The 104,677-nt window shown below is 42.8% G+C and overlaps 3 protein-coding genes and 1 long non-coding RNA gene across 4 annotated transcripts; 2 read left to right on the top strand and 2 right to left on the bottom strand.

The window, feature by feature from the left end:
• Window positions 1-22,513: 22,513 nt before the first annotated feature.
• rc3h1b (ring finger and CCCH-type domains 1b) lies at window positions 22,514-49,765 on the bottom strand. The gene is made up of 20 exons (XM_064992441.1): window positions 49,525-49,765; window positions 47,490-47,852; window positions 41,665-41,785; window positions 41,335-41,574; window positions 40,806-40,981; window positions 40,269-40,469; window positions 39,089-39,221; window positions 36,357-36,475; window positions 36,021-36,133; window positions 32,474-32,716; window positions 32,160-32,371; window positions 31,543-31,922; window positions 28,810-28,968; window positions 27,094-27,249; window positions 26,400-26,613; window positions 26,133-26,223; window positions 25,944-26,040; window positions 25,569-25,751; window positions 24,970-25,070; window positions 22,514-24,617 (listed from the first exon to the last, which is right to left on the bottom strand). Exons 2-20 carry the CDS (start codon window positions 47,718-47,720, stop codon window positions 24,458-24,460), a joined length of 3,330 nt encoding a protein of 1,109 aa, XP_064848513.1. The 5' UTR covers window positions 47,721-47,852; window positions 49,525-49,765; the 3' UTR covers window positions 22,514-24,457.
• A 1,640-nt stretch (window positions 49,766-51,405) lies between these two features.
• si:ch211-13f8.1 (uncharacterized) lies at window positions 51,406-72,954 on the top strand. The gene is made up of 10 exons (XM_064991858.1): window positions 51,406-51,600; window positions 51,780-52,608; window positions 55,584-55,662; window positions 59,679-59,831; window positions 61,021-62,210; window positions 62,310-62,481; window positions 66,597-66,825; window positions 67,560-67,672; window positions 68,182-68,363; window positions 70,819-72,954. Exons 1-10 carry the CDS (start codon window positions 51,406-51,408, stop codon window positions 71,010-71,012), a joined length of 3,336 nt encoding a protein of 1,111 aa, XP_064847930.1. The 3' UTR covers window positions 71,013-72,954.
• Window positions 72,955-74,669: 1,715 nt separating this feature from the next.
• Window positions 74,670-84,256, top strand: LOC135558559 (T-cell acute lymphocytic leukemia protein 1-like). The gene is made up of 4 exons (XM_064992440.1): window positions 74,670-74,789; window positions 76,345-76,881; window positions 77,631-77,719; window positions 82,033-84,256. The coding sequence occupies exons 2-4, from the start codon at window positions 76,406-76,408 to the stop codon at window positions 82,524-82,526; spliced, it is 1,059 nt and encodes a 352-aa protein (XP_064848512.1). The 5' UTR covers window positions 74,670-74,789; window positions 76,345-76,405; the 3' UTR covers window positions 82,527-84,256.
• Window positions 84,257-99,180: 14,924 nt separating this feature from the next.
• On the bottom strand, window positions 99,181-102,684 carry LOC135558558 (uncharacterized). Its single transcript, XR_010458374.1, has 3 exons — window positions 102,565-102,684; window positions 101,387-101,478; window positions 99,181-100,494 (listed from the first exon to the last, which is right to left on the bottom strand). It is a non-coding gene; the product is annotated as an uncharacterized LOC135558558 (long non-coding RNA).
• Between the last annotated feature and the right edge of the window lie 1,993 nt (window positions 102,685-104,677).

Below are 104,677 nucleotides of genomic sequence, written 5' to 3'. Positions count from 1 at the left end.
CATCAGTGGAACAGCCACTTTACAATAGTGCATCTAAATCATTTAAGGGGGGGGGTGAGAAGGATTGCTTTATCCTATCCTAGGTATTCCTTGAAGAGGTGGGGTTTCAGGTGTCTCCGGAAGGTGGTGATTGACTCCGCTGTCCTGGCGTCGTGAGGGAGTTTGTTCCACCATTGGGGGGCCAGAGCAGCGAACAGTTTTGACTGGGCTGAGCGGGAACTGTACTTCCTCAGTGGTAGGGAGGCGAGCAGGCCAGAGGTGGATGAACGCAGTGCCCTTGTTTGGGTGTAGGGCCTGATCAGAGCCTGGAGGTACTGCGGTGCCGTTCCCCTCACAGCTCCGTAGGCAAGCACCATGGTCTTGTAGGATGCTGGAAGTCTGTGAATCCTCTGTATCCCTCTGTGATTCTATCTTATAGGCTTCAACATCCATCCATCAGTAATGACAATGACTGCAATAATATTGTAATGCACTGCTTGACTATTCTTTTTATTATTCCACTGTACTTTATGTTCCTATAAAAAAATAATTATTCATGAAGTCACAGAAACTGTAACTTTTATTTTCTGTGAATTGCCTCTCTGTGACTTCTGTGTCTTTCCTCGCTGGAAAGTGATTGCAATGACTGCATTTGTATAGCGCCATTCCACCTACAGTAGGTTCTCAAAGCACTGAACAAACATATAAATGCAACACGCAGCAATTTCTAAGATATTACTGAGTTACAGTTAGTGTAAGGAATTCAGTCAATTGAAATAAATTCATTAGGCTCCAATCTATGGATTTCACATGACTGGGAATACAGATATGCATCTGATGGTAACAGAGGCCTTCATGAAAAAGGTATCAGCGTGACACATCTCCTTCGTATAGAGTTGATCAGGCTGTTGATTGTGGCCTGTGGAATGTTGTCCTACTCCTCTTCAATGGCTGTGTGAAGTTGCTGGATATTGTCGGGAATTGGAACGCGCTGTCATACACGTCAATCCAGAGCATCCCAAACATGCTCAATGGGTGACATGTCTGGTAAGTATGCAGGCCATGGAAGAACTGGGACATTTTCAGCTTCCAGGAATTGTTTACAGATCCTTGCAACATGGGGCCTTGCATTATCATGCTGAAACGTGAGGTGATGGTGGCGGATGAATGGCACAACAATGGGCCTCAGGATCTCGTCACGGTGGCTCTGTGCATTCAAATTGCCATTGATGAAGTGCAGTTGTGTCCGTTATCCGTTGCTTATGCCTGCCCATTCCATAACCCCACCACCACCATGGGGCACTTTGTTCACAGACATCAGCAAACCTCTTACCCACACAACTTCATACATGCTGTCTGCCATCTGCCCGGGACAGTTGAAACTGGGATTCATCCGTGAAGAGCACACTTCTCCAGTGTGCTAGTGGTCATGGAAGGTGAGCAATTGTCCTCAGAAGTCGGTTATGACGCCGAACTGCAGTCATGTCAAGACTCTTGTGAGAACGACGAGCACGCAGATCATCTTTCCTGAGACGGTTTATCACCGTTTTTTTTCAGAAATTCTTTGGTTGTGCAAACCCACAGCTGTCCGGGTGGCTGGTCTCAGACAATCCCGCAGGTGAAGAAGCCGGATATGGAGATCCTGGGCTTGTGTGGTTACATGTGGTCTGCGGTTGTGAGGCCATACTGTCAAATTCTCTAAAATGACGTTGGAGGCGGCTTATGGTAGAGAAATTAATATAGAATTCTCTGGCAATAGCTCTAGTGAACATTCTTGCAGTCAGCATGACAATTGCGCGCTCCCTCAAAACTTGAGACATCTTTGGTATTGTGTTGTGTGACAAAACTGCACATTTTAAAGTGGCCTAATCTTGGATTATCTTGGCAAAGGAGAAATAATCACTAACAGGGATGTAAACAAATTTGTGCACAACATTTGCGAGAAATAAGCTTTTTGTGCATAGGGAACACTTCTGGGATCTTTTATTTTGGCTCATGAAACATGGGACCAACATTTTTGCGTTTATATTTTTGTTCAGTGTCGTAAAGGGGGAAACTCATATCTTCCACCGCCAATGTGTAGCACACACTTGGGTGATGCACGGCAACCATTTTGTGCCTGAACGCTCACCACATATCAGCTATCATGGAGAGGTGAGGAGTGATATATGTCAATTGGGAATCAGGGACTTTTAAAGACCACAGAGAGTCCAAAAGACAGCACCCTATGCAGGGCAATTATCTCCTTCAATGCCCCTGGATCTCCTTAGACCAGAGGGAAATGTCTGGGACTGACCAGGGACTGACCAGGACCGACCCCGCGTAGCTTCAGAGGCAAGCCAGCAGTGAGATGCAGGGTGGTCTGTTGCTGTTTTCTTCAAATAAGACAAAGACTGTGAAAATGTTCACAAACTTTCACTTGTGGAGTCTACAACTTAGTGTGAAAGATTTGACATCCCTGTCAGATTCACACATACATATTCATTCATCACTTCCATATTACAACCACACCTTGGTCTGTTGTAATGCAATATGTGTTTGTTATTTCTCTAGTTTTTCACTAACATCCGATTGTGTTTTCGCTGTCACCGCTTCATTCATTAAATTACGTTTTGAATGAGCTCATGCTGTAATATCTTTCCAGGCCTTTTCCAATCTGTCTGTTCAATTACATGACAGATGATGTTGAGAGAGTTTGTGGCAGTACACAAAGTTACGACTTTGCTTAACATTGTTTTTGTAACAATAATTACAAGACTGTAAGCCCCATATAATTTTTAGACACAGTTATGGTAGTGAGGAGGATACTGTACTCTATGAATTAACAAAGTAGTTGTGTTGATTGATATTTTTATTTCAGGGGGTGGATCAGCGTTAATATTGTGGCTACATTGTTGCTTCCATCAATGTAATTGTCTGCATCATTTCCAATCTGCCATATATTTTTTGGGTAAATGTTTATATCTATATGCAGTTGAAGTTGGAAGTTTACATACACTTAGGCTGGAGTCATTAAAACAAATTTTTCAACCCCTCCAAAAATGTATTTTTAACAAACTATAGTTTTGGCAAGTCGGTTAAGACATCTAATTTGTGCACAAGTAACTTTTCCAACAATTGTTTACAGACAGATTTTTCACTTATAACTCAATGTATCACAATTCCAGTGGGTCAGAAGTTTACATACACTAAGTTGACTGTGCCTTTAAACAGCTTGGAAAATTCCAGAAAATGATGTCATGGCTTTAGAAGCTTCTGATAGGCTAATTGACATCATTTCAGTCAATTGGAGGTGTACCTGTGGATGTATGGAACGGCCGTTGGCGGTGGAAGGTGAGGACCAATGCGCAGCGTGGTAAGTGTCCATATTTGTTTATAAAGTAATAGAACACTGAACAAAAACAACAAAGTGAATGAACGAAACTGAAACAGTTCTGTCTGGTGAAGATACAAACACTCAAAAGAAAACAATCACCCACAAAACACAGGTGGGAAAAGGATACCTAAGTATGATTCTCAATCAGAGACAACTAACGACACCTGCCTCTGATTGAGAACCATACCAGGCCAAACACAAACACAACATAGAAAAACGAACATAGACAATCCACCCAACTCACGTCTTGACCATACTAAAACAAAGACATAACAAAAGAACTAAGGTCAGAACGTGACAATGTATTTCAAGGCCTACCTTCAAACTCAATGCCACTTTGCTTGACATCGTGGGAAATCAAAAGAAAATCAGCCAAGACCTCAGAAAAAAAATTGTAGACCCACACAAGCCTGGTTCATCCTTGGGAGCAATTTCCAAATGCCGGAAGGTACCACGTTCATCTGTACAAACAATAGTACGCAAGTATAAACACCATGGTCGTCATACCACTCAGGAAGGAGACGAGTTCTGTCTCCTAGAGATGAATGTACTTTGGTGCGATAAGTGCAAATCAATCCCAGAACAACAGCAAAGGACCTTGTGAAGATGCTGGAGGAAACAGGTACAAAAGTATCTATAGTATCTAACAGTAAAATGAGTCCTATATCGACATATCCTGAAAGGCCACTCAGCAAGGAAGAAGCCACTGATCCAAAACCGCCATAAAAAAGCCAGACTACGGTTTGCAACTGCACATGGGGACAAAGATCGTACTTTTTGGAGAAATGTCCTCTGGTTTGATGAAACAAAAATAGAACTGTTTGGCCATAATGACCATCGTTATGTTTGGAGGAAAAACGGGAGGCTTGCAAGCCGAAGAACACCATCCCAACTGTGAAGCACGGAGTGGCAGCATCATGTTGTGGGGGTGCTTTGCTGCAGGAGGGACTGGTGCACTTCACAAAATAGATGGCATCGTAAGGGAGGAAAATGATGTGGTATATTGAAGCAGCATCTCAAGACATCAGTCAGGAAATTAAAGCTTGGTCGCAAATGGGTCTTCCAAATGGACAATGACCCCAAGCATACTTCCAAAGTTGCATACTTCCAAAGGACAACAAAATCAAGGTATTGGAGTGGCCATTACAAAGCCCTGACCTCAATCCTATAGAACATTTGTGGGCAGAACTGAAAAAGCATGAGCGAGCAAGGCGGCCTACACACCTGACTAAGTTACACCTTCTCTGTCAGGAGGAATGGGCCAAAAATCACCCAACTCATTGTGGAAAGCTTGTGGAAGGCTACCTGAAACGTTTAACCCAAGTTAAACAACTTAAAGGCAATGCTACAAAATACTAATTGAGTGTATGTAAACTTCTGACCCACTGAGGATGTGATGATAGAATTAAAAGCTGAAATAAATCATTCTCTCTACTATTATTCTGACATTTCACATTCTTAAGATAAAGTGGTGATCCTAACTGACCTACGACAGGGAATCTTTACAAGGATTAAACATCAGGAATTGTGACACAGTTGAATTCGGTAGTTTACATACACCTTCGCCAAATACATTTAAACTCAGTTTTTCACAATTCCTGACATTTAAGTAATTCTGCAAGAAAATGTGGCAAATAAATTAACTGGTTGTCATGTATACAACGTGTTATGTTTGGGGCAAATCCCACACATCATATCTACAAGTAACACTCTTCATATTTTCAAGAAAGGTGGTGGCTGCATCATGTTATGGGTATGCTTGTCATCGGCAAGGGAGTTTTTAGGATAAAAATAAATGGAATAAAGATAAAAGCATGTGCAAAATCCTAGAAGAAAACATACACTGGAAGGAAGGTGTCAGGCTTAGAAGAGTGATGGGTGTGGAGTCAGGCACAGAGAGCAGAGGATTCGGAAAACCATTTATTCCGTTCCAACAACAGCAAACAAAAAGAGGGTAACGCCGAACACAGGCGTAAAACACTCCTAAATGTATAACACCGGTACACAAGCTGTAAGCAGACATAAATGAAAAGGACACTCCTGAACCAAAAACAGCAAACAAGCCCGCGCACACACAGACGGGCCAACTGAACTTTAATAACCCAACCCAAACCCCCAAACAAGGAACAGGTGAAACCAAGTAGACCAAACGAAACAAAAAGGGATCGGTGGCAGCTGGTAGACCGGTGACGACGACCGCCGAGCGCCACCCAAACGGGAAGGGGAGCCACCTTCGGTGATAGTCGAGACAGCAGGACAATAACCTAAAACACAAGGCCAATACACACTGGTGGTTGCTTAGCAAAATGACACATTACAAACATTTCTAAAAACATGTTTTCTCTTTGTCATTATGGGGTGTTGTGTGTAGATGGGTAAAAAAAAAATGTAATCCATTTTGAATTTATGTAACAACAAAATGTGGAATAAGTCAAGGGGTATGAATACTTTCTGAAGGCTCTATTGAACTGGAAATAAGGGAAATAACAAAATACAAAAATATTGGCTGTCACCTTTTTTACGTAGCAAAACAAAAAAACTCAAATCCATACCGAGTTGGGCCTCCAGTTCAATAAGAAACTGAGTAATAATCGAGTTTAGAAAGACATTTCACATTGCATGGTGGAGGAAGACATTGCCTCAGTGAGCATCAATGCTACCAGACATCCTGGTCTAGATACAGTCACACTGTATCAACAATCATCTCCATGACCGGAAACAATACTAACTGTGTCCGTATCCGTACTGAACACTATTATCACATATGACTATTAGTAGTGTTAAATAGCAAATGTATCTAAAGAAATAGAAAACACTGGCATCAATGCAATTTGATTCAGTTGTGGAAAACACTTCAGTCATCCAAAAAGACAATGCAAAGATGCACCAAAAGAAGTGCATTGGAAGGCTGGTTAGCCAACAACTTCTTATGGGGTTCATAAGAAGCATAGGGGCTTCCACTCAACATAGGGGCTTCCACTCAGGCACTACCTGTATATCTGTCCATCTTCCTCTAGAATGTAACAGTTTTCCTTCACCTGACCATTGAATATTACAGTCTGTACACTTGATGTATTCCCCTCACATGAATGATAATCTTCACTCACGGCCCCCATTTGAGCATTGTGACTCCTGGTTTTAATAGAAGGCACTCCATTTTGGTCTTTGACAATTCAGACCAATAATTGTCTTACAGCAGATCAAATCATCATCCTATGGCAGATGCATTCAGCTTCTACATTCTTCATAATTCACATTTGGACAGATAGAAATGGCTGGCAGAGTCATAGCTAGAGAGGACTGGCGGATGGGAAGAATATGCCATAATAGCTGGCTAATATCTAGGGGTTGAGGACATATCACGTGTTCAGGGTTGATACCAAAGAGATATGATTAGGAGTGCAACCATTCTCTTCAGAAGAGGCAGTGCACTATGAACTGAGAAGAACCTCCGCTAAGTTAGGGAAAAGTAAAGAAACACCCCGCTGATTACACAAACATGACGCTCAATAATTGAGGATCTGGACGTCAAACAGATCACAGACTCCTTCATTGTCGTCCAGGTTGAAGTTGTAGTCCACCCTTGCATTGGAAGACAGCCACAGCAGAGGGAACACGAACACAAAAATATTCAAATTTCACACTTTATCAAACATTCATGTTGGGGGTCTTTGGAGAGACAATATTGAGAACAGCTTGATATGATATTTAGACTCTCAGCTCTAATGCATACCATCATATTATCTTTAGACTCTCAGCTCTAATGCTTATCATCATATTATCTTTTGACTCTCAGCTCTAATGCTTACCATCATATTATCTTTAGACTCTCAGCTCTAATGTTTACCATCATATTATCTTTAGACTCTCAGCTCTAATGTTCACCATCATATTATCTTTAGACTCTCAGCTCTAATGCAAACCATCATATTATCTTTAGACTCTCAGCTCTAATGTTTACCATCATATTATCTTTAGACTCTCAGCTCTAATGTTTACCATCATATTATCTTTAGACTCTCAGCTCTAATGTTTACCATCATATGATATTTGGACTCTCGGCTCTAATCAAATTAAATCAAATCAAATTTGGTTAGCAGATGTTATTAAGTGTAGGAAAATGCTTGTGCTTCTAGTTCTGACAGTGCAGCAATATCAACAAGTAACCTAACAATTCCACAACTGCCTAATACACACAAATCTAAGTAAAGGGATAGAATAAGAATATGTACATATAAATATATGGATGAGCAATGACCGAGTGGCATAGGCAAAATGCAATTGATGGTATAAAATACAGTATATACATATGGGATGAGTAATGTAAGATATGTAAACATCATTATTAAAGTGGCATTAATAAAGTGACTAGTGTTCCATTTATTAAAGTGGCCAACGATTTCAAGTCTGTATGTAGGCAGCAGCCTCTCTGTGTTAGTGATGTTTAACAGTCTGATGGCCTTGAGATAGAAGCTATTTTTCAGTCTCTCGGTCCCAGCTTTGATGCACTTGTACTGACCTCACCTTCTGGATGGTAGCGTAGTGAACAGGCAGTGGCTCGGGTGGTTGTTGTCCTTGATGATCTTTTTGGCCTTCCTGTGACATCGGGTGGTGTAGGTGTCCTGGAGGGCAGGTAGTTTGCCCCCGGTGATGTGTTGTGCAGACCGCACCACCCTCTGGAGAGCCCTGTGGTTGTGGACGGTGCAGTTGCCGTACCAGGCGGTGATACAGCCCGATAGGATGCTATCAATTGTGCATCTGTAAAAGTTTGTGAGGGTTTTAGGTGACAAGCCAAATTTCTTCAGCCTCCTGAGGTTGAAGAGGAGCTGTTGCGCCTTCTTCACCGCACTGTCTGTGTGGGTGGACCATTTCAGTTTGTCCGTGATGTGTACGCCGAGGAACTTAAAGCGTTCCACCTTCTCCATTGCTGTCCCATTGATGTGGATAGGTGGGTGCTCCCTCTGCTGCTCCCTCTGGAGTCCACGATCATCTCCTTTGCTTTGTTGATGTTGAGTGAGAGGTTATTTTCCTGACACCACACTCCGAGTGCCCTCACCTCCTCCCTATAGGCTGTCTTGTTGTTGTTGGTGATCAAGCCTACTACTGTTGTGTCGTCTGCAAACTTGATGATCGAGATGAAGGCGTGCAGGGCCACGTAGTCATGGGTGAACAGGGAGTACAGGAGGAGGCTGAGCACGCACCAATGTGGGGCCCCAGTGTTGAGGATCAGCGAAGTGGAAATGTTGTTTCCTACCTTCACCACCTGGGGGAGGCCCGTCAGGAAGTCCAGGACCCAATTGTACAGGTCGGGGTTGAGACCCAGGGCCTCAAACTTAATGATGAGCTTGAAGGTTAGTATGGTGTTGAATGCTGAGCTGTAGTCAATAAACAGAATTCTTACATAGGTATTGCTCTTGTCCAGTGGGATAGGGCATGTTTACTTATCTTTAGACTCTCAGCTCTAATGCTTACCATCATATGACATCAGCTCATCTATTAGGTCAGCCACACCAAAAGGACACAGAAAACATCTCTCTGTAAGAACACCACACAGGGAGTAACGCTGTTTTACTACATGGACAGTCCTCAGCTCCCTCCCAAACCCAAGAGTTGGCCTCCCTCCAAGTTCCAGACGACCATCCTCATCCTCCAACCCTCCACCGCCTCCTTCATTTGGTCTCAGGTGTCAGTTCATTTCAGCAGGCTGCCCACTTCCCCTCCCCCATTGAACCCTCTCTCTCCTCCTTCAGCTGGTCTCCTGTATTGAGCTTCAGCAGGCAGCCAACTTCCCCTTCTCCCCCTCAAACCCTAATCCCTCCTTCACACTCTCTCTCCTCCTTCAGCTGGTCTCCTGTATTGAGCTTCAGAACTTCACCTCCCCTTTAACCTCCCTCCCTCACCCTCTCTCTCCTCCTTAATCCCCATTTCAAACATGGACTGGAGCTCCTGGCCTGAGTGTCCTCCCAGAACCCCTTGCTAGTGCTGGACGCCCGTTGCAATGCCGACTAACAACTGCTGTATCGCAGTGGAAGAGGGACAAAAGGAGTTAACAGTAGCCTGACAACTATGAGCATAGAGAAATGCTGCAGACTTGACAATGTTCCAATTCTGTCAACCACTCTCGTTGATTTGAGATACGATAACAACGATCATCTTAACCCTCTTTTTAAAAAGTCCCTTAATTCCTTAGATTACTACACGCTAAGATACCACTACCATTCACTTGTAGAATATCACAGTCATTATTACAAATGACCATGAACTCTGAGTGAATGGCCAAGTAGTCCTTACCATGTGTATGTCTGGTGGGGTGGAGGAGGGTTGTGCCTCTGCAGTGGCGCCATCCTGTGGTCAGAGATGTGGTGTGTCAAAGGGCTGGGGGACAGGGTAGATACCGAGGGGAGGGGGAACCTCTGCAGGCCAAAACAGCTTCATTGTGTTTACATGGTTTTTCTTTTATTTCCCCCAATGTATTGTGACTGTTCAGTTTTCATCTAGATTGGTTTTCTCAGTAAAGTCCATTAAAAGGTTGCTTCAGGTGTCTGTCAGTATCGTCTAGTCTGTCGTGTCCATTGACAGGCTGCAGACAGATTGGCAGTGAGACCGAAGGGGAGGATCTATGACATCACCACCGTGCTGGAGGGAGTGGGGCTAATCGAGAAGAAAACCAAGAACATCATTCAGTGGAGGTGAGTCAAGCGGCTGCCTGTTGTCATCAGGCTTAATGAAGTCACTGGATGGTGTTCATTTCCATGCAACACATCCGAATGCCCTATGCACACACACTCCCATTCAAACCCCTTCAAATCAAATCAATTTTTATTTGTCACATACACATGGTTAGCAGATGTTAATGCGAGTGTAGCGAAATGCTTGTGCTTCTAGTTCTGACAATGCAGTAATAACCAACAAGTAATCTAACTAACAATTCCTAAACTACTGTCTTATACACAGTGTAAGGGGATAAAGAATATGTACATAAGGATATATGAATGAGTGATGGTACAGAGCAGCATAGGCAAGATACAGTAGATGGTATCGAGTACAGTATATACATATGAGATGAGTATGTAAACAAAGTGGCATAGTTAAAGTGGCTAGTGATACATGTATTACATAAGGATGCAGTCGATGATATAGAGTACAGTATATACGTATGCATATGAGATTAATAATGTTGGGTAAGTAACATTATATAAGGTAGCATTGTTTAAAGTGGCTAGTGATATATTTACATCATTTCCCATCAATTCCCATTATTAAAGTGGCTGGAGTTGAGTCAGTGTCAGTGTGTTGGCAGCAGCCACTCAATCTTAGTGGCGGCTGTTTAACAGTCTGATGGCCTTGAGATAGAATCTGTTTTTCAGTCTCTCGGTCCCAGCTTTGATGCACCTGTACTGACCTCGCCTTCTGGGTGATAGCGGGGTGAACAGGCAGTGGCTCGGAGGGTTGTTGTCCTTGGTGATCTTTTCCTTGATGGCTTTCCTGTGACATCGAGTGGTGTAGGTGTCCTGGAGGGGAGGTAGTTTGCCCCCGGTGATGCGTTGTGCAGACCTCACTACCCTCTGGAGAGCCTTACGGTTGAGGGCGGAGCAGTTGCCGTACCAGGCGGTGATACAGCCCGCCAGGATGCTCTCGATTGTGCATCTGTAGAAGTTTGTGAGTGCTTTTGGTGACAAGCCGAATTTCTTCAGACTCCTGAGGTTGAAGAGGTGCTGCTGCGCCTTCTTCACGATGCTGTCTGTGTGAGTGGACCAATTCAGTTTGTCTGTGATGTGTATGCCGAGGAACTTAAAACTTACTACCCTCTCCACTGCTGTTCCATCGATGTGGATAGGGGGGTGTTCCCTCTGCTGTTTCCTGAAGTCCACAATCATCTCCTTAGTTTTGTTGACGTTGAGTGTGAGGTTATTTTCCTGACACCACACTCCGAGGGCCCTCACCTCCTCCCTGTAGGCCGTCTCGTCGTTGTTGGTAATCAAGCCTACCACTGTTGTGTCGTCCGCAAACTTGATGATTGAGTTGGAGGCGTGCGTGGCCACGCAGTCGTGGGTGAACAGGGAGTACAGGAGAGGGCTCAGAACGCACCCTTGTGGGGCCCCAGTGTTGAGGATCAGTGGGGAGGAGATGTTGTTACCTACCCTCACCACCTGGGGGCGGCCTGTCAGGAAGTCCAGTACCCAGTTGCACAGGGCGGGGTCGAGACCCAGGGTCTCGAGCTTGATGACGAGCTTGGAGGGTACTATGGTGTTGAATGCCGAGCTGTAGTCGATGAACAGCATTCTCACATAGGTATTCCTCTTGTCCAGATGGGTTAGGGCAGTGTGCAGTGTGGTTGAGATTGCATCGTCTGTGGACCTATTTGGGCGGTAAGCAAATTGGAGTGGGTCTAGGGTGTCAGGTAGGGTGGAGGTGATATGGTCCTTGACTAGTCTCTCAAAGCACTTCATGATGACGGAAGTGAGTGCTACGGGGCAGTAGTCGTTTAGCTCAGTTACCTTAGCTTTCTTGGGAACAGGAACAATGGTGGCCCTCTTGAAGCATGTGGGAACAGCAGACTGGTATAGGGATTGATTGAATATGTCCGTAAACACACCAGCCAGCTGGTCTGCGCATGCTCTGAGGGCACGGCTGGGGATGCCGTCTGGGCCTGCAGCCTTGCGAGGGTTAACACGTTTAAATGTTTTACTCACCTCGGCTGCAGTGAAGGAGAGACCGCATGTTTCCGTTGCAGGCCGTGTCAGTGGCACTGTATTGTCCTCAAAGCGGGCAAAAAAGTTATTTAGTCTGCCTGGGAGCAAGATATCCTGGTCCGTGACTGGGCTGGATTTCTTCCTGTAGTCCGTGATTGACTGTAGACCCTGCCACATGCCTCGTGTCTGAGCCGTTGAATTGAGATTCTACTTTGTCTCTGTACTGACGCTTAGCTTGTTTGATAGCCTTGCGGAGGGAATAGCTGCACTGTTTGTATTCGGTCATGTTACCAGACACCTTGCCCTGATTAAAAGCAGTGGTTCGCGCTTTCAGTTTCACGCGAATGCTGCCATCAATCCACGGTTTCTGGTTAGGGAATGTTTTAATCGTTGCTATGGGAACGACATCTTCAACGCACGTTCTAATGAACTCGCACACCGAATCAGCTTATTCGTCAATGTTGTTATCTGACGCAATACGAAACATGTCCCAGTCCACTTGATGGAAGCAGTCTTGGAGTGTGAAGTCAGCTTGGTCGGACCAGCGTTGGACAGACCTCAGCGTGGGAGCTTCTTGTTTCAGTTTCTGTCTGTAGGCAGGGATCAGCAAAATGGAGTCGTGGTCAGCTTTTCCGAAAGGGGGGCGGGGCAGGGCCTTATATGCGTCACGGAAGTTAGAGTAACAGTGATCCAAGGTTTTTCCACCCCTGGTTGCGCAATCCTGTCCCAGAGGGGAGAACTTGGGCTGCTAGACAGCGGAGGTGGTGGAGCAGATAGAGGTGCCGAAGGCCTAGCTGCGTGAGCTGGAGGAGCAATAGAAGAAGCTGGACAGCCAGAAGACCTGGCTGGAGCAGAGGATCAAACACATGAACAACGACTCCATTGCCAGCAGATATCCTTCAGCATAGCGCTTCCTCGCACTGTGGGGGAGATGAAGTAATGTCAAATCAAAATCAAATCAAATGTATTTATATAGCCCTTCTTACATCAGCTGATATCCCAACATGCTGTACAGAAACCCAGCCTGAAACCCCAAACAGCAAGCAATGCAGGTGTAGAAGCACGGTGGCTAGGAAAAACTCCCTAGAAAGGCCAAAACCTAGGAAGAAACCTAGAGAGGAACCAGGCTATGAGGGGTGGCCAGTCCTCTTCGGGCTGTGCCGGGTGGAGATTATAACAGAACATGGCCAAGATGTTAAAACCGGCCAGGCAGAGACAGCAAGGGCGGTTTATTGCTCCAAAGCCTTTCCGTTCACCTTCACACTCAATCATATGACCTACTGAAGAGATGAGTCTTCAGTAAAGACTTAAAGGTTGAGACCGAGTCTGCATCTCTCACATGGGTAGGCAGACCATTCCATAAAAATGGAGCTCTATAGGAGAAAGCCCTGCCTCCAGCTGTTTGCTTAGAAATTCTAGGGACAATTGGGGGGCCTGCGTCTTGTGACCGTAGCGTACGTGTAGGTATGTACAGCAGGACCAAATCGGAAAGATAGGTAGGAGCAAGCCCATGTAATGCTTTGTAGGTTAGCAGTAAAACCTTGAAATCAGCCCTTGCCTTAACACGAAGCCAGTGTAGAGAGGCTAGCACTGGAATAATATGACCACATTTTTTGGTTCATGTCAGTATTCTAGCAGCCGTATTTAGCACTAACTGAAGCATTGCAGTAGTATAACCTAGAAGTAACAAAAGCATGGATTCATTTTTCTGCATAATTTTTGGACAGAAAGATTCTGATTTTTCAATGTTACGTAGATGGAAAAAAGCTGTCCTTGAAACAGTCTTGATATGTTCCTCAAAAGAAAGATGAGGGTCCAGAGTAATGCCGAGGTCCTTCACAGGTTTTTTTTTTGTGTGTGTGAATTTTACCCCTTTTTCTCCCCAATTTTGTGGTATCCAATTGTTTTAGTAGCTACTATCTTGTCTCATCGCTACAACTCCCGTACGGGCTCGGGAGAGACAAAGGTTGAAAGTCATGCGTCCCTCCGATACACAACCCAACCAAGCCGCACTGCTTCTTAATACAGCGCGCATCCAACCCGGAAGCCAGCCGCACCAATGTGTCGGAGGAAACACCGTGCACCTGGCAACCTTGGTTAGCGCGCACTGCGCCCGGCCCGTCGAAATAGTCTCCCTAAATTATTAGTAAAGGAGTGTACAGGGATTGATCTTTTTTGGGGCTGCTCAAAGATGTAAATTAGCTATTTATACGCAGAAGTGCCATATTTTTAAACTGCTTTTCACACACACAGGGGAGGAATCAAAAAGATCAGTACAGGAATTCTTTATCAGTTAAATAATTCTCAGAGCAGGCCAACTTACCTGACTGCCATTAATGCAATACGTGGTCTGTTTTTCACTTTAATAATGGGGAGGAACCAGAAATATCAGTTTTACTGTACTGGAATTCTTTGCAGTATGGTTGTTTTCACTTTTTTTTAAAGGTTCCAACCCCCAGGACGCCTCTTCCCCAGAGGTAAACAGTCGTATCACTTTCTGCACATGTGTTAGTTTACATATGTCTCTGCCTCATATTTATTTATTTTTTAAACATTTTTTATTTTACCCCTTTTTCTCCACAATTTCATGCTATCCAATTGGTAGTTACAGTCTTGTCTCATCGCTGCAACTCCTGTACGGACTCGGGAGAGGCGAAGGTCAAGAGCTGTGCGTTCTCCGAAACACAACCCAACCAAGCCGCGCTGCTTCTTGACACAATGCCCACTTAACCAGGAAGCCATCTGCACCAATGTGTCGGAGGAAACACCGTGCACCGGCCTGGTCGCTAGTGCGAGATGGGACAAGGAATTCCCTGTCGGCCAAACCCTCCCCTAACCAGGGCGGTGCTTGGCCAATTGTGCACCACCCCATGGGTCTCCCGGTCGCGGCCAGTATCGACAGAGCCTGGACTCTAAACTACAATTTGCGATGCAGTGCCTTAGACCACCTCCGTCGAGACGTCCCTCTAAGGCCCTTCTGCTAGCGTGCTAGCCCCGGCCTGCTAGCTGTCTGAATCGCTGTCTGCAACCAGCCCAAACACTCACTGGACCCTATTGATCACCCGGCTACGCATGCCTCTCCCTAATATCAATATGCCTGGTCCATTACTGTCCTGGTTTGTGATTGTCTTATTTCACTGTGAGCCTCTAGCCCTGCTTACTATGCCTTAACCTTCCATTTAGTTCCACCTTCCACATATGCGGTGACATCACCTGGTTTAAACGTCTCTAGAGACAATATCTCTTACTCAATATCATCCTTACTTAATGCCTAGGTTTAACTCCAACGAGCTGCAGACTGTCGACGTGGCTGAATGAGAGCAGCAGCAGGGGCGGGACACAGACCTATGGCCAGGGCAACATTGGGTAGAGGAGCAGGTGAGGCCACTGCGGGAAGAGGTGACAGCACTCTCACTCGCGACCAAAGGGTTGTGTTCAAAGTTTGAGAGACTGCGGCTGGCTGATGGCGTGCTACAGCGGGCATGGAAGGAGTCACCTACGGGAGAGGAGAGGTGGCAGTTCCAAAAGCACTGAGGGAGGCTGTGCTCCAGAGTACCCATGGGGGGATGGGGACTGGACACTGTTCGCAAACTGATATGTGACACGTGTTAATGCCAAAATAACATAAAACAGGCAAGCCTCCCCAAAAATGTGGGGCTCTGCCACACCTGCCCTGAATGACGGGTCGCCACTGGATACAGTACCTTGATACTTAAACTATTTATTCTCGGATCTGCTAAAGTTAGAATCAATTCGATTTAGCCAAATATTACATTTTGTCATTAGTTGGAGGTTATCCAGCAAATTTACCAACTTTGGTCATTTTACTTTTTTGTTTGACTGCCATTACATCGTTTGTATGATTGACAATGCCATAGCCTACTCGGTTTTTAAATTAGATTTTTTTTTTTATTCATAATACAAACAGCAACTTACATTGCTACATCAAACATGTCTAACAAAACAAAACACAGGTATTAACAAGAAAATACTGAAACATACAAAAAATAAAATAATACAAAAAATAAACAATTTTAGTGCAATTGTATTCACTCTGAAAAAATCTTATTATAATGATTCAGGAAGATGTTATTCTTGTTGTTATTCACTAGGGTTAATGTTTTAATAACATAATTAAATTCAATCAGAAAAATATGTAATTTTGGTATAGAATTTTTGTATGTGTATGAAGTATTTGGCAATCAGAATAAAATAATTAACAATCATTTCAGTGGTCTTATTATCATTGCAATAGTAACATATTACATCTTTCATGTCACAAACATAGGCAGTGTTCATAATGGTAAATAAGTATTTTGCAAGGTTTTCCCAAAATTCTGACACCAATTTACATTCAAAGAACAAGTGAGACAGATTCTCACCTTCTTTTTCACAGAAAACGCAGATATCATCAATAGCCACAGATTTGGAAATCATAGAATTACATGGATATATCTTATGTAAAATGTTGAAGTGCACTTCCTTAACTTTGTTTGGTATACAGTATTTGTAAGGCCTTAACCAGGCATTTTCCAGACAATGTCAGGAATAAGCATGTTCCAGAAACACTTTCCTCTCGGTGTAAATTAGTTTTGTGAATGAAGAATTTGTCTTATATATTTATAACAACAAGATCTCTCAAGTAAGCCCACGCCTTCCAATCTGAGTTCTGGATAAACTATGTTTTCATTCCCAAAATTAAGATGAGTTTCCGTAAGTGTAGTTAGACCACTGGGAACGGCTTTGATCACAGAAATAAACTCTCTGAAAGGTATTGGAAACTCTTTCAATGTAATAAATTGTTCATATATGAGAATATTACACTTGTTGTCAAAAATATCAAGAACAAGTCAATATTCCTCTCATGCCAGCTGGGGTAGAACAATGACTTATTCCTTACAGTTATGTCTGAATTATTCCACAAAAGAGCTTTATGATGGGAAAAATTGTGCAGGAAACATTTTCCAGGCCAGTAAAGCTTGTTGGTGAAACCTAGCCAATTTAGCAGGTAATCTTTCAGGAATATAATTACATTTCAGTAAAAATTGAAGACCTCCAAATGTATTAAACACATTATTTGGAATTAAATACCATATTGAATCAGTATTGATCAAACATTTTTTCAACCAGTTTATCTTGAAAGTGTTATTTATGTCAACAAAATCCAACACTTCTAGACCACCTTCAGCTCTTTTGTTAGAAAGGACAGATTTATTTAGTTTGTGAGACTTATTTTTCCAGATGAAGTCAAGAAAGGTCTTATTGATCTCTTTACAAGTAGCTGGATTTACACATAACGATAATGAGGGGTACACAAAACGAGACAGTCCTCTGCCTTGGACAGAAGTACTCTCCCAAGTATAGAAGGATCTCTTTGTAGCCAATTATTAAATATATTTTTAGTTCTCTTAATTTTAGGAGAGAAATTCAAATATTGTCTGACTAAGTGGTTTTTTGACAGATGTATTCCTAAATATTTAACACAGTCCTTTACAGAAATATTTTCTATTTATTTATCATCAGAGTCAAATAAACATAAGAATCACATTTAGAAACATTCAACATTAATCCTGTTGCAATAGAAAATGCAGTTATAGTATTAAGGGCATGGGCGACCTGGTCTTTGTCACTTAAGAAAAGAGTAGAATAATCAGCCAGTTGGGAGATTCTGATTTCTTTGTTAAAAATGGTTAAGCTATACACATGTGCATTATTCAAAATATCTAGAGATAGAAGTTCCACAACCAAAATGAATAAAAATGGCGAAATTGCGCATCCCTGTCGTACACTTCTGTTGATACGGAATCTTTTGGAAGTATTAAGGTTTAGTAGCCCAGAACTATTTATATCTTTGTAAAACATTCGAATAACTTTAATACATTTTTTACCAAATCCAAAAAGTTTAAGAGACCTAAAGAGAAATTCATGTTCAATTGTGTCAAAGGCTTTATATAGGACAACCGCATCTGAGTCAATTGCTTCTGAATAATTTATACGGTCCAAGACTAAAATAATGTTAGAGCTTATGTGACGGCCCTTCATAAATCCGGTTTGAGTCTCATTTATAATGGTATCTATTCCTTTCTTTAATATTTTGGTATAAACCAGAGCAATCAATTTGTAATCAACATTTAATAAAGTAATTGGTCTCCAAATTGTCAAAGAGAGAAGGGTCTTTATCGGGCTTCGGATTCATTGAATAAAGGCCCCGTTTCATAGTGGAGACCATTTCCCCATTTTTAATGCAATCTTGAAACATACTGAAAATCATGTCTTCTCGTAACTCCCACAACGGTCTATAGAAGTCCACACAAGGAGTGTGTTGTTTAATTTCCAATATCCTCGAGAACCTTTTGATTTTTTTAGTAGCTTGTAAATTCAGGGAAATCAAGTGATTATCAGAAAAGGGAGCCAACTGATGATCTACATTTATAACAAATTGTAACAAAAAAGGGGAAATGAGGAATACATCTATTCTAGATTTACGTGATGTAGTTTTGTTGGTCCAGGTATAACCCTTAGCATCCGGATTGAAATAACGCCAGGCATCCTCAACACAGAGATCCTTGCATAATGTAATGATAATGTTACTATTTTGAGGGGTTTGACTCGTTCTAGGAGGAAAACGATCAGCAGATGCATCAGGTGTTTCATTAAAATCTCCTGAAATAATTAGAAAAGCCTCTGAGTATTTGTTGCTTAAATCCTGTACTTTCTTGGTAAATTGGGTACAGGGGTCTTATTAGGCGCATGTGTTATGTCCGTATACATTACAGATGATGAAAATAGCATTGTCAAGTTTAACAGTTACCATGACCCATCGGCCGTCTTGTGAAGATGTGGATTCTAAAATGTCACCTTTAAACTTGTGAATAAGTGCCAAAACACCAGCAGAATGATTTGATCCATGACTGAAATAGGCCATATCTCCCTATTGTGCTTTCTAAAATTTCAAATCACTTTCACCCGAATGAGGTTCCTCAAGGACAAAATCTGCGTTACTGCTTTTACAGTATAACAATAAAGCTTTCCATTTTGTAGGATTTCTCAAACCCCTGGCATTCAGACTAACGATATTGAGTGAATTGGAAACGAACTCCTGCATTAAAAAAGGAAGAACACAAATTAGATAACACAAGTATTAATGTGAACAATAAAACAAACCTTCTGTGCCTTCTGTATAAGCGGCCAGTTTCTCTCTGGCAGCCTGACCCGGCGGTATCAGAGCGTGCTCTGTTGAAATAGCATAGGCCTACTGCTGAAAATCGCTGAATTAATTGAGGAACATGATAAAGCTCGGAATTTATGAACGTTCTGTTTCGCAATTCACAACATCACTGTCGATCAAAGTTAATGTATCATGACTAAATAAGTTTCATTTGCTGTGAAATATTTACATAACAGCTGCAGCAATAATCTTCTTTTAGGAGAACCCTGGCATAGCAACCGTTGGTTATAAATGCTTTTTAATAGGCACTTAAATTAAGTATTTCCCAGGACTCTGTGGATAAATATGAATTATTCCCGGTATTGAAACTTGGTAGATTTTTGGGAAAATATTAATGCCTACAGCAGACTGGGTCTAGAGGTCCGAGTCAGAGTTGGTGCTTCAGTTATCAATTGAGCTGTGTTGGGCAGTGTTCAGCTCTGTCCTCCACAGTTTGTGTTGGGTAAAGATGCAGGGCTGACCGGTATTTCCAAAAAGAGAGAATGTGGAGTTATGCAGGTTAATACTTGCCCTGAAAGATGTTCACTCATTTTGCCACGCAAAGTAAAACAAGACGCAAATAGCAGAGTTAGCAATATCATTTAATCCTTCTCCCTCAGCATAGAATCACTCTTGTACATAAGTTATTTTTTATTTTATTTCTCAATTTCACAGGTTAATTTCTCTCTTCAAACTTCCAGTTTGACCTAACTCTCATATCAAACAAAAATAATAAAGCAGATTGTATTATACAAAAATGCAAACCAATTTTCACACAGTGAATTCTCTTACAAAGTCATAAAATGGCGTAATAATGTCTACATCCACATTGGAGGAAGATAATTCTAAACATTCCTTAATGGAGTATAATATACATATAAAAACGTTTTTTTCTTGCTGAAATCAAACCTGTACCTTAATTTAAGAGATATATTACAAGGAAGTAATCATATAAAAAAAGCCATTGTGTTTTTCAAAAAAAAAAAAAAAAGAAATTAAAATGTGAGCCCAAAACAGCAGTAACACTATTGTGATTCTGGGGAGAGTTGGCTGTGTGAAGAAGGGGTAGGCAGCAGTTTAACTCAGAAACAAATGAAAGCAGGCGACTGACATGAACTTGATCATTGCTCTTCCCAGAAACCACATCCTTGTTACTTCTCCTCAGCTATGGAATTTAAAGGGACAGCTCACTCAAATCAAAGTTTGTTGCACATTTTAGACCTCAAGTCGTTTAATGTTGATTTAAGTTTACATCCCACCCCATCTAGTGTTTATTCAGCTATATGCCTAAACCCAATGAGTAGAAAAAAATAGGCAGTGAATTAGAATGCCCATCTTTGCCATTGGTTTTGGGATTGAGGCTTAGGGCTGGATCTACACAACAGATGGCATGGTATGTGAGCTCATGGTTGCCTACATGTCAAACTGTTACCATGGTTACTCAATGGATTTTCAGTTTGACCAAGCCCCCCTAAAAGAGACGCAATAGTCCATAAGCCAGAATGAAGAAAATTATATTTACACTTACGTTCCTGTTTGGTCCTTTTGGTGGGAGGTGGTGGAGATACGGTATCCACAGGAAAGGGTTGTTTACCTGCCGTTTTGCGGCGCTGGTACATTCTGACACCTGTATTTTCAATTTCTTGACGCATTGCACGTGATACACAATATGTAAAACAATAGCCTAAGTCGACCGAACGTGCAATCTGCTGGAAGTATTTGTCGTTCTGTCTCTGTTCGGTTTGGCCATATTGTGCAAGTGTCTGTAACGTGCGAATTGCGTCAGTATTGGAAAATAAAACCAGCAATACAAACCGATGTACAGACCTGTGTACTGAAGGTCTGGTTGATAACACTTCCCTGTGGATATTTTGTATCAGATTGTGTCCAACATAGGGACAAAATCAGCAGACAACAAGTAAAGTAAGTTGAAATGGAATTTGTTCAATATTCTGACTTGTAATGGGACTGTTTGGGCATGCTGATCCTACATGTTAGAGACGAGTGTTTAAGTATTTCACTCTTGGATTCAAAAAGAGGCTCGCCTCATGTCAATATTAGACCACTGTTGAGATCTGAAAACATTGGACAAAATTTGGAGTGAACTCACTCTAAAAGGTCTTGGCTGGAGGGACCTTGATAGTATTTCCTTAAGCAGAAATAACAAATGTGGGCAAGCTAATTTTCATGACTATTCTGAAGCAAAGACAAACTGTGTGTGGATGAGAGCGATGCTGCGTTTGACAGTTTCCCTGGACAACATGATGCTTCGCCTTGTGAGGCGATACGTAGATCACCTTAAGACTTGGAAGTCAGTGATTTTTCACTCAACAACGACAGGAACAAAAACAACTACAAACCCAACTAGTCAATGACATTTTGCCAGAAGAAACCAGTTTTGTTATAAATATGACAAAAGGTGACTGACAGGTGAAGGGAAAAGACATGCCAATTCAAATCTCTTCTCATTTCATTAGTGTGCTTCCGAATGATCTTACTGTTGGCGTGGATGGAGTATTCCTTGAGAAGCAAGCCTTTGACTAAATTAAAGGCTTTACCCGGCTCACCTCTTAAAAAACAACAACATCACACTTCTAATATTTCCACACGGTCACCCAGTACAGCACACTTCACTTTGAAAAGAATCCATAGTGTACCTTTTCTACAGTACAACCTAGCACACACAACAAAAAAATTCAATTTTCATCATTAAAATGAGTCTTCTTTTGGAAGCATATTTCAATATAGAACTTATTTGTTTGAACACAAAAAGATTAAGTGAATACACATCAATGCGCACAGAAGTCCTTCAACTGGGTAAGGATAAAGTCTGTGTTGGCAACCAGTGGACAGGGAAAAAAAATAACATTTAGCTGATTCTAAGTAGAGATCATTTAATATAAATGCTGAGCGAGTAGAATAAGAGGTGGCACGTTAATAGTGCTTAGTATATTAATGTATGTATACATACTCATATGTATAAGTGAGTTGTTAACCTAAACAATAAAATGTATTAAAGAGCAGCCTGAGGCTTGAAGTGTGGTTGGAGAAAAACAAAAGCCCTTTCCCCAACCTTCATTTCTATTGTCCCCCCCCCACACACACATACCTTAAACCCAGACAAAATGCTGACCCCCACACACACACATACCTTAAACCCAGACAAAATGCTGACCCCCCCCACACACACACATACCTTAAACCCAGACAAAATGCTGACCCCCCCCCCCCCCCACACACACACACACACATACCTTAAACCCAGACAAAATGCTGACCCCCCCCCCAAACTATGAACCCTGATCGTCACCTCTATCCTTAACCGTTAGAGTATTCGATGGCCAATCATGAGGATTGTTTACAAAAGGCAGAGCGCTCCTTAACAGGCACCAACAATTTCCATGGCAGGGAAAGCAAAAATAACATAATGATAATGATGATAATAATACTATATTGTGAAGAATATCATGACAGTTTGCACTAAAAGTTTTCAAATTGAAGGTCAGGGAGACTTTGGGCAGAGGCTTTTTGAGTGGCAAGGCTTTCTGGCTGCTTGCTTTAAACCTCGCCAGGTTGTGGCCCAAGATTCTGGTCTTGAATCCACTAATACACTGAATAATATGTGTCTCGATCCTGACTTGTTCTAAAATGAACTAATAGTATGTGGTTAAAAACAAATGGAATAGAAGGAATTTTTTAAAGTAAGCTCGTAAGATGACAATTATTTTTTTAAAGACAATCCACTATTCTTTCATTGATGATTGAGACGCACAAACCATTGAAATTGTTTGGCAGACTAAAGCCACTTTCTACATGTATTAAGAGAGAGTTATTTTTTGCATATTAATCCATTTCTCACTTCCCCTCCAACAACGGACCAGCGTTCAGGTAGGTTACAGCCCCTTAACTGCGATTTATGTGAGCGAGAGAAAAAAAACAAGGGAAAGTAACTTCATAGAAGTTAAAGAGAACCAATGACAAGATAATCCCAATTGGGAGGTCTTCTGATTACCAGATGACGAGTTCTGAGGAAGATAAAAACTATCACCCCATATGATTCCATTCACACACCAATTCATCTTGCACAGAGGAAAATGTTCCTACAATGTGAAAATGCATGTTTTCTAGAACTGTGTTAACTTAACACTTATTACACTCCCTTGAGAGTGCATTTTTCCACACTGCAGGTTTGATTGAATTCCAGCCCCTCAGTACAACAGACATTTCCACGGCCAGCAGCAAGTCACACCACATCCCACGAGAAGCACAAAGTAGGTTCCCTTATAGAAAACATGAGGAAAGCTCATTATCAAAAAGATTCATTTTGCAATCTTTAAAACAGAATGCTTTGGTTAATAATATACTGCTTTTCAAGTATGAAACATATGATGTATTCATAAAATGCACTAATAAAATCAGACTTCTCATGAGGTCTCATGTGGCTTGAAGCGGCCCAGTCTCGTTTGGTTCTGTTTTCACTCTCCCTTTCCCTGGCCTCCCTCATCTGGTCCACCACGTTTTACGATTCTGGGGGTGGTGTATTCCTGAACCCTAGTGGTTACAACACTTATATTACTGAATGTGAACGGAACAGTTACTACACTGACTAAATGTTGGTTATAATTGCCTTCGTAAGCTGTCAAGGGTATCGGAAACTATCAACAACTGTCATATCAGACTATAATGGAATATAACAGATACTTATGTGATGCGTACGATCGCTGACATAACTGTCGTGAAGACCAAGACTTATGATACCGTTATGTCGTACATATGAGCATAAGTTGTTTTAGTATTTGGGGTCTTAAAGTCCCTGCAAGCTGCTTACCCTTAATGTGCCTCGTAATGGGAACAAAGATACAGAGGGGGAGAATTGAGAAATACTCCACCGATCGATCTACAATGGGTCTTGATATGTGATGTCTATGTAGGGGGATAGCCCTCTGAACAATTATCATCATCATCATCATCATCTGCTTTTCCATTACTTTGAGAGGCTTGTTTTATAGTCCCAGTTAGAGAAAAGAAAACAAAAAAATAAACGTTGCCCTGGTTTCCAGGCAATGAAAGTTAAAAAAAGAAGAAAAGAAGCTCATTCACAGAACAAAAAAAAAGAAAGAAAAACTCCTATCACAGCAGATACTGCTCATCTTCTGTCTGTATGTTTTACACCACAGTGTCTGAGTAGGTGTTGTGTGTGGTCTAGGAGCAGGAATGGACCATACCATTCTTCTGCAGCTCTGAGACCCCGGGCCCCGGCTCAGAACACAGGCTGATCGAAGACGCTTTATTGGTCAGTGACAACATGGCTCCGCCCACACCACCGTCCTGACCTAGACCGCTGGAGCCATTAGATACCTCACTACACACACCGAGAGAGAGCAAGCGGAGAGAGAGAGAGAGCGAGGACAGAGGGCGAGGACAGAGGGCGAGGACAGAGGGGGCGAGGACAGAGGGGGCGAGGACAGAGGGGGCGAGGACAGAGGGGGCGAGAGCGAGAGCGAGGAGAGAGAGGGCGAGAGCGAGGAGAGAGAGGGCGAGGAGAGAGGGCGAGGAGAGAAAAGAGAGCGAAGAGAGAGAGAGAGGGCGAGGAGAGAAAAGAGAGCGAGGATGAGGAGAGAAAAGAGAGCGACAGAGAGAGGGTTACGATCATAAGATCATTCCATGTACAATGACCTGCTGTCCTGCTGAGGTGTGTGCATGTGTCCACTCACCCGAGGGCCAGAGCAATCTCCTCCAGCTGGGTCTTGTGGTCCTGCTGGCCATTCTGTGCAGCCTTCATCTTGTACTGGACTTCATGAGCCACCTGACTGTCCTGTAGAGACCATATCAATACACTGTCAGCTCACAGTGGCACGCCTGTCTGTGCCTGTCCGTCTGCTCGCCCATTTCTGTCCACGCCCGCCCTCCCGCCCGTTTGTCCGTGCCCTCCCGCCCGTTTGTCCGTGCCCTCCCGCCCGTTTGTCCGTGCCCTCCCGCCCGTTTGTCCGTGCCCTCCCGCCCGTTTGTCAATTGCCCTCCCGCCCGTACGCCTGTTTGTCCATGCCCTCCTGCCTGTACACCTGTTTGTCCGTGCCCACCCGCATGCCCTTCGCCTGTCCACCCGCCAGTACGACACACCTGATTCAAATCAAAGCCAGATGATGAGTTGAGTCAGGTGAGTAGTGCTCGGGTAAAAACCCAAATGTGCACCCTTTGGGCTCCCCAGGACCAGGATTGAGAACCACTGCTATAGGGCGCTGTGAGCAGAGCAGAAGAATTCCCTTTGTAACAGGCAGACAAACTACAGTTCTCCCCTCCATCTCTCCCGCACCATGTCTATCCGACGGGGCCTCTTGCCAATCTCCCTCTCCACCTGGTGCAGCTCCATGCTGAGTTGCTCGCTAGACACCAAGGCAGCATTGCTGGAAACCCCCACTGGACCGGGCCACTTCCCCTGCTGGCCCTGGTTCTGACATGGTTGGGAGGGCTGGGCCGCCAGGGCACTGACCTCCCTCTGAGGATGGGGAAAGGGAGTTCAGGGTTAATCAGGTCAGTCTTTTCCCAACGAATAACCCCTTCTCTACCATTAGTCACACGCTTGGTTGCCCCCACACCAAAAAAGTTTTTGCCTTAATTGTTTTCAATTCAAAAAGTTGTGTTTGTCCCATATCTGTGTGTGTGTGTGTGTGTGTGTGAGAAAACCCACCTCCATGCCGTGGGTCTGGGTCTGTTGGGTTATCTGCTGGTTGACCTGTTGGAGCTCAATCTTCAGATGCTCTCTGTCCTGAGCTGGCATAGTCAGCCTGGGAGAGAGGAGAAGAGACCCAAGCCATCAGTTACTGATACATAACGCATTAATAGATGGATGGATGCAGTGATGAGTGTTTGGTCGTACTTTTCACTGAAGTGTCCCTGAGAGGCGGAGCCAGTCTGGTGGGAGGGGTAGGAGGCGCCGCCCCAGCCTCCGTGGTGCCCATAGGAGAACTCTGCCGTGGGCGGACAACGACAAGTTAAATCGTATGTCTTAAACACGGGTTTGACTTAGTCATATTCATTTGTCCAATATGCTCATTTACTAAAGTCTTCCGTTGCGACCTCTAATGAGCTCAACCCAGATGACAGATTGATCAAAGTAAAGTTGTCAGTAAGTTGGTCTCCCTACCGGCCATGTGCTTGGGTCCCTGGGCGGAGGCCATGGCCTGCACGGGGCCTGTCGTCTGGTAGCCTGTCTTGGAGGTGCGTGAGATGGCCCCGAAGCGCGACACGGTGGGCTGGGGGCCGAAGGGGATGATGGGGTCGTCGTCTTTGACCTCCGCCCCCCGCCTGGCCTGGGTTTCCATGGAGGGCTCCCCCCGTAGACCTTTACCATCCACATTCTAGAGGGGCAAAATTTAGAAGTGTCATTTAGCAGGCCTCTAATTTAGTCAGTAAGAGTAGCAGGCCCTCAATTTAACAATCATTTAACAGTCATTCTACAGATAGATGGGGGAGAAAAATAAAAGGTATGGATGTGTGGGTGAGATTGTGGGGGGGACATTTAGCAGACATTAATCCAGAGTGAAATACAATAATGACAAAATGGACAGAACAACTAGCCATTTAACAGATGCTCTCACGCAGAGTGAATCAGAAAAACAAATAGGGGTGAAAGAGGAGGTGGGAAGAAGGTGAAGGAGGAAAAAAGAAAGATGACAGGAAGAGAGAAAGATTGAGAAAAAGGGATGGTAGAAGGGCCAAATTAAAGCTAAAATCCTCCTAACCAAGCACATTTTCAACATTGTTCCTGTGATAACTGAGCCAGTAATACTTTCAGAAACTCACTAAGATGCACCGCCACTATTCCAGCTGTCACTCACCATCATCTCCATGGTGCCGGGCGTCATGATGTCTTTGGGCTTGGCGTCCTTGGTGACAATATAGGAGCCGATAGTGTCACAGGACCAGGGAGAATACTGGCTGGCGTAGTCCGGCTCCCTGCACTTCCCAAAGGCTTTGGAGCTTTCCTCCCCATACTATGGAGGCAGACACAGGTGTGTTAGTAAGTTACTCGTGCTAACAACATTGCACAGCAACGCTCACAACACTGCACAGCAACGCTCACAACACTGCACAGCAACGCTCACAACACTGCACAGCAACGCTCACAACACTGCACAGCAACGCTCACAACACTGCACAGCAACGCTCACAACACTGCACAGCAACGCTCACAACACTGTACAGCAACGCTCACAACACTGTACAGCAACGCTAACAACACTGTACAGCAACGCTAACTTGGAAACAACTTGAACGTGCTAAAAGGCATTTTAGAAAAGTGTCATACAGGGCAGAATAATATAAAATAGTATATAATTTGTGAAACAGGGTCGTCGCTAGATAAATGAGTGTCATAGCTAAAACAGCATCAAAAGCCCTGTTTTGTAAATGTTATACAATTATTATAGTTTCACTTCCCAATTAGATAATGTCATGACATTAATCCTCCCAGTTGGGAGTTTGGAAGGCTTACACTTGTCAACAGTAACAGTTTGTAAAATAGTTTTGGTAAAATAGGTTAGAGTGGAAAAAGTGATAATTGGTGGAGTACTGTGGATACCAATATCCCTGCTCGCCTCCCAGGCCCATGTTGCACAGGGTTAAGAACATAGATGGTTGATTCATAATATTACATTGTATTACACACTTTAAACACATTCCACGGATTTCTTGACCAAATGTCACTTAATATGTTGTTGATATAGTATATTTTTCAGATCTTGGCGCGTTATGTTACGTAACCCCGGTTCTCTGAAGGAAATGAAGACACCTCACTGTGCGACGCCCTCTTTTGTGGGTCATTGGTTGAAGCCTTAATCAAATCATTCCCAACAGGCCAATCAGATGTTTGTGGGTGTACACCCTGCGTGTATATATAACACTCTGCACTGCTCTGGTTTCCTCATTCTACGCCACTTCACACATCTATCTGGTTACTATCGGTTTACTAGCCCGTTAAGCATCTTTCTCAACTTAACTGTTCCTCTCAGTGTGGGTTAACAGCCCACGGTGGAGCATCGAGTCTTATTTAGTATTTTCAGGAATTCTGCTAACATCAGCTATACTTTATTGAGTGAAGTTACCTCAGTTTGTTAGCAGAGCCTTTTGTCGTCGGCTAGCTACAGCACACCTGTTGCCTGGCCTACACACAATAGCAGGTTCCCATACATCTTTGCTACTTCTACCCAGGGTCTCTAGCTTTTTGTCAGTGCCCACCGTGTTTTAGCTAGCAACCTCTGGGCTAAACCGACATTTGGTTTGTTTGGCTGGACACCCCATGTTTGGCTAGCACGAACGGTGGCTAGCACGAACGGTGCGGTTTCTTCAGTGTGTTACCCAGCATTGAAGCACCACCCCTTTCACATTCCCCCATAGAAGATAACCCAGCCATGAGTTCTACCTCGAGTTAGTTGGTTTACACACCGTTCCATGGTGAGATGTCGAACCGATTCGACTGAGAGAGAACCCACTTTGAGAATCCCTGTTTTAATGTGTTGACCCTTAGTGACCTAAGTTGTGTGTGTTGGTCTTACCTCTGGGGGGTAGTCACTAGGAAAGGCATGGGGAAGGGTGGGGGAGGCAGCGAAGGGTGGTGGGGAGATGACCTTCCGCTCTTCTAGTTGGGCCATCAGCTCCTTGCGGCGATGGTGCAGGTAGTCCAGGCTGGGCTGGGAGGAGCGTCTGTACTGCTCCTAAATAACACACCACAGGACACAGTTTATCAGACGTGTTGAGGGGTATATGGGGTGTAGTGGGTGTTGAGGGGTGTAGTGGGTGTTGAGGGGTATATGGGGTGTAGTGGGTGTTGAGGGGTATATGGGGTGTAGTGGGTGTTGAGGGGTGTAGTGGGTGTTGAGGGGTATATGGGGTGTAGTGGGTGTTGAGGGGTATATGGGGTGTAGTGGGTGTTGAGGGGTGTAGTGGGTGTTGAGGGGTATATGGGGTGTAGTGGGTGTTGAGGGGTGTAGTGGGTGTAGTGGGTGTTGAGGAGTGTAGTGGGTGTTGAGGGGTGTAGTGGGTGTTGAGGGGTGTAGTGGGTGTTGAGGGGTATATGGGGTGTAGTGGGTGTTGAGGGGTGTAGTGGGTGTTGAGGGGTATATGGGGTGTAGTGGGTGTTGAGGGGTATATGGGGTGTAGTGGGTGTTGAGGGGTGTAGTGGGTGTTGAGGGGTATATGGGGTGTAGTGGGTGTTGAGGGGTGTAGTGGGTGTTGAGGGGTGCAATACTCAGTATTTCCATAATGACACTAAACTACCTGCATCTTTATGATTAGTACCACGCATATAAAAATGCATACTATCATTAAAACGATTAAATATATCTGACTTCTGGTCAACTGAAGAGACAAGTGTAAATCTCAAGGAAGCTGCAGTTCACAAGACAATAACTACATAGTAGTCAGTCAGTGTATACAGTGCCTTGCGAAAGTATTCGGCCCCCTTGAACTTTGCGACCTTTTGCCACATTTCAGGCTTCAAACATAAAGATATAAAACTGTATTTTTTTGTGAAGAATCAACAACAAGTGGGACACAATCATGAAGTGGAACAACATTTATTGGATATTTCAAATTGTTTTAACAAATCAAAAACTAAAAAATTGGGCGTGCAAAATTATTCAGCCCCTTTACTTTCAGTGCAGCAAACTCTCTCCAGAAGTTCAGTGAGGATCTCTGAGTGATCCAATGTTGACCTAAATGACTAATGATGATAAATACAATCCACCTGTGTGTAATCAAGTCTCCGTATAAATGCACCTGCACTGTGATAGTCTCAGAGGTCCGTTAAAAGCACAGAGAGCATCATGAAGAACAAGGAACACACCAGGCAGGTCCGAGATACTGTTGTGAAGAAGTTTAAAGCTGGATTTGGATACAAAAAGATTTCCCAAGCTTTAAACATCCCAAGGAGCACTGTGCAAGCGATAATATTGAAATGGAAGGAGTATCAGACCACTGCAAATCTACCAAGACCTGGCCGTCCCTCTAAACTTTCAGCTCATACAAGGAGAAGACTGATCAGAGATGCAGCCAAGAGGCCCATGATCACTCTGGATGAACTGCAGAGATCTACAGCTGAGGTGGGAGACTCTGTCCATAGGACAACAATTAGTCGTATATTGCACAAATCTGGCCTTTATTGAAGAGTGGCAAGAAGAAAGCCATTTCTTAAAGATATCCATAAAAAGTGTTGTTTAAAGTTTGCCACAAGCCACCTGGGAGACACACCAAACATGTGGAAGAAGGTGCTCTGGTCAGATGAAACCAAAATTGAACTTTTTGGCAACAATGCAAAACGTTATGTTTGGCGTAAAAGCAACACAGCGCATCACCCTGACCACACCATCCCCACTGTCAAACATGGTGGTGGCAGCATCATGGTTTGGGCCTGCTTTTCTTCAGTAGGGACAGGGAATATGGTTAAAATTGATGGGAAGATGGATGGAGCCAAATACAGGACCATTCTGGAAGAAAACCTGATGGAGTCTGCAAAAGACCTGAGACTGGGACAGAGATTTGTCTTCCAACAAGACAATGATCCGAAACATAAAGCAAAATCTACAATGGAATGGTTCAAAAATAAACATATCCAGGTGTTAGAATGGCCAAGTCAAAGTTCAGACCTGAATCCAATCGAGAATCTGTGGAAAAAACTGAAAACTGCTGTTCACAAATGCTCTCAATCCAACCTCACTGAGCTCAAGCTGTTTTGCAAGGAGGAATGGGAAAAAATGTCAGTCTCTCGATGTGCAAAACTGATAGACATACCCCAAGCGACTTACAGCTGTAATCGCTGCAAAAGGTGGCGCTACAAAGTATTAACTTAAGGGGGCTGAATAATTTTGCACGCCCAATTTTTCAGTTTTTGATTTGTTAAAAAAGTTTGAAATATCCAATAAATGTCGTTCCACTTCATGATTGTGTCCCACTTGTTGTTGATTCTTCACAAAAAAATTTTTTTTTAATATTTTTATGTTTGATGCCTGAAATGTAGCAAAAGGTCGCAAAGTTCAAGGGGGCCGAATACTTTCGCAAGTTCGCAATACTTTCGTATGTTCACCAACGGTCACCAGCCTCCACCCTGGAGGGTTACAGGGTGCGCTCGCTGTTTCCCAGTGCTAACACACCCTGATTCAACTGCTCATCAAGACTTTACACAGGTTGAATAGGGTAATACTGTTGGCCTGAACCAAATGTCTATATACCTGGGTTGATGACCACGGACGTACACAGAGAAATATGACAGATTGTGGGGAAACCAAACTCACCCTGACGTTGGACCTCATGGATTGAGGCTGGGCCCCAGTTGGGTAGTACCCCTCTGGGGGGTACCTCTCCCTGGCCGCCTGCTCCTGTTGGTAGTGGTGGTTAGGGGGCATGTCCAGGGGAGCAGGGCTCATCCGGACCATGTCGTCCCTCTGCGAGGGGTATGGCTGGGGGCCAGGGTAAGGGCCGTGGCGGCCCCGGGTGTCATAGTGGGGAAGGTAGGAGTAGGGGGTGCTGGAGTGGGGAGCAGGGTAAGGGCGCTCGGGAGGGCCATAGCCGGGATAGGGGTCCTGGTAGGGGGGTCCAGCGGGCTCGCTGGGGGTAGGGAGGTTTCGGATGTAGCGCTGGGTGGAGTACTGGGGGGGCTGCTGGTAGGGGTATCCTGGAGGACAGAGGGGGACACATGGACATGTTGATTTTCTTTACACGTTTTAGGTTCATATTGGTAATTCAGCAAAATCATAGGTTTAAAACACATTTTCTATTGACAGAGCTGAAATCAGTTGCTGGGAAATAATAAAACAGAAAATGTTTGCCATCAAATAAAATAAATTAAGTGCATTACAGAAAACAAACAAACATTTGAACAACAAAACTTTTCATCAACGTTCAGCCTCACCTTGGGGGTACTGCGAAGGCTCGTACTGGGAGGCGGAGGGCAGTGGGCGTGAGTCGGAGTAGTACATGTCAGGCAGCTGCTGGGGGTACATCTGAGGCCCCCGGGGCATCACACCTACGGGCATCTGTTTGGGCATGGGGTCGCCTGACCCCCTGGGGTGGCCCATGGCAAGGGGAGGCTGAAGGAACCCTTGTTTAGGCCCTGAATCCAGACTGAGGGAAGAAAAACAGAGCTCTGAATAATGCTACAATAGGTTTTTGCATCAATGTAAAAATAAAAGTGTCAGATTTTATAGCTAAAACAAACCCACTTACGAGTCAGGGGGCGATCCCGGGGAGCTGCTGCTCCCGCCGTCCATCTTGGGCTTGCACAACAGGTCGTAGGTCACGGCGTCCGTGCCGCGGGTGATGAGCTGGGGCATGGGGTGTCCAGCTGAGCCGTTGGTAAGGGGCGAGGTTTTCCGGGTCACCCCCATGTCCAGAGGGAGACAGTCATCCGACAGCAGGCCGGATGAGCCAGGGAGGCGAGCCGCCAAACGCTTGTTCATCTTACGGTACCTACGAACATAAAATACAGTTATCCTTGTGACCTGGGTGGCCTGCTATAAACATAAAATACAGTTATCCTTGTGACCTGCTATAAACATAAAACACAGTTATTCTTGTGACCTGGTTGGCCTGCTATAAACATAAAACAGTTATTCTTGTGACCTGGTTGGCCTGCTATAAACATAAAACACAGTTATCCTTGTGACCTGGTTGGCCTGCTATAAACATAAAACACAGTTATCCTTGTGACCTGGGTGGCCTGCTATAAACATAAAATACAGTTATCCTTGTGACCTGCTATAAACATAAAACACAGTTATTCTTGTGACCTGGTTGGCCTGCTATAAACATAAAATACAGTTATCCTGGTGACCTGGGTGGCCTGCTATAAACATAAAATACAGTTATCCTGGTGACCTGGGTGGCCTGCTATAAACATAAAATACAGTTATTCTTGTGACCTGGTTGGCCTGCTATAAACATAAAATACAGTTATCCTTGTGACCTGGTTGGCCTGCTATAAACATAAAATACAGTTATTCTTGTGACCTGGTTGGCCTGCTATAAACATAAAATACAGTTATCCTTGTGACCTGGGTGGCCTGCTATAAACATAAAACACAGTTATCCTTGTGACCTGCTATAAACATAAAACACAGTTATCCTTGTGACCTGGGTGGCCTGCTATAAACATAAAACACAGTTATCCTGGTGACCTGCTATAAACATAAAATACAGTTATTCTTGTGACCTGGTTGGCCTGCTATAAACATAAAACACAGTTATCCTTGTGACCTGGGTGGCCTGCTATAAACATAAAACACAGTTATCCTTGTGACCTGGGTGGCCTGCTATAAACATAAAACACAGTTATCCTTGTGACCTGGTATAAACATAAAACACAGTTATCCTTGTGACCTGGGTGGCCTGCTATAAACATAAAACACAGTTATCCTTGTGACCTGCTATAAACATAAAACACAGTTATCCTTGTGACCTGGGTGGCCTGCTATAAACATAAAACACAGTTATCCTTGTGACCTGCTATAAACATAAAACACAGTTATCCTTGTGACCTGGGTGGCCTGCTATGAACATAAAATACAGTTATCCTTGTGACCTGCTATAAACATAAAACACAGTTATCCTTGTGACCTGGGTGGCCTGCTATAAACATAAAATACAGTTATCCTTGTGACCTGCTATAAACATAAAACACAGTTATCCTTGTGACCTGGGTGGCCTGCTATAAACATAAAACACAGTTATCCTTGTGACCTGGGTGACCTGCTATAAACATAAAATACAGTTATCCTTGTGACCTGCTATAAACATAAAATACAGTTATCCTTGTGACCTGGGTGGCCTGCTATAAACATAAAATACAGTTATCCTGGTGACCTGCTATAAACATAAAACACAGTAGTTATATAGTGGCTATAAAAACAGAAAAGTAATCCTACTGTAGATTAAAAATAGTTGAATCTACACCAACGGAATAGGTTTTAAAACAGTGGCCTACTAAGTAATAACTCCAGAGACAATAAACTAAGAATGAGGTTATCTGAGCAAAATATGATTTGGGTACATTGATGCAAATGGGAGAGAGAGCAGAGTTTGTGCCATTTTTTATTTAACCTTCACTTTACTAGGCAAGTCAGTTAAGAACAAATTCTTATTTTCAATGATGGCCTACCAAAAGGCAAAAGGGGGCCCGGGATTATTATTTTTTATTATTTTTAAATACAATATAAATAGGACAAAACACACACGACAACGAGAGACAACACTACATAAAGAGAGACCTAAGATGGCAACATAGCAAGGCAGCAACACAACATGGAACCAGCACAAAACATGCTACAAACATTATTGGGCACAGACAACAGCACAAAGGGCAAGAAGGTAGAGACAACAATACATCCACAAGTGTCAGTAAGAGTGTTCATGACTGAGACTTTATTTCAATTCAAAGAGTGCTGGTTGTGAGATGTGGATATTTATATAATAAAATAATTTCTACTGAACAAAAATATAAATGCAACATTGAACAACTTCAAATATTTTAGAGTTATATTTCATAGAACGAAATCAGTCATTGAAATAAAATACTTAGGCCCTAATCTATGGATTTCCCATGACTGGGAGGGCATAGGCCCACCTACTGGGGAGCCAGGCCCAGCCAATCAGAATTTGTTTTCCCCCACAAAAGGGCTTTATTACAGACAGAAATATTCCTCAGCATCCCCCCTCCACCTCCTCAGACGACCCCGCAGGTGAAGAAGCAGGATGTGGAGGTCCTGGGTTGGTATGGTTACACTGTGGTCTGGTTGGATGTCTTGCCAAATTCTCTAAAACAATGTTGGAGGTGGCTTATGGTAGAGAAATTAACATTCAATTCTCTAGCAACAGCTCTGTAGAACATTCCTCCAGTCAGCATGCCAATTGCAGGCTCCCTCAACTTAAGACATCTGTGGCATTATGTTGTGTGAACTGCACATTTTTAGAGTGGCTTTTTATTATCCCCAGCACAAGTTGCACCTGTGTAATGACCATGCATTTTAATCAGCTTCTTGATATTCCACACCTGTCAGGTGGATGGATTATCTTTGCAAAGGAGAAATGCCAGGATGTAAACACATTTTTGCAACAAAATTCACCGGGGCCTCCCACTTCTCTTTCTATTCTGGTTAAGGCCAGTTTGCGCAGTTCTGTGAAGGGAGTAGTACACAGCGTTGTACGAGATCTTCAGTTTCTTGGCAATTTCTCGCATGGAAAAGCCTTCATTTCTCAGAACAAGAATAGACTGACGAGTTTCAGAAGAAAGTTCTTTGTTTCTGGCCATTTTGAGCCTGTAATCGAACCCACAAAAGTTGATGCTCCAGATACTCAACTAGTCTAAAGAAGGCCAGTTGGATTGCTTCTTTAATGAGCACAACAGTTTTCAGCAATACTAACATAATTGCAAAAGGGTTTTCTAATGAGCAATTAGCCTTTTAAAATTATAAACTTGGATTAGCTAACACAACGTGCTATTGGAACACAGGATTGATGGTTGCTGATAATGGGCCTCTGTACACCTATGCAGATATTCCATAAGAATCAGCCATTTCCAGCAACAATAGTAATTTGCAACATTAACAATGTCTACACTGTAGTTCTGATACATTTGATGTTATTTTAATGGACAAACGATGTGCTTTTCTTTCAAACACAAGGACATTTCTAAGTGACCCCAAACTTTTGAACGGTAGTGTGTGTGTGTGTGATATATATATATATATATATTTCTGAAGATGGAGGGGGGACTTACTTCTCCAGCTCCTCCTGAGAGTGGGCGAAGGTACAGCTGGCTCCTCGGGGACAGCCCCCCTTCTGCTTCATGTCCCGACACATGTACGTCTTGTATTTACTGTGCTGGGGAGGCTAGAGACAGAAAAACATATCCAATAGAATAATAGTGTCATTTTTAAGTTCAACATTCCAAATATCTGGAACAGTATTCATAAAACGTCTCAAAGTAGGAGTGCTGATCCAGGATCAGTTTAGCCTTTTATTTAGATCATAATTAATAAGGTTACATGGACAATAGGACGCAGTATGAATATGGGCCTGGATCAGTGACAATGAGCCAGAGTGAGAGACCGACCTGTTGTGGGTCGGCTCCCTTCTTGCTGTGGTTCTGGATGAAGTCCACAAGGCCGTGGACCACTGTCTTCACCGCCACCAGACCCTTCTCCAGCTGCTCCCACGTGGGAGGGGGGGCGTCTGGAGAGCCAGAGGGTAAGGGAGATATGAGTAAATACTTGACATGAAGGAGTATAAGACACATTCTAATAGTGATGCTGATAACTTGGACATCTGGGACTGTTGTCAGCGATAACAATAACTTTACAATATAAATGATTGAAAAGGCATTGCACGCAAAGTACCAAACCAAACAGTCTTTACACCCTCTTTCATACATAGGCTATTGCTTAAAGGGCTCTTAAAGGCCCAGTGCATTCAAAACCTGGATTTTATTTTATTTACAGTACTGTTATATACAGTACTTGTCAAAAGTTGACACACCTACTCATTTCAAGGTTTTTCTTAATATTTTACTATTTTCTACATTGTAGAATAATAGTGAAGACATCAAAACTATGAAATAACACATAGAATCTTGTGGTAACCAAAAAATAATTAAACAAATGAAAATATATTTTATATTTGAGATTCTTTAAAGTAGTCACCCTTTGCCTTGATGACAGCTTTACACACTCTTGGCATTCTCTCAACCAGCTGCATGAGGTAGTCAACTTCTTTCCTTTTCAATACGTTTTAGCCAATCAGTTGTGTTGTGACAAGGTAGGGGTGGTATACAGAAGATAGCCCTATTTGGTAAAAGACCAAGTCCATATTACGGCAAGAACAACTCAAATAAGCAAAGAGAAACAACAGCCCATCATTACTTTAAGACATGAAGGTCAGTCAATGCGGAAAATGTTAAGAACTTTGAAAGTGCCTTCTCAAAAACCATCAAGCTCTATGATGAAACTGGCTCTCATGAGGACCGCCACAGGAATGGAAGACCCAGAGTTACCTCTGCTGCAGAGGATTAGTTCATTAGAGTTACCAGCCTCAGAAATTAGAGCCCAAATAAATTCTTTACATAGTTCAAGTAACAGACAAATCTTAACATCAACTGTTCAGAGGAGAATGCGTGAATCAGGCCTTCATGGTCGAGCTGCTGCAAAGAAATCACTACTAAAGGACCAATAAGAAGAGACTTGCTTGGGCCAAGAAACATGAGCAATGGACATTAGACCGGTGGAAATCAGGAGGAGGTGCTTTGCTGGTGACACTGTCTGTGATTTATTTAGAATTCAAGGCACACTTAACTAGCATAGCTACCACAGCTATCTGCAGCGATACACCATCCCATCTGGTTTGGGCTTAATGGGACTATCATTTGTTTTTAAACAGGACAATGACCCAACACCTCTAGGTTTCATAAGTGCTATTTGACCAAGAAGGAGAGTGATGGAGTGCTGTATCAGATCACCTGGCCTCCACAATCACTCAACCTCAACCCAATTGAGATGGTTGGGATGAGTTGGACCGCAGAGTGACGGAAAAGCAGCCAACAAGTGCTCAGCATATGTGGGAACTCCGTCAAGACTTTTGGAAAAACATTCCAGGTGAAGCTGGTTGAGAGAATGCCAAGAGTGTGCAAAGTTGTCATCAAGGCAAAGGGTGGCTACTTTGAAGAATCTCAAATACAAAATATATTTAGATTTGTTTAACACTTTTTTGGTTACTACATGATTCCATATGTGTTATTTCATAGTTTTGATGTCGTCACTGTTATTATAAAATGTAGAAAATAGTAAAAATAAAGCAAAACCCTTGAATGAGTAGGTGTGTCAAAACTTTTGACTGGTACTGTGGTGTGTGTGTGAAAAATGATGATAATGCCCTTTTAGTGTAAGAGTGGTTTGGTGGCATGGTGTCTAGACCTGCCGAGTGACATCACCAGGCAGTAAATTATTTAATAGACCAATAAGAAAGAGAGTTCCAAAACCTCTCTGCCAATAACATGTCATTCTCAATTCCCGTCCCCACGTAGACCACTCCCAGACAGTGCTAGCAAAATTCTTGCTAGAAAAATGTATCTTTGCTAAGAATACTTTTTTTTTTTTTACTATTATAATTTAAAACAACCACAGTAAGGTACTTAATTGTTACCCAGAAATGATTTGATATTGAGATAGAAAATGGCCGCATTAAACCTTTAAACAAAAGTGCTTAAATGAAATGGTCCAATACTGAAAGATTGTAACGACATATAGGACAAACTCCATGGGTGAGATGAGTCTTAAGGGCCAGTGAGTCATGCCTATTTGAATCAGTCTGTTAACTTCTTCCTGACCACATCCACGTGAGCGCAGCTATAACAAACACACCCAACCTGTTCTACACTGATTGATTGATTCTTGACCACATCCACGTGAGCGCAGCTATAACAAACACACCCAACCTGTTCTACACTGATTGATTGATTCTTGACCACTTAACGAGTGGAAAGTACTGGGCAGCATTTCATTCCAGAACGTTAGAGAAAGCTCCCTCTCCCCTCTGCCTGTGTTGCCTGCCCTTCACTGATCTGAGGGGGCTGAAAAGGGGAAAGCAATAGTTCCTGGTACTGCTTTCATCGATTTTTAGCCCTATCAGTTCCATAATGGGGACAAGAGAAAAAGAGAGGTTGAGGGAGGTGGCAACACGAGGGAATAGAATACAACCCCAGTATGTCTGGTCTGAATTCTATTTTCAGTTGTATTCATTGTTGAAGGTAGAATAAGAATGTAGGTGTTGAGTGTGCGTGTCTGTCTCTCTCACCGGGGCTAGGGTCGATGTTGGCCAGTAGTTCCAGATGTGGTCGGAGCTGATTAAGGTTGGCGGGGTCGCCTGTCCTCTGCAAGGCGATGGTCAGCTCCTGAACGCTCTGGGCAAACGATGCTGGCGTTTGCAACTGGAGGGACACAGGATGTGAAAAGATTTACTTAAATCCTGAGTGCCTGAACCTGGATCTTCTATCACTGTGTGGATATGATCATTCCTGTTCTCCTTGATCCTATTAGCATTGGTTGAAATAACATGTTTTCTATTGTGAAGCAAGGACTAACCCCCTGACAGAGTGTTGCTCCTTTAGTGGAAGCTCAGTACAATGTCTCTTATGTGGTTTCATGTGTGTCATACAGACAAATTCAAACTGATAAGCAGATGTATACATGAGTTAACGTGGGATTTTTGTGAATGTGTGTCGAAATAAGTGACGGACACACACACCTTGTTGATACTGAACCAAATCAAATTTATTTATATAGCCCTTCGTACATCAGCTGATATCTCACAGTGCTGTACAGAAACCCAGCCTAAAACCCCAAACAGCAAGCAATGCAGGTGTAGAAGCACGGTGGTTAGGAAAAACTCACTAGAAAGGCCAAAACCTAGGAAGAAACCTAGAGAGGAACCAGGCTATGTGGGGTGGCCAGTCAGTCAGTCAGTCAACCACACAGGAGGTTGGTGGCACCTTAATTGGGGAGAACGGGCTCGTGGTAATGACTGGAGAGGAATCAGTGGAATGGTATCAAATACGTCAAACACATGGTTTCCAGGTGTTTGATGCCATTCCATTTGCGTCGATCCAGCCATTATTATGAGCTGTCCTCCCCTCGGCAGCCTCCTGTGTAATTAACAATACGACGTACATCAGGGATCATCAACTAGATTCAGGGTGTGGAGATTTATTTCTTGAGCGGATGGTCACGGGGCTGGAACATAATTAAAACTAATTTGTAGACTGCAAATTGACCGCAAAAAGCCCAAACAGGTATAACATTTGACTAAAACATAATAATTTCAAACATTGCTTACATTTGTATACGATCACATATATCTCTCTATTATGTGTGGGAAAACTTGGCTCAGAAAACGTGGGGGCCAAAATGACCCATGGGACGCCAATTGGGGAACCCTGACGTACATGACAACAACTTCTAAGACCAGTAACACACACCTTGTCGATGATGGACTGCATGTGGGACTTGTGGGACTGGTCCCCATAGAGCAGGGATGACCACTGGTCGGGAGCGATGCGGAGGCCACCCTCCATGGCGATCTGCACAATCTGGGAATCGTGTTCGCGCCGCAGTGCCTCATACGTCCTGAACTCCTCTTTCAGCTGCATCAGGGACGAGTCCTCGTCACGCTTGGTCACCTATGCAGCCGTGGAGAGAGGGAGGGGTACATTGAGGTACCGTTTCTCTAAATGGTGGGTCAGGATCAGGTTGTTGGTTGCAGCTGGCCCAGAAAGATTTTGGGAGGTCATGGCACAAAAATGTTTGGGAACCACAAGGCCTTTGCTGGGTCATGTTCCCTGGGGCACAACGAAGCAAACATTTAAAAACGCTGAGCAATGGAAAACAGACATTTGTATTTCTTGTTGGGCAAGTTCAGTTAGTAGCTCCTAGTTTCCGTCTGGTGTCCTGTTTGGTGCCTAGAGAACACGACCCAGATCTGCGTTTCTGTATGTCATGCAGGTAGTCAGACCTACCTTGAAGCAGGAGGCCCTGTAGAGGAGCTGCACCACGTGGCCTATGCTGGTCTTAGAGGCCTGGGGGAAGCGTGGCTCTAACCTCTGGACCACAAACAGCACCAGAACCTTCCTGGACAGGGCCAAGCCATCCTCCAGAGCCAGCAGCACCAGCTTCAGAGCCTCCTCCTGCATGGCTGGGAGGGAGAAGGAAGCAGGTGGATTATATGACCAAAAATACACACATCAATTCAGACAGTTATGCAAGTTAGACAACATATACAAACACTTACACTAGTAAATGTCATTGTATAAGACAGCATTTCTCAAAACTCACCTTGTGGACCTCCAAACATCTCACAATTTTGTTGTAGATCTGAACTAGCAGTGATTCAACTAGTCAAGGGCTTGAGGATTAGATCACTAGTTGAATCAGGTCTGATAGCTATGGAATAGATCAAATGGAACAGTTGGGGTTCTCTGAGGAGAGGTTTGAGAAACGCCGGTATAGTCAGGGCGGGTGCGTGTGTTTAACTTCCTCTCATCTTACCTGGGCCCAAGAACTGGCATCCCCGGGCCCGGACGGCGGCCCACAAATTGGATGACAATTGCTGGGGGTTCTGGTGTTGTAGGATGAGCTCTGTGACCGTGCGCTCCCCCAGAGACCTGGCTGCCCTCATGGCCCGCACACGGCCCTCCTCCTCCACCAGCTGACAGTGGACCAGGGTCACCAGCTTCCTCTGCATGGGCCGACTCAGCATGCTCTGGGCTGTGCTGCTTAGACCCACCCCTGGGGGGAGACAGACACACACCATTGAGTGTGGCATTGTCATCATTGTCCAAAGTCAGAGTTTGTTCATTTTTGTGTTGTGCATGTTACCTCTGTTGTTGCTGAGGGGTTTGAGGTAGAGGGCCAGCTCCTCTACACACTGCCTAGCCTCCTCATAGTGCTGCGAGTCCACTGGGCTGGTGATCAGGGCCACCGGCTGAACCTTGGGAACCTGGAGGTAGGACACAGATGCATAATGGTATATTAATATAGGAAACACCCATCACTTGTAATAGCATGATGAGCTGGTAAACGTGTCACTGGATTCATTTACAGTGAAATGATTGAACAAATAACTTTATTATTTGTTTATAATATAATTAGGTTACTTAATAATCAATAGTTATGTGTTGGAGCGTTGAGCGTGCAGTCCCTAAATTCACTATCTGCAGTGACATGGAATTAAAATGGCCATAGCACTAACATCCACAGGAGTGGCACAGGCCACCCACACAGTATGGTTGCTCAATAAAAGTGTTGCATCATATGTATAACTTAGAAAAAGGTGGAGAATTCTGAGGTGTGGTGTGATAACCATCAATTATACAAACATTCCAAACAGCACACCCAATATAGCCACTAGTCCACCCACCCATAGATTGCTCTGAATGGGAATAAGCTGGTCTGGGGTAGGCAAGTCCAGGTAGTCCCTCCTGTTTCAGTTCATTTTATTTTGTTGGGTGCATAAGGAACACAACCCAATTTGAATAATTTTAATTCAATGGGCACAGACATTTTGCCTGGCTAACCAGACTCCATGCTCCGGCCAACTGCTACGCAACGCCCGCGAACGTTTTTCTCCAAAATGAGTCTGGATCCGAGTACCTCCCTGACCCTTCACCAAATGTGAACACATCCGGGGCTATCTGATTGGTCCAGAAAGCCGATGGGTTGGGCCAGAGCCAGAACATTTGGGTAAAGCAGTGGTTTGAAAATGTGTCATTGGCTTTGATACTCAGACTGCTTAGAGACAATACAAATCGCTGATTGCTTTGTACAATAGCCCTCGTCACAACAAACGACTTCAATGATGGCAGTCTCAGACTAAATGATGTAGCAAACGACAGAGGAGCAGAATAATAATAACTTAGTGTGAGTCATCAGGCTAACACTCACTGAGCAGAGAACAATTGACCTTACCCACCTCACAGCTATAATACCGTTATGACACTAGGGTTGAGCAGTACCCAGATTTTCATACTGTTCCTGTACCATACCGGGGTATACAGGATTACCAGCAGCTTGGAGCGCTATTTCATTCCAAACAAAAAAAATTTTAAGTTGTTGTTTTACACACAAAACAAATTTAGGGAGCAGGGATCTTGATCCAGGAGGGGATTGCATGTCTCTGATGTAACCAAGAAGCTTGATCTTGCAAGCTGGCGCCCTAGCAAGCAAACCAAACGCATAGCTGGAGCCCTGAGCTGACAATTTATTTGGCACATTTTAGATAGTTAACTTAGTTATAAGCAGTGGCGTAGCACAGAATTCCCCCCGCAGGCACAAGGTATATGCGATACACCGCCCAAGCGTAATTGACATACTTGGCTGGCTACGTGTTGAAACTTGTCAAGTCTAATGAAATTTCATCATCACAGCTTCTCACTTTTTAAAGAGGGAAAAAGTCAGTAGACTGTCTTAGCAGAGCGACTGCCAGCTTCACAAATGAACGTTACATCAAATTCCACGCCAAATCTTTCTGGGCAATGTCCTCTCACAACAAAGTTATCGATCCCATAACTGTTTGACTACCGTGTCATTATGACGCCAACAAAACCCATCCAATAAAGAAGACATAGCATGTTTACAATCTTTAGTTTTGGCAAGTCTGTTAGGACATCTACTTTGTGCTTGACACAATCATTTTTTCCAACTATTGTTTACAGACAGATTATTTCACTTATAATTCACTGTATCACAATTCCAGTGGGTCAGAGGTTTACATACACTAAGTTGACTGTGCCTTTAAACAGCTTGGAAAATTCCAGAAAATTATGTAACGGCTTTAGACGCATCTCATTGGCTAATTGACATCATTTAAGTCAATTGGAGGTGTACCTGTGGATGTATTTCAAGGCCTACCTTCAAACTCAGTGCCTCTTTGCTTGACATCACGGAAAAATCAAAAGAAAATCAACCAATACCTCAGAAAAAAAAATGATGATCTCCACAAGTCTGGTTCATCCTTGGGAGCAATTTCCAAACGCCTGAAGGTACCACGTTCATCTGTACAAACAATAGTGCGCAAGTATAAACACCATGGGACCAATCAGCCGTCATACCGCTCAGGAAGGAGACGGGTTCTGTCTTTGGTGCAAAAAGTGCAAATCAATCCCAGAACAACAGCAAAGGACTTTGTGAAGATGCTGGAGGAAACAGATACAAAAGTATCTATATCCACAGTAAAACGAGTCCTATATCAACATAACCTGAAAGGCCGCTCAGCAAGAAGCCACTGCTCCAAAACCGCCATAAAAAGCCAGACTACGGTTTACAACTGCACATGGGGACAAAGATTGTACTTTTTGGAGAAATGTCCTCTGGTCTGATGAAACAAAACTAGAACTGTTTGGCCATAATGACCATCCTTATGTTTGGAGGAAAAAGAGGGAGGCTTACAAGCCGAATAACACCATCCCAACCGTGAAGCATGGGGGTGGCAGCATCATGTTGTGGGAGTGCTTTGCTGCAGGACGGACTGGTGCACTTCATAATATAGATAGCATCACGAGGTAGGAAAATTATGTGGATATATTGAAGCAACATCTCAAGACATCAGTCAGGAAGTTAAAGCTTAGTCGCAAATGGGTCTTCCAAATGGACAATGACCCCAAGCATACTTCCAAAGTTGTGGCAAAATGGCTCAAGGACAACAAAGTGACGGTATTGGAGTAGCCTAAAGAAAATCTGTGGGCAGAACTGAAAAAGTGTGTGCGAGCAAGGAGGCCTAGAAACCTGACTCAGTTACTCCAGCTCTGTCAGGAGGAATGGACCAAAATTCCCCCAACTTATTGTGGGAAGCTTGTGGAAGGCTACCCAAAACGTTTGACCCAAGTTAAACCATTTAAAGGCAATGCTACAAAATACTAATTGAGTGTATGTAAACTTCTGACCCACTGGGAATGTGATGAAATAAATAAAAGCGGATATAAATCATTCTCTACTATTATTCTGACATTTCACATTCTTAAAATAAAGTGGTGATCCGAACTGGAATTGTGAAAAACTAAATTTAAATGTATTTGGCTAAGGTGTATGAAAACTTCCGACTTCAACTGTATGTATGTATGTATGTATGTATGTATGTATGTATACACACAAACTATAAAGTTTGTACACACCTCTCATTCAAGGCTTTTTCTTTATTTTTTAAAACTATTTTCTACATTGTAATATAATAGTGAAGACATCAAAACTATGAAATAACACATACGGAATCATGAAGTAACCAAAAAAGTGTTAAATCAAAATATATTTTATATTTGAGATTCTCCAAAGTAGCCACCCTTTGCCTTGATGACAGCTTTGCACACTTGGCATTCTCTCAACCAGCTCCATGAGGTAGTCACCTAGAATGCATTTCAATTAACAGGTGTGCCTTGTTATAAGATCATTTGTGGATCTTCTTTCCTTCTTAATGCATTTGAGCCAATCAGTTGTGTTGTGACATGGTAGGGGTGAGATACAGAAGATAGCCCTATTTGGTAAAAGACCAAGTCCATATTGTGGCAAGAACAGCTCAAAAAAGCAAAGAGAAACAGCATAAAGGTCAGTCAATCCGTAAATTTAAAGAACTTTGAAAGTGCAGTTGCAAGACCATCAAGCGCTATGATGAAACTGGCTTTCATGAAGAACGCCACAGGAAAGGAAGACCCAGAGTTACCTCTGCTGCAGTTAATTCGAGTTAAAAGCCTCAGAAATTACAACCCAAGTAAATGCTTCAGAGTTCAAGTAACAGACACATCTCAACATCAATGCGTGATAGTTGAATTGCTGCAAAGGAACTACTACTAAAGGACACCAATAATAAGAAGAGACTTGCTTGGGCCAAAAAAACACAAGCAATGGACATTGGACTGGTCTAACGAGTCCAATTTTGAGATTTTTGGTTCCAACCGCCGTGTCTTTGTGGGACACAGAGTAGGTGAACGGATGATCTCCGCATGTGTGGTTCCCACCGTGAAGCATGGAGGAGGTGGTGTGGGTGTGCTTTTCTGGTGACACTGTCAGTGATTTACTTAGAATTCAAGGCACACTTCACCAGCACGGCTACCACAGCATTCTGCAGCGATACGCCACCCCATCTGGTTTGCGCGGAGTTGGACTATCATTTATTTTTCAACAGGACAATAACCCAACACACCTACAGGCTGTGTAAGGGCTATTTGACCAAGAAGGAGAGTGGTGGTGTGCTGCATCAGATGACCTGGCCTTCACAATCACCTGACCTCACCCCAATTGAGATGGTTGGGGATGAGTTAGACCACAGTGTGAAGGGAAAGCAGCCAACAAGTGATCAGCATATGTGGGAACTCCTTCAAGACTGTTGGAAAAGTATTCCTCATGAAGCTGGTTGAGAGAATGCCCAGAATGTGCAAAGCTGTCATAGAGGCAAAGGGTGGCTACTGTTTAACACGTTTTTGGTTACTACATGATTCCATGTATTTTTCTACACTGTAGAAAATAGTAAAAAATAAAGAAAAACCCTGAAATGAGTAGGTGTGTCCCAATGGTACTAATATATTATATATATATATATAAATATATATATATATATATATATATATATATATATATATATAATATATATATATATATATATACATACACACATATACATACACACATATACATACACACATATACATACACACATATACACACACACACAATATCATTCAAAAGTTTGGTGTCACTTAGAAATGTCCTTGTTTTTTAAAGAAAAACCCAGTGTTTGTCCATTAAAATAACATAAAATTGATCAGAAATACAGTGTAGACATTGTTAATGTTGCAAATGACTTGTTGCTGGAAACGGCTGATTTTTATGGAATATGTACATAGGTGTAGAGGCCAATTATCAGCAACCATCACTCCTGTGTTCCGATGGCACGTTGTGTTAGCTAATCAAAGTTTATAATTTTAAAAGGCTAATTGCTCATTAGGAAACCCTTTTGCAATTATGTTAGCACAGCTGAAAACGGTTGTGCTCATTAAAGAAGCAATAAAACTGGCCTTCTTTATACTAGTTGAGTATCTGAAGCATCAGCATTTGTGGGTTCAATTATAGCCTCAAAACGGCCAGAAACAAAGAACTTTCTTCTGAAACTCATCAGTCTGTTCTTGTTCTGAGAAATGAAGGCTATTCCATGCGAGAAATTGCCAAGAAACTGAAGATCTCGTACAACGCTGTGTACTACTCTCTTCACAGAACTGCACAAACTGGCTCTAACCAGAATAGAAAGAGGAGTTGGAGGCCCCGGTGCACAACTGAGCAATAGGACAAGTACATTAGATTGCCTCACAAGTCCTCAACTGGCAACTGACATTAAATAGTACCCGCAAAACACCAGTCTCAACGTCAACAGTGAAGGGGCGACTCCGGGATGCTGGCCTTTTATGCAGAGTTCCTCTGTCCACTGTCTGTTCTTTTGCCTATCTTAAGCTTTTCTTTTTATTGACCAGTCTGAGATATGGCTTTTTCTTTGCAACTCTGCCTAGAAGGGTAGCATTCCATTTGTGCTCTGTTGTTATCCACCATCCTGTATCCCTAACCCTAGAGACCCTGACACCCTATCTAAAACCAAAACACTGGTGGGTAAAGAACAGTTTCTAAATTGATTGAGCCACTCCCCTCCACCGGGTCTCAAGACTCACCTGTCCCCCCACAAGCTGCAGTAGGGCTGTGTTTACCGGCAGCTGCTCGATGTCGGTGGCGATGGCTGTCTGGTCGAAGGGGCAGGCCTTGCGGTGGAGCTTGTTCAGGCACATCTTGCAGACGGTGTGGCCACAGCCCAGCGAGATGGGCCGTCGCACCGTCTCCTCGAACGTCTGCGTGCAGATGGGACACAGCAGGAACTCCGTCCATTGTGGGGCTTGCACAGGCATCACTGGACAGTTTTTTTTACAAAGAAAAAAAATATGGAAGATTCCACTGGAATCAAGACTTTTCTTCCGAACGTAATTGTTCTTCAAACGTTGTCACACATCGTGGATGCGCATCATGTCACGTGACAAATCCTGAAAGAGAGAAGGAATACAATCATAGTGGGTTAATAGCCTGTGGATAATATTGACACACTGACTCATGCACAATGACATTAGCTGAGCCAATTACCTTGATACATCAGGAAGCAAACAGAAACAAACGGGGAGGGACCCACCTGAATTTGTCCAATAGAAACTCTAACTGTTTGAACTTTCGACTAATGATTACACCCCAGATGCCCCAAACCAACATTGTTTACATTTATGGCTGGCAACAAATGACATACATACAGGCCACATAATAAAGGCATCCCAAGTTACAGGAGCTGATAGTGGATCTAATTTATCTTCTTGGCACAGGTCAAGCAAGCAATGTTACATTTAGATACAACAATAAAATAACGTTAGATAAAACCCTTGGCCAGTCAGTGTTATGTTCGTTAGATAGCCAATTAGTTAACTGACAGTAACGTTGACCTATTATAAACCCAGTTTGTTTTATATATATATTATTAAAATAATACCAGACACAATAGGATAGCTAACTTAAAAATGTACGTCTATAGTAAATAAGATATGCTGGTTAGCTGCACCAGGCGAATGAGTTCAACGCCCTTACAAATTCAAAACGGTTAGCTAAAAAGACAATCCACTGGCAAGCTGAATAGCCTTAGTTAGCATGATCACCATCCAGTGTCGGCTTTAACCAACTATCTGATTACATCTGTTCTAGATGGTTCAATAATTTTCAGAGAGCCAGGAAATTCCGTCTTCAGATAAATAATAAATGGCTGGCAACCCATGGCCAAATAACCGAACAAAACAACGACTGGCGTTGTTAGCCTATGGCCTGGCAAGTAGTAGACAAAGAGGAGGCGTAGCTAGTTACTACTGTTTGTGCTTGAGGTAACTTAACGTTAGCTAAATCATTCTGCGCAGCATATAGCTAGCTAACACTTTTAGCTAACAAGTTGATCATGCAGGATATAACTCCAATATATATTGGTTTTTATTTAAAATAACAATTAGCTAGTTAAACACGCAACGTTACATTATCGTCACATAACGGCTAGTTACCTGGCAAGTAGCTACACATTTGGCGTTAAATTCGAGCGTGAATTAACATTACTTTAGCTGGCTAACGTTAGACAACTGGCTAAGTTACTAGGTAAACAACGTTAGCGATGGGACGTTATGTTAGCTAGTTATGGTTAGATGGTTTCATGACTGACATGGAAACAACAAATGCATCAAACCTACGAATGTACTTAAAGCTAGTTAATTATATAACTAGCTAGTTAGCTACATTAGTTACAAGCACAACAAATGACTAGCTGCAAGGGAATAGTTCAAGCTTACCAACCGGAATTGCATGTGGCAACATCTAATATTATGTATCTTAACTAGCTATTTCGCTCGTTTTTTAGACGTCTACTTAACTCAACATCAATTATTTAACTAGCTAACGTTAGCTACTAATGGTGTGGCAATCAAATCGCTAAACCAGGTTGCAGAATGTAGGCAAATCAAATGCAGCTAACGTACTGCTACGTACTTAGCGAACCGTCTGGGACGCTAATGCTAGCTGACATTAGTACGCTAGGCTGGCTCAGAAACTAGACGTCCAAAATAAATAGCTAGTTAATTAAATATGCCTTTGTTAACTGTTCATAACATTTTTCGATTACATGCACAAGTTACTCACTCATTCCAAAACACTTGGAAGATTTATCTGTCTTTGGGAAAATATTGCGTTATTAAATCGGTAGCCATGTCGACTGTGCAGCTTGGCTGCTGCCGAAGTTTGAGACCAGTTCGAGGGTGTTAACTGGGGTGCATTACTCTGATTCTGTTGCAAAACGTTTTGTCTGTTGCAAACGGAAACCATTTTCTCCTAAACGTTTTGCAACTATAACGAGAGTTTCAATTGGACACATTCAGGTAGGTCCCTCACCGTTTGATTCTGTTTGGTTCCTGGAGGACACGGTAAAAGGTTTCCGTTGCACAACGTTTTTGCAACGGTTAGCTAACTTTGGAGTTGAGCAGGGAGCGAGTGCACCCCCTGTTGGTGAGAGAATGCCAGTGTACAGTAAAAAGGGAGAGCAGCATTGTCACATCCAGTTGTGACATCTGCTGGATATGGCACGTTGCCCCATATCTCCATCACCAAAACATTTTTAAACAATCTCAGGGACCTGTCAGTTATTTCATCCAAAGCTCCGTTCATTTTAGGGTGGTAGCTGGTAGGCTACTTCTCCCCAGCTTCTCCCCTCAGCCAAACAGTGACAGGCTCAAGCTTGAAATTAGGCATTTTGCCTTTAATTACAACATTACATTTTGTTCGCAAGCTTTGGGTAGCTCACAAAAAAAATGTGATGATAATATCATGTTTGGGCGAGGTTCCACCAAAGATGCTCCTGCGCAGATTTTTAACGTGACTGAGCGCACAGACTCCGCGGTGTGTGTGCAGTGGGTAGCCTGCTATTGCATCCACTTACGCAACGGACAGCTTCAGTCAGCCAGGGTGAAATGAAAACACGCATTTTGTATTTCCATGTTTGTCTAATCCGTCTGATTTCTGAAGGGATTAACGGACCAATCATGAATATTGAGAGACCGCCTGTTCGCTCACTGGGAGCAGATCACCGTCCGCTCGTGCACACTCCGTCTGAAGCTGGGCTGGCTGCCGTCAAACCATAACAGTACAGAATAAAACGGAGAACGACAACACAGGAGAAAGTTACTTTACTTTTTATGACAAATGTTTCCGACAGCTAGTTAGTCGGGTCAGAGGATGCGCTCAAGCTAGCCGATAAAATCTCCACTCTATGGTGAAGGAAGTTTCTGATACTGGACTTTAGTCCACTAAACTCAAGCTTGTGCCACAGAGCGCAGGTTTAGCTGTGGGTCGTTGTGCCTGGTCAATTTAAGTCGGCACGGAAGGTGAGTTTCTTCAACTGGTGAATTGCATCTAAATAAGATATCACCAAGATCTTTCCAGGTAAATTATTGACCTTGTCATGATGTTTTTTTGTCCTGTCATTGATACCATGTATTTTCTGTCACTTTTAAATTAATTTGTGATAGTGTGTTATTATCCTGTTTGGTTCAATTGAAATGTCAGGGGAATTCTTTCAATGTCAAAAGGGTAATTCATCCATGTGTGATGATAGCCTATTACTAAGTTGGGTGCTTCGTAATAGATAATTATTGTCCGTTTACTAATCATTCTGCAACTGATTATAAAGAAAACGATTTAGGCTAGGCCTATTAGAATAAATGTACATGTAGCCAAATCCTTATTTTATTTTCTATAACCTCTTCATCAAATGTCTTTGATGACAACAACACTTATATATTGTCAGTACATACCAGCCACACACAGGCGTCTCATGTACTGATGGCCTATTTCCATTCCAAAGGATTATCCTACGCAGTAATCATTGGATAAAGAGCACAACGTGAATTGAATCCACTACTTTATGTATCCTAGGCCTAGTGAGACTATTTTACCAGAGGCAACAAACAATGATCCCTTTTCCTCATTAGGTTCCAATCAGACTTTTCCTCTTTGCCTTGCCAGCCAATGGAGGAGGAAGAGGTCCGTATCACACAAACATTGGCTCCTGCCAGCTCTCCGCCTCGGTCAAGAGCCTCTGATGACTGGGGCCTCATCCTGAGTCTTGTCCCCAAGCCCAGCACACTCTCTCCCACCTCTCCCTTGCTTTCCCCTCCTCCCCCTCCTCCTCCAGGCTCTGCCGTCTATTCCCTGCAGTCCAAGGTGAATAATCTCTCACAGAGAACCGGAGGGAAAGAGAGAAAGAGGGAGAGGGTGAGGGAGGACAATATGGCCTCAGAGCTCCAGGTAGAGGGACCTGTCTCGTTCCAGGCCCTGCCCAAGCAGAAGGGCTACAGCAGGGGGAGGTGCCACCGCCTGTGCCCTTCCGGCACTTTGACCAGAGGAGGAGGTCCAGCAGTAGTGAAGATGAGGTAGAGGAAGAGGTGGTGGCTAGGGTACAGCTCCACACCGACCCGACTGAACCACAGAGGGAGAAGGAGAGCTGGGGTGCCATGGGGAAGGGGGCAGAGAAGGGGGAGAGGGGAGGCCCGGCTGGGAGTGTGCCGGGGCAGCCTCGCGGTTTGGGGGAGGGGGCCAGCTTGGAGAGCTTGGAGAACATCCAGTCAGACAGCACCAGCGCAACCAAGGAGGACCCCCCTCCTTCTTCAAAGCCCACTCCTGCATCCTCCTCTACCTCTTCAAACTCCTCTCACAGACACTGGGCACCTCCTAAAGGATTTTGGAGGGTAGCACGCCCAGAGACTCTGGTTCTGAATAGGATGAGCACTCAGTCTACTGTGGGCACCCAGACTACAATGCCCATACTCTCGTCTTTTGTACGTCTGAAGGATGAACCCCCTGCTAATGCCACCCTCTCAGGGCCCCAGAGTAAGTCAAGACTGTCTTCTGTGGATTCTGTAGACGAGGACAGGGACGAGAGTGAAGGGTGTTGGAACATGCTGCGTTCGGACAGCCTGGACTGCTACCTGGAGAGGTGTGATAAGAAAGAAGTGAAGGAGCCTATGGATCCCGTGGGGGGGCTGTGGAGGGCGGAGAGCTGGGAAAGTGTGTGCTCGCAGGAAGGGACGCTTTCGCTGGGGGATACAGTGGAGGCCAACCAGAGAGCAAGAGGGCGGTCAGTGAACAGACGAAGGAACACCAAGAGAGGAGAGGAGAAAGGCGGCGTGGACATCCCATACCTCTGTGTTGACCAGATAGACAAGAGAGATGGTATGAAGTTCCAGTTTAGAAAATACATCTTGGTACACCTTGTTGTAAAACAGTCCGGGTACTTCAAGAGGTAAATTCAATTTAAAAAAAATCATATTTACCATGGCTGCATTTACATAGGCAGACCAATGTTTTTTTTCAGTAATTGGTCTTTTGACAAATCATATCAGATCTTTTCACATCAGAATGTTTTTCAGATCTGATCTTGTTGGTCAAAAGACCAATTAGTGAGAAAAAATATCAGAATTGGGCTGCCTGTGTAAATGCAGCCAAAGTATCCCATTCTGGGCCTCTCATGGTTTAAGAACATGGTAGAACATGTGCTGTGGGACAAAGTGTCCATCAAGAGTGTGGGAGGTTAACAAATCACTCTTTGGAACACAAATAATTTGCTCAATCATGATAGGGTTGGGGAGGAGGGCTGAGTTGCACGTTTTACATGCACCTCCTTTTCAATGAAATAACAATTGTTTTGTAAGCAAACCAGGCGTAATTGATTAGTTCAATCCAGGAATTATAAAGCATATCAATGTGTGCTTACAACTGTGATCATGTGTCAGATGAATTACTGTAAATTGACCTTGAGATACAGATACAGAGTTATGCATTATATTTCTGTCAGCACCTCCCACCATCAGGAGCACTTAGAGGAACAGATGTGCTGGTGTTGGGTAGCTATTTTTTAGCGCTGTGTGTGTGTGTGTGTGTGTGTGTGTGTGTGTGTGTGTGTGTGTGTGTGTGTGTGTGTGTGTGTGTGTTATGCTTTGGCTAGTTCAACCTATTCTATTCAATTTGACTGAAATTAAATGTCAAATTTGACAGCTCAATGTGCTTTTTTGAATTGAATAAAAGCTTCTAAATTGCTTTCGACACCTCATGCGCTTTCACATTGAATAGTGGTGGGAAGCAATGTAGCAGCAGCAGCCTATCAGAATAGTTGGAGGCATGGCATATTGGGGGCGAAGCTTTCAGTTTGTTTTTTTTGCCCACCCATGAGAGTGAATGTCATTCCAGTTAATGTGGTCTATAGTATTTGTTATTCAAACTAAAATGTGTATTTGTCTACATTTGTAGTGATACATGCATAAGTACATCTGATACTAAAGAGCCAGATAAGGTTACTATGTTAAGGTAGACAATGCTTGATTGAGGCTACTAAATATGGGTGCCTTGTGAAAAGAATATGTTTGGAAACATTATTTAAAGTTATTGAACCAACTTCATTTCTTGATTTACAAGAAATTGATTTTGATTGCTTCTAATTAAGTTTTTATTGTCACATGCTTCGTACACAACAGGTGTGCTAACAGTGAAATGCTTACAGGCCCTTCCCAACAATGTAGAATACTATAAAAAATATCATAAAAATGTAATTAAAAGTAACACGAAGAATAAATACACAATGAGCAATGATAGCTTGGCTGTATACATGGGTACCAGGACTGAGTTGATGTGCAGGGGTAGGAGGAAATGGAGGTAGATATGTACATATAGGTAGGGGTAAAGTGATTAGGCAACAGGATAGATAATGGACAGTAGCAGCAGTGTGTATGTGTTGGAGTGTCGTTGTGAGTACGTGTGTGTGTATGAGTCTGGTGTGTGTTAGTGCAAAAAGGGTACCGTTTGCTGTGCGGTAGCAGAGAGAACAGTCTACGACTTGGGTGGCTGGAGTCTGACAATTATTTGACAATTCATCCTCTGACACTGCCTGGTATATACGTCCTGGATGGCAGGGAGTTCGACCCCAGTGATGTACTGGGCCGTTCGCACTACCCTCTGTAGAGCCTTACGGTCAGATGCCGAGCAGTTGTCGTACCAGGTGGTGATGATATTGTTCAGGATGCTCTCGATAGTACAACTGTAGAATCTTTTGAGGATCTGGGGACCCATGCCAAATATTTTCATTCTCCTGAGGGGGAAAAAGTTTTGTCGTGCCCTCTTCACGACGGTCTTGGTATGTTTGGACCATGATAGTTAGTTGGTGATGTGGACACAGAGGAACTTGAAACTCTCGACCCGTTCCACTGCAGCCCCGTCCATGTTAATGGGGACCTGTTTGGCCCGCCTTGTGTAGTCCATGATCAGCTCCTTTGTCTTGCTCACATTGAGGTTTAATGTTGCTTGTCTTGCTCACATGCATGGTTCAGTGTTACTTGTCCTCGAAGCGAGCTTAGAAGGCATGTAGTTTGTCTGGTAGGCTCGTTTCAATGGGCAGATCTCGGCTGGGTTTCCCTTTGTAATACGTGATAGTTTTAAAAGCCCTGTCACATCTGAAGAGCGTCAGACCTGATAGGATTTGATCTTAGTCCTGTATTAACTCTTTGTCTGTTTGATGGTTGTAACCCAATTGAATAATACCAAATTAAAAAGTGAACTTGGAACAAGGTGAAAACATGGGTTGTATTTACATTAAATATTAGTTTGTATTTGTTATTTATTAGGTTTAAACAAAGGGGAAACGTAAGTTAAGTGTTGAAATAAATAGGTTGCAACTTGAAATATATGTTAGGTAATAATCAAATAAAACAGTTGGCATTGAATCATATATTTGGTTTCAACAAATGTAGTATTTTTCAATTGAGAAAGCCTAACTCATTTACTTGTAACCAGTTGAAGTAAAAAAAAAAAATAGGTTGATCCACAGTATGTTTTGTTTTACAGTGCAGTGCACTGAGTGCAAGGCATGATCAGATGATAATGTTTTAATACCTCTCTGTTCCTGCCGTTATGGCGTTTATGTAAGGCCCATGAATCTCACAGGCATTAGGAGGATCAGAGATGAACTTGGGGACAGTCCATGGGTTTGATGTGGGGCTTATGGAAACCTTTATGGTTGAGTAAAGCCCTTGGCAGTTTGTACCTGCATACACGCTTTAACAATATTTATTTGCATTACAGATGCGTGAGGGTCCATTTGCATTGCATGGAACTAGGTTTGGAAAGCTTTATTTTAATGGGTAAAGGTCTGTTTTCAGTGTCTCCAGATGCATCTGCCTCCTGGAACAATGAGTGGGATTTAACCATTCCACAACAGGAGCTGCTTGAACTTCCCGGGTAAGGAATATCACACTAGTGTCTGTCTACATAGAAAAGTGTTAAGTGTCTGAGGTGAGGAACCATCTTTTTTAGGGATAGTTTTTGCACCCTAAATATTCTTTGAATGTAAAGCAGTCAACTATCCTGTCCAATTTGTTTTGCAGATTGAAACATAAGCTATGTAAAGATGCTAATATAGCATATAACATCAGATCATACCTCTCCCATGAAACTGGAAGTAGAGGTTAGGTAGCCTAGTGGTTGGAAAGGCGGGCTATCCAGGGAGGGTTGCCATTTCAAATCCGGCATCCGGCTCCTTACTGGAAAAATCTGTCAGGAAGTGAGCTGGCAACAAATCAAATCCAAGATGCCATTGCCTGCCATTGTGCCCTTGAACAAGGCACTTAACCCCCTACAACAACAGCTCCCCGGGCGTCCAGTGTGACTGCCCCCCGCACCTATCCAAAACCTGTATATGTACAGTTGAAGTCAAAGTTTACATACACCTTAGCGTAATACATTTAAACTCAGTTTTTCACAATTCCTGACATTTAATCCTAGTAAAAATTCCCTATCGCTTTTTCAGTTCTGCCCACAAATCTTCTATGGGATTGCGGTCAGTGCTTTGTGATGGCTACTCCAATATCTTGACTTTGTTGTCCTTAAGCCATTTTGCCACAACTTTGGAAGTATGCTTGGGGTCATTGTACATTGGGAAGACCAATTTGCGACCAAGCTTTAACTGACTGACTGATGTCTTGAGATGTTTCTTCAATATATCCACATAATCTTCCTCCCTCATGATACCATCTATTTTATGAAGTACACCAGTCCCTCCTGCAGCAAAGCACCCCCACAACATGATGCTGCCACCCCCGTGCTTCATGGTTGGGATGGTGTTCTTCAGCTTGCAAGCCTCCCCCTTTTTCCTCCAAACACAATGATGGTCATTATGGCCAAACAGTTATTTTTTGTTTCATCAGACCAGAGGACATTTCTCCAAAAACGACCATCTTTGTCCCCATGTGCAGTTGGAAACCGTCTGGCTTTTTTTTAATGGCGGATTTGGAGCAGTGGCTTCTTCCTTGCTGAGCGGCCTTTCAGGTTATGTCAATATAGGACTCGTTTTACTGTGGATAGAGATATTTTTGTACCTGTTTCCTCCAGCATCTACACAAGGTCCTTTGCTGTTGTTCTGGGATTGATTGGCACTTTTTGCACCAAAGTATGTTCATCTCTAGGAGACAGAATGTTTCCCCTTCCTGAGCCGTGTGATGGCTGTGTGGTCCCATGGTGTTTATACTGGCCAGGCACGACTCCAAAACCATCATTAAGTTTGCAGACGACACAACAGTGGTAGGCCTGATCTCCGACAACGATGAGACAGGGAGGAGGTCAAGGCCCTGGCCGGGTGGTGCCAGAATAACAACCTATCCCTCAATGTAACCACGACTAAGGAGATTATTGTGGAATACAGGAAAAGGAGGACCGAGCACGCCCCCATTCTCATCGACGGGGCTGTAGTGGAGCAGGTTGAGAGCTTCAAGATCCTCGGTGTCCACATCAACAACCAACTAGAATGGTCCAAACACACCAATGCAGTCGTGAAGAGGGCACAACAAAGCCTTTTCCCCCTCAGGAAACTAAAAAGAGCCCCCCCCCCCGAACCCCCCTTTTTACGTTGCTGCTACTCTCCGTTTATCTTATATGCACAGTCACTATAACTATACACTTATGTACATACTACCTCAGTTAGGCGGACCAACCACTGCTCCCGCACATTGGCTAACCGGGCTATCTGCATTGTGTCCCACCTACCACCCGCCAAACCCTATTTTACGCTACTGCTATTCTCGGTTCATTAAATATGCATAGTCCCTTTAACCATATGTACATACTACTTCAATCAGCCTGACTAAGCGGTGTATGTATGTAACCTCGCTACTTTTATAGCCTCGCTACTCTATATAGACCTGTCTTTTTACTGTTGTTTTTATTTCTTTACCTACCTACCTATTGTTCACCTAATACCTTTTTTGCACTATTAGTTAGTGCCTGTAAGTAAGCATTTCACTGTAAGATCTACACCTGTTGTATTCGGCGCACGTGACAAATAAACTTTGATTTGATTTGAGACTTGTGGAGGTCATCAATTTTTTTCTGAGGTCTTGGCTGATTTCTTTTGATTTTCCCAAGATGTCAGGCAAAGATGCACTGCGTTAGAAGGTAGGCCTTGAAATACATTCACAGGTATACCTCCAATTGACTCAAATTATGTCAATTAGCCTATCAGAAGCTTCTAAAGCCATGACATAATTTTCTGGAATTTTCCAAGTTGTTTAAAGACACAGTCAATTTAGTGTATGTAAACTTCTGACCCACTGGAATTGTGATACAGTGAATTATGTGAAATAATCTGTCTGTAAACAATTGTTGTAAAAATGTGTTCTGTCAGGCACAAAGTAGATATCCTAACCGACTTGCCAAAACAATAGTTTGTTCACAAAAAAATTGTGGAGTGGTTGAAAACAAGTTTTAATGTCTCCAACATAAGTGTATGTAAACTTCCGACTTCAACTGTAAATATGTTTGTCTTTTGGAGGAGTTGGGTTAAAAGTGGAAGTCAAATGTCAATTGGACCTTGTGTGCAATTGACCAATAAAGTGAAGTTCTTTATAAATAATAAATATGAGCGTTACAAAACTAAGCTGGATGCGTAGACAAAATCTTCCTCCATTCTCCGTACATACAGGAATGGATGAGTGTGTTGCCGACAGGGATCATCCACAGGCGTATCATACTATTTTGGCTACTAAAGCACATAGAACATAGGATCAACTGAAAGACAGGGGATGAAGTACAGTACGGAGGCTAAACTCGCCACCACGCCCCAGTCCAATCGGCTATTACATAAGAAGGCTTAGCGTAGAAGACTGACATTCAGAGCTCCATTCTCTTTAACTCTATCCGTAGGGCATATAATGTTCTCTGGATATGTAACTGTGCAGGATCAGCTCTGTACAAATGAAGGCACCAGATGTGTGGTGGCTTCGCAAACCACCTGTTTTCGCAAGTTTACATGGATATTCGCTACAAGGGAAATAGCGCAGAGGCAATTGGTCTGATAATTATGAGGCTAGATGTGGGGTGCAGGGAAAAGATTCAAGACAAAATAGATTTCAAATTTCAGGGCTACACAAAATGTGGACTTTGACCTTATCTGTAGACCTGAAAGATTATTAGGAACCTCGTTAATCACATCAGCAATATGCTAAGAGACGTTTAATTCAGCAAGCCATGGATAGTACAGCAATATTGGATTACTGTCTGGTTGCCCTCAACCTCAACCCCCCATCTTTTTCCCCCCTCCAGTCATTTCAATCGTTTGGGTTCAGATCCCACTGCTACCACCAATTGTGTACGGCAAGGATTTAGTAAAGGGTAGGACAACTTCAATGGTGAAGGATCAATATCATAGAGGTAGATAGAGGGGGCACTTGACCCAAAGCCTGCTTTAGCATGGACAGCACCAAGCAAGGGCAGCATCATTGAGGGCTTTCACCATTTGAAGTAGTCAACTGGGTGGGGCTTGCTATGGGTTAACAAAGAATCACAGAATTCCATCTATGTCAGCAGCTTCATACCTGTTCAGACAATACACACTCCACCACAGTAGGTGGTGGTATGCACCTTTTTAGTTTATTTATGAACTGCTAATACACTCATGGAAGTATAAGAATAACACATTGAGTATTTTAAAATGGAGATGGACAGCACCATTGGGGGCTGTCACAGAAGACGTGCCTTACAAAGTTAAAAGGTGTGCTATTTTTCCATATCTACAATAAATAAACAAACATGTCACCACTTCAATCGCTAGCTCAAAGACCACCCTGATCCCAAATCCTCCCAACAAACGATCCCGCAGGGTGATTACGTCCTCTCCTGTCGAGAATTGGTACGACATTTCTATCACCTTCCCTATTTCTATGTCTCCCTCTCCAATTCACCCTCCGTCTCTGTGTGATTGACAGCTCACACTTCAACCCTGAGGAACTTCCTCTGAGCCCCAGACATGAGCAGGCCATGCTCCTGCTGGAGAGGGCTCGGTTAAAAGCCCGCTTCAATCACACCAAAGGGGAACGCCCTGAAACCCGCCGCTCCCATTCTGCCCAGAGATACAACCCGTAAGTCAGCTGTATCTGCAACTCTGTTGATCTCTATCCCCCCTATTAGTCTGACTACCTGATCGTCTGTCTGTCTGTCTGTCTGTCTGTCTGTCTGTCTGTCTGTCTGTCTGTCTGTCTGTCTGTCTGTCTGTCTGTCTGTCTGCATGTACGTTAGTCTGACTATCTAATGCCTTGTCTGTCTGTCTATCTGTCTGCCTGTCTGTTATTCTGACTACCTGATGGTCTCTCTGTCTGTCTGACTACCTGATGCTCTGTGTGTCTGTCTGTCTGTCTGTCTGTCTGTCTGTCTGTCTGTCTGTCTGACTACCTGATCGTCTGTCTGTCTGACTACCTGATCGTCTGTCTGTCTGTCTGTCTGTACATTAATCTGACTACCTGTCTGTCTGTGTCTGTCTGTCATTAAGACAGACAGACAGGTAGTCAGATTAATGTACAGACAGACAGACAGACAGACAGGTAGTCAGATGTCTGTCTGTCTGTCTGTCTGTCCTGTCTGTCTATCTGTCTGACTACCTGATCGTCTGTCTGACTACCTGATCGTCTGTCTGTCTGTCTGTCTGTCTGTCTGTCTGTCTGTCTGTCTGTCTGTACATTAATCTGACTACCTGTCTGTCTGTCTGTCTGTCTGTCTGTCTGTCTGTCTGTCTGTCTGTCTGTCTGTCTGTCTGTCTTTATATTCTGTTCTGTATAAGTGTGTCTACCCCTTCCTACATCTCTCTCTCCTTTCAGTTCTTAATTTCTCTCTGTGTCTTTTTCTTTCTGTGTGATTGAAAAAGCTGACATTATGTAACTTCCAATGACTGATCGTTTCAGAATCATAACTCTGGTTTCTGATTGGATGTTCCACAAAGATGCAGGGAGTGTTATATAGTATGACTTATGTAACCATGTTGATGACACACACCATGATGTTTCAGTTTCTGTAATGGGTATTTTGTTCCTGAAATCCCCTCTTATATCAGTGGGATGCATTCACAGCAAATGGTATTAGGAATACTGGCACTCATGAGAGAACACACACACTCAAACACACACATACACGGATTACTCATGTGCTTTCATGCATTTGTGTCAGCAGAAGTACTTGTATTTGTGACTATGAAAATATGTACAGGCTGTGAGTAAGAATATGAAGTTATTATTATTATTTTATACAGTGTTTAGTGTGTTTCCCTATTCTATCCAGCAAGAGGCAGCAGTCTGGGATTGATTCAGCACTGGTCCAAAAGGCTGTGGCTGTTAAACCCAAGGAAGAGCTGACAGCCCCTCCCTCATCAGGTCCACTCCTGGTCCCACAAAGCAGAGACCTCTCCCCTGGGGGGCATAATCGTCGGTATGGTAACTCACCCACAAGGGTGCGGTTTGAGGATGAATCAGAGAAGGAGGCAGAGTCTCGCTACCTGGATCGGGTGAGGGAGCGTGGGCGGGCCACGGGACAGAAATCCAAGGGCACTCTGGAAAAGAAGGCGGAGTCTAGCATAAGCATTACAGGCCTTACTCCAAGACTGGAGGATGTTGGTTTCACGAACGCTAAATCTACCCAGGTAACAGAGGTAGTGGTGGTGTTGAGGAAATGTGAGGCTTGTGGATCCATTCTTAGGGATCCTCCAGTGCCCGAACCAGAGACTCAGTCCGGCAATGTGGAGGAGAATCAAGGCAGGAAGGTCTCTCGCTATGGCCCCCCAGCCCAATCAGACGGGATCCCCCAACCAGATCAGCCCAGCAGCATCCACCCCAAAGCGGCTGGGGTCACCTTCGGTGAGGTCCTGATTCTGGGAGAGGATAAAGAGGGCGGGGCCGGGGGTGGAGTGGGGGAGAGGTCCTCCGGTTTTGGGAAGTTGAGGAGGCGCAGCAGGAAGGGAGAGAGCCGGCTGAAACGGGTCGGCTCAGGACATGGCCCCTATGGTGCCTCGTGGGCCCACCGTCGAAACTCCAACCCCAGAAACAGGGTCAACGTGTGCAGGCGAGCCGTCACCTTTGCTCTAGGCAGTCCTGTAGCTCTGGACCGCCCTCTGGTGGGAGCCTCCGGAAACAGCAGCCCCAAGGATAGTGACACCCCCACCCCGCCACTGCCCATTAAGTCAGCTCTGAAGTCAGGCTGCAAGAGCAGGGCGAGTGGGCAGCATGTGGTAAAGCTCCTGCCCTCGGTTCAGTATCACCTCATCAACCTGGATGAGGGGGCAGGGGGAAGCCCACAGCATGACCTCATCACCACAGAGCATCATGGGGAGGGTCCTATCTCTGCCCGCTCAGGGTCTCCCCCTAACGCCGCCTTAGTCCCCTGCATCCGACCATCGTCCCTCAGGTACTCCCCTGCAAGGATCACCCCTGACCTCCCCCCTGCGGAGCTCTGGGAAACTGCTGCAGATGGAGCTGGTGAGTAGATAGAATGTATTATGTTGGAAGGAACTGTAGACTTGATGTGATGTGCTCACTGAATGCTTCTTTCAGTTACACACGTAAAATGTCTTCCAGGTCTGGCGCTGAGCGGAGACGTGTCTCGAGATCTGCTGGTGGCTCTTCCAGAGTGCCGTCCTGCGCTGCGCTGCTTGGGCGTGTCCCGAGCAGAGGACCTGAGGGCAGAGTTATTGAGAGCGGAGCACCTGAAGGCAGAGGCTCAGTGGGAGGATGGCCAAGAGGGGGCTCGGTCAGTATGGATCCCACCACTAACACCAAATTCAAGTCAGACCCATATACAGTGGAGAGAACAAGTATTTGATACACTGCCAATTTTTGCAAGTTTTCCTACTTACAAAGCATGTAGAGGTCTGTAATTTTTATCATTGGTACACTTCAACTGTATGATTTTTAAGTAATTAATTTGCATTTTATTGCATGACAAAAGTATTTGATCACCCACCAACCAGTAAGAATTCCGGCTCTCACAGACCTGTTAGTTTTTCTTTAAGAAGCCCTCCTGTTCTCCACTCATTACCTGTATTAACTGCACCTGTTTGAACTTGTTACCTGTATAAAAGACACCTGTCCACACACTCAATCAAACAGACTCCAACCTCTCCACAATGGCCAAGACCAGAGAGCTGTGTAAGGACATCAGGGCTCGAATTGTAGACCTGCACAAGGCTGGGATGGGCTACAGGACAATAGGCAAGCAGCTTGGTGAGAAGGCAACAACTGTTGGCGCAATTATTAGAAAATGGAAGAAGTTCAAGATGACGGTCAATCACCCTCGGTCTGGGGCTCCATGCAAGATCTCACCTCATGGGGCATCAATGATCATGAGGAAGGTGAGGGATAAGCCCAGAACTACACTGCAGGACCTGGTCAATGACCTGGTCAATGACCTGAAGAGAGCTGGGACCACAGTCTCAAAGAAAACCATTAGTAACACACTACGCCGTCATGGATTAAAAGGTTCCCCTGCTCAAGCCAGCACATGTCCAGGCCCATCTGATCCAGATGAGACCAGCACAAAAACATCCTGTGGCGGACTGCAATAGCATCGAATAGACCCCGCGATATGCAACTGTTCAGGGAAGTCCGGAACCAATACACGCAGTCAGTCAGGAAAGCTAAGGCCAGCTTCTTCAGGCAGAGGTTTGCATCCTGTAGCTCCAACTCCAAAAAGTTCTGGGACACTGTGAAGTCCATGGAGAACAAGAGCACCTCCTCCCAGCTGCCCACTGCACTGAGGCTAGGGAACACGGTCACCACCGACAAATCCATGATTATTGAAAACTTCAACAAGCATTTCTCAACGGCTGGCCATGCCTTCCGCCTGGCTACTCCAACCTCGAACCAACAGCTCCGGCCCCCCCGCAGCTCCTCGCCCAAGCATCTCCAGGTTCTCCTTTACCCAAATCCAGATAGCAGATGTTCTGAAAGAGCTGCAAAACCTGGACCCGTATAAATCAGCTGGGCTTGACAATCTGGACCCTCTATTTCTGAAACTCTCCGCCGCCATTGTCGCAACCCCTATTACCAGCCTGTTCAACCTCTCTTTCATATCGTCTGAGATCCCCAAGGATTGGAAAGCTGCCGCAGTCATCCCCCTCTTCAAAGGGGGAGACACCCTGGACCCAAACTGTTACAGACCTATATCCATTCTGCCTTGCCTATCTAAGGTCTTCGAAAGCCAAGTCAACAAACAGGTCACTGACCATCTCGAATCCCACCGTACCTTCTCTGCTATGCAATCTGGTTTCCGAGCTGGTCACGGGTGCACCTCAGCCACTCTCAAGGTACTAAACGACATCATAACCGCCATCGATAAAAGACAGTACTGTGCAGCTGTCTTCATCGACCTTGCCAAGGCTTTCGACTCTGTCAATCACCATATTCTTATCGGCAGACTCAGTAGCCTCGGTTTTTCGAATGACTGCCTTGCCTGGTTGCTCTTGCTGCGGGCGATTCCCTGATCCACCTCTACGCAGACGACACCATTCTATATACTTTCGGCCCGTCATTGGACACTGTGCTATCTAACCTCCAAACGAGCTTCAATGCCATACAACACTCCTTCCGTGGCCTCCAACTGCTCTTAAACGCTAGTAAAACCAAATGCATGCTTTTCAACCGATCGCTGCCTGCACCCGCTTGCCCGACTAGCATCACCACACTGGATGGTTCCGACCTTGAATATGTGGACACCTATAAGTACCTAGGTGTCTGGCTAGACAAACTCTCCTTCCAGACCCATATCAAACATCTCCAATCGAAAATCAAATCAAGAGTCGGCTTTCTATTCCGTAACAAAGCCTCCTTCACTCACGCTGCCAAGCTTACCCTAGTAAAACTGACTATCCTACCGATCCTCGACTTTGGCGATGTCATCTACAAAATTGCTTCCAACACTCTTCTCAGCAAACTGGATGCAGTTTATCACAGTGCCATCCGTTTTGTCACTAAAGCACCTTATACTACCCACCACTGCGACTTGTATGCTCTAGTCGGCTGGCCCTCGCTACATATTCGTCGCAAGACCCACTGGCTCCAGGTCGTCTACAAGGCCATGCTAGGTAAAGCTCCGCCTTATCTCAGTTCACTGGTCACGATGGCAACACCCATCCGTAGCACGCGCTCCAGCAGGTGTATCTCACTGATCATCCCTAAAGCCAACACCTCATTCGGCCGCCTTTCGTTCCAGTACTCTGCTGCCTGTGACTGGAACGAATTGCAAAAATTGCTGAAGTTGGAGACCTTTATCTCCCTCACCAACTTCAAACATCAGCTATCTGAGCAGCTAACCGATCGCTGCAGCTGTACATAATCTATTGGTAAATAGCCCACCCATTTTCACCTACCTCATCCCCACAGTTTTTATTTATTTACTTTTCTGCTCTTTTGCACACAAATATCTCTACCTGTACATGACCATTTATCAATCCAGTGTTAATCTGCAATATTGTAATTATTCGCCTACCTCCTCATGCCTTTTGCACACATTGTATATAGACTCCCCTTTTTTTCTACTGTGTTATTGACTTGTTAATTGTTTACTTCATGTGTAACTCTGTGTTGTCTGTTCACACTGCTATGCTTTATCTTGGCCAGGTCGCAGTTGTAAATGAGAACTTGTTCTCAACTAGCCTACCTGGTTAAATAAAGGTGAAAAAAAAAAGAGAAATGGGAGAAGGTCATGTGGTCTGTTGAGACAAAAATAGAGCTTTTTGGTCTAAACTCCACTCGCCGTGTTTGGAGGAAGAAGAAGGATGAGTACAACCCCAAGAACACCATCCCAACCGTGAAGCATGGAGGTGGAAACATCATTCTTTGGGGATGCTTTTCTGCAAAGGGGACAGGACGACTGTACCGTATTGAGGGGAGGATGGATGGGGCCATGTATCGCGAGATCTTGGCCAACAACCTCCTTCCCTCAGTAAGAGCATTGAAGATGGGTCGTGGCTGGGTCTTCCAGCATGACAACGACCTGAAACACACAGCCAGGGCAAGTAAGGAGTGGCTCCGTAAGAAGCATCTCAAGGTCCTGGAGTGGCCTAGCCAGTCTCCAGACCTGAACCCAATGGAAAATCTTTGAAGGGAGCTGAACGTCCGTATTGCCCAGCGACAGCCCCGAAACCTGAAGGATCTGGAGAAGGTCTGTATGGAGGAGTGGGCCAAAATCCCTGCTGCAGTGTGTGCAAACCTGGTCAAGAACTACAGGAAACGTATGATCTCTGTAATTGCAAACAAAGGTTTCTGTACCAAATATCAAGTTGTGCTTTTCTGATTTATCAAATACTTATGTCATGCAATAAAATGCTAATTAATTTCTAAAACATCATACAATGTGATTTTCTGGATTTTTGTTTTAGATTCCGTCTCTCACAGTTGAAGTGTACCTATGATAAAAATGACAGACCTCTACATGCTTTGTAAGTGGGAAAACCTGCAAAATTGGCAGTGTATCAAATACTTGATCTCCCCACTGTATATGTTTACTGTGGCTCTGGTTCCTTTAAATGGTGTCTTATTCTTAATCTGACAGGGAGGCAAGACTGCCTCCTCCTGGTACTGAAGCATAACTTCAAGCTCCACAATTTGTTCTGTCAGAGGGAGCTTCAAGAACTCTCTGATGGGTGGATAAGTGCAACACTGTTAGCTACTCTGTGATAGATTGCATTAGTACATTTGGCACCATACAGTTTCTCTGTAATATATCTTGCAGGAATTGAACTGTGCGTTGTAATCCCTAGGTGACAGATTCAATCGAACATAAACCACTGTTCACGCTTACAGCCTGCTTTTTTACATACAACTGACATGTTTTGCTCTGTCTGTATGTGTTGGTGACTTGTGTAGGAGGTCTATGGCAGAGCGGGACGGCAGACCCAAGCTATCTCTGCGACGGTTCTTCTCCTCCATCGGGCTGCACAGTGTGGGCAGGCTGGTGAAGGGAGGGCGCTCCAGCAGCATGGAACAGCTCAGCATCTCAGCGCCGCGGGCCAGCTCCGCCTCACCCAGCCCCACCCATAGCCCTCACACCAACACCCGCCTGCAGAGGACCCCCTCACTACAGGCCCTGCACACAGTAAGCACCAGCTATTCAGTTCAGCTCAGTTGAGTTATATTCAATCTAGTTCATTTCAGTTCAGTTACATTTATTTATATTCAGTTCAATTCAGTTCTGTTAAATGTTTCCATTAACTTATTTGTCAAGGAACAGAAATACATAAGCCACTTTACTTTTACACCATTCTTTAACATTTTCATATTGAGATACAATTTTCTTGGCTAACATTCAAAATACAAGAGACTCTGGCCGTGCCTGAAATCTGTCTTGCCTACTACTACTGCATAATGTCTACTAATCTAACTACATACAAATTAGAACACATACTGTTGAGTAAAAACAAATGCAGTAAGCAATGAATATCAGCGTACTAGGCTCATCTTACTGGGAATGCATCCTTTATTGCACAATTGCATTGATTCCCGCCAGTCGTTCATTTTGGTACAGAGCCTCACCTTATCAGCTGTTGTCAGACACACGTGGGTTTTGAAAGAAAATTCTCTTCCTCAACCGTGTGCAGCAAATTCTACTAGATGAAAATCCAAAATGAGTATGACATCCTGGCATTTAAAGCATATTGAATTTTCTATTTTTGAACCCACAAAATGCTTACTGTTTAGAAAGGAAAGTTAGGTATTCAGACACCACCTCTGTCTGTGAATGTCAGGATTCAGGAGACAACATCACCTGCATGGATGATGACCCCTGTTGCAATGTCCCTAATAAATACAAATGTCCTTCTCTGTCACCAGGTGTCCCCACTGGCCCAGCTTCGGAAAGCCTCCTCTGTGCAGAGTCTGGAGAGGAGAGTGGAGCGTTCTACCATTCTGGGAGAAGTGTCTGTGCCTAACAGCCTGGCACCCAGGTACTTCGTGTGTGTGTGTGTGCGTTTGTGTGTGCGTGTGCGTTTGTGTGTGCGTGTGCGTTTGTGCGTGCGTGCACACAGAGAGAGAAGGGAAAAATAGATTTCTCATTGTGTTTAGGCTCTAAATCAACCAGCACTGCCAATAGTACTCTGTACTTTCCCGATTGTTCAAGCAGTATTTTTTGTTGTTGTCATGGAACAGAAATGTCATTCCAATCAACACATTTCAGGATACCATAAGGAACGTAAATACTAGGACCGTGAATAATGTGATCCTTATTGACACAACACTACAAATCCAGGCATCTTTCCAAAAGCTCTTGAAGTGATGTCATCAAGACCGTATTTACACTAAGCAATGTTTGACTTACGTATATAAAAACAACATAGCTAGATTATTGTAAGATCCCATTTCCAATAGAAAACTGACAAACTGACACTAATTTCTCATGAAGGTAAATGACCCCCACTACATTTCACTGAAATGTCTCTATATACTATCTCTACAGGATGATCCAGAGAGCCCTGAGCGTGGAAGATGTGTTAGCCCCTCGGGTGGTGCGTCCCATGGGTCCAATGGGTAGGGTTGTCCAGGCCTTCCCTGATGGGACCCTCTGGTTGGAGCTCACCAGACCCCCTAACGGCCCTTTTGGGTTCGTCATCTCACGGGGCAAAGGTCGACCGGTCACAGGTATATTAAAGCACTATTACTGTATAACTAGGTTCCATTAGCTGTAGCCTACATTTTATGTTGTGGATGTGAGGGTGTACAGTGCATTCGGAAGTATTCAGACCCCTTCACTTTCTCCACATTTTGTTACATTACAGCCTTATTCTAAAATGAATTACATACATACTACAATGTTCCTTATCAATCTACAAACAATACCCCATTTTTGTAAATGTATTAAAAAATAAATAACAGAAATACCTCATTTACATAAGTATTCAGACCCTTTGCTATGAGACTTAAAATTGAGCTCAGGTGCATCCTGTTTCCATTGATCATCCTTGAGATGTTTCTACAACTTGATTGGAGTTCACCTGTGGTTAATTCAATTGATTGGACATGATTTGGAAAGGCACACACCTTTCCATTGTAAGGTCCCGCAGTTGCCCGTGCATGTCAGAGCAAAAACCAAGGAATTGTACTTAGCTCCAAGACAGGATTATGTCGAGGTACAGATCTGGGGAAGGGTACCAAAAAACGTCTGCAGCATTGAAGGTTCCCAAGAACACAGTGGCCTCCATCATTTTTAAATGGAAGAAGTTTGGAACCACCAAGACTCTTCCTAGAGCTGGCCGCCCGGCCAAACTGAGCAATCGGGGGAGAAGGGCCTTTGTCAGGGAAGTGACCAAGAACCCGATGGTCACTCTGACAGAGCTCCAGATTTACTCTGTGGAGATGGGAGAACCTTCCAGAAGGACAACCATATCTGCAGCACTCTACAAATCAGGCCTTTATGGTAGAGTGGCCAGATGGAAGCCACTCCTCAGTAAAAGGCACATGACAGCCCACTTGCACCAAAAGGCACCTAAAGGACTCAGGCCATGAGATACAAGATTCTCTGGTCTGATGAAACCAAGATTGAACTATTTCGCCTTAAATGCCAAGCATCACATCTGAAGGAAACCTGGCACCATCCCTATGGTGAACCATGCTGGGGGCAGCATCATGCTGTGGGAATGTTTTTCAGTGACAGGGACTGGGAGACTAGTCAGGATTAAGGGAAAGATGACCGGCGCAAAGTACTATGAGGTCCTTGATAAAAACCTGCACCAGAGCGCTCAGGGCCTCAGACTGGTGCGACGGTTCACCTTCCAACAGGACAACGATCCTAGCACACAGCCAAGACAATGCAGAAGTGGCTTCAGGACAAGTGTCTGAATGCCAGAGCCTGGATTTTAATCTGATCTAACATCTCTGGAGAGACCTGAAAATAGCTGTGCCGCGATGCTCCCTATCCAACCAGAGGTTGGCGTATTACTGCAGAATGCTGTGGTAGCCATGCTGGTTAAGTGTGCCTTGAATTATAAATAAATCACAGACAGTGTCACCAGGAAAGCACCCCCACACCATCACACCTCCTCCTCCTCCATGCTTCATGGTGGGAACCACACATACGGAGATCATCCATTCACCTACTCTGCGTCTCACAAAGACACGGCGGTTGAAACCAAAAATCTCAAATTTGGACTCATCAGACCATAGGCCAGATTTCTAATGTCCATTGCTCATGTTTCTTGGCCCAAGAAAGTATCTTCTTCATATTAGTGCCCTTTAGTAGTGGTTTCTTTGCAGCATTTCGACCTTGAATGCCTGATTCACGCAGTCTCCTCTGAACAGCTGATGTTGAGATGTGTCTGTTACTTGGACTCTGTGAAGCATATATTTGAGCTGCAATTCCTGAGGCTGGTAACTCTAATGAACTTATCCTCTGCAGCAGAGGTAACTCTGGGTCTTCTTTTCCTGTGGTGGTCCTCATGAGAGAGAGTTCCAGGTGACTACCTCATGAAGCTGGTTGAGACAATGCCAAGCGTGTGCAAAGCAGTCATCAAGGCAAAGGTTGACTACTTTGAAAAAATCTCAAATATAAAATATATTTTGATTTGTTTAACACTTTTTAGGTTACTACATGATTGATTCCATATGTGTTATTTCATAGTTTGAATGTTTTCACTATTATTCTACAATTTAGAAAATAGTTCAAATAAAGAAACACTCTTAATGTGCAGGTGTGTCCAAACTTTTGACTGGTACTGTATATTAATTAGCAACATTTTCTAGCAACATTTTCTATTTCTGTTTTTGCTTTGTCATTATGGGGCAATGTGTGTAGATTGATGAGGGGAGAAAACGATTTGATCAATTTTACTATAAGGCTGTAACATAACAATGTGTGGAAAAAGTCAATGGGTCTGAATACTTTCCGAATACACTGTGTATTCATTAAACACCTAATGGCAGGGATTTTAGGTGGGTGTTTTAGAGGGCATTTCACCCGAGTGTGTAATGACATACTATTTAATGATTTTAAATGGACATATTCTTAGTGTTTGCACCATTACCTATTGTGCCCTCCCTCCCCCTCTCTCTCTTTCTATCTCCCTCTTGGCCCTTCCCCCACCCCTCTCTCTTGTCTCAGGTGTGTACGTGGAGCAGGTAGGGGACGGTACTGAGGAGGGCCTGTACTCTGGGCTCCTGGGTGTTGGGGATGAGATTCTGGAGGTGAACGGGGAGACAGTGGCTGGACTGACCCTGGATCTGGTGACACGCCTCATGACCCGTGACAGCACTGCCTCTATCCGTGTCCTGCCACACCGTCGGAACCATCGCTAAGCAATGGAATATTCCATTATCCATTTCAATGAAAAAACACACTGGATACTGCGCCATGATGATGTCATGACGAAAACTTGAGAATGGAAATAGGCATAAAGAGATATTTTTAACTCCGGGAGAACAAAAGGAAGGACATAATTACATCTCATTTTCTATTATTAGGCCTAATCTTTGAAGATTCAGGCAAATGTTTGTGAATCAAAACAGATAAAACAAAGCACAAAGAAAATGTTGCCCTGAAGATGCAAGTGAGATGATCGACAGGGACTTCAGAAAGTATTCATACCTCTTGACTTATTCCACATGTTGTTGCTGCAGCCTAAATTCCAAATGGATTATATTGATTTTATTTTCTCACCCATATACACACAATACCCCATAATGACAAAGTGAAATCATGTTTTTAGAAAATGTTCCTAATTTATTGAAATTGAAATACAGAAATATCTTATTTATGTAAGTATTCACAACACTGAGTCAATATATGTTAGAATCACCTTTGGCATTGATTACAGCTGTGAATCTTTCTGAGTAAGTCTCTAAGAGCTTTGCACACCTGCATTGTACAATATTTGCACATTATTCTTTAAAAAATTATCCAAGCTCTGTCAAGTTGTTTGCTAGACATTTTCAAGTTTTGTCATAGATTTTCAAGTAGATTTAAGTCAAAACTGTAACTAGGCCACCCAGGAACATTCACTGTTGCCTTGGTAAGCAACTTGGTAAGTGTATTGTTGGCCTTGTGGTTTAGGTTATTGTCCTACTGAAAGGTGAATTTGTCTCCCAGTGTCTGTTGGAAAGCAGACTGAACCAGGGTTTCCTCTCGGATTTTGCCTGTGCTTAGCTCTATTCCATTTATTTTTATTTAAAGAAAACTCCCTAGTCCTTGCCTATGACAAGCATAACCTTAACATGATGCAGCCACCACTATCCTAGAAAATATAAAGTGATGTGTTGTATTGGATTTGCCCCAAACATAACACTTTGTATTCCGGACATAAAGTTAATTACTTTGCAACATTTTGGGGTACTTTTACATTAGTGCCTTAATGTAAAAATGATGCATGTTTTGGAATATATTTATTCTGTACAGGCTTCCTTCTTTTCACTCTCAATTAGGTTAGTATTGTGGAGTAACTACAATGTTGTTTATCTATCCTCAGTTTTCTCCTATCACAGCCATTAAACTCTGTAACTGTTTTAAAGCCACCCGTGGCCTCATGGTGAAATCCCTGAGTGGTTTCATTCCTCTCCGGCATCTGAGTAAGAAAGGACGCCTGTATATTTGTAGTGACTGGGTGTAGTGACTGGGTGTCGTGACACACCATCCAAAGTGTAATTAATAACTTCAACATGCTCAAAGGGATGTTCAACGTCTGCTGTTTTTTTTACCCATCTATCATTTGGTTCCCTTCTTTGCAAGGCATTTGAAAACCTACTTGGAATTTGTGGTTGAATTTGTGTTTGAAATGCATTGCTCGACTGAGGGACCTAACAGATAATTGTACGTGTGTGGCACAGAGATGAGGTAGTCATTCAACAATAATGTTAAATGTTATTGCACACAGGGTGAGTCCATGCTACTTATTATGTGACTTGTGCTGTTAATTAAGCACATTTTTACCCCTGAGCTTATGTAGGCTTGCCATAACAAAGGGGTTGAATACTTATTGACTCAAGACATTTCAGCTTTACATTTTTTGTGAATTTGTAAAAATGTCTACAAACATAATTCCACTTTCACATTATGGGGTATTGTGTGTAGGCCAGTGACACCAAATCTCAATTTAACCAATTTTAAATTAAGGCTGTAACACAACAAAATGTGAAAAAGGGATGTCATTTATTTCTGGGGTGTGAATTCTTTCTGAAGCCACTGTAAATAAAGACTGTATAATGATTATTGTGCGTTTCACAATAAATAGCCTATTGTGTCAAAGGTGAAAATGACATCTGTTTATTATGAATTGCCAGTTACCTTAACTTGCACTTACTCTATGCACATTAGGGCCTTATATTTGGTCATTTACACCATGTGCAACCCACTAGTCTACCTTTTCCCACCACAAAGCCGACCTTGTCATAACATGAAGGAATCAAATTGCAAACTTTGTTGAAAAAGCTCATTCATAGTAGGTCTACTACCAATGTGGTAAAAACGATTCTCAAAGGTTATTCAGCATTTAGGTATTTTATGTTATTCTTATTTGTTTTGTGTGTCAGTGTCTCATTCTGCGATCACGTTATTGACTTGAATGAAATTCGTTGGGAAATAGGCTGTTTGTTTTTCTCTTTTTGCAGCAACAGCGTTCTCAGCCTGCTTCACCAGTATGATGCTTGTGACCAGTGATCTAAAAGCACGTGATATTATTTCGGTCGTGACAGTCAACTTCACAAGTCGCTAAAACAGAGGAAGGAATTATCAGTGCAAGGGGCTCAGGTGTCTCCAGGTGTTCTGTTTAACTTTACCCGATTAGGTTTTCTCCGCAGTTTGAAACTTATAAAGGTTTCTGAATATTAAATGTCTCTCAACACGTCTTTGTAGAATACACATATATTATTGGCCAAGTGTTTTAACCTAGGCCGAGTTAAGCAATAAGTCTATATCCACCTCTATTCTACGGAAGCCCTAAGCCAGCGTTTTACAAACTCGGTCCTCGGGACCTCAAGGGGTGCATATTTAGTTTTTTTGCCCGAACACTATACAGTATCGAAACTCTTCCACAGTAGTGTATGCTTGTGCTTCCTTGCCAAAAAGAGGCTATCGAAGAGGGGAGGGCTGTCTTTCGTTTGCGTACTAATGAATTGACACACTCCTCGACCACTTATCGGTTTCCTGGTATTGGAGGAGAGAGGACATAGGCCGAACTTTTGTCCAAACGAGAAACCCCTTATATGTCATCCAGTGATGGTGATGGCGCTTTACTGCTGATTTCTCCGTTCACTAATCCGAGGAATGGAGCTGATATGGGTTTATCTCTCTCACCCGTGTCTCCCCCGGGGGAGACCCGCTAAATTTACCATGAATCCCAGGTCTGGCCACTCCATACATAGGCTACATAAAAACAATGACACTATGCCTATAAGAAGTCCTTTGATATTGGATCCATTTGTACATTCAAAAATGTAGCAAAGTATTGTTGTTTATTAACGAATATAATAGAGATTAGACCTAAATTCAACTGAAATGTATATTACTATAATGATTATCATTATGATTATTAGGCTATAATTATTATATGGCTATTATTATTCGGCTTACTCTATTAATTATAGGGTTATTTTGCCTAATGTTGATATGCCCTTAAGCCGTATGCACGACAAAGATAAACATATTATACCTTAAATACATATTTGTTTGTTTTCCAGGGAAAAAAATTGGATCAGAAACATGTAATCACCTCGATTAACCTTTAGCCTATTCCTCGCATCGTTGTAGTTACTGGAGTTGCATCCATATCTTTTTATGCTTTGCCCTCCACAAGCCTATATAGCCTACGACAGCCAAATAATAATGAATCATTTCATGAATAATGGGTTTAGGGTCTTATCGGGAACGAAGAGGCCGCTGCCGTGCGCTTATCTCGCCTGGCCACATTGCGGTCGTGTTCCGCTGCACAAACTGAGCGGGCGTCCTGGACGCAATGAGGAATAACTCAAACCTCACTTCCAGTTCCACACTGCACTTCACCAGCACAAAAAAACTCAGACATGGATGACCCACTCACAAAATGGCTCCACTTTCACACTGACATCAACAACACGTCGGGAACGGTAAGCGCATACAATTCATCTATGTTTCATTTTCCATGCCTGCTTTGCACGCGAATTATTTTGAATTCCAATTAGGAGTGCGTTTGAAGAGCTTTTTCGTTATTGTTCGTTCCTTGGACACTTTAGAAAGCATTAGAAACGCTATAGGGCCTATTATTTCTCTCAGATTTAACCCCCCCTCCCCACAATTATATGCTCATTAGCCTAGGACTAAATCATTATGTGGCTATTGGTTAAAACGGATTGTTTTGGCCTATTTTAATCTGTATGGATATAAATATGTATTGTCATTGTCTCATTGACAGTCGTAGGTAGTATTATTAGCCTACAGTTAAAAAAGATTGCCTTGTGGTTTCTTCGTTGTTCTGAGTTATGGTAGGCTACACACTTCAATACTACAGCTTCTAGGCCTATACCGTAAAACAAGAAAGGGAACGAAAAAGAAATCCAAAATTCTTACAAAAGCTCAGTTATGCCAACCTTTGTTCCAAATGTCTGTATTGGATCTTAGGCTATTGCTTAAACTGTGGGAGAGAAGAAAAAACAAACATTATAGGGTCGTTATAAAGGCCTTTGGATTAGGGATTGTTAAGAATCCTATTCACTTACTCTCTTGTTAATAATACATTAATTAATACATTAAATTAGATAGGCCTATAAAAATAGATCATTTCAAGAGCAGATTGGCTTTCAAGTGGCCTTTCTTGCAACAACATAATAAAAACGTTAGAGGGTTTGAATAAAAAGTAATGTTCGAAAACATCAACACCAATTTCCATTTCAAATGCCACATTGAATGCTTGCCCCATAGGCCTTGGTCAGGTTGTTGGTGAAATTTTAATAATGTACGAGTAAAAGCACAGTTGTTTGAGGGGGAACGGACTTCAAAGAACAACACGAACGAATGACCATCAAAAGCAGTTAATTCAATACTATTTTTGACTGACCTCTCATAATGTAGGCACCTTGTGCTGTTCATATTCTTTGTAGGCCTATTCGTTATTCGCGTTGAATGTATTTCTTCTTCTTTCAAACATATTCAATGTGGTGCACTCAAAGATGTCCATAGGTATTTCAAGAAGTAGAACTAGCCTATATTTTCATAATAGAAAACCCTTCGGTGAGTCTTCTAGGATTTATTTAGGGGCTAATCCAAAATGTGGAAAATAAGTAACTCGACCATATCCTACAAAATGACATGAAAACGTGTTGGTGATGATTATTTGGGACATTGATGACGACATGCACCACCCGTTTTGAATCAAAAACACGTAACAATTTGATGTGCAGATGCCTGCATTTTAGGGGTTATTTTCTTGCTAATTTCTAGACTAAACGAAATCAACACATTCTCTCTTTAAAATGTGGGGCTTTATACACACGACCCTTCACAGCATAATAACAGCGTTATAATGATGGAATCATGGAGTGATGAAATGACGGGGGAAGTCTAGAATCTGAATCTGACTTGAAGAATCAAACATGTTTTTTTATAGATCAGTCTTATTTTAGACTATCGCATGCATCTATTTACGAAACATTTTTCTGCCCATAGTGTGGTGTTTTCGACAGCTGATTTATGGAAAGGCAGGACATAACTACAACGTGATGAAATTATGGAAAAAATTAAGCCGGAGCTTTGTCCTGGAAGTCCCGGTGCCAAATCGTGCAGCCCACTGAAGCAGGATTCCATCATCAGGGGGAATGGATGCAAAGACCCGGAGGACTCGAAGGAGGAGAACTTCCCAGGGGAGGGGGTTAAAACAGATGACGCGCCTCTGCGTGACCCGCGCAACCGGACCATCATCCTCAACGGCGTTGCCAAGGAAACCTCTTACGACGCTCTTGACCTGAAAGGGGAAGTACCAGTAATCGAGCTTTCGAGGAGAGACGATATAAAGGCGGGACATCAGAGAACGGACAGTCTCACGGTACCGATCACGGAGCTTCGCAGACCACCCGTGCCGTTGCCGCTGCCGCACCGAGACGCGCTGAACGACGCCCGAATGGTTCAGCTGAGCCCAAACGCGTTCCCTCTCCCAGCGCGAGCAATGCTCTACAACCTGGCGCAACCTCTCTCCGCAATCAACAGGTAAAATATTATAAAACATCAAATAGTCAAGCCTTTATGCATTTGAAACAAATGTTATGTTTTCCTGATAGGTTTATTTCACACTAAAGAATATAGTATATAAGCCTATGTTATTCATCGTCATTTCTTTTTAAGTAGAATAACTATATGTAGCCTACAGTATTAGGCCTACCGATAGGCATACATCAACACATGTATTTATAGTCTACCTAAAAATTAAAATAAATGAGAAACGGGCAAACGTTAATGTAGTTGCTTGTTATCTAGGCTATTGGCTTAATCTACCTTCACAAGGGTATCTGTCAGTGCCTTTACCTCTAGGTTACCTGTGTTCATTAATTGCAGTCTTTTCCTTGACTCATTTGAATGTGGAGGATTTCAGGTTAGTCTACTGCCTATACTCACACATAGATGATGTGTTTTGGTTGTGAGTAGGGACACTGAGACCATCTGTGGTCCTCTGTAGCTCAGTTGGTAGAGCATGGTGCTTGCTATGGCAGAATAGTGGGTTTGATTTCCGGGACCACCCATCCTGAAAATGTATGCATGCATGAATTAAAGTCATTTTTCTAAAATCCTCTGCTCAATGGCATATATTATAGAGGCTATAATTAGGCTATAAATTTCATGAAATATTTAGGTATTGCTTCATACCTCATATTGGTGAGCTGTTATAGCCTATATGTGCCTGTGTGTAAATAGTGTGTGTCTATGGTCACCTGTGCCTCATATACTTTCTCTGTCACTAGCCTTGGAGGAGAGTCGGAACAGTACTGCATGTACCCCAGCAACAGGGCAAAGCACCGCCCAGCGCCTTACGAGGTTGAGTTCGACGAGGGTAGGCACATTTTTAGATCTTTCTAAGTATGGTAGGACGCACCTCTGCTGTGTCCCCCTGCTGCTTGCAGTCTTCTCCTCAATCTTCTCCTCATCCCAACGTCATCCCATTCCATTTATCCCCTGGCATGGCTGTAACATGGGCAGGTATTTAATTAAATAGTCTACTGACCACCAACTTCTAGAGAACTCCTAACTAAACCTAATCTTCTGAAATGGTCAAATATACATCTGATGTCTATGGTTTTAGCTTCTTAGAAACATAATATACTGCATCTCATTTTCTCTATCCCCCACTCACAGTCAAATGCAGTTGTAGAATAAAGGGAGGGTGGAGGGAGTTAGGTGCTGCCATGCCAAGGCTTTGCTGCATAGTAAACTGGAGGATTAAGGGAGGCTGGGTGTGTTCCAAGAGAATGGCATGCACCAATGGGATATTCTATTTCTCAAATGCATCGCACAGTTTCTGGCGTGAGCCGCCGATATTGTTAATCGGCTTCATGTACCAATATCTAAAAAACAACTTTGGAAAATACACTACATGACCAAAAGAATGTGGACACCTGTTCGTCGAACATCTCATTCCAAAATCATGGGCATTAATATGGAGATGGTCCCCCCTTTGCTGCTATAACAGCCTCCACTCTTCTGGGAAGGCTTTCCACTAGATCAGGGCTGCCCAACCCTTTTCCAGGAGATCTACCGTCCTGTGGGTTTTCAGTCCAAACCTAAATGAACACATCTGAATCTACTAATTAGCTGCTCAACAAGACCTTAACTAGCTGAATCAGATATGCTTAATTAGGGTTGGACTGAAAACCTACAGGACAGTAGATCTCCAGGAAGAGGGTTGGACTGAAAACCTACAGGACAGGAGATCTCCAAGAAGAGGGTTGGGCAGCCCTGCGCTAGATGTTGGAACATTGCTGCCGGGACTTGCTTTCAGCCACAAGAGCATTGGTGAGGTCGGGCACTGATGTTGGGTGATTAGACCTGGCTCGCAGTCGGCATTCTAATTCATTCCAAAGGTGGGGTTGATTTTTACTCGCAACGTGCTTCAGCACTCGGCAGTCCCGTTTTGTGAGCTTGTGTGGTCTACCACTTCGCAGCTGAGCCGTTGTTTGTCCTAGACGTTTCCACTTCGCAATAACAGCACTTACAGTTGGTCAGGGAAGCTCTAGCAGGGCAGAAATTTGACGAACTGACTTGTTGGAAAGGGGGCATCCTATGACGGTGCCACCTTGAAAGTCACTGAGCTCTTCATTAAGGCCATTCTACTACGAATGTTTGTGTATGGAGATTGCATTGCTGTGTGCTCAATTTTACACACCTATCAGCAACGGATGTGGCAGAAATAGCCGAATCCACTAATTTGAAGGGGTGTCTACATACTTTTGTATATGTATTATATATGATAATGGGTAACATACAGTCTCAGTCAAAAGTTTGGACACACCTACACATTCAAGGGTTTTCTTTATTTTTTTAAACTATTTTCTACATTTTAGAATAATAGTGAAGACATCAAAACTATGAAATAACACATGGAATCATGTAGTAATCAAAAAAAAGTGTTAAACAAATCAAAATATATGTTATATTTGAGATTATTCAAAGTAGCTCCCTTTGCCTTGATGACAACTTTGCACACTTTTCCAACAGGCTTTTCCAACAGTCTTGAAAGAATTCCCACATTTGCTGAGCACTTGTTGGCTGCTTTTCCTTCACCCTGCAGTCCAACTCATCCTAAACCATCTCAAAGTGTGTTGGGTCATTGTCCTGTTGAAAAACAAATGATAGTCCCACTAAGCGCAAACCAGATGGGATGACGTATCACTGCAGAATGCTGTGGTAGCCAAGCTGGTTAAGTGTGCCTTAAATTCTAAATAAATCACTGATAGTGTCACCAGAAAAGCTCTACTACACCATCACACCTCCTCCTCCATGCTTCACGGTAGGAGCCACACATGAGGGGATCATCCATTAACCTACTCTGTGTCTCACAAAAACACAGCGGTTGGAACCAAAAATCTCAAATATGGACTCATCAGACCAAAGGACAGATTTTCACCGGTCTAATGTCCATTGCTCATGTTTCTTGGCCCAAGCAAGTCCCTTCTTCTTATTGGTGTCCTTTAGTAGCAGTTTCTTTGCAGCAATCGACCATGAAGGCCTGATTCGCGCAGTCTCTCCTAACAAGTTAATGTTGAGACGTGTCTGTTACTTGAATTCTGTGAAGCATTTATTTTTGGCTGCAATTTGGGCTGTGAAGCTGGTAACTCTAATGAATCTATCCTCTGCAGATGAGGTAACTCTGGGTCTTCTTTTCCTGTGAAGTTTCTCATGAGAGCCAGTTTCATCATAGTGCTTGATGGGTTTTGCGACTGCACTTGAAGGAACTTTCAAAGTTCTTGACATTTTCTAGATTGACTGACCTTCATTAAAGTAATGATGGACTGTCATTTCTCTTTGCTTATTTGAGCTGTACTTGCCATAATATGGACTTGGTCTTTTACCAAATAGGGCTATCTTCTGTATACCACCCCTACCTTGTCACAACACAACTGATTGTCTCGAATGCATTAAGAAGGATAGAAATTCCACAAATGACCTTTTAACAAGGCACACCTGTTAATTGAAATGCATTCCAGGTGACTACCTCATGAAGCTGGTTGAGAGAAAGACAAGAATGTGCAAATATGTCATCAAGGCAAAGGTTGGCTACTTTGAAGAATCTCAAATATAAAATATATTTAGATTTGTTCAACACTTTTGGTTACTACATGATTCCATATGGCTGAGATCCCGCTAACGGGATCGATATGACAACAGCCAGTGAAAGTGCAGGGCTCCAAATTCAAACAACAGAAATCTCATAAATGAAATTCCTCAAACATACAAGTATTTCACACCATTTTAAAGATACACTTGTTGTTAATCCCACCACAGTGTCCGATTTCAAATAGGCTTTACGGCAAAAGCACCACAAACGATTATGTTAGGTGAGTGCCTATTCACAGAAAAACACAGCCATTTTTCCATCCAAAGAGAGGAGTCACAAAAAGCAGAAATAGAGATAAATTAATCACTAACCTTTGATGATCTTCATCATATGACACTCAGGACTTCGTGTTACACAATGCATGTATGTTTTGTTCGATAAAATTCCTATTTATATAAAAACATCTCAGTATACATTGGTGCGTTATGTTCAGTACTTCCAAAAACATCCGCTGATTTTACAGGGAGCCACCTCAATTTAAAGAACTACTCATCGTAAATGTTGATGAAAATACAAGTGTTATACATGGAACTTTAGATAAACCTCTCCTTAATGCAACCTCCGTGTCAGATTTGAAAAAAGCTTTACCAAAAAAGCTAACCATGCAATAATCTGAGTACAACGCTCAGAGACCAAAACAAACCAAACAGATATCCGCCATATTGTGTAGTCAACAGAAGTCAGAAATAGCATTATAAATATTCACTTACCTTTGATGATCTTCATCAGAATGCACTCCCAGGAATCCCAGTTACACAATAAATGTTTGATTTATTCGATAAAGTCCATCATTCATGTCCAAATACCTCCTTTTGTTAGTGCGTTTGGTTTGAAGTCCCATGAGTGTTATCTGATGAAGATCATCAAAGGTTAGTGATTCATTTTATCTCTATTTGTGATTTTTGTGACTCCTCTCTTTGGCTGGAAAAATTGCTGTGTTTTTCTGTGAGTTGGTGGTGACCTAACATCATCGTTTGTGGTGCTTTCGCTTTTATGCATTTTTTAAATCAGACACTGTGGCTGGATTAACAAGAATTTTATCTTTAAAATGGTGTAAAATAATTGTATGCTTGAGGAATTTTAATTATGAGATTTTTGTTGTTTTGAATTTGGCGCCCTGCACTCACTGGCTGTTGGCGATCCCAGGGAGGTTTTAACACGTTCTCATCACTTATCGTTTTTAATTTACCTCATGAGGAGGAAAACTTACATATGAAGTGTCCACGAGAATAAGCAAGCCTGACTTTAACAATGAAATTGACATGATAAAACATTTGGACTGACTGAGTCTTACTTTTCATTTGTGCATCTCCCTTCCTACATCCCGTATATCTCCCGTTACTCCTGATCACCTTCTCCTCCCCTTCTCTTCTCCTCCTCCTTTCTCCTCCTCCTTTCTCCTCCTCCTCCTTCACCTCTCCTCCTCCTCTTCCTCCACTCCCCTTCTCCTCCTATTCCTCCTCCCCTCCCTTCCCCTTCTCCTCTCCTCTCCTCCTCCCCCATCCCCGTCTCCTCCTCCTCTCCTCTGCCAGCTGGCCAGCCGAAGATCGTACGGCGGATCTTCACCAACAGCCGGGAGCGCTGGCGGCAGCAGAACGTCAACGGAGCGTTCTCCGAGCTCCGGAAGCTCATCCCCACCCACCCACCGGACAAGAAGCTGAGCAAGAATGAGATACTGCGTCTGGCCATGAAGTATATCAGCTTCCTGTCCAACCTGCTGGATGACCAGGACGGAGGGGGCACAGTGGCCGTGGGCGACGAGACAGGGCTTCTGGTGGGGGGCCGTGAGGGTCGACCCCAGGGGCCCCATCAGGACGTGGTGGGACTGGCCACGGAGGACGACCTGCTCCTCCAGGGCACGTTGTCGCCTGGGTCCAGCTGCGGGAGTCTGCCAGATGGGGACGGCAGCCCCGAGAGCTTCACTGAGGACCGGGACTCACCCACAGGCCAGAGGATTGTGCCCGCCCCGCGCGGTAGGGAACTGCGACGCAACGTGCGTCCACAAGACAGCGGCAGTCAGCGATGATGGTGATGATAATATTGGTGGTGACAGTTATAACGATGATGGTGATGGAGTTGATGATGATGGAGTTGATGATGACGGAGTTGATGGTGGACCAGAGTAAAACACATGGATTGACTTTTTTCCCTGAAAGAGGGATTACTTAAATATGGATGACAAGGGTCCTAGCATCTCTGAGATTCATCAAAAGAGCAGTGCTTTAGGTTCTGGAAGCATGCTGATGACAGAATTACACTTCGTCAGGATTCTAATCAGCTCATACTGAATCCAATGGCAGCTTGCTTGGTATGGTCCTTATTTGGTCAATTGGTTGACAAAACGAAAGACTTGTAAATTCTGCATGCTTTTAATGCTGTCTATGACCTGGGTTGAGGAACACCTCATATTTCCTGAGTTGTGAATGTTCAAATACAGTGTGCTTCTGTTACATTATCATGTCATGAGAAGTATACATCCTATGTCATCATCATAGAAGTCACTCATGCCATGGTACCATGAGGCGACGCAATGGAGGTTACACCAGGAAATGGCAATGGGAATGCTGTCATGTTCTCACCTTGGGTTAAGATCCAACTTCGCCAGTTGTCAATGAGGGCATTCTAACTCTTCTGAATAGTCAAGTTTACGACAACAAAATGACAACAGCATAGCTGTTTCACTGATAGCAATGGCTTGATGTCAAATCCTCACAATAAAATACACACTTAAACAAGCATTAAAGACAATTATTTGCTTGAAAATGTGTTATCTTAAGGTTTTAGCACTCACAACACATTATCAAACATGCACATATATCATTACCTACCAAAATATTTTTACAGTGGTTCATGTCAAGTGATGTGGTTAGGCAGTTTGATATATTTTACACTGGGTTTTCAGGCATTGAAAAACATTTTTTTAGATTCTGCTCAGTGCTCCTGATTACATTCATTCAACAGTGGACAAACAACATGTTCTCTAGAAAATGTATGACAAACACATATAATGATATAAATGTGGTACCTTATTTGTATATTTTTTTTGTCAAACATTACTGATTAGCATTAAGTAAAACACCCCAGAGTAACATGACCGTGAACCGTTTGCACACACACACACACACACACACACACACACACACACACACACACACACACACACACACACACACACACACACACACACACACACACACATCAAGTACAATCTGATTTCTGAGACACACTGCCATAGCATGTAGATTATGGACTTATGTGCAGCAAGGTAACTAGCAAGTACAGATACCAGTGGATAATAAATGACCATTTCTCCTGTCAAGAGGTACAAATAGTATTTCCATAACTGCGGTCCAATGAAATCGTATGATGACTTACCCAATCATTTTGTATATTATACATTTCTATTTCAATGTTTCTTTCATTGTAATGCAGTTGGTATGGTACACTTAGTATATCACCTTCTTAATATGCCCTCCTTTTCTCTGTTGGGATTAGCAACGACATCAGCAGTTTTATGTCAGTAAACAGTGAGGCGTACATCCCTGTTGTTTGGTTATTTGATTGCTGCTTTTTCAGCAGACATTTAGTAGCCTATCTTGGTACCTTTGGTTACTATTTTATGAACTACAGTAAAGCAAAGGGACATTGTTGTTTTTAGTAAAAAAGCATGTTTGTTGTATGATAAATATATCTATGACTATATGCAATGACTTTAATATCAAATGCTGAATAAAATGAACACACAAAAACGCAAAATACTGCCATACAAAATACTCCTTATGTGTTTTGTAAACCATGACAATTGTGGGTTATAAACTAGACAATTTTTTTCAATCATATTTATAACACAGATTTGTACATTTTTGTTATGCATTTTTCTTTATTTACTTATTTCGCAGGAATCATTACCCATATAGAATTAAGACTATGGAACTAATATGTTAGCAATATTTGACAACAACTTGTTCTTACATTTTAAAGCTGAATTCATCTCAAATGGACTAATCTCTCCCTGTAACACATCCTACTGCCGAGCAATGTGAAGTAAACCCATAACCCCCCACAAAGGCATGTGAAACATTCCCACTCCAGTCTGGAATCCTCACTTCCTCTAAACAAGTGACAACTTCCTGCAAAGGTCAGCATGGCTCAGTGACCTTCAGGATATCCTGCCATTGTGAAAGTGGTTTACAGTATTTAGATTCTCCACACTCGCAGACTGTCTGAGGCATTACCAAACAATCACAACCAACACGGAGAGTTATTCATTGATGATGCGACACAAAACCGAAAAGTAAACCACAGACAAAGTAATAATGCATAAACGCTACATATAATGCATAATCGCTGTATCAATCATTTTACTTAACGATAATATTGCAGTAAAAATATGTTTCTGTTTTTGTATGAATTATTGTGATATTTGCTCCACTTGAACACGTCACAAAAACAAAGTGCAGTGTTTCTAGGAAAGGGGAGACAACCAGGTGTTTTAGGACCTCTCCAGTATTCCACAGTCGGCAATGACTGGACTGTGACCTCCATAACTATCTCTGTGACTGGACTGTGACCTCCATAACTATCTCTGTGACTGGACTGTGACCTCCATAACTAGCTCTGTGACTGGACTGTGACCTCCATAACTATCTCTGTGACTGGACTGTGACCTACATAACTAGCTCTGTGACTGGACTGCCTAACATACATTTACCTGCAAACTGGAGACTATAGTCATACTGTCCATCTAAAAAGAGTGTATGAGAGAGAGAGAGCGAGAGAGAGAGAAAGAGTGACAAAAAGACAGGGTAAGTGTGTGTGTGTGTGCATGTGTGTGCACGCATGTGTGTGTGTATTTATCATCTCAGTGCAGATGGATGGTAGAGTGTCTCTTGCAGCCAAATTATTCTGTATGTTAATGAGTTGTTATCTGACGCGCTGCAGGAACAATACACTGACTCTCACACAGTGGGGATCCAGCCTGCTGGGTACAGATTACACTGCCTACACCACCATGGCAGTTATTTATATTTTCACACACAGTATACAGTATAGCAACACAAACACACACACACACAAGCATATGCATTTATGCACCCAGAAACACACACACACACACACACACACACACACACACACACACACACACACACACACTCAAACGTAAACAAAAATAAATGGTTTATTTCTTTTAATTTACCTGGAAAAATAGGATGGTTCAAAACTCATGGTGGAAAGATGCTTTTCTCATTCTCTACCTACAGGTGGCGATGTCTCTCCTTTTATGGCTTGTATTGGATGTGCAGGTAACTGCCAACATAAAGGAAACAGTTGAGTTAATGAGGGATACAAAGTGTATTGAAAGCAGGTGCTACCACACAGGTGCGGTTCCTGAATTAATTAAGCAAGAAACATCCCATCATGCTTTACTTTGAATTCTACGTCCGGCAGAAATTAGCGTTTGAATCAGGAAAGTTTCCTCACAACTACTACAAGCCAGAATGTTGAATAAAATTATATTTTAACTTACCTTACTGGTTGTCTGTGTGGTTGATCCTTTTGGCGGTAGGGATGTGAGGCAATATATCCACAGGAAAGTATAATTACATCAACTTTTCAAAGCACTGGTAATGCATTCACATTTCTATCACCTGAAGCATGCATACAATATAAAAATACATGCACGAGATGCATGCATACTTGCCTAGCTCGTGCACTTGTTTACATTGCTCTGTGCATGCTTCAGGTGATAGAAATCTGAATGTATTACCAGTGCTTTGAACATTTGATTTAATTTAACTTTCCTGTGGATATATTGTCTAACCTATATCCACAGGAAAATCATGTGACTTCTTGTAAATTCCAATGTCATTAGGTGAAACAGAACAGGGGACAGTACTGTATGCAGGAGACAAGACCGTGTCAGAGAGTAACACTGTTTTCTTTTTTATATTTCATTCTAGGAAATTCAGTCACCAACTTCTGTATTTGTATTGAGTGCTGAATATGCAATGTAAATCCCCCGAACAAAGTATAATTTTAGGAATACCATACAACAGAGGTGAGGGTGAAATGAATGAAGCATCAACTGAAGAGTTTATTCCCAAAATGCTTTCGAATCCAATTTTGCATCAGAAATGAATGCTTATGGTACCTTTTTTTAAATTTACCTTGATTTAATTAGGCAAGTCAGTTAAGAACAACTTCTTATTTACAATGACAGCCTACCCCTGCCAATGCTGGGCCAATTGTGCACCGCCCTATGGGACTCCCAATCACGGCTGGTTGTGATACAGCCTGGAATCGAACCAGGGTCTGTAGTGATGCCTCTAGCACTGAGATGCAGTGCCTTAGACTGCTGTGCCACTCAGGAGACCTTTTTATTTTCCAGCAGCATACCACTCTGCATACCACTCTGCATACCACTCTGCATACCACTCTGCATCCACTCTGCATCCCACTCTGCATACCACTCTGCATACCACTCTGCATCCCACTCTGCATCCCACTCTGCATACCACTCTGCATCCCACTCTGCATACCACTCTGCATACCACTCTGCATACCACTCTGCATACCACTCTGCATCCCACTCTGCATACCACTCTGCATCCCACTCTGCATACCACTCTGCATCCCACTCTGCATACCACTCTGCATACCACTCTGCATACCACTCTGCATACCACTCTGCATACCACTCTGCATACCACTCTGCATCCCACTGCTGGCTTGCTTTTGAAGCTAAGCAGGGTTGGTTCTGGTTGGTTCCTAGATGGGAGACCAGATCCTGCTGAAAGTGGTGTTGGAGGGCCAGTAGGGGGCACTCTTTCCTTTGGTCTGATTGGGGACATTGCCCTGTGTAGGGTGCTGTCTTTTGGCTGGGACGTTAAACGGGCATCCTAAATTCCCAATCTGGATACCATCAAGGTCACCAACTTATCCCCAGCTTCCAATTGGCTCAATCATTCCTCCTCTCCCTTGTAACTATTCCCCAGATAGTTGCTGTAAATGAGTTCTCAGTAAATGTGTTCTCAGTCAACTTACCTGGTAAAATAAATGTGTGTGTAAAATATTACTGTCCTCGGATGATTAATTCGTAGATTTGAGATGTTACAATTAGTTTGGTGCGAAAATGCTATATCCATTGTTTAGCTAAAATGGAAAGTTTGCATCTTGTTTAAAATATAAATTTGTCACGTCATCAATCTAGCATCATGCTATAGTTAGGTTAGAGTTAGGCATCATCCCAAATGGCACCATATTCCCTATACAGTGCGCTACATTTGACCAGAGCCCAGATCTCATTTTACCGAATTGCAAAAAAAATGTATTATACAGTATATCTTTTTTTAAATATTGATGTCACAAATGTAGAACTTATTTTGTTAAAATTTGACTGTGAAAAACTTGCATTGCTACTTTTTTCTCTGAGAGTGAGGCGGAGGTATCTCGTCTTGCAACTAAATGTAATTGTTTGTCTCTTTGAAATGAAACCATCTAGTTTTTTATTTGATTTCTTTCACCTTTTTTTTAACCAGGTAGGCTAGTTGAGAACAAGTTCTCATTTACAACTGCGACCTGGCCAAGATAAAGCAAAGCAGTGCGACACAAACTAGTGATAGGTTTCAAACAAATAAGCGTATAATCTATCCTGTGTGTGTGCTTATGTCATTCTGTGTGATTATTTAGTTAGTTGGTAAATAAATAATTTAGCCAATTTGTGTATCGCTGTCATCATGTAGACTGGGGTTCGTGCAGATTTATAGAATATTACGACATTCAGAATGAGACTGATATGAGGTAAAATACAAGAGTTTAATTCGGGAGTTAGTTACTTCTTCAATAAGTTTTCCTGTGGTGCCCCAAGTTATCGAGGTAATTGTTACATGATTTATTTAATCACATAATCAATTCAACATAGTTAACTGATTTGATAAGATAACAGTCATTGCATTAATGATATTCATGTCACAACACATCCCAACACAACACTTATTTATCCAGGATTACAGTATATCCTGCTGAATGCTAAATGAGACAAGACACCATTCAGTGACCGTTACAGAAGAGGAATATGTGTATGTGTATACACTGAGTCTATAAAACATTATGCTCTTTCCATGACACAGACTGACCAAGTGAATCCAGGTGAAAGCTATGTTCCCTTATTGATGTCACTTATTAAATCCACTTCAATCAGTGTAGATGGGGAGGAGACGGGTTAAAGAAGGATTTGTAAGCCTTGAGAAATGGATTGTGAGTGTATGCCATTCAGAAGGTTAATGGGCAACACAAAATATTTAAGTGCATTTTAGCAGATGCTCTTATCCAGAGCAATTAGGGTTAAGTGCCTTACTCAAGGGAATATCAACATGTTTTTTTTTAAACTAGGCAGCTCAGGGATTCAAACCAGCAACCTTGCACGGTTACTGACTCAATGCTCTTATCTGCTAGACTACCTGCCTTTGAACAGGGTATGATAGTAGGTGCTAGGACAGGGGCACCGGTTTGTGTCAAAAACTGCAAGGCTGCTGGGTTTTTCCTGCTAAACAGTTTCCTGTGTGTATCAAAAAAGGCCCACCACCCCAAAGGACATCCAGCCAACTTGACAAAACTGTGTGAAGCATTGGAGTCAACATGGGTCAGCATCCCTGTGGAACACTTTAAACACCTTGTAGAATCCAATCTGTAAGTGGTTGTGATCACCGTAGGTGAGATAGTTGTTCCAGTTCACATGGTGCAGGTAGTCTTCATGTATTGTATTTTCTTCCCTACTCTGACAAGTATTCTTAATGCAAGGTGTGAGTGATGTAAAAGTGCTGTATGTCTTCCTGCAAATAGGCTTCCAACAGGGAATTGATTTCACATTGTTAACCACGATAATGTGACACATTGAGAAATATTCAAATAAGGCTTTACACCCTTATAACTCAGAGGTCAACTGAAAGCGAAATGTACTCTTCTGTAGTTGATTGTTCATTTAAAACAACACAGAAAAGTGTAAAATGACAAGGGAGTTGATTAAAAACGACACTGACAAGAGTAAAATGGTAATTGGAGTTCAAGTTAATTTGACAAGTCATCTGACAAGCTGGCTAACTAGCTGTTTAGCTGGCTAGCACAAGTACAAATACCAGCTAGCTAGCACATTATCTTGTCAACTGTTAATGAGTAGCAAGCCAGCTACAAGTGATGCCAAATAACAACTCTTATACACTGTCTCATACAGTGAGACATGCAGAATGCAATTGGCGCCATGCTAAAAACCAACAACAAACTTCTGGGGTGATTTTCTCTGAACAGCTCATAAGGGTGACAGACCTCCATTGAAACTAGCTGTACATTGTTTTGAAGCTAAGAATCTCCTCTTTCCAGCAGTGTATACAAATCTAAATGTGTTTTGGGGGTCAATGTGACTGATTATGAGAGAGCAAGTCACATATGTTCAGATATATGCACCATGTCATTGCTCTCTCTCACTCTGCGTTGTTTTATTCTTGCTAGTTGGTGGGGAGCTGGATGTCATTGGCTGGAACTCAAATTGCTAGGGGGCTGGCCCACATGGGGGGAAATGTAGGGAAAATGCCACAGCAGAGCTAGCAGAAAACAGTGGCTTTCAAACTAGGGATTACGTGGCTAATTGAGGTAAAACAGTAACTCTGCTCATAGATCAAATAAAATGAAATACAATTTTATTTGTCACATACACATGGTTAGCAGATGTTAATGAGAGTGTAGCGAAATGCTTGTGCTTCTAGTTCCAACAATGGCGTAATAACCAACGAGTAATCTAACCTAACTATTCCACAACAACTACCTTATACACATAGATTATGCATGTATGAACTCCACATTGACACATCCAGCCCAATGTACCACCAGCTCACCTGCTTTCACACTGTGATTTGACTATTAGATTATTGTTATTTTTTTTTAAAGGAATATTTTCACCATATTAAAACGAGAGTTCAGTTCACGTAACAGGGTTGACCTTAAAATGAGGGACAGACATAAATTAATCACTAATCACGTGGCATAAATAATAATCTTCTGAAATTATTTTGACAAACCAACAGTATAACTAGGGCTTCAAAATGATGGGAAATCTTGGAGACATTTTGCGGTTAAGTCAATTCAAATCTTCCTAGAAGTCACAGAGGGTGCACCAAGGAACATTCTCCATATGGTCTATATTAAAGGTCACATTATTGAATATAACAAGCTGTTAAAGTTCAATATTGAATTTGTTTGGTGGAATTACGCTTTACTTTTTTTATGCCTTTTTAAGTAGTACATCTCATAAAAAAATGGTCTTCTCTCACTCCATCCAACTCTAAGCAGGTAACATAATGGAGTAATGGGGAGTTCATGGGGAGAATCTCAGTTGAATTTGCTCGACTCATATCGCCTCTCTCCTACGTCCTCTCCTCGCCTGCTTTTAAAAAAGGTCAAAGATAATCCAGAAGTGGAGATGAGGAGAGGAAACGAGGGAAATTAACTCATGAAATGAGACTCCTTTTCCACTCAGGCGTATTACGTTTAAGGGGTTTAGATCCCAAAATAAATGTGTAAAGTGATAAAGAAAAAATGAAAATACTTGTGCAAGACATTTTATAGATGAAAGGATAAGTAGTTCATGTTTTTTTTAAATGTGTGCATGCTTTCTCCTTTGAGAAAACAACAGCTGATTCAAAGCGGGTGTGGCAGATATTAAAACACTTACCGCTGCCAGGATACTCTTGTGCATCCTCTGTTAAAGTAGGTCATTGATGATGGGCGCACACTCCTTTGTTCGCCTACTAATGAATTGACACTCTCCACGATCACTTATTGTTTCCCGTGTCACACAGGAGAGAGGAGACTTTTTCCTGTTTGACCTCCAGGTCCCCTATTGATTTTGTTAGTCATTCTCACTCAGATATCATATTAACAAGGCATAAGTAATTACAACATGTGTAGAATTGCAGGAAATGAGCTTTAAAACTGTAAACATTTACATTACATTTAAGTCATTTGGCAGACGCTCTTATCCAGAGCGACTTACAAATTGGTGAATTCACCTTATGACATCCAGTGGAACAGCCACTTTACAATAGTGCATCTAAATCATTTAAGGGGGGGGGTGAGAAGGATTACTTTATCCTATCCTAGGTATTCCTTAAAGAGGTGGGGTTTCAGGTGTCTCCGGAAGGTGGTGATTGACTCCGCTGTCCTGGCGTCGTGAGGGAGTTTGTTCCACCATTGGGGGGCCAGAGCAGCGAACAGTTTTGACTGGGCTGAGCGGGAACTGTACTTCCTCAGTGGTAGGGAGGCGAGCAGGCCAGAGGTGGATGAACGCAGTGCCCTTGTTTGGGTGTAGGGCCTGATCAGAGCCTGGAGGTACTGCGGTGCCGTTCCCCTCACAGCTCCGTAGGCAAGCACCATGGTCTTGTAGCGGATGCGAGCTTCAACTGGAAGCCAGTGGAGAGAGCGGAGGAGCGGGGTGACGTGAGAGAACTTGGGAAGGTTGAACACCAGACGGGCTGCGGCGTTCTGGATGAGTTGTAGGGGTAGGGAGCCCAGCCAACAGGCAGGGAGCCCAGCCAACAGCGAGTTGCAGTAATCCAGACGGGAGATGACAAGTGCCTGGATTAGGACCTGCGCCGCTTCCTGTGTGAGGCAGGGTCGTACTCTGCGGATGTTGTAGAGCATGAACCTACAGGAACGGGCCACCGCCTTGATGTTAGTTGAGAACGACAGGGTGTTGTCCAGGATCACGCCAAGGTTCTTAGCGCTCTGGGAGGAGGACACAATGGAGTTGTCAACCGTGATGGCGAGATCATGGAACGGGCAGTCCTTCCCCGGGAGGAAGAGCAGCTCCGTCTTGCCGAGGTTCAGCTTGAGGTGGTGATCCGTCATCCACACTGATATGTCTGCCAGACATGCAGAGATGCGATTCGCCACCTGGTCATCAGAAGGGGGAAAGGAGAAGATTAATTGTGTGTTGTCTGCATAGCAATGATAGGAGAGACCATGTGAGGTTATGACAGAGCCAAGTGACTTGGTGTATAGCGAGAATAGGAGAGGGCCTAGAACAGAGCCCTGGGGGACATCAGTGGTGAGAGCGCGTGGTGAGGAGACAGATTCTCGCCACGCCACCTGGTAGGAGCGACCTGTCAGGTAGGACGCAATCCAAGCGTGGGCCGCGCCGGAGATGCCCAACTCGGAGAGGGTGGAGAGGAGGATCTGATGGTTCACAGTATCGAAGGCAGCCGATAGGTCTAGAAGGATGAGAGCAGAGGAGAGAGAGTTAGCTTTAGCAGTGCGGAGCGCCTCCGTGATACAGAGAAGAGCAGTCTCAGTTGAATGACTAGTCTTGAAACCTGACTGATTTGGATCAAGAAGGTCATTCTGAGAGAGATAGCGGGAGAGCTGGCCAAGGACGGCACGTTCAAGAGTTTTGGAGAGAAAAGAAGGAAGGGATACTGGTCTGTAGTTGTTGACATCGGAGGGATCGAGTGTAGGTTTTTTCAGAAGGGGTGCAACTCTCGCTCTCTTGAAGACGGAAGGGACGTAGCCAGCGGTCAGGGATGAGTTGATGAGCGTCTGGTTCATCCTTGGGAGCAAGTCTGGTTCATCCTTGGGAGCAAGTTTCAAACGCCTGAAGGTACCACGTTCATCTGTACAAACAATAGTACGCAAGTATAAACACCGTGGGACCACGCAGCCGTCATACCGCCCAGGAAGGAGATGCGTTCTGTCTCCTAGCGATGAATGCACTTTGGTGCGAAAAGTTAAAATCAATCCCAGAACAACAGCAAAGGACCTTGTGAAGATGTTGGAGGAAACAGGTACAAAAGTATCTGTAGCCACAGTAAAATGAGTCCTATATTGACATAACATGAAAGGCCGCTCAGCAAGGAAGACGCCATTGCTCCAAAACTGCCATTAAAAAAACAGACTACGGTTTGCAACTTCACATGGGGACAAAGATGGTACTTTTTGGAGAAATGTCCTCTGGTCTGATGAAACAACAATATAACTGTTTGGCCATAATGACCATCATTATGTTTGGAGGAAAAATGGGGAGGCTTGCATGCCGAAGAACACCATCCCAACCGTGAAGCGCGGGGGTGGCAGCATCATGTTGCTTTGCTGCAGGAAGGACTGGTGCAGTTCACAATATAGATGACATCATGAGGAAAGAAAATGATGTGGATATATTGAAGCAACATCTCAAGACATCAGTCAGGAAGTTAAAGATTGGTCGCAAATGGGTCTTCCAAATGGACAATGACCCCAAGCATACTTCCAAAGTTGTGGCAAAATGGCTTAAGGACAACAAAGTCAAGGTATTGAAGTGGCTATCACAAAGCCCTGACCTCAATCCTATAGAAAATGTGTGTCCAGAACTGAAAAAGCGTGTGCGAGCAAGGAGGGCTACAAACCTGACTCAGTTACACCAGCTCTGTCAGGAGGAATGGGCAAAACTTCACCCAACTTTTTGTGGGAAGCTTGTGGAAGGCTACCTGAAACGTTAGACCCAAGTTAAACAATTTAAAGGCAATGCTACCAAATACTAATTGAGTGTATGTAAACTTCTGACCCACTGGGAATGTGATGAAAGAAATAAAAGCTGAAATAAATCATTCTCTCTATAATTCTGACATTTCACGTTCTTAAAATAAAATGGTGATCCCAACTGACCTAAAACAGGGAATTTTTACTATGATTATATGTCAGGAATTGTGAAAAACAGAGTTTAAATGTATTTGGCTGAGGTGTATGTAAACTTCCTACTTCTACTGAAAGTACCTTACTGAGATTGTTTTCAATAAAAATTGACATAAAGAAATAAAAAATAATAATAAATAAATAGCTTTTCTTAGCAAAGAGCAATTTCTCAAGCAAGAATTTTGATAAGACTGTCTGAGAGTGGTCTGAGTAGGGAATGGAAAACTTCACAATTTTACAGTAATATTCCACCTAAAACACAGAAAAATCACATTTTTGCATGCACTGGGCCTTTAAAACAGTAACATTTTCACTACACCCCATGATAATAATGAGTAGAACTGCAGCAAACTTTCTGTAAAACTGCACATTTTTTCTCTCCGCTCCATGGCAAAATGTATTGAATTGCAGGAAACTCGCTTTAAAACTGCAACATTTTCTCTACGCCCTATGACAAAATCTGTAACATTGCAGGAAATTAACTTTACAGCTAGGTGGGGGGCCCCCCAACCAAATCGGGCACATGGACACATAGACACACACGAACACACGCACATACACAACTTAAACATTTATGCACTCAGAAACACCACACACACACAAACAGAAATGGTGGACAGACGCTTTTTCTCATTCTCTACCCACAGGTGGCGATGTCACTCCTTTTATGGTTTGTATTGGATGTATGAGTTCAAGACTGTCAACAAGAAGCCAGTCTTTGTACATTACTTAAAATGGAAGTTATGGTAATAATTTAGCAGATCAGGTTTATTATGACCAACTCTCTCTCTCTCTCCCTACCAGCAACATTTCTGTCATAAGCTACACTTGTCTGTCCATCATGCATATAAAGCAACTATCTTGCCTGCTCTATCCACACTGATTGGTGAAGTAATGTAATGAGCTAAATGTAAATAACAGTTTATCACAGGTTTAAAAAGGAACAATAAAAAATGATACTTTCTTGGGGTTCGAACTGGTTCAGAAGTGTATTTTGCTGATTGGAATAGTGGAACCGAAATAAGAAATAAAACGATTGGAAAGTAATTTTGGTTTCAACCACTGGAAGGAAGTCTATGACCTAGAGGGTCGAGAAAGCGAGATTGTGGTTTGTTTACATCCATTTGGGTGTTTGTGGGCTTTCATTCTGCACATGGCCGAAACTACATATGAGTACACCGAGGTCCGGGCCTCTGACATTTTTTTCTAATTAGAAATAAAATAATAATAATAAAAAATAAAAATAAATTGTACACAATAAAGAAAATCAATTACGTGTCAACATCTAAAATTTGCTTCCAGCGTTAATCATAGCTCATAAAGCTTATAGTTTAGATATGACTGTTCTATTCGTACCTGCCTATTCGCGAACAAGTGGAATCATGAACAGTGGTTTGTTCATTATGTTCGCCTGCTCCACATGATTTGCCTTTTAGTAGCACATTCACCACTCTCTCAAAAGGCTAACCCCGCCCTCTCGTGGCACAGACCGAGGGCCTGAGACATGAAATGAAATACCACAGCTCGGCTCTGCTTACACTGTGTTTGCGAGATGTCAGACAAAAGGTAATTTTAAAACCGCCCTGTGACTCCTGCCGTGTCTACAGATATCCCCCAAACAAACAAAAAACGACTCTTGGAGAATGAGTGCAACTGGTAAATAGTTGCTTATATATTGAACAAAAATATATATACAACATGCAACAATTTAAGAGTTACAGTTCATATAACGAAAACGTAATGAATTCATTAAGCCCTAATCTATGGATTTCACATGACTGGGAATACAGACATTCATCTGTTGGTCACAGATACCTTAAAAAAAAGGTAGAGGTGTGGATCAGAAAACCAGTTAGTATCTGATGTGACCACCATTTGCCTCATGGATTAGCATAGAATTGATCAGACTGTTGATTGTGGCCTGAGGAATGTTGTCCCACTCCTCTTCAATGGCTGTGCAAAGTTGCTGGATGTTGGCGGGAACTGTAAACACGCTGTCATGCACGTTGATGAATGGCACGACAATGGGCCTCAGGATCTCGTCATGGTAACTCTGTGCATTCAAATTGCTGTCGATAAAATGCAATTATGATTGTTGTCCGTAGCTTAAGCATGCCCAACCATAACCCCACTGCCACCATGGGGCACTTTGTTCACAACGTTGACATAAGCAAACGGTTGTACGTACTGCCAAATTCTCTAAAAACGATGATGCAGGCAGCTTATGGTAGAGAAATTAACATTCAGTTCTTTGGCAACAACTCTGGTGGACATTCCTACAGTCAGCATGTCAATTCCAAGCTCCCTCAAAATTTGTTGTGTGATGAAACTGCACAATTTAGAGTGGCCTTTTATTGTCCCCCAGCACAAGGTGCACCTGTGTAATGACCATGCTGTTTAATCAGCTTCTTCATATGCTACACCTGTCAGGTGGATTGATTATCTTGGCAAAGGAGAAATGCTCACTAAGATGGATGTAAACAAGTTTGTGCACAAAATTTGAGAGAAATACACTTTTTGTGCAAATGGAAAATTTCTGGGTTATTTTATTTCAGCTCATGAAACAGCTCATGGGACCAATGTTGCGTTTTGTTCAGTGTAGATATGTCAGTCAGTGAGTGGATAGCTGCCGGCAGAAACTTCTATTGCAGTAACTTTGAAGGGCTCTGCCTCTGGCTATATTAGGCTGCTTTGCCAGCTAGAAGGATGAAGTAAGAATCTAAAGTTAAAGTGGTGAGGCTGGCAAGCTGCAATACATGCAGGAGGAAGCAGAGGAAACAGAGAGAGAAGAAGCAAGCGAGAGCTTAGTACAGTGGTTCCCAAACTTAGGGCCGGGGCACATGTGGTCCCCTGAGAAAATCTGTACTAATCTTATTAAACAAGTTAAGAACTTAAAAAAAATAAGATGTGTTTTAAAATGAACATCTCCACATGGCCTATCTTCCTTATAGGCCTGGGCAGACATTACAATGCAAACAATACCGTTCTAAAAATGTCATCCGTTTTTGTTTAGTCACTGACGTGTCAGCACAAATATTTTCTCAGAGCGAATCATTTCTGATATTTCACCCCTTTCTGGTGTATAACATTACAATTGTATAGCTAATAGGTTATGTGTTTGCAGATCGACTGCGGTTAATGAATCTAAAGCAACCAAGGGGATAACTGCTGGGGTAATTTTTGCATGTCTTTGCTCTTCTTCAAATAGAATTTGAACGTGTTTTAATTGTATAGAAATGCAGTAAATGAGTTTCAACTTTGAAAACATTTTCTGAATGCATCGAACGTTTGTTCTCTGCGTGCGCATCCACACACCTCCTTGGAAAAGTGTTCTACGGACGGGAGTCACACACTAACATCCACACACCTCCTTGGAAAAGTGTTCTACGGACGGGAGCCACACACACACTAACATCCACACACCTCCTTGGAAAAGTGTTCTGCGGACGGGAGCCACACACACACTAACATATATTTCCTGTATGTGTTTTTTTCCACAGTGAAAGTGGAAAAGGTCAACAGCACAGGCAGTGATGGTGCACAAATATAAATCAACTTAAACAGTTGGTCAGTAGCCAGAAACAGTTGAGTCTAAACCTGACATGAGATGGATGAGTAGATGTGATGACTAATATAACCGGTTTATTACTTAAGTCACAAAGTCCCATCTATCTTTTCTGTCTTTATGCTGATGTATTTTTACACAAATTAAGTTTAGATACTCCTCAAAAACGGGGCAACACTGGCAAGAGAGGAAACCTTGAGAGGAAACAGAGTGCAGTGTAGCTAATTAAAGACAACGCCTTGAAGAGATAATTTACTCAAAATACAAATGGTAAGGAAAGTGAGCTTGGGGTTTGTTTACTCCCATTTGGGTCTTTGTGTTCTCTCATTCTAAATGCAACATGAACCAATAACACAATGAGAGGAATCTAACTGGGTCAAATAATACCTAAGTGGAAAAGTAGGTACCATGTGAAAGTCTTTGTCTCAACAAGCACAGTGAAGTAAAAACTGTCCCAGTTACCATTTATTTGGCATCTTATCAGTTTCTCTTTTCTGCCTACAATTTCCTGAAAATCATGTGACTTCTTGTAAATCCCCATTGTCTAACTTCTGAATTTGTGTTGAGTGTCGAACTTTACCACATAAATATGCAGGGACGTGTGATGACTTTGAATCAACGTGGAAAACTGACTGGATTTGTAAAAGTCATCAACATAAGTGCATTTCGTCTTTTTTTCACCCAACTTTTACGCTAAATCCAATGACATGTTGACAGTTGTTGTTGATTTCACGTTGAATTCACTGTTAGTTGACAACTCAACAAAATGTAAATCAAAACTAGACATTGAAAGGACATATGTGCCCAGTTGGTAATAATGCATCATTGCCATTGTACAATTGCTGAATCTTTTGAACAATTGCCAGAGAAAGCACCGCAACTGATTTTCTCAGATACTTACAGCTGTTGAACAAATAGAATTGACACTGATAAATATCAAGTGCTCATTGACTGCATTAATAAGTACTATTTTCTGTTTTGTTTGTAATGAGATGCTCTCTTGTCCTCTGATTAGCACGCTTGTATCATGGAACTGTTTACATGTTCTGGAATGGTTTTAAACAGGCAGATTGTTAACACTGGTCGAATTTACAGTATTCATCTCTCATTCTCATCCTCCAGTGACAGTTGTTTTTCCAGTCAGTCACCCATTAAGGTTTAGGTGTTAATCCCATTGAACTTTGTTCCTTAGTGTCAACCTTACTTTAAGACATGACCATTCCAGTACATTTACTGAGTGCATTTATAAGAGGATGAAAAAAACAGCATTAACAATGCTGGGCTGATGATGCAGGACATTTTGTTCCAAAGCTCTGACTTGGTAAGAGGGAACAATTTGACCATAGTTTAAATACACAGTTAAAAATGAGGATTGCATTAGGACCAATAAAGCATCACTGAATAGTTTGTCACAGTTTTTATTGCATTAAAAAGCTAAGCCAGAAAATAAGATAATGAAATGCTAAATATATTTGTAGGAGCAATGTGAGTATGACCCTATTATAACCTTCTAAATGTACATTACTTAAATGAATATTGTTAGTTGTTCAGCCTCATTATCTGCTTCATCACATTTCATAGGTGCTGCACAAATCATTGATTAGCTAAGTTGATAAGCAACAGAGCGGGCACCCCTGGATGGAGAGCAGTTTTGGGGTTTAAGTCCCATGCTCAAGGGCACAACGGCAGGAGGGAGTACCTGGAATCATAGACCAACAGTTCCCACAGTTCTGTTTTTATACCCTGTCCGTGGATTGAATCAGCAACCTTCCACCTCTCTAAAGCCTAATTTTGCAGCTTCTGCACCGTCCGTTAGGTTGGTTTAAACAGAATTATGCATCGAAAGTTCGCTTCTATCGGCACATCTCTGCTTCCGCATCTGCACACCTCCTTTCTCCAGCATGACATTTGCTTACAAATGATATGTGAAGCTTCTATGTATGTAGTATAGGACATTATGAAGGCATGATGGCGTCATGAAGGCTTTAATAGATGTATCTGGTTTAAAGCGTGACTATGTAGCTTCAAAGTATGCATAAAACATAAAACTTCAAAGTATACACACTGAATATTTTCCAGTGTGCATGTTACAAAATCTGGTGGAATATCTAAGCTATTCCTACGTTTGCGTCTGTCTAAAATATCAGAATGTGATATGACGGAACGCTGAGAAGAGTCTATGATGTTGTTTTTCACACTCAATGTCTGATCTGCACCCTCTGTACTTATGAAGATCTCAGTGTCAGAGCTAAAATGTAAAGGCTCCGTTATGCTTCTCCGACGTTTGCGTTTGTACAGAATCTTTGTCGCCTGCCCAGAGTCAGAAAAATCTTCTGCCTCAAGTTCCACTCCAAAGGACATATTTAAGTCACGAGCAAAATCAATATTACAAATCTTTTTGAATTTAACCATATATATATCTCAAATATACTGACACAGGATAGTACCGGGTTTCAGTGTCACCAGTAGCAATCTTTTTTAACTGACCTGACAGGTTATTAACATAGTCACACTTTAATTCCAGGATGATGAAAGAAAGAGAGAGAGAAACAGAGAGATAGGGACAGAGGGAGGGAGAAAGCGGAGTGGTTGGAGTTATCCATCCGGGAGCCTCCAGCAGCGGTAACAGGAGGGCAGTGATGGCACATAAGTCCTCAGGGGGTCCGTGTGTTCTCCATCCACTATCTTGGCCCCTGCTTTAGCCCTGGCCCCAGCCCTGCAATGTGAAGAAAGGTTCTCAGTTCAAAAATATGTTTACTCTCTTAAGCAATCAATAATTAGATTTGCACGGTATTTGGTATTTATAGATGATGAATTTGCTGATGACAGCGATAATGAATATAAAGGTAATGGTAAGGATTGACATAACAATCTTGACAATAGTGCCTTCAGAAAGTATTCACACCCCTTGACTTATTCCACATTTTGTTGTGTTACAGCCTGAATTCAAAGTTGATGAAATAGATTTTTTTCTACACACAACATCCCATAATGCCAAAGTGAAAACATGTTTTAGATTTTTTTTGCAAATGTATTGAAAAGTAAATACAGAAATATCTAATTTACATAAGTATTCAACACCCCTGAGTCAATACTTTGTAGAAGCACCCATGGCAGCGAATACCGCTGTGAGTCTTTCTGGGTAAATCTCAAATGATTTGTGAAGCTTTGCACAACTGGATTGTACAAGCTGTCAAGTTGGTTGTTGATCATTGCTCAACAGGCATCTTCTAGTCTTGCCATAGATTTTTAAGACTACTTAAGTCAAAACTAACTAGGCCACTGAAGAACATTCAATGTCGTCTTAGTAAGCAACTCCTTTTCATTTTGTATTAATTCGAAAACAATTATAATTCCACGTTGACACATAATCTATTTTAAATTCAGCCTGTAACACAACAAAATGTGGGGAAAAGTAATGGGGTATGAAAAGAAACTTTTCACAGCCCCTTGACTTTTCCACAGATTTTTTGTGTTACAGCCTGAATGCACTGTTTGCAACAGAATGAAGCCTTGAAAAATGAACAACATTATTGATAGTCTTCCTGACAAAAGAGACCAGACAGCGTTCATTGACAGCTAAAGTAGAGAAACATGTATATATTTACCCATTGGGAGGCCGAGGACCACACGACCAGAAGTGTATTGTTTTCATGGTGTTTTAATACATGTTGCCGACAGCAGTAGGTCTGATGATATGCTGTTGAAAGGGAAATAATAATAATTGAACCAGCTATGTAAGACTGCATGACAGTATTGTATCTCCAAAGTATACTTAAAGCATGTATATTTTCTAGTATACATGTCACAGCTTCACTCAAAAACGTGGTGGAATTTTGAGTCTCCAAAAGTCTCAGAATCTGATTGTAACGTCTGCTTCCGACTCACACACTCAAACATGTAGATCCCCTGAACACAGCTCACTTTCCAGCCCACTTTCCAGCTCACACTCTCAAACACCTAGATCCCCTGAACGCAGCTCACTCTCCAGATCCCAATCACCTGAATTCTAATCACCTGTTTCCACAACTGTATATCATTATCACACCCTATTTAGTTCAGTTCTTTGCCCCCCATCACTGTGAGGTATTGTTTGTTTTGTGACATACGTCTTTCAGAGCTCTGTCTTTCCTCTGATTTACTCCTCCCATGTATGATCATTTTTGCCTGCCTCACTAACGACGCCTTTTTGCCTATTCCCTACCTGTACTTTAGCCTATCAGATTTCCTGTTATCTACCTATTTGCCTGATCTCCCGGATTACGTTACTAGCCTTTTCCCTGCCTTTGGACCCATGTGTATGACCTTCTGCCTGTCCCTGGACCCAGCTATCTGCCTCCTCCTGTGGTCCTTTTCAATAAACACCTGCTGCGCCCTGCATTTGTTCATTACACTGATAGGACTGTGCTGAGAAGTCATTGTTTTTTACTCTTAATGGAGCATTACTAGAGCATTTTGTATACATTATTTGTATTCAGGAAAGCAGTGAGTTGCTGCACAACAGTTTTTTCACTCTTAATGCTTTATAATTAGCATCATGTATACCTGGTATATACTTGGTATGTACTCGGCGTTCTCACTTGCAGAGCAACATTTGCATTTGTAATTAATCTGTGTCACCTGCTCAGAGTCAGAAAAGGGTTCTGCTTCGAGATTCACCCCATTAGCCATGTTTAGGCCTACGTCACACATACGTTGTTAGTGTGATATAAACAATGCAATAATAAAATATATATTATGCAGTGTAATAAAATGCAGTCTTGATATAATGAAATTAATAATTTACCTGAAGGTGGTCAAATCACAGGATTAGCTTTGGGCTAGTGCTCTTTGAATGTAAAATTGTTTGAATGTTGGACTCAAACAAGAAGCTTTTATAGAAACCTGTTTCCTGGCTGTAGGCCTGTGTTCATGATTGGTCTCTGAAAGAACCTGACTGTACGTGTGTGTTCATGATTGGCCTGACTGGGACTTCCCTGATTTTGGTTTAAAAAAAAACTCTGCCACAATTTCCTATGTCAAAAAAAATAAAGATTTACTGTGTTCTATGAAATGAAACCAAAAGAAAGTGACTTTTTCTCTGTGGTTGTTCAATGCTGCAAGCACTATTGAATGATTTCTGATTGCGTAGGGACGCAAATCTCCAGGAAATATCCCAGTTGCAATATTAGCTGTTGGAATGTCTATTACTCTAGTGGCTAATATATCGTCTCAGTATTTCACCAATGTTTGCATTCTCATATGAATCAAGGCCTTTTTCTCCCATAGTTGGTAATCAAGTTAGCAGTACTGAAGACAGAATTAACTGGAGCTGCAAATGCATGGGGGTCGACCAATGTATCAAAACATTATATGAAATAAGTACTATGCATTTACAGTGCATTCGGAAAGTACTCAGACCCCTTGACCTTTTCCACATTTTCTTATGTTACAGCCCTGTTCTAAAACAGATTTATTTGTATTTTTTTACCTTATTAATCTACACACAATACCCCATCAAATTCGGACCCTTCGCTATGAGACTGGAAGTTGAGCTCAGATGCATTCTGTTTCCATTGATCATCCATGAGATGTTTCTTCAACTTGATTGTAGTCCACCTGTGGTAAATTCAATTGACTAGACATGATTTGGAAAGGCACATACCTGTATATATAAGGTCCCACAGTTGACAGTGCATGTCAGAGCAAAAACCAAGCTATGAGGTCGAAGGAATTGTCCGTAGAGCTCCGAGACAGGATTGTGTCGAGGCACAGAGGAACTCTGGAGCTCTGTCAGAGTGACCATTTGGTTTTTGGTCACATCCATGACCAAGGCCCTTCCCTTCTGTCCATTTAGGAATGATTGAGGCCACTGTGTTCTTGAGGACTTTCAATGTTGCAGGAATGTTTTGGTACCCTTCCCCAGATCTGTGCCTCGACACGGTCCTATCTCTGAGCTCTACCGACAATTCCTTTGACCTTATGTCTTGGTTTTTGCTCTGACATGCACTGTCAACTGTGGGATCTTATATAGACAGCTGTGTGTATTTCCAAGTCATGTCCAAACAATTTAATTTACCCCAGGTGGACTCCAATATAAAACGAGTTTTGTCATTATGGGGTATTGTGTGTAGATTGATGAGGATTTTTTTTTCTTCATTTAATCCATTTTAGAAAAAGGCTGTAAAGTATCAAAATGTGGAAAAAGGGAAGGTGTCTGAATAGTTTCAGAATTCACTGTATATCCTGCTAATCACTGTGTGTTGTTAAATGAGAAAAGACTGCATTCAGGGACTGTTACAGTCGAGGAATACGTGTAATATTACCCATGGGGTGACCGAGGATCAGTTCTCCAGAGGAGTATTGCTGTCATTGTGTTTTAGTAGACTAAATGTCACTGACAGGAGGTTATCCACTGGGCACAGACTTCAGTTCAATGTCTAGTTTTGATTTACATTTGGTTGAGTTGTCAACTAACCATGAATTTAACATGAAATCAACAACAATTATCAATCAAGTTAAAATCTGTGTCCATAACTTGATGACTTTTTGCAAATCCAAATAAGTTTTCCACGTTTATTCAACGTTATCACATTGATTGTTTGGGGTTAAAAGTGGATACATCATAGATTCAATCATAGATTCAATCTGTTTTTTTCCAAGTGGGAAATGTGATAATGTGCGGGATTGTTTTCAGTGTACATTTGTACACACCTGTAAGTCAAGGTTGTCCGTGTGTGTGGTTTTTGCTGTTTAGTTCCCCGTGTTTGGGGCATTTGTTTGGGTTGGCATTGTTTTCACCGGTGTGGTGTATTAAAAGTATCGCTACCCTTAACTCTCTGCTTGCTGCGCCTGACTTCTTCCTCCACTACACCCCGGGCGTTACATATGTATGTTTATAACTTTTCTATATTAGCTAC

The sequence above is a fragment of the Oncorhynchus masou genome, chromosome 17, assembly GCF_036934945.1.
Source record: "Oncorhynchus masou masou isolate Uvic2021 chromosome 17, UVic_Omas_1.1, whole genome shotgun sequence".
Classification (NCBI taxonomy): Eukaryota; Metazoa; Chordata; class Actinopteri; order Salmoniformes; family Salmonidae; genus Oncorhynchus; species Oncorhynchus masou.
This window is presented reverse-complemented; position numbering and strand designations above follow the sequence as displayed.

Coding starts and splice junctions, on each gene's coding strand:
- rc3h1b (XM_064992441.1), bottom strand. CDS start 47,720: ATGCCTGTGCAAGCCCCACAATGGACGGAGTTCCTGCTGTGTCCCATC. Junction 41,786..47,489: donor TGCAGCTTGTGGGGGGACAG/GTGAGTCTTGAG, acceptor TCCTACCTCCAG/GTTCCCAAGGTTCAGCCGGT. Junction 36,476..39,088: donor CAACATCGACCCTAGCCCCG/GTGAGAGAGACA, acceptor CTGGCTCTCCAG/ACGCCCCCCCTCCCACGTGG.
- si:ch211-13f8.1 (XM_064991858.1), top strand. CDS start 51,406: ATGGAGGAGGAAGAGGTCCGTATCACACAAACATTGGCTCCTGCCAGC. Junction 66,826..67,559: donor CACTACAGGCCCTGCACACA/GTAAGCACCAGC, acceptor CTCTGTCACCAG/GTGTCCCCACTGGCCCAGCT. Junction 67,673..68,181: donor CCTAACAGCCTGGCACCCAG/GTACTTCGTGTG, acceptor CTATCTCTACAG/GATGATCCAGAGAGCCCTGA.
- LOC135558559 (XM_064992440.1), top strand. CDS start 76,406: ATGGAAAAAATTAAGCCGGAGCTTTGTCCTGGAAGTCCCGGTGCCAAA. Junction 76,882..77,630: donor CCTCTCTCCGCAATCAACAG/GTAAAATATTAT, acceptor CTCTGTCACTAG/CCTTGGAGGAGAGTCGGAAC. Junction 77,720..82,032: donor CGAGGTTGAGTTCGACGAGG/GTAGGCACATTT, acceptor CTCCTCTGCCAG/CTGGCCAGCCGAAGATCGTA.